The sequence below is a fragment of the Rutilus rutilus genome (genome assembly GCF_951802725.1).
Source record: "Rutilus rutilus genome assembly, chromosome: 16".
NCBI lineage: Eukaryota > Metazoa > Chordata > Actinopteri > Cypriniformes > Leuciscidae > Rutilus > Rutilus rutilus.
Genome location: NC_140224.1, coordinates 19,930,021 through 20,074,199, shown reverse-complemented (window position 1 = coordinate 20,074,199; position 144,179 = coordinate 19,930,021). Strand labels below are relative to the sequence as shown.

Below are 144,179 nucleotides of genomic sequence, written 5' to 3'. Positions count from 1 at the left end.
ACAAGGGGGGAAGGGACAGAGCTGTCCGGTTTGCGAGAGCCAATGATTTTTCTTTCTTTCTTCATGATCTGGCATCCCAATTACCTGGCAGTGATCTTGTGTAGAGGGAGGAAATGGATCTATAACTCATTTACACTACTGTCAATGAGGCCACAGCAGGCCTTGGTTTCTTAGTACCCAAGAAGAGGGAATAGATTACTGTCAAAGATGATGCAGTCGTAATAGGAAATGTCCCTCGTTCGTTTTGATATCATCTTTTTTGACCCTGAATGATTAATGAGATCATTTCTAAGCTTAGTTTAGTTCTAAATGGCCCATGATTGAGATGAGATATATAATATAAACTAACTATAATATATATATATGTGTGTGTGTGTATGTATTAGTAATGCACAAGTTCTTGATCGAAACAACCAATTTTTGCAACCAAAATATCCATCACTTATCCTGGGAGGTTATTAAAAATCACTGTCAGTAAATGTCAGTATTCATTATCATCTTAATAATCTCATCTTTTAAATAACTGGTTGCTTTTGTGAGGTTCGAAAGCCTGGGGTGTGATTTTGACTGACCTTTGAGTGGATCAGAAGAGACTTGAACATTAACTGCTGGCCACTGATTCCTGCTCACTCATTCACTGATGTGTCTTATAAAGCACAGTTTTGATTAAGACTGCAAGGTTAAGACATGAAAATGAAATTCAAATTGAGATGAGCTTCAAAAGGAGCTACATCAGCAACTGAATTTCAATCTAACAGACTGAGCAGAGGACTGAAAGTTGAGTGGGAAGCTCATTGTGATAAAAAGTCTCATTTGAAGGATGTCCAACACCACTGATATGTGCTAAATATTCTTATCTGACATATTTCACGATGACTCATTTCAAAATCTAAGATCCCCTCAATCCGTGGCATGGCTTCACACTTGAAGTCAAGTCATTTTGACGTGCAAAATTGTGTAGAATTCCTGTTGAAATATTACCAAGGAGGTCTATAATATCTGGAGAAGATGTAATCTTATCTGTAAGCATTGTCATTCATCTCAATGGCAGTCAGTTGGCACAGGGTTCTCCGGATGGAGGATGCCATCTTGCTTATGGGCACTGAATTACAGGAATATATGTCGTGACTGATCACATGACAAATGGCAGTGGACAGGGAAATAAGTAACTTACTGCAAGCCTCCAAAAAAATAATATCAATAAAATACAATAAAATATTTAGCAATTTATGTGTTCATTTATAATGATGCTTGGATTTTTATCTAGGCCTGTATATTTATTTGTGAAAATACATAGTGTTTTTGCCATTTTAAAATTATAGTTAGAGTACCTACCAGCAGGGGCCATTGGGGCCCATCAATGTTCAAACACACCTGAACAAGCTAATCAATAGGTGTGTTCAACTTGAAGCGGCGAAGGGTTGTCGGTGCATGACAGAGAGCAGACGGCTCCGTATGCTTTCGAATATCGCTCTCGCTGTATTTTAATGTCATACACGGATTGGTCTGCGCAGCGCCGCTGCAAGTCGAACACACCTAACGTCTTCAGGATTTCTAGAAAGCTACAGGCAGGTGAGTTTTTATCAGGGCTCTGCAGGTCAGTGGCCCTTCAGGACCGAAGATGCTTGTTCCTGCTGAAGCTCAAACAACAGAACATGGGTGCGCAAATATGGCACTTGAAATCCACTCTCATGCAGATTTGAGCTCCACTTCTAATCAAACACACCTGAACAAGCTAATTAAAGTCTTCAGGACTACTAGAAATTACAGGCAGATGAAATTGATAAGGGTTGGTAATAAACTCTGCAGGAAAGTGGATCTCGAGGGCCAGAGTTGCCCAGCCCTGCAAAAGAGCATAGTTTTACAAAGTGAAATGGTATATGTGTTGCTTTGGATACATGTGTCTAAAAATGCATACATTAAATACATTCCTGATTCCTAAGAAAGATAAATCAACCTTTTCTGATGTAAATCACAATAAAATATTTCATTTCAAACGAAAATATTTTAAAGTATACAAAAATAAGATGTGTGCTTAATGTCCTTTGTAAGATGGTAAGCAAACAATCAGTTTTCATAATCACTGTGTTGGGTACAGGAGAAATGGGCAGGAATCAGGAAGATCTGAGTGACTTTGATAAGGGCTGAATTGTTATGGAAAGGCGACTGGGTCAGAGTATCTCTGAAACGGCAAGTCAGCAGTGGTGAGAATTTACCAACAATGATCCGAGGAGGCACAAACCACAAACCGGCAACAGGGTATTGGGTGCCCAAGGCTCGTCGATTCCCGAAGGCAACAAAGACTATCCTGTCTAGTCCGAGCCAACAGAAGGTCTACTGTGGCACAAGTCAAGCAAAAATTGTAATGATGGTTATAGGAGTTGTCATACAACGCATCACACTCTGGTGCTTTTATTGGCCAGACCTACAGTACCAGAGTGCCTATGACCCCTGTCCAGCAGTGGAAGAAGGTCAGCTGGTCCAATGAGCCCTGTTTTCTTTTACATCCTGTGGACGACCTTGTAAGTGCACTCAATGTGTGCCGTATACCTGGGGAAGTGATGGTACCAGGATGCCCTGTGAGACGACGACAAGCCGGAGGAGGGAGTGCGATACTCTGGGCAATGCTTAGAAACCCTGGGTTTCTAAAACCCTGGGTTTAACACATGCCACCTACCTAAATGTTGTTGCAAACTCCCTTCATGACAATGGTGTTTCCTGGTGGAAGGTGCCTCTTTCAGCAGGATAATGCATTTTTCAGGAATGGTTTGAGGAAGAGTTCAAGGTGTTGCCCTGACCTGGAATTCAACAGATCTCAATCCAATTGAGCATCTGTGGTATTACTGGACCAACGAGTTCGGTCCACAATGGCTCTACCTCGCAACCTACAGGACTTGAAGGATCTGCTGCTAACATCTTGGTGCCAGATACCACAGGACACCTTTAGGGGTCTTGTAGAGTCCATTGCATTGGCAAGTCAGCTCTGTTTTAGCAGCATATTAGGCAGGTGGTCATAATGTTTCGGCTCATTGGTGTATATAAACAGAACAATTTCCTACACATTAATCCCATATGTCTTTTAAAAACAATACTTTTTAATTTTTCAAGGAACTTAAAGGAGAACTCCGATCATAGGTACTAAACCTAGGCGCGTGAACTCGACAATCGATTACTGTGGACTTCAACCGAAAACAGGATGTAAATACAGGTATGTGCGCTGGCTGAATAAACATCATTTTTTATATATTTCTTTCACATCTACTGCAGTCAGATTCACCCGCGTTCACTCCGAAGGAATCACTCACATGACCTGTGCACTTGTAATGACACATCAAGGATGTTAAGAGGCTAAAAGCAGGTTTAAAACTTGCCCCAGTGAAGTCAACAGGGTGCAAATTTTAAAACGAGGATAACTCGGTGTAGGCAACACCGATTTTTGTCGTTGTTCTCTGTACTGACAGCACTCCAAATGTACAAAAAAATGAGCTCAATGTTAAAATTGACCGGAGTTCTCCTTTAAAGCCAGCCTGCAAGCATGGCTTGCCAAACGCATGGCCCACTATGACACATTGGGCAATGATCATATAATAATAAAATCACAAAATGTTCTTATTGTACTTTCTGTAGAGAATCGTCTTTATTCTATCGTCATAGCTGGTTATCACATTACATTACATCACACCCAAATGAGGCACAGCCTATCGGGAATTGTCTCCACTCCTCTCTGATTAGCCACTCCGGCCGTGCTCTGTGAATACTCTGTGGTAATGGAATAGAGCTGCAAAGCCAAATAGAATTAGTTCAGAAGCAGTAGAGATATTTGTGTTTCAAAAGCAATATCTCATTTGATATAGTACAGCCATATGGTTGAAGCAGATGGTGGAGAGCTTTCTCAAGACCTTTGAGAGAATTGTGTTATTGTTCCCCCGCATTACTCTTCACATCCCAGAGTAATCATATCTGCTCTCAAAGATCCGCACACTGGATTCGGGGGAACACTATTTGCTAGGAACATACTACGAGGATAAAGGCATGTCTTACAAATGGAAATACACATAACTTTTTAAAAACTATTTTTACAATGCTATACTTTTTATTAAAAATAATTGTCATTGTGATTATTAAGTTATTATACAGTACCGTTCAAAAAAATTGGAGTCGGTAAGAATTTTTCCATGTTTTTAAAAGTCTCTTACGCAAGGCTGCATTTATTTGATCTAAAACTGTAAAAACTGTAAGATTGTGAAATATTATAACAGTTTTATGTTAATATATTTTAATATATTTTAAAATGTAATTTTAATGATGGCAAAGATCAATAAAGCAGCCATTGCAGTCTTCAATGTCACACGGTCCTTCAGAAATCGGTCTAATATGCTGATCAAGGAACATTTATTATTAAATATAAATATTGAAAACAGTTGTGCTGCTTAAAATTTTTGTGGAAACCATGATACATTTTTTTCAGGATACTTTTATGAATTGAGAGTTCAGTGGGACAGTATATATTTGTAATAGAACTCTTTTATAAATGTTTTAATTAAATGCATACTTTCTGAATAAACCGATTCATTTCTTCTAACTTTTGAACGGTAGTGCATAAATTGCAACTCAACTGTTTTTATTCTTTGAAAACAGATGGTGATGATGTTTAAGAAGATTCCAAACAGAATGTTGTGCCATATGGGAAAAAAAAGAAAGAAAATCACATCAGCAGCATCTTCCTGCAGCGCGGTTCCCGGTCCGACTCCTCAGCTTCCACACAGCGTGTGCATTTCATTAACAGAGGGGAGTCTTTGTGTCTAACTTATGGTCAATGGCTCGGTAATTGTATTAATTAGCCTGAAATCTGCCATGTGAAGAAACCCTGAGGGATACATGAAAGACAGAATACTGTGTTCTCTGTGGCCAACATGTCGTCAACCCCAAACGCAGTCAGTCGGGCCTTATCTCGCGCTCATAGAGAGGAGCTAATGGTCAAGGCTGGAGGATGAGGTCTTTGTAAAATGGACGGTGCAATTAACGCCTGCCAGTACTCATTATCCTCCATGTCAGTGGGTAGAGGCTGGAGGCCAGGAGGTGGATTAGAGAGAAAATGAAAGGAGAATTAAAGACACTTAATGGATGCTGCTTTAGATTTCTCTGCAAGTTCTATTAACCCTAATTTAAATCAATTTTCTCCTTTCTGCAATTCTGTGCTAATAAAGCTATCTGTCTGACAGTGACTTTGTGTGTCCCAGGTGGGTACGTTTGAGATACATTAGCCTGGGCTCATTTTGCTAAGTGCCCACAAAGCACACAATGCTGTTAGCAAGCGTAGAACTGGTTGCTACCCAGCAAACAGGGAACGTTCTCAGAACTTTGGCTAAAATTCTCTGTAAGGCTATGTGTCCACCAAAGCATTGTTTTATAGGCTAGCGTATTTTTCCATAATTGTTTCCAATGGGAGCGCCACGTTTTTTTAAAAGCCAGCCAGCTGAGAGTTTATTTCGCTCGCAGTTTTTTACTAGTACAAGAGTTGAAGAATGTTCAATAATGTTTGAAAAATTCTCAAATTAAATGCTTCCTTAGAGTTTGTTAGAACTAGAACTTAGCAAAAAACATTCTTAAAACATATTTTTGTTATAGTTGGTAGCACCGGTGTCCTCTTTGCCCTTCAATACAGACACAACCATCTTCCTCAAATTTGGTGCTTTGGCACGTCAGTCACATGTCAAATATATGCTTAGTAAATTGTTGCCAATAACAGTACAGGAAATCCCTGTCAACACCAAGCTGCTTAAAAAGTACATTAGCATCAGTTAACAGCTTTATCTCTCCTGCAGACAGATGATTACGCACTGAGTTATGTCATCCGGGTTGATTATGTAGAGTCTGAAGTACAATATTATATATTATTGGGTCTGATAGGGACCTAATTAGGAGCATAATGGTATGGTAACCTATCAGTCAAGGCTAATTACTCTGGCTTTCATGCAAGAGTAATTGGGTTTTTAGTTCAGGGGCTGAGGTTTGGGACACTGGTATGAAGCAACAATTACTGGCGACAGAGATCAGAAGATTTATGGGTTGAAATTCAAGACGGAAAATGATGACATGTGATTCATCAAATCGCTTTAGCAACCCCCACCTCCACTACACACACACATCACAATGTTCAGAGCAATATCTGAGAACCCACTGAGCACTGATGCCGCTGAACCGTGCTATATGTTCATATATTAGTTAAATGACTTGGAATCTTATCTGTTGTATGTATTAATGGTTAATGAAGGTTAAAAACAATATGAAACGGGCAGAGAATCTAAAAGTAACGATGCTACATTTTTCAGTAGTATGAAAGTAGCTATTTTCATAATAGTCTAACTTTTTCAGTAACAAGCTACTTTATACAATGGCTAGCATTAGCGCAACCAAATGCTAAAACATGTTTTAATTGTATATTCACCTAAATGGCCCTTCTCTCCCTTATCTGCTTGTTAAGTCGTGACATAAGGACTAGCCAACTGTTTCCAGGTTCAAGCCTCTACTCGTTTCAATTGAGAATACTCTCTCAACAGCCGTTTATGAACACTATTATTCATATCACACATTTAAGCTAAGCTTTTAAAAACTCACTGTGTACACTGCAGTCTCTGGGCTCACACCATCCCGGACAGCAATATTTTAATGATTCATTAAAGATGAATCACTGACTGGCCATCTGAGATTACGGAATGGAGATAAAAATTAGGATCATGATTTTTAAAAAGCATATTTGTTTGCCTTTAGCATCTCATAGAGCATTTGCACCCTAAACCATTGACATGTAACGTGAGACTTAACAAGCGTTGGAAGGTCAGATTCATTCTAGTGAATCGGATTGTCCTAATGGTCCCTTATGAAAAGAAAATATATCTACAGAATAATATATTTTGTTAATATATTACAGTATACTGAATAATACATAAGGAATTGCCGCTTTTCATATATTGAAATATATATATTTACTAATATATTATAATGTATGTAATTTCATATTCAGTAATACACTTCATAAGATGTATATGTGATCATATATGGTACTGCATGTGTAATATATTGCAGACATATTTATTCATGCAGCATAAACACACAATTTTAATAGCAGTTAACAAAAGCACAAGCACACCTGCATGTACTAAAGTATTCAGCCACTGGACTATCTGTGCTGAGGGGTGCACAACCATTACTTTTAAAATAAAGTAATTACAGTCTTAATGGCTTTCGGCCAATCGTCAACCGAACCACAGGCTCTACACTTCAGCACAACAGTAACCCCAAAAACTCAGATATCCCAGAAAACCATTTCAATTCCAAAATAATAGAACATTAAACACTAACAGATCTCCCCCTATATTAATATTGAGCAAAACATATTAAATAACACTTAATTTTAACATTTGCTCTCCTTTAGTCAGAGGCAAAGCATGCTGGGAACTAGAAATCTGTTGTAACTCATTCCGTGAATGTGTGTGTATTTATATGTGTGAACATACATTCACATTTATATGAGAACATGTATGTGCAATATATGTATACAATAAAGGATAACACTTTGTAAATATTACATGTAATGCTATTTTTGTCTTCATTTATAAATATTTATGTATATAGCCATACATGGTTAATGCATTGCATAATATATTGAAAAATATAAGCACTATAGTTTCCCATTTGGAAATATATTATGTAATATATCGCATTATATTTTGCAGTATATTCCCATATATTTTTGTTATGTCAGGATCACTATAGTCAAATACGATTGACAATTAGCATACAGTTAGGATTGGCGGTATGGTTCTGTTCTGGGCAAGAACTCTAGAACTGGATAGCATGGCTCTCCATGCTCTCCAGCCTATAGCATGGATAAGAGCAGGGAGAGCAGCAATAACCCCCCTTAGGGTAAACAGAACAAAACCAACATGAATGTATTACAGATATCATTAATTCAAGATTTTAAAGTACAACATAATTTGAGAATTTATTCTGATTCATAGGGTACTCAGAAGGCCAGGTACTGACTGACGAGAGGAGGAGCTGGGAATGGGGGAGGGTAATTAGCTGCTGATAATACTGAAGGAGCTTATATACAGTGATAGGCGTCGTATTCCTACAGGTAGACGTGGATCAGCTGAGTGTAAGCTGATGCGAACTTGACCAACGTGACCTGCCAGAACTGACGCAGAAAGTTCGATTCATTCTATGAATTGGTTCGTTCCAACAGTGGCCATGGCAATTTGTAGGATTTTATGTTTTTTACAATGGAACACTGATTGTTAAATTTAGGGATGGATCTATGCTATGAACAAATTCACAAAAATTCTTCACTGATTTGACTTCTTGTACTATAGAATAAATTAGAGTGATTTTGTTATATTTAGTATAAATGCCCTTCTTTAAATGTGATACTTTGATACTGTCACCCTGATTGAGATTAGGATGATGGACAGTATACAGTATAGCAAAAATATATTCACTCAGCAACTATATTCCATACACTGTATGCCACCTCAATGACACCCTATAACGGTAGATCAAAACATTGTCTCGTTTTTTACCTTCACAATTGAAATTAGTTATAAATAGCAAGACAATAAAATCTGTAATTATATTTTCAGCTTCAGTTGTCTGTGATGTGCTATCTGTTCACATCTCTCCCGGGTTCTTCTTTAACATGATGGATGGAATGAGAATTCAGAGCTCCGGGTCATAAGGATGCCTGAACCTGATGTGCAATTTCAACATGCTAAACAATAGAGAGCATGTGTCCTGGGGATGTATTTTATAATAATGTTATTTAAAATATTTCTATTTGAATGAAACGTATATTTCCAATTTTTATTGTAGATGTAATAAAAGTGCAGTCTACGGCAGAATAATTTCTGATAATTAGCCCTGCTAAGGAAACCTCTTCTACTGGATTTCATAAGTGTGGACAGACCTACCTCTGTGGAGTCGCAGTATTTCTTTTCTTTGTTTTATACTGCAGGGATTCGGTACATCAAACAATGTCTATATTTAACTCAAACCTCTATTTCTTTCTATCTCTTCATGTTTCTGATTGATAAACCCATTTCTCACAAAGATTTCACGCCCCAAAGAGTCTAAATGGGTCTGCTCCCATGGCAAACAAATCAATTTTTATAGACTTTAAAGTTGCTGGTCTTGAAAATTGTTAGAATACCTTTGAAGAACCAGAGAAAGATTCTCTAATTCAGACATTTTTGGCACATTGGATTGGTATCGACGAGCAGACCCCACAATACTTGAAAAGATGTGACACATCTATCTTACAGCTCCATAAACTGAAAATAACTATACACTGGACTGAACTGTATATTTCTAATGATATATGATACATGGTCCTTGAGTTATAAAGTGTACTTTCCTTAAAATGTTGCTTTCCTTCAAAGAAATTGATACACTTGGATTGTGTAGTATCATGTTTTTTTCTGTTTTCATGTATTTTGCTTTTCATGATTTAAATGAGAAATACTGTCTCTCGGTGGAGATTAGCATTCAGTTGTAATGAAGCTTTATGATTAATTAGTCACCTGCTATGGTTTTGTTTTAATGGTGCATCATCTAGCATTTTAAACAAAGGAAATGAATCTGAGCTTTTGAAGCACTTTGCGTTTGCACATTATATATCTTTTATTATTAAATCATTAGATTGTGGAGTGTATCGAGCTTCTTCATCAGACTAAATTCGGTTGTTTTATTTCCCCAGATATACAACCATGAGAGATTCATCATCAAGCTGGAATTTCATCACCAGACCCTTCTTTGATATATTGCTGGATCCATCCAATTGCGTGTTTGTGTGTTCAAGCAGAGAGATAATCATTTGAAGGTAAATATGTTTATTATAACTTGTCTGTCATGAGGGTTCGGTGCGAAGGCAAGATCAATATAAGTATGTTGGCGTTGCATGACATTAGTAAGCCGGATATTTGTAATTTGCTGTCCATTGCTCTCATAGCTATAGAGAGAAGAAAAAACAACAACTTTTCTCTAACAGCCACTCGAGTGTATCACGACTTATGAGTGACAAGTCACTCTTCTTTCATGCTAATCATGAATCATGTGTCTTCATCTGCATGTGTCACACAAATATGTGTGAACTGAGCAATCCATAATATTGGAAAGGTGATAATGCAGGAAAACATGTTTCTCTCCTCAACAATTATTAAATGCAATTAAATGGAAAATATGATAAATCATTGTTTTCATATAGTTCATCAATACCCCTGAAGGTTGAGTTGAACTAGTATATGCACCTTTAATAAGATTTCAAATTATTACATTAGATTTTAGACCATTACTAAATTAAGATACTAAATAATGATTTAGATTTTGTTTGATTAAGATGTGAGGTTAACTTTAGGACTATAATAAGTAAGGGATCCAGTTAGACAGTCCACAAAATAAACCCTGACGGGTCATTGTCAATACAGTCTAAAATCCAAAATTATGTTTGTATGTGAGAGGCAGGAAGGCAGCTGTGGGTTTCAGTTAGTTGCCAGTTTTGTTTGTTTTTCTTTTTCAGTTTTTTTTTTTTTTTATGGAATGTTGTAGTGTTTATTATCAATGATTTATCTGAGCACATAATTTTTTTTTTATTATTCATGTGCCCTCTTTGTTCAAAACCATTAACTTCAATGATCCAACAAATGACAACAATCCAACTATCAATTCCCAGTAGACAAAATCAAGTCCCACCCAACATTTTCTCACATTTGAGAAGCCATTTCACTTGGATATGCAACTTCCGTTTCATGCAGACTTTAAGCCACGACTTGCAAAATCACTTTAGACACAACACCGAACAGGAAATTATGTCATGTCCTAGGGCTTGTTTTTTTATGATAAAAAATTAAACAATACATTCAAAATTTGAAATACACAACTTTACAGAGGATTTTGTTATTTGTATTTAGCCAAGAGGTGTGATGTTTAGATCTTTTATTGGTCAGTTCACAAAACTTTTCAGAGTGAAGTCTGCCATGTTCAAATTCATATGAATGGAGGTCAATGGAGTAAAAAGTCTCTAGTGTGACACTGGTTTTACAGAGCATTACTATGGAAGACGTATCAGAAATATCAGAAGAAATATCATTAGGAAATATCAGACTGCTGACTGCAGTGAATGACAAATCAGAATCGAGTATTCCAAAGAGCTGGTGATAAAATTATAAAAAACATCATAAATTATTTTATAGTCAGGTTTAGTGAATGAGGAGGATAATGGCAGTGAGGAGAGAGATCGCTGCAGCAGACTTCTAATTTTATTTAACAAAAATAAAATAAAAACAAGTAATCTACAAAAGAGAAAACCCAAATCTCAAGCGCAACGGCTTCACATAACACATAAAGACAACATCGAACAATGAACAGAAAAAACTGAGGGCTTAAAGGGTTAGTTCACCCAAAAATGAAAATTCTGTCAGTAATTACTCACCCTCATGTTGTTCCAACCCTGTCTGTGTTGCACGTCACCACGCATCACACACATGACCAGCATCGCCCAATAGTGAGCCTACGTGGTGACGTGCAACACAGATGCGCTGCGCAAAAACACCACGTAAACTAACTCGAGGCACAGAGAGAGAATGAAATGAATAGTGGAATAAAGTCGATATTTTTGTTTGTTTTTGCGCACAAAAAGTATTCTCGTCGCTTTATAAACTTAGGATTGACCCACTGGAGTCACTTGGACTATATTAACGATGTCTTTAATACATTTTCTGGGCCAGCAAGTTATAGTGTCCATAAGCCTGTGGAGGAGTGATCCAGCTCTCAGATTTAATTAAAAATATCTTAATTTGTGTTCCGAAGATGAACGAAAGTCTTATGGGGTTGGAACAACATGAGGGTGAGTAATTACTAACAGAATTTTCATTTTTGGGTGAACTAACCCTTTAAATACTTAAATATTGAATAAGAAGCAAGTGCACAACTTGCTTAGTAACCATGACAACTAACAAGTTATTAAAACAGAGGAAAACCATGAAACAAACACCATGAAAACGAAACATCTGATATAACTCCCCTCTCCCGGTAGGAGCCTCCTGGTGCCGTAAACAGAAACTACACCTTAATGGTGGGAGGAGGGAGAAACAGAAAAAAAGGTCCATCGGAGGGGGGCAGGAAGAATAGTCCAAGGGAGGACCAGAGGAAGAGTCTATGGGAGAAAATTGGAGGAAGAGCCAGGGAGGAGACTATGCAGGGAGGAGCCAGGGAGGAGACGACAGAGGTAAGAGCCAAGGAGTGACCCAGAGCAGAGCCATAAGGATGACAGGGTTGAAAGAGCCTGGCGTAGCCTGAGGGATGACGTACCATGGTGGAGCCGAGGGAGCGTGGAACCAAGGTGGAGCCGATGGGTCAACTTGAAGAGGTTGAGTCCAGCGCTCGGAGGCCTGAGGTGAAGCTAGGGGATCGACAAACCAGGGCGGAGCTTGAGACCTGGAGATCTCAAGGCGGATCTGAGCAGCAGGGCGGATCCAGTGAAGGAGGAAGTGAAGGGAAGCAGCAGAGGTGGGGCTGAGGAACTGGATGCCATTGGCAGAGGAGGAGGGAGTGGGAGGCTGGATGGGACAACCAATGTTTAAATTGTAAATGAAAAATTGCCAGATCAAAAACAGCAATTAAAAGGAGCTGTGACCGACGAACATCATTCACAAGTTTCTGCAGGGCCCTAACTACAGCCTGGTATATTATTCTGTCACATAAATAGCTATGTTGAGACCAAAAACCATTCAGTTGATCAGTGATATTCTCTCACCGATGACATAGTTGCCTTTTCCACTACATCGATTTCTGATTCCGACTGATCTAACTCCCGTTGCTTGTGTCTCCCACCATCCTAATTAGTACTACCAGTTCCATCTTCGGGATCTCTTTTGATCAGAAAAACCATCAGCTTTACTCATGGAGTAAAAACGTATGGATATTGGAAATTGAAATATGCTTGACTGTCTTATTGACATTTTGGTGATATTAACTTATTTCTGTCAGGACAACTATCGTCAAATACGATTGACGATAAGCATATAGTTAGGATTGGCGGTATGGTTCACTGTAAAAAATTTCTAACCCTCCCAAATCAAAAATTTCAAGTGACCGATAACATCTAAATTTTTCAATTGGCCCAAGTGAAATTCTTGTTGCAATAGTCTGTTAACATTGGCTCAATGAGAAATAATACGTCAGACTAATTGAAAAATTTTGATGTTATCGGTCACTTTAAATTTTTGACTTGGGGATGTAATTTTTTTTTTACAGTGTTCTGTTCTGGGCAAGAACTCCCTCCGCATCCATGCAGCCTAGCATGGATAAGAGCAGGGAGAGCAGCAATAACCCCCCTTAGGGTAAACAGAACAGAACCAACATGAATGTATTTCAGATATCATTAATTCAAGATTTTAAAGTACAACATAATTCGAGAATTTATTCTGATTCAGTGGGTACTCAGAAGGCCAAATACTGACTGACGAGAGGAGGAGCTGGGAATGGGGGAGGGTAATTAGCTCCTGAGAACGCAATAGCTGCTGATAATACTGAAGGAGCTTATATATGTATACAGTGATAGGCGTCGTATTCCTATAGGTATACGTGGATCAGCTGAGAGTCAGCTGATGCGAGCTTGACTAACTACCTGCCAGAACTGACGCTACGCTTAATTTTTATTAGAATAATTCATCAGGTATTTACAATCTCTCCAAACTTTGTTACTCTACAAACTTTACGCTTTACTGCATGCAAAACAATAAGCAGCAAGAACCAACCAACGAGAATGATTTTGAACTTAAGAAAGCTGATAAAAATATGTATGCTAAGGCCAGCAAAACATAACCTCCAAATACATCTGCATTAACCCACGCTCGCTCTGTCTTGCTCTGTCTCGCTCTGTCTCTCACATGCACGCACTGTCACCATGTAATGCACTTGTTTATGCCGAATCGTTCAAAAACAAATGCTGTAACACAAAAATCCCAAATCTGACATTTTCCAGAATAGGATCCGGCAGGATCTGGCTCAAATTAAGCACAGCCAACAGTGAGAAAGGAGACGTGGAGTTGGGCGGAACCAGTGGCGATCAGGAGACTTGGAGCTGGGCTAAACCAGCAGATACAAAATGACTTGGGACTGGGCTAAACCAGCAGAGATAAAGATGACTTGGGACTGGGCTGAACCAGTGACAACGAAGACGACTTGGGACTGGACGGGACCAGCGGAGACTGTAGACCATAAAATACTACATCACCCAATTCATCTAATAGTACCTCAGTGGGGACCCAGCTCAGCACAATCACTTAAGTGGCGGGAGGATGGGCGGAACTTCACCCCATGCCCTCAAACTCCACTAACTATCCTTCATAAAGAACGTTGTTGCCGGCTCTCACACGTGGTCAGACTCTGAGCTGGGCTCAGGCTCCGGGACGAAGATGGCCTCTGGCGTTTGCTCTGGCTTTGTGGTGGGTACGGGCTTTAAGTCAGCAGTGGGCTCTGGTTGATGATCCATGGTGGCCGTGGCTGAATGCTTGTTGGGATCCGTGGTGGGCGTCCTCTGGGTGGATGGGCCCTGGAACATGAGGAGTGGGCAAGCAGGTGGTGATATTAAATTCATCTTTAAATACTCCCACCATCATGGAGAAACCTAATAGACACAGTGCATAATCAATGTACTGCTGCAGCGTGCAGCTGGGGTTCCTTGCCAGCATTACTATCAGGAGGTGGTTGTCCAGCCCACTCCTGAAGCAGATCTTCATTGTGTTATTGTTCCAGAGCACACAGTAACTTAGGCCCTGTTTATACCTGCAATAAGATGCGTTTTGGTGGATCGAATCACAAGTAGACGAGGGAGACAAATACCCATTTACACCTGGTGTTTTAATCTGTTTCACTTTCAACCACTTCTGTCCCAATTTCTTTGAGGGGAGGGTTTATGGATGGGTAAATGTATGTTTTCAGATCTTTCGATGTAATGGACAAAATAAGCTGGCGCAATTTACGTATGAACACGCACGGAGATGACGGGAAAACATACGGAGAGCATCAGCTTTCGTTTCTGCTCTGACAGTCACAAGATTACTCCGAACGAAGAAGGCAATGAGGAGAAGGATCTCGCCAGTAAAATACAGCATTACATAATACCTACAGACAACACCGAACAATGAACAGAAAGAACTGAGTGTGTAGATAAACTGCACAAGAAACAGGTGCACAACTCTAGTGCTAACCATGACAACTAACAAGTGATCAAAACACACCTGACAATTATATTGAGATATGGTCTAGCAACATTTTCTCGAGACTGAATCGTAACTGGTAATGTATCTTTAATAAGTTACTTATTATATTTTGTTTGATTAAAGTGTGAAGATCACTTCAGGACTTTAATAATAATAGTTTAATAATTTGATAAGCATTTGTATGTCTGTCCAGCCAATGTGAAAATCACTTCACTATTACATTTGGACACAGAAGGCACTGCTTAAGTGGTTTTATTTTATCTCATGAAACATAGATATAACCCAGGGGTAATTACAAATATTGATATTATGTAAATGATATGAAAAACATTAAAATTAGTTCTGGGAATTATTTCCCCATTGACAAGACAATTGTTCACCAGACAAACTCGTGCCTCCATTATTGCAGGTCCAAAGAAGAGGGCCAGCAGCCTTTAATAACAAGAGCTTATTATTGTTCCTTATGCGTAACATTTCCATAAAATGAGTGAATATCTCTAAAGTCAATATTTCCTACAGAGCAAGGACAAAGCTCACAAAAGCTGAGATCACACATGAAAGAACACCTTATTCCTTTGTTGAAGACTGAAAGAATAATGCAGTCAGTGGATTTGTTTCATATGTAAAGGAGCTGATCAGTCAGCCAATTTTTTCCCCAGGTGTTTGATGTTTCCAGTGAGGCTGATGGGAGTTCAAGGGCGAAATGTGGAGGCAAAGCATAGGCCTTTGTGTCCGGTCTTCAGACGTTTACCTGTATCTTCTGGGGCTCTGCAGAGAAATGACTGTTTGATTCTATTACACTTTCATTACAGCTGTAGTTAATGGTTGTGTCACAGTCTATTAGCCGCATTCATCTTTCCTGTGATACACAGCGAGACACAAGCGCACAGAACAAAGACAAATGACTCTGACACACGAGAACAGCATTACAATTCAAACATTATTTTCTATACGGCTATAGCAACAGCCGACCGAGCCACGTTGTGTGCTAGCCGTCCAGGCAGTGCATGTCATAATGGCGTGGAGAAATGCTTTTTCTAATCTAAACAACTCAATTATCTGTAGCCCCACCATCCTTGATCAAAAACATTACCATAACCATATTCAATTTAAAAACACAATATTGCAACCAAAGGGGACAGGAAATAAATCCTGACTGCTCCAGTGCTGCTCTGCCTGTAATCTCTCAATGTGACTCTGGGGTTTGCAGTAAGCCCTCACTCATTTTAAAGTTCTCCTCTGCTTTAGCACTTTCCCACTTGCCAACAGTAATCGATTTAAAAATGCTTTTAACAACTTCATCATTGCGATATTCTTTCACAATTTATGAACACCTAATCAATAAACAATGGAAAATCCACACAGCGAATGGTAATCAGAAAACCGCTGGGAACATCAAAAGAAGAATGCTGATCCATTCCTATGAAATGGATACCGCTCGCGAAACGGATGAAATAGATATCACTCATGTGACTGCTGGAGCTAATTTCGAAATTTAAAATTCATAAAAGCTATGAAAGCTGATATTTGGCGCTTGACTGCTGGGCCATTAGCCTGTAGTAACACCATTTTACGTACACAAACAGATTAGAAGACACTCGGAGAACAACATGCGGCCCCTTTCCGAATTGCAGTATACCCCAAATTACGCATTCGCTAAAAGTTTAATCAAGGCATGTGCTGGAGCACTTTTTGATCTCATTTAATTAATATTTATTTCCTGTCAGCCCTCATTACAGCCCATATTAAATTGTATCCTCTGATGAAGTGCAGCCAGCTGACATGGGACAGGAACCTCCATTAAACTGCTCTCACTGTAAACGTGGCAAACTACGTGTTCAGCAGCAGTGTATGTTCGTATGTTCGTTCGTGGTAAAATCAAAGAAGTTCAGGCCTCCATTTTCAGGTCAGTTCATAACCACAGATTTCTTTATATAATGGGTTTTATTTTTCCGTAAGAAGTTGAACAGCATTTTATCAATAATTTTACAAGTATTATCATTAACTGCTAAGGAGAGTGCTGCATATGTAAGTCTTGAGATGCCCTCTGCCTTTGTGATCAATACTCTCCCCCTTAAGGGTAGGTCTCTCAGTAACAACCGATTTAATTTTTTCTTTGTTTTGTCAATGACTGATGAAAAATTAAGCTTACATCGTTCCTCTTCATTTTTTACAATCTTAATACCTAAATATGTGAATTCATCTTTAATGGGAATATTACAAATTGTCAGAAGATTACTGTTTTTAACAGAAATTAATTCACACATTTGTATTCAGATAAAGCCCTGAAGCTTTAGAGAATGTATGGATAATATTAAGGGCTAAAGGTATTTCTCCTGCATCTTTAAAAAAAAGAGTGGTATCATCTGTCAATTGACTAATGATAATTTCACTGCCAGCCGCAGTGATACCTCTTAAAGGGCTCTGTTTAATATGATCTGCAAGAAGTTGTGAACAAAGTAAAAATAAATATGTGGAAATAGGGCATCCCTGCCTGATACCACGACTGAGACTGAATCTGGGTGAGGTGCCATTATGCAGCTTGATTGAACAATTTGCATTAGAATATAAAGTTTTAATGGAATTAATGAAGAAATCACCAAAACCTATTTCGGGTAAACACGAAAACTAGTCAGTATCTGGTGTGACCACCATTTGCCTCACGCAGTGCAACACATCTCCTTCGCATAGAGTTGATCAGGTTGTTGATGGTGGCCTGTGGAATGTTGGTCCACTCCTCTTCAATGGCTGTGGGAAGTTGCTGGATATTGGCAGGACCGGAACACGCTGTCGTATATGCCGATCCAGAGCATCCCAAACATGCTCAATGGGTGACATGTCTGGTGAGTATGCTGGCCATGCAAGAACTGAGATGTTTTCAGCTTCCAGGAATTGTGTACAGATCCTTGCAACATGGGGCCGTGCATTATCATGCTGCAACATGAGGTGATGGTCGTGGATGAATGGCACAACAATGGGCCTCAGGATCTTGTCACGGTATCTCTGTGCATTTTATTGATGGCATTTTGAATGCACAGTGTTCGTTGTCCATAACATACACCTGCCCATACCATAACCCCACCGCCACCATGGGCCACTCGATCCACAACGTTGACATCAGCAAACCGGTCACCCACACGACGCCATACACGCTGTCTGCCATCTGCCCAGTACAGTGAAAACCGGGATTCATCCGTGAAGAGAAAACCTCTCCAAAGTGCCAAACGCTATCGAATGTGAGCATTTGCCCACTCAAGTCGGTTACGACGACGAACTGCAGTCAGGTCGAGACCCCGATGAGGATGACGAGCATGCAGATGAGACAGAGCTTCCCTGAGACGGTTTCTGACAGTTTGTGCAGAAATTCTTTGGTTATGCAAACCGATTGTTGCAGCAGCTGTCCGGGTGGCTAGTCTCAGAAGATCTTGGAGGTGAAGATGATGGATGTGGAGGTCCTGGGCTGGTGTGGTTACACGTGGTCTGCGGTTGTGAGACCAGTTGGATGTATTGCCAAATTCTCTGAAACGCCTTTGGAGACAGCTTATGGTAGAGAAATAAACATTCAATTCATGGCCAACAGCTCTGGTGGACATTCCTGCAGTCAGCATGCCAATTGCAAGCTCCCTCAAAACTTGCAACATCTGTGGCATTGTGCTGTGTGATAAAACTGCACACTTTAGAGTGGCCTTTTATTGTGGCCAGCCTAAGGCACACCTGTGCAATAATCATGCTGTCTAATCAGCATCTTGATATGCTACACCTGTGAGGTGGATGGATTATCTCGGCAAAGGAGAAGTGCTCACTAACACAGATTTAGACAGATTTGTGAACAATATTTGAGAGAAATGGGCCTTTTGTGTACATAGAAAAACCTTAGATCTTTGAGTTCAGCTCATGAAAAATGGGGGGCAAAAACAAAAGTATAGCGTTTATAATTTTGTTCAATGATGCTCAACAGTGTCGAAGGCCTTATGGAAGTCTAAGAAAAGAATTCAACTCTCGTCTGGGTATAGATGTGGGTAATCAACGAGGTCTAATACCAAGTGAATATTATTTGAAATGTGTCTATTACACATAAAACCTGACTGTGTGTCATCGATAATAAAATCCAAAGTTTTCTTAATTCTAGAAGCTAATATAGAGGCTAACATTTTATAATCATTATTAACTAGGGAAATTGGTCGCAAATTGTCGAAAATTAAAGTGTATTTTTTTGGTTTGGGAATTAAGATAATTAGGCCTTGTGTCAGGGTAGGCGGGAGTTTACCACACTCAATACATTGTAAGTAAGGAGCAAGTTCTTCTGAGAAAGTGTTATAGAATTCAGAGTTTAAACCATCTACACCAGGGCATTTATTAAACTTGAGCTCTGTAATAGCTTGAAGGACTTCCTTTATACATATAGAACTATCACAATGTTCTTTTTGATCTTCATTTATAGGTTTCGAATTAGGCAAGGCAAGTTTATTTATATAGAACATTTCATACACAATGGCAATCCAAAGTAGCCTGGTAATACCAAACTCTGCTACTTCGCATTGCTCCGTAGACAGAGTCTGGAAGGGCATAATTGAAAAGCGTTTTCTTTCTCGCGGGGGGGGGGGCGCTTGTCTGAAGTTTAAAATCATTGGTTACCCGTAAGCCAATCACATAACGTTTGGTTATGACGTATGTTATGCGCGTGTGTTAACTTCCACTGTAAACACATGTATGATGCGAAAACAAAACCATAGAGCGAAATACCGGAGTGAACATGGCTGTGAACGACTTTTGCAGATTATGTGAAGTAAATCTACGCATCCACGGTACTATCAGCGTCTACGTCACGGCTCTCAGCCCACCCTCTGTTCGTTGATTGGCCGTCTGTTTTGAGGCCGGAGAAAACCTGGCAGATAGGTCGCTATCTCAGACTGAGTACAGAAGCGAACTGAAATTGAGCGGAAGTACGAAGTCTGACGTAGTCAGGCTAAATCCAAAGTGCTTTACATAGAATAAATTTAAATAATAAAAAGAAATAAGAATAATTAAAACAGTTTAGAAAAATAAAATAAAATACAGTACAGTACAAACAGTCGGACGAACAGTGCTCATTCATTAAATGCACAGCTAATTAGTAGGACTATGAAAAACAGAGGAATTATTTTCATTAAACCCTGAATTGTAAAGAGTGCTAAAAAAGGTTGAACAGTAATCTGCAATGTCATTTGAGTCATGTGTTATCGTACCATTAATATTCAAATGCAAAATTGTATTTGTTTTTGCATGGAATTTTTCTAATTGAAAGAAATATGCCGAATTCTGTTCACCTTTTTCCAACCATCTAGATCTAATGAATCCCCCTCTGCCCTTCTTTTATAAATATCATCTAATTGGCTTTGAAGTGTGAATAATTCAAGATATTCATTATACAACAAATTTGGAGGAGATTTATGAGTAAAAGCCGTGATTTTAGAAATTTTCATCTCCTCTTCAAGTTTTTTAGCTTTAGATAATAAACTGCCAAATTTTAAAAGAAATTTACAAGCTTCAAATTGAAATGACTCCCAATTAGTGCAATAGTTATTACTAAAGTAATCTGAGCTATGTTCCAATATTGTGCAATCAAACTGCGAATGGTCATCTTTACAAATTCATGTTCCAATAATGACTTATTGAGCTTCCAATAAGAGTTACGGTAGTTGGAGGAAAGAGAGGAATGTAAAGAAATGTTGATAGACACTGCCTTATGATCTGTTAATGGCGTGGGAAGAATTTTAACAGAAATATCTTCTTTATGTAAATTGCATGGAGTTAACCAGTAGTCAATATTAGACATAACGGCACATGCCTTATTATTCCATGTGAAAGAACTTCATCACTCTTTAACTGCGTTTTATTTTCCTCTTTGAGATGATGTTTTATTAGATTCACATATTGTAAACCCTCTTCACCAGAAGTATTGCAAAATACAACGGTTTTAAAGTAGGAAATGAGTTGAGAACAAAGCTGCATAAAACAAATTATAAACACAAAATTAATAACACTGCCAACAAAAGACATTAGTATTTGTTATTTCGGACAATTAGACTGTCTCGGTTCCTCACTTGATATTGAAAGTCACTTTTCATGTCATTGTTCCTCTACACCCTTGAGCAAAACTGCTACAGAATAATTCTGTAAATATAAACCATATATCACACCCAGTAGCCTGTTTAGTATTTTTGACAGCTCACTTCAACATAATTGAACATTTCTTAAGCTAACGTGTTTTATTAAACCTCTATGAGCTTTCATCTCTTTGTAACTTGCCTTTTGAATTATTGCTAATAGCTCAATGTTTTAATTAGCGCCCCAGGCCTTGGGATTGGTGCAGTGAAGTGTTGTTATAAAATCAAACTCATTACAGTATTAGGCACTTTTACAGGGCACCGAGGCAAAGCTAATTCATTTGAAAATATCTAAGAAAATCTATCAACATACTGAAGAATTAATAACCACGGTCAGTTTGTCAATGAACTACTTTTTATCCAGCTAAAACTTTTCAATACTCTCACCACACCTACATTTATATCAATGTTTTTTTTACAACAACAGATAGAAAGGAAATAATAAATCATTGATTACTAATTGCATTATGTTATGAAATAATTTATTTGAACTAAAGGGTTATTGTTACTACTATTAGAAACCGCAATTGAAGTTGGTCTATAACACTGTTAGCATTAGCACAATAGCATAAAGTCAAGTCATGCATTACTTTCAAGTAACCAAATTCTTTTTATGTTTGATCTTTTTTAATGATCTTCCCTTTAATTAATTATACTTTAGCTTTCAAGAATACCATTGACATTGCCTAGCTCTGTTAGTGTAGAACATTGTTATATAATATACATTTTTATTGTCAAACTTTAAAGGTGCTCTAAACGATGTTGGGTGACGTTACTTCTTGTTGACGTTCGAAGTATTGTAAAAAAAAAAAAGGAGGATAGCTCGATCCTCCCTCCTCCTCATCCCGTCCCCTCCCCCCTCCTAATCCCATCCCCTCCCCATCCCTTCCGTGTATCCTTCTAACAGTATACTTCTTTGCTATTTGTTCATCGGATCGTCGTCTCTTTGGTCGTGTGTCGGCCATATCAAAATTCAAGAGAATATAATTCTAACGTTAGTCGTTGTCGTTGTCTAGGACATCTCTCCTCTAGCTAACTTCCCTCTTCATGCTTCTCTCTCCTCCACTCCCCACACACTCCCCTTCATGTGCATGCACACTAACCCCCCAACTCCCACCCCCAAATCATTCTTGTCGGTTATTGGCTGGAACACTGTTTGTTATGTTTCGTGGTGCAGGTTGGCCCAGTTTGTTTTTGTTGCCGTTTGTGGAGCCTGGGCTGCCTACAGAGACCGTGTTTTTTTACGGTGTGTTCAGGGGACAGGCAGCTAGCGGATAGTGAGGAGATGTTTGCTGATTGTGACAAAAAAAAATTCGGCCTAAAAAAGGCATGACATCGCGCAGGGAGTAGAACGTCACGAACTGCCATCTCTTAATTACAGTAATTACCACATGGCGTAACCACAGCATAAGCTCGTTGCTTTGGTTCAGGAGGAACTGTAAATTGTGGCTGCTGTTTTTTGCAGCGCCCTGTGACTGTGGGCCTCATTTATAAAGTGTTATATAGAAACCGTCCTACTCCTACATTTGATCTTACAATCATTTCTCAAATTATCAAACAAACGCGTACGCCTCTCGTCCAGATGTGAAATTTATAAATCGTACATGATCGTGAAACTGTGCTCAGCTGAATGGTTTCAGATCTCCATCTTGTTTAAGTCTTAGATATTAATATGAATGTTGCAGTGGATTTTAGCATACACGCACTCTAAGATCAAATCTGTTTTTATAAATGACGCCCTGTCTACAACTCTGAATAGCCTAATGGAATGCACGGATGTCTGCACAAGCAGGGTGCGCAGAGGTAGGTATACATACATAGTTTGAAGAGCAGGTAGGGCATCCTATTATTGCATTTGGGACGAATGCAGTGATTGGAAGAATATTTTTGGTCCACAGAAGATATTTGGACGTTTTTTAATATTTAGATCACTTCTATTATTGATTGCTATCAGGATGTGAAGAGAGTTTCAACCAGTATGACAAAAGGTATTTATGAAAAACATTGCCTACCCTACCTTTAACATAATGCCTTCCTGTAAAAATGTTAAAGGCAGTCATAATCCTAGTTTTCTGTAATTATATAATCCAAGTTGTAAGGGTATATATTACGGTATTTATAAAAAAAAATAAAAAATAAAAACTCATTATCTCCTGATCATCCCAAAATTGTTGCATTGTTTCCTATAAATTGGACCAAATTTATGCAAAAAAAAAAAAAAAAAAACCTCTTCTTGAGTTTCTTCCCCTCCATAATGTATCCACACTAACTACCATTACAACATTATTAGTACTTCTTAAATGGAAAACAATTTCCTTCACATCAATTAATGTAGAGCAGGCCCATTAATGTGAACTAGAAGTATTCGAGGCTCATCCATCAGACATTCTGTTTCCCTGATGGTGTGTTACTTTTCTCGCTGACACTGATGTAGACTCGGAGCCCACACTTTCTTGGCATGATAGAGATGCTGTCTCTCAGCAAAACCTCATCACTCTTCCTGTTTAACACTAACCTGATACAACTGTATGTCTGGGGCCAAGACAGCATGAGCAAACAGCACCGCTGCTCAGCATCTTTCCAGCTGAGGTTTCTGACTGTAATGATTAAGTTGTGTGATAAAATAGGATAAAGATAATGAGCAAGCCATATAATAAAGAGATAATGAGCAGACAATATAAAACACTGTAAAGAAGTAATTTTCACACACAGCAGACAATCGTGAATATTGTTTCTTGCCAAAGCTGTTATGAAAGCTGCTCTCATATTTAATCCATGAAACATGCCGCATGTGAACAACTGAAGTGTGAGTCGAGTGTCCCAATCCCAATGATTGATTCTGCCGTTTAATGGCGCAACACACCTCCGAAGCTCTAATTCCAATTATCTGGCATCCTTCCAGATCCGATGAGACAAGGCGTAGTCACAAATAGCTGATTGAAAACAATCTGGGATTTAATCTACAGGGCTATCACTGCCATAATCAGTAATTACTACAGGCTGTCAATTTACCACCCACTCACAGAGGACTTTGGGAAAACAGTACAGAAACTCTCTCCATCTGTACTTGTGCATTTCACAAACACGTCTGCATACTTTCTGTGCTGTTCATTTGTCTCAATTGCCAGGGTGTGTCAAGTGTGTTCATTTAAATGAGACACTGCAACGGCAGAGGCAGATGGAACATTTATGGCTTACCTTGACAGTTTCAGGCTCCCAAAAATTATGCAAAAATATTTTTTTGCCAAATTTGCAGGGAGGACAGTTTGGGATATTATCTCTGTTTTCACTCTAAATGAGATTAGATAGCCAGCCTTTATAAATGCTAAACTTTTGCGTTATTGTAAATAGAGTATAAAAAGTTACAGTATGAGTGAGTTTTTAGCCGCAATCGTCAGGTCTAAACCAAGGTCAGCCAAAAACATGGGCTAACATGACAGAAAATAACAGGATATTTAGCAATTAGTAAGGTTGTTTCAGCTATTTTAGCTCAGGTTAAGGGCAGATCTCTCGTGAGAACTGAATGAAAATATATGTTTACTACTAAAAGTCAGGGACAAGGCCATTCCTCTTGTTTCCTGCAGAGAGGGAGAATTGATTTATTGACATTGACAACTGTATTACTGCTTTTAATTATAGCTACAGTAGAGAGTCCAGGTACAATCTACCAATCACATACAAGCTGAATGAGGTTATTTGTTCTACCATAACCTGACACCTTGATTAATTTGACAATTGTTCACAGTGTCTAGTGTTACTACAGTTCTAGGTAGATAAGAATGTTATTGCGAATGATTATATGGCTCTGACCCTTTGAGGCAAGAGCACACTGTACATATTAAGAGTTTCAGTCTCTCTTATACTTTAATCTTCATTCCTCGTCACAATAAGGCATATGGAGGGACTGACCTTTGTGAAGTACATGAAGAGGATATCCAGTAGGATATATACGGTAGGCAGAATCACAGTGATGAATCTTTGTCGATGAATGCGTTGTAGTCCGTGCAATTAAGTCATGCCAAATATATTGTAAAGTAGCTTGTCTCTTGCCTAATGGATTTACACAGCCCTTAAGGCCATTTCACACCATGAACAATAGGCCTAACTAAAAAATAACTATAACGCTGACTATATTATTGTCCACACCAACACACGATAACGCTCTGTTTATTATAAGTGCACGCTGCAGATATTTCACACTGCCACTTTAAATGCTTAAGCTCTTTAAAGTTGATGAATTCTGATTAGCTCTCTATTTTTTTGTCGTTCATCAACTGAAAAATAATAACATTCTGAAAGTGATTCCAATGATAAAGTTCCTCTGTGGCATTATCATTATAGTTGTGGTGTGGACTTCCCTATTCTCATGGAATTATCATTTTTATTTTTAAAACTTTATACGTATATAGTAGTTGAAAAACGGTTTGTGAAAAGGATAATAAATTAGTAGGCGAAAGTATGACCTACTACTTCCGAAGAGATTCTTAAGTGTACATCCAATGTATGAATGGCAGTGAAGCAACACAACTGATGCCGTAAGTCAACCTCTGAAGTAAGGTCAAGCTGAAAATTAGCATCACCCTGGTTTCTTTGACAAAAATAAGCTCTGTGACCAACAAGTTTATGATTCTTACACGTTTTGCTCATCAAGGTAATTCTAGATAAGTACTGTAGAAGATTAAAAAAAAGTCACAAGAAGGTATTACTGATACGCCTTTCTCGTGGATTCAGAGTGACAAATAACTCTGGCGGTCATCCAGAATTCACAAAACCACAGTTACCTCCGCAACTAGCGTTCTGTTTCATTCCTCCTGGCCACTAGAGGTGTTGCTTAAGCACTAGTGGATGACTCCTACCAACATGAGGAATGCCACTCACCTGAAAAAATTCAATGTTGGTCCTGGAGAACTGCTGAACTGACAGCACAGTTTGAAAAACATTGAGCTTTTAGAAGCGGGCAAAGGTACATGGAGAAGCCCAAGTAGCAGCTGCACAAATATCCACCATACAGAATCCTCTGAAAGCAGCCCAAGATGTAGACACAGTGGAATGACAAGAGATACCTTCTGGCAGAGGCCTTTGGACTTTCTTGAATGCCATCGTGATGACCTCTGCTTTGATATAGCGGCCCCTTTCCGGGCTAGCCTGAAAATCCAGACCTAAATCTGAAAGATTAATGGTTTGGCATCGAGATTAACGGCCAGCTCGAGGGGCGGCACCAAGCAGGCATTTAAAAAATCTCACTGCACGCAATTGGATAACACTACGACCAATCACAACAAGCCCCATACGCTTAGCTACCAGCGGAGCTAACTGGTAGATTAGACTCTTGCCGTACCCGGTCGGCAAAACAGCAAAAATGCCCTTCTTGCAAAGGAACGATTAGAGCGCCGTCTTCTGTTCCTCTTTTAGATAAAAAGCCAAGTCTAACTGGTTCATTGCAGCGGCCAAAGCCGTTTCAAACAACTGGTGTTCATCCATAGCCATCTTGCAATGTTTACTAATGACTTCGACGTCACAGCGCTGTCGTCATCTGTTTAGCTTGCCTCTGGCCCGCCTATATCAGATAACCCGATGTGATTGGTGCAGCTCGGATACAAGGGCATTTTTAACGAGCATCATTACTTGACGCCAGAGTAAACTCGCTGAGCAAATTCAATTTGTGCTCTCGTGAGAACTCTGGATTTCCAGGGTATTTCTGGGCACCAACATAATAAAAAAGTTGATCTGTGTGCCTAAGGCGAATGGTTGCAGCCACATACCTTCAACGTGGAAGCTGCTTTGTGAGAATCCAAAACATGTTGCAAAAAAAATTTGAACTCTTGGAACTTCACAGAATGTAGGATCCAACCCACGATTCTTGTACCATGAAGAGTAGAAATTCCAACGTGTTGCATAGAGCAGACTTGTGGATACAGCTCTAGCACTAGTTCTGTCATGACAACTCTCGGAGTGATTGGCATGGTAATAGGTATGACAATGTTGTATGTTTGGTCTTGGTGGAATAGATCTGCTACGCTGTTGTTGCTGCTGCTGTAGGTTATTGCTGCTGCTGCGGCAGAGCAAGTACGGGACTTGCTACTGCCAATACATACACGACACGCTGCTGTGAGCAAGTAAGACATGCTGCTGCTGTACAATATAGTGTACATGAATTACCCGTAGCAGATCTATACAGGTGGACTGGGGAAGGTGGAGGGTTTCTGAAGCACGCTGCACTGCTAGGGTAAATGCTACCCAAGTATTTGAAGGTTGAGCAGCGAGCCCATTGACTACTAATACGGCAGGAACCAATCAGCTGCGCCCTATAGATGACGATGTGATTATGACCAGGTGAGTAAAAGGACCTATTAGCCTGCACCATCTAGAGTTTCATGCCAGAACTTTGTATTTATGGTATATACATACAAAAGTGGGTTCACAATAGGTTAAAAGACAGTCAGACCTAGAGGCCAAACCCAAAGCTGTAGACTGGCTGGATCTGGGTGCCAAACAGCTCTGTCCATCTTTGATCCTTTCGAAGCTGAAGCTGCCACAGCCTGCCCACCAATAGTGACAGAAGCATGGGAAACCAAGGCCTGGCTGGCCATCGGGGTGCTACAAGGAACACTCAATAAGCACACTGCAATTTTTCCCACAGCAGCGGAAGAGGTGGGAATGCATACAGTAGATGGTTTGGCCACTCTGAAGATAGAGCATCCTATCCCAATGGGCTAGATGTCTCTGTTCTTGCAAACCACAAGTGATAGAGGGTGGTCATCTCCGTTGCAAAAAGATCCACTTCTGCTTCGCTGAACTGTTGCCATATACTCTGCACCATGTCCGGGTGAAGCCTCCATTCCCCTGGGTGCAGAAGATCCTGGAAAGAGCATGCACCACCTGTTTGCTTGACCCCGCAAGGTAAACAGAACAGAGAAAAGGGACGATGTGTCTGTGAGCGCACCATCGCTCAAACACATTCCATTTCCGAGCATATGTAGAGCGCGTTGAAGCTGCTTGTACGTTCTGAATTTTTTCAATCACCCTCGGATGTAAACTCATAAAAACTCAAGTTTAACCTTTCACGGGCCAGGACCAGAGAGCCACTGGGTAAAAAATTATCCCCATGGGCTTGCTTGTGAGAGGAGGTCCCTGCACAATGTGAGAGGCCAAGGCTGGTCGGATAGGAGTTGATTTATCTCCATCAGCCACAACTTCCCTGGTCAGTTCAGGGCAATCAGCATTACTGAGTGACCACACTCTCTTACCCTTCTTAAAGTTGGCACAATCAGACTCTGTTTGACTGCGGTTGAGCCAGAGCATCCACACCCATAGGCGCACCGCCTCTCGCTTGAGAGAAGAATAGAGGGCAATGAAAATGCTTCACGTCCCACACAATCAGTTTCCATGCCAAACTGTGAAGCTGAGGCGAGCATGTGGCTTCCTGGCGATGCCACATCCGATGTGTTGTCTCTATCTGATCAAAAGGACTGACAAAAATGGCAAGCGGAGAGACTATAATATATTCAGGCCCAGAAGAAGCACACGCACATTTGGGCTACTCATGATACTAAACACAGCCAGGGCACTCTGGAATGGGAACCTGTCTCTGCAAGAATCCTCACAGCAAGATTAAACTTTAAGGGAACAAACATTAGCATCATCCAGTGTTATGCACCCACCAATGTCACTACCATTGACAGGCTACACAGAAAAGACTGAAAGGTTCTAATGGGAGGCCTGAATGCCTAAGTAGGAAATGACAACAGCAACAAAGAGCTTACTATGGAAAAGCATGGTTTCGGGGGCAAGAACAAAAATTTAGAACTTCTGTGCGTTCAACGACCTTGTCATAGGGGGCACTTTTTTCCACACAAAGACATCCACAAGAAGATCTGGACCTCCCGAGATGGAAAAACAGAAAACCAGATTGACCACATTACCATCAGTCGAAAATGGCGCAGAAATCTTCTAGATGTAAGAGTGAAGAGAGTAGCGGATGCTGCATCAGACCCCCACCTAGTGCAGGCAACACTGAAACTGAAGCGGAAAGCGCACAGAGACCGTGCACAAAGGCCATCATTCAAATATAACATCAAAAGCCTGAAAGAAAACCAGGAAAAACATGGGATATCAGTGCAGCCTGAAAAACTGCTTCAGTGCATTGGGAAGTTAGGCAGAGGAGACTGTAGAAGACAATTAGCAAGAGTTAAAGAAGATGGACAGACGCTTGCAAATAAGTTTTGGGAAAGAAGACCAGAGAGCACAAGGAGTGGCTAACAGCAGACACCTGGGGCCTCATCACAGAAAGGAAAGAACTGAAACAGAGGATCAACCACTGCCAAGACCAGCAAGAGAAAACCTGCAATCATTGCAGTATTGGAAAACCAACCAAAGAGTGACGAAGAGCACCAGGGCAGATAAGAGGAAATGTATTCACTACCTGACAGAGCCAGAAACAGCAGCAGGGAAAAGGGACATGAAAAGGCTGTATGAGATCACCAGAACTCTTGCAGGCAGGAGCACAAACTAATGCCAAGAAAGAGCAAGATGGGCTGAAAATTTTAAAGAAACTCTCAACAGACCTCCTCCAGAGCAACCCCCACCTATATTTCCAGCAGACAGCCTATTGGATGGAAAACTTCAAAGGAAAACTTACAGAACCCTTTGAAGTGCGGACCGGAGTGAGACAGGGCTGCTTATTGTCACTGACCATCTTTCTGCTGGTAGTGGACTGGATATTGAAAATATCCACAGAAAATGCCAACACAGGGATCCGTTGGTCTTTCACCAAACAGCTGGAGGACCTCAATTTCGCAGATGAGAACGTCAGGAGCCGCATCAACAAAGCCATACATGCTTTCAACACTTTACGCCTCATCTGGAACTCAACAGCACTCTCCAAGCAGACCAAGGTCTGCTTCTTCAGTACCAACGTGAAAGCAGTCTTGTTGTATGGATCTGAAACCTGGAGACTGACAAAGACAGCCACCAACAAACTCTAGACCTTCATCAACAAATGCCTCAGCTACATCCTACACATCACATGGCCAGAAAAGATCTAGAAATATGCAAGAGGAAATGGGGCTGGATATGCCACATCCTCCGCAAGAGCCCTGATATTGTCACCGAACAGGCACTGGAGTGGAACCCACAAGGAAAGAGAAGAGTAGGCAGGCCAAGACAGACTTGAAGGTGCAGACTGTGCATTGAAGCTGAGATGAAGGCAGCCAGATGGTCGTGGGCCCAGCTGAAGAGAGTCCTCCAACAGAAACGCTTGATACAGGTCTGAGTTCATTCTGAGACCCAGGTAAATTATCTAGTGGGCACCAAGCAGCTTTTTGCCTTGTTTATCTTGAAGCCTAAGCTCTACAAATGAGACTTGTGCATTTTTGTCTCTCTCTCTGTCTCTGCCTGCTGCCATGATGGAGCGCACAGCAGTAGATCGTAGTAGTGATGTGCCACTGACAGGTCAACAGGATGGGCATTTGACATCCCTATCTCCTCCATGCTATTAACACCCGGCCTAGAAAATCCTTTTACAAGAACCCTGTGTGAAACAGGCTTATCCCAGAAATGTTTCATTTCTAAAAAACAAATGGGGACCGCTGGACTGAGCTGTTTCACGGGTGGGGCACGTGACAAAAGTCTCTTGCCATCATAGAGATTTCTCTCCATCCCCTGGTCTGTCTGCTGTGATGGCCAGTCTATAGAGAGTTTCGCCGCTCCCCTCTGGAACATTTAGAGTAGGTCGAGCTCCACCTGAACTGGAGAGGGGGACCCTTCGCTTAACGCGCTGCGATAATCCACTAGTGCTTAAGCACTGCCTCTGGCGGTCATGAGGAATGAAACAGAACTACTGTTACTTGTCTTTAATAATGTTTTAAATATTATATTTAGCTAGTAGTTTTAGCTGTGATTTCGAAATTGGAATAGAGAATTGTGAATTTTCATTTTTGGGTGAACTATTCCTTTAAATTCTGTTTTACACTGAACAAAATTATAAATGCACCACTCTTGTTTTTGCCCCCATTTTTCATGACCTGAACTCAAAGATCTAAGACTTTTTCTATGTACACAAAAGGCCTATCTCTCTCAAAAATAGTCAGAAAACTAGTCAGTATCTCGTGTGACCACCATTTGCCTCACACAGTGCAACACATCTCCTTCGCATAGAGTTGATCAGGTTGTTGATTGTGGCCTGTGGAATGTTGGTCCACTCCTCTTTAATGGCTGTGCGAAGTTGCTGGATATTAGCAGGACCTGGAACACGCTGTCGTATACGCCGATCCAGAGCATCCCAAACATGCTCAATGGGTGACATGTCAGGTGAGTATGCTGGCCATGCAAGAACTGAGATGTTTTCAGCTTCCAGGAATTGTGTACAGATCCTTGCAACATGGGGCCGTGCATTATCATGCTGCAACATGAGGTGATGGTCGTGGATGAATGGCACAACAATGGGCCTCACAATCTCGTCACGGTATCTCTGTGCATTCAAAATGCCATCAATAAAATGCACATGTGTTCGTTGTCCATAATATACGCCTGCCAAAACCATATCCCCACTGCCACCATGGGCCATTCGATCCACAACATTGACATCAGCAAACCCGTTCACCCACACGACGCCATACACGCTGTCTGCCATCTGCCCAGTACAGTGAAAACGGGATTCATCCGTGAAGAGAACACCTCTCCAAAGTGCCAGACGCCATCGAATGTAAGCATTTGTCCACTCAAGTTGGTCACGACGACGAACTGCAGTCAGGTCGAGAACCCGATGAGGACGACGAGCATGCAGATGAGCTTCCCTGAGACGGTTTCTGACAGTTTGTGCAGAAATTCTTTGGCTATGCAAACCGATTGTTGCAGCAGCTGTCCGGGTGGCTGGTCTCAGACGATCTTGGAGGTGAAGATGCTGGATGTGGAGGTCCTGGGCTGGTGTGGTTACACGTGGTCTGCGGTTGTAAGGACGGTTGGATTTACTGCCAAATTCTCTGAAACGCCTTTGGAGACAGCTTATGGTAGAGAAATGAACATTCAATTCACGGGCAACAGCTCTGGTGGACATTCCTGCAGTCAGCATGCCAATTTGCACGCTCCCTCAAAACATCTGTGGCATTGTGCTGTGTAATAAAACTGCACATTTTAGAGTGGCCTTTTATTGTGGCCAGCCTAAGGCACACCTGTGCAATAATCATGCTGTCTAATCAGTATCTTGATATGCCACACCTGTGAGGTGGATGGATTATCTCGGCAAAGGAGAAGTGCTCACTAACACAGATTTAGACAGATTTGTGAACAATATTTGAGAGAAATAGGCCTTTTGTGTACATAGAAAAAGTCTTAGACCTTTGAGTTCAGCTCATGAAAAAATGGGGGCAAAAACAAAAGTGTTGCGTTTATAATTTTGTTCAGTGTACATTGTACTCCTGTTAAAGTTGCTTTGAAAAGTTGTCTTGATAGAATGCGGTCATGTAATGTCACATTATTATTTTCTTCTCAAACATATGCATAAAACATTTATGTATAATTTAGTTTTACACCTCTTTTTTTAATAATCACAGCTTTTTATTTTAATATATCACAAAAATTATTATGTAGCATAAATGTAGGAAGATAATGTACCTTTTCCATGTAGCTTACAGTGTACTGTACTAGCTACTTTTGTCTTAATTTTTGAGTAGCTTGCCCACAGTTGTGCTTTGTATTGCACATGTATAAATGATAGGGTCTCTTTTGAAAATGTATTTGGGTAGTCTTTCTTTAAAAATAAAAATACTAACAACGATTGCACTATATACACTACCTTATGTGCACAAATTGTGGTGTTTGATGAGAAAAAGCATCTCTGGAACAAAATGAATATTAATGGCTTATGTTGAAATAAGCATCAAATCCTTCACAAGCACTTTTGTGTAAATGTACAATTAGGATCTAGCATTAGTCATTAGTCCGCTTTAGCCCAGCTGCATGGTCCGTTCCTGTGGGCTTTCCAATCAGTGTGTAAATTATAGGAATTTGTCACCGCAGGGAACAGGACTGGTGAGGGTACAGTAGCTTCAGTGAAGGATACAGTAAGGGCATTTAGTCCATTAATCATAATGCTGCAGACATTTACATGGTGTTGGCCGTCTATGAAAAAAATCCACACTGAAGGCATTGGCAAGTGTCCTTTGACAAGAATTACTTTTTGTGCCTGGTAACAATTGACAAGTTTTTCCTCTCATTCCTATGACAAAATAATAATGAACACCATTGAAGGACTTGAATTGCTTGCTTGTTGATGAAAACTGAAGGGCAAATTTCAAGCGTAACCTTTTGTCTGCTCAGACTAGCCCTGCGTCTCAGTGTCCATCCTAAACAGTATGTGAGATTAAAATAAGTGTGTCCCAAAGCATAGTATGTTGAAAAGAGTATATCAGAAGTCCCCAGAGGGTCTACAAATTTCTGGTGGATTTTCGAAGTGTGGATCCGTGCTCACACTAAAAGCTAATATTGCTCATAACCCATTGTGCTTTGGAGGAGAATCCAGTTCAGAAATGAAAGCTTTAGCATAAGTTCTGCCGGTAAGACTCAATTGTTACGTCACTTTACCTTCTCATATCCAATCACATTCTAATACTCGTGGTATAAAAGATTGGTACTTACACACGTTTGAGTTCGCAGATGCTGACGCTTCCATTCACCTCCATCCGCCCAACCACCACCAGGATGGTCCCTTCCCATACCTCACAGGGGGTCGGCTGCGCCCCTGCCTTTGTCTTCAGGCAGGATATGCAGAGTCCGGACCCTCGGATTGCGAGCTATGGACGGGGCCTACGCCAAAGAATTTTATTGCTTGCTGGGCTGTTAATAAATGTATAATTGTCACAGTATTTATTCTCCCGAGTCTTTCTGGTAGAACTACAAACACGAGTAAAAGGTGTTCAGAAAAATACAAAACATGGCAGATGTGCGCGACCGACAGTTCAGTAGAGAGGTTTAGTTAAAGGGGTTTGAGTGACTAATAATCAAGATTTAAGCTGATAAAAAATATTTATGTAATGTTATCCGTGTTATATTTCATCTGCAACAACAACGGGAACTTTTATAAAGATCCGTTTGGCCATTAACTTTTAAATGCATCTTTATGCATAATAAGTCTCCGCATGAAAGACCCATGACTGGCAGTCAGTTTACATGACAGGATGTGTAACTAAGCGACAGAGAGCAACTGTTAAAGACGCTATTTTATGATGTGATAGTATGGCCCAAAGCTTGTCTACTCTTCTGCTACACACTCAAAAGTACGCACTTTTTCTTCACAAAAAGAGTACATACTTTTAGTGTGTAGTATAAGTAGGCGAATTGAGATGCAGCATAGGACAAAACAGTAAGAACACAGCTCAGGTGATAATCACAGCTGAAGAGCTGAAAAGCAATTATACCAGCTAATTAGCATTAGAACAGCATACTTAATGGAATGAAGTTTTAGAACAACCCATGTGACAGAACACAGCAGACTTGATGGGTCTTCTTTATCTCCCTTAAGCTCTTAGCCCTACCATTCTTCAAAGTGCCTGCCTCAGCATAGAAAAGCTGTGTGGGACTGAATTTGGCTTTATAGTAGATGTTAATTGGATAGTTAAAAAAAATGGGGTGAACAAGGATAAAAGTATTATCTGTTTGACCAAATATTTGTTTTTATGTAATCATCAGTTATTGGTTCTTTAAAGTCAGGTTTATCAATAAATTCCACAATTTGGTGGGTCTCTAAAGAAGAGAACACAACAACAGCATCACTGTCACAAAGACACAGCCAAAACTATTGGATTATCCAACTTATGGCATGGGCAATTGCCATCACTGACAAGTTAAAGGTGCAGTAAGCAAAACACTGTCAAGGTGTGTTCAACTTGAAGCGGCACTGTGCAGACCAATCTGTGTATGACATAAAAGTATTGCGTAAGTGATTAAAGTGATTAAAGTGATTAAAGAGCAGATGGTTCCATATGCTCCGTATACTACCGCATGCTCCGTATGCTACCGCTCTCGCGGTACTTTGATGTCATACACCGATCGGCCTGTAGCGCCACTTCAAGTCAAACACGCCTTTGATATTTGAAATCAACCAAAACAAACACACACATCTCTTCATTGCCCCGCCCCCAAAATGCAGGAACACGCAATGCAAGAGTCTCTTTACCATAGCTGAAGCAAAGCAAAATAATGCTTCATGAAAAATAAAGCAAAGATGAACAAACAACAAGGTATAACAAAAAATGACCATACAGTTCACAAGAGTATATACAAGCAAGAGTTCATTGTTAGTCGGTAGCAGCACACCAGCAGAAAACAATAACACTCAAAACTGTCCTGTTACTATAGCTAACATTACAACAACAGCATATCTTGGTTCTGTGAAACATAGCAAAACAATGTTACTCACGTACGGAGCAGAAACAACGCAACCTTGCCGTCCGTTTTCAGGCCTTCTCTCTTAGGTCTCTCCAGCGCTGGAAAGCTTTATAATATTAACGTGGGTTCTAAAGCTCTTGCCTCTTGCTCTTTCTTCTTTTTCCAGTGATATTCCTCAGACCTTTTCTCTTTTGTAATGTCTCTCAGTCATCTCTCTTTCTACAGTCTTTCTTCAAATCACTCTCTCTCCTCCCCCGTCAGGTGTGTATATGCCCCCAATGCTGATTGGCTACAAGTAGGTTGTGGTGCTTGGTCCGATCCACTTTCAAAAGCGTTTCTCAGAAATCGCTTGGTGCACCTTTAACGCTGTTATTGATGTTTTCAAAATTTGCACTAGTAAAAATTTGTTGTAGCATTCTGCAACCTTTAAACACAGAGATTCTGTAGCACTGTCACTTCACAGCAAGAAGGTCCCCTGTTCGAGCCCCGGCTGAGCCAGGAGTCCCTTCTGGAGTTTGCATGTTCTCTCCGTCTCAGCGTGGGTTTCCTCCGGGTGCTTTCCTCCCACAGTCCAAAAACATGCAGGTTAGGTGGATTGGATATGCCAAATTGTCCTTAGGAGTGTGTGTGAGTGTGAATGTGTTCCCAGCACTCTCAGCTAATAAGCGGGAATAACGCTAGGAAGATGGATGGATGCTCTCAGTGTCTCAGTGGTCCCAAGACCAGAGTCTCTTCAAGACATGGCCACCACCCCAAAACCTCTTCAAGAGTCTCCAGCCATCATGGACGCCACGCCAGAATCTCCAGCCGTCATGAACGTTGCACCTGAAGCTACCAAAGCAGTTCCTAGGCATTTGAGACTGGTTTCCAGTTTGAACTTCCTGTCTGTCTTGTCTCAGCCAGAGAGGCCTCTCTAAGTTCGAGAGTTGCAGCCGACGAGGCCACGATTAAAGACTCTACCTACCTTGTCATGGACATTACCCCTGGATGTCCTGCCTGCCCTGTTATGGCCAAAGAGGCCATTACTGAACTCTCTGCATGATTTAACATTGCCCCAAAGGCCAACCCTAACCTCTTTATTTTATTTTCTCCAGTTCCACCTGATCTGCAGTGGTGGTCCTCAGCTAAGCCTTGGTGGTCTTCAGACCCATCTGCTCTGCTGTGGTTGTCCTCTGCTCCGCCGTGGGGAACTTCAGTCCCATCTACTCGGCTGTGGTGGTCATCTGCTCCGCTGAGATGGTCTTCAGTCCCGTCAGCGATACCCTGGCCATCTGCCCTGCCAGATCCGCCCTGGCTCATTAATCCTCCTCAGTTCCCAGTCCTGCTTCCTGTCCATGGACCTCCACCCCTCCCCTGGTTCCTCCTCTGCACGACCTCCATCCTAGATTTATGTGACTGTCTTAGGAGCGTCTAGAGGCCGGAGTGCCTATTTCACCTTTGTCAGTCGCAGTGCCTATGATAGCCTCCAGAGGGCACTCCTCCCTAGTCCTTTGCCATACCATCATGGACAACGTTTCCCATAAACCTTTGCCTAGACTCATTATCGTGTGACTACATCCACCTGTATGTCATTAGCTTGTTAATGTCTGTGTATATAAGCCCTGAGTTTTCACTCAGTCTTTGCGAAGTCTTGCTAAATTCACACTCCATTTCTACTCTCTTTTGTTTCCTTTGTCATGGTTTATGGCCTTTTCCCTGGTTTTCCCTGGTTTTCCCTGGTTTTCCCTGGTTTTCCCTGGTTTTCCCTGGTTTTCCCTGGTTTTCCCTGGTTTTCCCTGGTTTTCCCTGGTTTTCCCTGGTTTTCCCTGGTTGCCGGACTCTGTTATCGTTTGCCTTGCTTTAGACCCTCTGCCTGTTACATGGATTATGATTTTGGATTGCCTCAATAAAACTGCATTTGGATCTTCATCCTGTCTGTCAGAGCAGTTCGTGACAAATCCACTTTGCAATCAGCTTTGTTAAATTACAGGTACATCTCTGTTTCTGTGACCAATGTTTACTGACCTTGATGACTGATGATCTGAAAATAAGTTGACTTAAAAAGAACAGCTGAACATCAGTTCACAAATATAATATATGGTAACACTAGTATAGGGTCCAATTCTTACTATTAACTAATTGCGTATTAGCATGCATATTACCAGGATATTGGCTGTTTATTAGTACTTAGTAAGTAAAAAACCCCGTAAAAAAACGGTAATTTTCTGGCAGCTGGGGCGCCAGAAAATTCCTGTTAAAAAACGGAAAAATACTGTAAAAAAATGGTCTTTCTTCCCGTTGTTTTTACGGAAAAAAACTGTATATTTAACATTGGATTTCGGTTATATGATATAATGTTAATTTACCGTCCTATTGAAGTATTAATATCTGTTTTTTACACTGATAACCACCAATCACAGCAGTGATGAGAGTCACATGATCAATCAAAGCTCAACATAAGCAGATCTTCCACAAGAGAGTTAATACTAATATATATAGAAGCTGCACAGTGTCATTCACACAAACATTAAACACCATCATGGTAACACATGAAATTTTAAAAATGCAATAAACATTAATTTAACAACATTAAATGTAACATAAACCCCTAATGTACATAACTGATTAGAAAAAACTAAGAAAACTATGAAGAAACAAACATAGTTATTTCAACAAAAATACATCAAATGTGAAGTGTCACAGGGAATTGTGGGAATGTCAATTTACGTTTTTTCACTGTAAATGATACAATGAGTTGTTTTTTCACTTTCAAAAACTGTAAATTTAACGGTATGTTACAGTAAAATTACATTAAATGTACCGTTAGATCTATCACAGTTATTTACCGTATATAGTACGGAAACTTTCTGTTAACCAATTAACAGTTTTTCACTGTAGCATTTTTACAGTCTTTTACCGTTAAAATTACGATAATTTTTTACAGTGTAGGCAAAAGTCATAGTTAATAGTTAGTTAATAGTGAGAATTGGACCCTTAACCTAAAGTGTGACCAAATATATTGTTTTAATTGTTATTGCCTTGAGTTATTATTTTGGAATAAATATAAAAATGCTTAAAAACACTAACTTGATGACAAGTATACTTGGTTTTAATAAATAGAACATTACATTGTTAATGTGAAAATACAGAATAGAATTGTATTTGCTTTCTTTTCTGTTTTGAAACTAATGGATGAATTTAAATTTGATTAAAAAAACAACAACAACCTTTGCTTCTTAATTTCAGAACACCACTGCATGCCACACACACACACACACACACACACACACACACACACACACACACACACACATAAAAACACTTTTATAGAAAATTACTATGTACAGTCTTTATCTTTATTTATGTGAAAGTAGATTTAGATGACTCTTCACACTTTTTAATTCCTAATTTATTTCCTAATAGATCTTTTTAAATTAGCTCCGAACTACTGAATGTAATAATACAAATCATAATTATGCAAAAAAATCAGACTCCATGATCTCATAGCTGTATGAGCTCAATGGCTCAAGGTGTTGGAACATGCAATAATCACTATTCGCCTCAGAGATAATTTAGGATCATGATCAGTCAGAATCCTATTACATTTGGAATTTGTCATTGGGATGCATCTGCCTTCTTGTTAATAGATCATGCCGTTGTAATGGACAACAAAGTTAAATGGTTTTGTTTGACTTTTCTCCAGGCGATTGGGTGGACAGACAGAAGAGAGAAATAGTGTGAATGAAAGGCCTCCTTTTCTCATAGCAGCGCGACGGCTGAGCCCTGTTTGAAATGAGGGCCGCAGTTTGATGGCTATCAGTGAGATGGAAAAGCACCGCTGAGTATAGCTTCCCTCTGAGAGTATTAAGAAATAAATTATGCCTGTCATGTCAATGGGGATAATATTAGTCATGACATTACATTAGCCTGCTGATGAAAATAGAAGCAGACGTACTTTCCAATTCAACCGGAGCACTGGAAAGAGATTCGCCAATTGTTTAGGCATTCATGTATGCTCTATTGTTCCCTCTGCTTTATTGAACATAATAATCGTATGCGCTAATCAATTACAAGGCAAATGGTTTTGAAAAATAATACAGAATTTGATATGACATTGTGTTCTGTAACAGCTGATGACTTTTTATTAGAAATTTCAGAGTTTAACATTATTTTCAAACCGCCTGAATTATTAACCCTGTATAGCCTGACACACTGTTTTTTTTAATGAAACAGTTTATTGAACCTTTAGACAAAATATATATATATATAAAAAGTAATGCATATGAGTTTTGTTTTTGTATCACATTCATACCATATATGCATCAGGCTTTAATGGCTTACAGTGAGAAAAAAACACCTCAGTTTTATTTAGAAGTAAAAATGTGCAATTTGGTGCAGATGCTGTTATTTATATAAAAACTTTGGATGAAAGGTAAGATGAAATTCTGATAGTTTGTAATGTAAATGTTCATTTTCAAATATTACTAACAATATAAAAGTTACTATAGGGCATGTAGTAGATTGCGGACAACAGGTTTTTCAGCAAAGTTCTGATCGTATTGATCATTTAGAGACCTTAAAATTTCATGCATCATGATATAGGCTTTATAGGGTTAAACACCATTAAACATCATTTTTAGGTGTTACAGCCTCTAAAATCTCATTTGAGACAGTTGAACTCATGATCCCATTACATACAAATGTTGGCAGTATTCAGCCGCGTCTGTCGGATTGTAAAGAGCAGCCGGTCTATGTGAGGAGGAGGATTTGCTTTGTAAACTAGATTTAGTTGATTTTCCTTTTGTTTGTTTTTCTCTCTAGGGAGCGATGCTTTGCTCATTAGCTTGAACACATTGCTTGTAATGGAAGCTAATGGTTTATGCATATGGAGAAATCAGCAAGTGCTGCTATGATGTAGTGTGATGTTTGTTTTATGGAAATCAAATAGCAGGATAAATCGAGGTCTTCTTTATGCGTAGACACTAACAGAGCATACAATACGGGCCGGCTGTGTGCTGTTCTATAATTTGAATCATTTCTCTGCATGACAAAATGGTTGATTCAGAAAAAAAACTAGGCCGGCCTTTAAAATATTTTTACATGATTAATAAAATACATAAAAACCCATACCCAACCTGAGCAATCAAGGTATAAGCAACCACACTGACCCAATGCATCTCTGAAATACTATAAAGAACCTCGCCAGAGCATTTGTACAAACACCCAAATCCACATGAATGTCCTCAGTGAATTGAAGTATGAAATATGTAATTAAATATTTAATCAGGGATTCCCAATGCAGAAATATCAGGTGTTTTGATGAAGCTTGGCTAAAGCATTGGCTACATCATTAGCTTTTATTGTGCTTTCCTGATAGCGCCACGGCCCTGTTTAATAATCATTATAGGCCATAAAGAGAAATGGTGCAGGGAATGTTTCATTAAGACTGTAATCCCAGGATACCGAAGCGTCAGTCGGTCGGGTGACGACACGCTGCTGTGCTGCTGATACAGCAGGATGTCAGAAAAGAGCCATTTGGCCCCCTCCAGAGCTGCTCCAGTGATTATCATAAAACATTAAGAGAGAATAGAGCAGGATTTCATCATAGCAAACCAAATTAAATATCTGGTTTGGAAACAATGTACTAAAGATCAGCCATTGATGATATTATTGATGATATTAGAATTTCCACCAAACTCATAGGCAGGCCCAGATATATGTTAGATAGATAGAACCCAGATGTTAGATACCAGATAGAACCCAGGTAGGGTTTTGATTTTGATGAATTTCAACATTGGTTTGGGAGGAAAATCTATGGAATTGGTTTAAAAAACTTTTTTTTTTTTTTTTGGTAGCTAAAATAAAGTAATTTGACAGAATTATAATAAACAAGAGAATGGGGACATGTAGAAAATTTTAAATGATTGGGAATTCTGATTATGGAAATTAGCAGAACTTTGTGTGGATTCTGCGCATACAGATTTAATGTGGGCCTGGTCACAAAATGGTTATGTTATGATTTTATTATGAATACAGCAATTATATTGAATAGTATGAATACATGGCAGACTGAATAGAGAAAAATGTTAAACAACCATAAGTTATATTCTCTGACCTAGGCATTAATAAAATAAAGCAAGTCTCCAAACTGAGTCCCCAAAAGGATCATGTCTGTCTGCAGGGCGCTGGGATTGGCTGAGATCGGCTATCTTCCCTGAGGGCTACACCTCATACACACACCTTAAGGAGCCGTCTCCCTTCACTGGAGGTGGAAATGAGCCGGACTTAAGATGCTCCTGGTGTCGGTCTCTCAGGACAACTAGGCAGAGAGTCTGGGAATAATGTCTGCAGTGCAAAAGAACATGGCAGTGCACGGTTTAATGTACTTTATCTAATTAACCCACCAGCTGGATATTATCATTTTATTCAGTCATTTCAGTTTAATTTGCCAATAATATAACACTGAAAACATTTGTAAGCTGATTCTTGTTACTTAACTTATCAGCTCTTCATATAGGCTACTATATAAACAGTTGTGCTTTTTGATCCATTTGATCCATTTATAACATACAGTCTTTCTCTTCCAGGAAAACAGACCATGAATATTGATGACTCACCCTGCACTACATATATTTTTATCCAATCAAACACTTAGCAAGTAGCAAATCATGATTCATAGCTGTGACAATAACTTAAAGGCATAGTTCACCCAAATTCTGTAATCCTTTACTCACCATCATGTTGTTTTAAACCTGTATGAGTTTCTTTATTTTTCTGAATGCAAAGGAATATATGGGTAACCAGAAATTTGCCGTTTGTATGAAACTTCCATAGTATGAAAAAAAAAAAAAAACCATTTTGTTACCAACATTCTTCAAAATATATTATTTTGCGTTCAACAGAACAAAGAAACGCATACAGGTTTAAAACAACATGATGGTGAGTAAATTATGACAGTTTTCATTTTTGGGCGAACTGTCCCTTCAAGCCTATTAGCTATTTAAAAAACGGACAACCCCCTTGATATGCCCTGCCCAAACTTCCTGTTTGAATAGAAAACAAAGTTGCACTCATTAAGCCAATTTATAGGGTCTTTTAAAAGTGAAGTGTGTAATTTATGTGCCTCTAATGACATCTGCAAAGTAGCAAAAATAATAACAGGTTTCAAACAGGTTTGCAGAATACTTAACCTACAGCGGGGGAAATAAGTATTGAACACGTCATCATTTTTCTCAGTAAATATATTTCCAAAGGTGCTATTGACATGAAATTTTCACCAGATGTTGGCAACAACCCAAGTAAGCCATACATACAAAGAAACAAACAAAAATAAGTTCAGAAATTAAGTTATGTGTAATAATGTGAAATGACACAGGGACAAAGTATTGAACACATGAAGAAAGGGAGGCGCAAAAAGGCATGGAAAGCCAAGACAACTGCTGAAAACTTACAGTAATTAAAAAGCAATCCAGCCCCCTGTCAGTGGAAATTAATAACAGCTGATTCAGTCCCAAATGATGGCCTACAAAAAGGTCTCATTGCCAAGGTGTCACACAAGACACATCTCATGATGGGTAAAAGCAAAGAGCTGTCTCAAGACCTTCGCAACCTAATTGTTGCAAAACATAATGATGGCATTGGTTATAGGCGCCATTCTAAGCTTCTGAATGGTCCAGTGAGCACTTTTGGGGCCATAATACGGAAGTGGAAAGACAATAATTTCACCATAAATTTGCCTCGACCAGTGCTCCTCGCAAGATTTCTGATAGAAGAGTGAAAAGAATAATCAGAAGAGTTGTCCAAGTCCATTGGTTGAATCAGTGTTGCTGGGATGGTCAGAATGGTTAAACAAACAGCTATGTTCTGGAAGTGGCACAGTGTTTACACCTTCTGGGGAAATACAATTTCCAATGTACACACGTTAACTTTAAATACTCGGCATTCTGCAAAATCCCAGAGGAATCCATTAATGTCAGTCAAAGTTGTATGATCTATGATGAAGAGCAGAGGATCCAACGGGCTGGAATCAACCCATGTAATGTTCACTGACATTTGGATAAAGTTGATTATCTTCTGTAGCTGCAGTGTCAGTGTAGTTCTGGAGTAGAAAGTGAGATAAGTAAAACACAGTGAATAACAGTTTCCATTTCGTTTGTCTATAGGCTGATGGACAAGAGGAAGTGTATATTAACCGTGTTTCGGACAATTCGGGAAAAGTTCACTGTTCAGCGACCAAAATGATCAAGAGATTTACAAAGTGTCTCTATTCCTCCCTTTAAAAAACACAACATAGCTTTTCTCCTTCATCATGATGTACCCTGAACCCATACGATGGAGACTGAATTGGTGTGTGTGTGTGTGTGTGGTCCTTTCAGGTATCTCTGCAGGCAATCCCCAGTCCACTCAGCCAGCTGTCAAGGTGAGACAGTTTTACATGTTGAAGCTCCAATGCCCTTGTCCAATTTCACTTTGCAGTGAATCTGGGCTGAACACGCCAATCCTCATATTACCAAACAAATTAAATCAGCGAACTGGGAGGAGAAGCCGGGAGAGATCCTGTTAGACGCACAACAGCCTCTCCTCCCAGCCTGTCATGAGATCAGGGCACTCTGAGAAGAGCTTGGTTAATTGGTTTAGGACGTGAAGTGTTTCTGACAAGCACCCAAAGACAGAGGAACTGCAGAGAATGATCTCAGGAGAAGTGCTGGGAAAGTTCAGGTAATGAAGCTAATACTTCAGCAGAGGTTCATTTTAGAGAAGCGTTGCAATGAGTAATTTAGCCTCACCAAACAAAATGACACTATGTACCTCTCCAACCATCTAATCAATGAAATCAGTGGTTATTGGTTCAGGAAGAATGAATTTTACCGCAAGGCACTTAAACGCTGATACCTTGACTAAATAAGCTATGGACAGATTATGGACAGGAGTAATGGGGCAAAATGCCCAGGGCCTCTGATTGCCAGGGGCCTTAAGCTGAGAGGACCAATACCCAGAAACAAGCCAATGGAGATGCATCATTTCAAGGTGATGCACTGTGGCGCATTACCAAGTAAAAGTCATTTGAAGGAGCGCCACGTGCTACAGCTGAGCGAATCGAGGACAGACCGTAGTCCTGCGATGGCCTCGGGCATGTGGTAGATTTTCCCCTACGCACTTAAGTTAAACCAGGTATCCCTGACACCTGCAATATTATCCTCAGGTGACTCCCACTCTGACCGCATTAGATGCCTATGTTGTAACTTTTGTTTTTGAAAAAAACTTTACTTTTATGGTTTGTGTTTATTTTGAAAGATTGCAATGATGTGCACCCCACCCTGATAAACTTCAAGTACATACTAAGTAAGCTGATATCGTTGTTATTGATTTGAATGAATGAATGGACGACACATTACACCTCCGTGTAAGCGTCTCAGTTTTCTAGAACTTTCACTAACAGCCTAAGAATTATAGCTACCTGACCACATCAGAACCCCGTCTAAGAGCCTCACTCTGAGCCGGACAACGTCTCGTCCCCTATGAACACTGACACTTGGGAATAAGATCTCTAGTGTTCCACTAACCTGCTGCGCAGCAATTAGACAGACTCCAGACAATGCCTTGGAACATGCTTTAATCACGGCCAGGAGGACCTCAGACCATTTTCAGAGAGAATCCAACCAGCAAAAAGAGAACAACAGTTTTTATAGAACAGGAGCATAGCAAAGGTAACATGACATTACACCATTTTTATCTAATATGATTGGTTCTACAAATATGTAATTCAGCAAACCCTTCTGTTACTAGGTAAAAGCAAATCTGGATTTCTTGATTACTTGGTTACTCAAAGTCATAAGTTTATATATTTAGATTTAGAGTTTATATGTCTAGTTTCATTTCCCCTTTTGTTATATTCAGATGTGTCAGACACACACTGACTTTGGCCAAAGTGTTGGGGACATTTAGGTCTCAAAGGCATATAAATATTAATCCTGCGAAGAAAAGAAGTTAATTATGATTATAAAAAAAAAAAAACCTTCCTGAAGAGTTTAGTCTGAACCCAAATGAAACACATCTGAACCAGCTAGTCAAGGTCTTCAGGGTTACTAGAAACTCACAGGCAGATGTGTTGAAGCTGAACTCTGTAGGATTGGACACCCATGATTTATAAAGACCAAAGTTACCCAGGCCTCCCCTTGTGTTTACAACTTTATATCTTGCTTTTTTGGACATCTTTCAAGAGGGGTCCAAAGAGGCAGGTGCAAAACCTATCCTTAATCAGCTCAAATGTTCCCAGTACTAGCATGAGGCACTCCTTCAAATGACTTTTACTTGGTAATGCACCACAGAGCATCACCTTGAAAACTTTTGCCATTAATTTGTAACAGCAGAAAATAACGGTTGCTCAACTGTATGAGAATTCTGCTATTCAGCAAAAACAATCCCAATTCAAATCCTGTGTAGAGGCGTTAAATGACATTTTCTTCGGTTCAAGGCACGCTCTGTAAGATTGCGGATAAGAGTCACACTGGATGCTGTAATTTGTCTAGGGTGTGAAAAAAGAGGTAATGTTTGTGGTTTATAGGTGACATCCTACGGACACATTTGCTCATGTCAGCTTAGCGTTTACACATTTTATCGTAAACCTGCAGCTGTCAGCTCATAATGGGGAAGCAAGGTCACAATCTGTAAGACACTTCAACATCCATTTATTTGGATATTTTGATTTCACACTAATGACTGGAAGGGATCTGTAACAATCTGGTTTAATTGAAAAACAACTGGACTTGCCAAATAACCTTGGGTAAAACCAACTCAAACTGGCTTTTGCTGGAATTATACCATATGAAGACATGAATGATTAAATAGTTTAATCGCAGACATACTGCTTCCATTCTAGTATTTGGCCACATTATTAATCCCAAATTAATCTGAAACATCACTGTAAAATATGAGTCTATATAGTCTGTTAGTCCAGGTTTTTTTTTTTATTGAAATTTCTTAACTTGTTCTTCTGACGTATGCTGAACTTCACAATTATTTAGTCCGCTTAAACCATGTATCTTTCTTACAATTGACTGCACGATTTTATTCCAATTTCCTCCAATCAACAACCGATGAATAGAACAAAGTTCCTTCCCTGCTTTTTTTTTTCCATAGGGAAACCTGTTTCACTCAGATGTACGTCACAATACAGAAGAAAAGATTTGTCGCTACCTCAGCTCCATCTTGAAAAAATACTGCTTTAAATTTATTATTTTTTTACTTTCAAAGTGAGAAAATTCAAATCATCCTCTTAAGGAGTAACTTGTCTGCAAATTAAACTGATGATAAAATATACATCAATGATATACTCCACCTTTAAGATTAAAAACAGTGAAGGAATAATGCTCATTCAACTTTCACTCATGAACGTTACTGAATTTTAGCAGGTAGATGAAGATCAAGATTTTCTTTTTTTCTTTTCTCTCATTGTGAAGAAATGGTGGTTTGTTTGTCCTCCATGTGTCTGCCAATCACAGCTCTCCCAGAGGGGGCTCCATCAATCAGTTAGCCCACATCCTCCTCCTATCAGTCTAGACATCACCGGGCAATGCAGCGGGGGGCGAGGGGTGGGGGGCACGACACATATCTCACATTCAGAGTTAAATATTGCAGCGCTTTCAAGTTCAGACAGTGTAGTTCTACATCAGCCTCTAGGACTGTTTGGTGGCAAAGGACCTAAAAAGGAGGACAAAAATGGGAGTGTATGGTCCCTGACTGATGGTAGAAACGGGCTGGAGAGAGATCAGAGGAAGAAGGATAAGCACCTGAGCTGTGCAACCGTACAGGGTTGAAGCAATGGTTTATGGGATTGAAGCCAGCGCTGACAGCATGTGTAACTCTGAGAAGTCGGCGCTCGGTGAGATATATTGACGGGGTGTAATAAAGAAGGAAAAGCAGACTGAGATCTGACCTGATGCGAATGACTCCACGGCGTGCTCTCACTCAGGTCCTCTCTTCTCCTTCAAGCAATCAGCGAGAGACAAGGTTATTCTTTCTGAAAGTGTCCTTCAATCAACCACCCACAGAGATACATATCACAGCCGGGCTACACATCCACAGACGTTCTTATGAAAACACCAATGGATTTTATTTTCTTGAAAAAGAGCATTTTATTAAAACAAAATGCATATTTACATTGCAGAGGTAACTTTCCATATGTTGGCACAATATCCTGTACCTTTACAAAAGAGGGGAATGTATACAAAAATGCTTTTAGGTGCATCATTGAGATACAAACGCTTTGGGACACTCCTAAAAAGGCAAAGTTGAAAACCTTTGAGCTGTAATAACGGATAAAATAATTGTATGTGCTATGAGTAACTAAAAATGAGCTAAATATAAACCTACCCCAGTCTTAACGCTCGTAAGTCTTTGCCTTTCCAGAGTATTTTGGGAAAAAAATTTATCTATGGTCGAATGTTTGACAGTAACATGGTGGCTTTAAATTGCACAAACCTGTAGAAACATACAAGCAATTAAGGGATGCAATGTCATTTTTACATGTACAAAGGTAAAAAAAAAAAAAAAAAAGCCCACATACAATTTTAAATAATGATATACACAACAACATGCTGAACATTTCTGAGTGTTGATTCATGTAAATTAAAAGGCTGCCGTCAGTCAGAGAGAAATGGCAGAGGCGTAAAAGGAGAGCTTGATGGGAGTTGCATAAAATCTGCTGGGATAGCTGCGGCTCCCTCTTCCAGTGTGGAGCCAAGAAAAGGCGGTGGAAACAGTAGGCTGTATTGTACCGTCACACTTCTTCGCTGACATGACAGTCTCAACAAAAGCACTTTACAAAGCTCATCAGGTTCACAATAGTCTCTGTCCAACCAAACAAAGCTGCATGTATCTCTTACCTGTGGATATAACAGTGAATACTAAAGATCTTAGGTAATATCATGTTCTTTTTTAAATTACAGTTTGCACATTTTATAACCCCTTCCAAATACGTGAATTCAAACCAAGACATTTTTTTTTAAAACATGTGCAGGACAAATTCATCCACTCTGACATTCTCTTTCACAGTATTGCATTTTTCTGAGATCTGCCAGGATTTCTTTCTTTACACAACCTACAACCAGGGGTGCCAGGCAGGATCCATGCGGCACAGGTTGTCCAGGCTGTTGGCGGCTGCCACTAGCGTGTTTACTTTACTCTCACCACCCTCAAACTGGGCCAAGTTGTGAAGGCGGGTCATGATGGCTGTCACAGCTTTCTGAACCAGAGACACCAGCTGCTGGCTGTCCATGTTCTCAGGTTGTCCAGCTGGGGACAGAGGCATGGATGTATCCTCCTGCGTTTTCTTATGCCAAGCGATGATTTCGTCCCGAAGAACTGCTTTCAAGATGCCATCGACCTGATTGAGAGGAGACACAGATTGAGAGTGGGTCAAGAATCCTAGAGACTGAAAGTGTAATCTCATTCTTCATTATTCTTGTTCTTCGTAAAGCGTACCTTGAAGTTAGGCTGAGCAAAGCAACGTGCTACCGCTATCATGGAAGCCGTGAGGGGTCCAGATACACCGATGGTGGTCAGGAACTCAGAGATGTTGGGCGTCAGCCTGAAGGGGACGGGCCGGTTGGCATCCAGATCACCAGTGGCATCATTAATATCGAAGCGAAAGTATGATACATTGAGTTTTCCTGTGTCCTGTTGGGGGAACAACACATTAGGGTGGTGTCATTTAATTAATCTTGGAGAATCTGACCTTGTCAAACCGAAAGTACAATTTGCAGACTTCAGCTAACTTTGAGAGATAAATATCATGTGGCGCCAAGTCATTAGTTTCCATCCAGAGGAATAAAGCAAATTTGGGAAAGGAGCCCATTTGCTCATGTGGGACTCAGGTGGGACCAACGTCAGAAAACAGCTAATCTATAGCACTCTGGGAAAAAATGGATAGCGTTGTAGACATCCGACCACAAAAATGTGAGGAAGTATCGATCCTACACCCACTGTGGTCTGCATCAGCATTTCAGCACATGAACAAAAGTCTCCATTTGCCTTCTGATGCCCTTGACGTAGAGCATCGTCATCACCAATAAAGTATTTCACAGATAACATGCTTAAGATTACATTTCATATAATAATCTGAATAATTGTCTACATTTTTTGTTTAAAAATGATGAAGTGTCACTCAAATATTGTGAAACTCCAAGCACAATAAGAAAGTTCAAACGTGATTCAAGTTCAGTATTTAGACACTGCACAGGACCAATCTCAATATCTGAAGTAAAACGGAGAGCTACTCTGGAAGTGATACACCAGCGAAATGCATGATGGTTTGTGTGTTATTGAGAGAGAGAGAGACAAAGACAGCACATATCTGCTTGTCCACTCTGCCTGCCGTGGTAATCTCCCAAATGCCTAATGAGATCTGTAGAGTGGAACCGGCAGCAAGGGGGCTCACTATACCCACTTAGCCGCCCATTCGTCCGCCTGTCAGAAAACTGCAGATAAGAATCATAGGATGAGGTGCTTGTTTGACGCACATATCTAATAAAAGACTTTCAAATGCACTCTGCGGACCTGCACCGACCCGATACCATATCGCAAATGTTGCAGGACAGCTAGAGAGTGGCCAACAAAAACTGAAGCATGTGTGCTTTGGACTTATTGGATGCATGTATATTTGATGAAAGAAAGCTAGTATCAAGTATGAGATCAGTTCCATTACATCAAGTCATTCAGGTACCTGTGCGATCTGCAGCATCTCTGGGTTGAGACGGTTCAGGTGCAGCATGAACTCAGCCAGGCCAATTAGAGCAAGCTGGATGGTGAACATTTTGCGGAAAGTCCAGTAGTCTGTGGCGTTGGGGAAGGTGTGCAGAGCCCACTCCTTCAACATGCTACGAGGAACCATGTTGCCCTGGACCTCCTTTAGAATGTCACGCAGGACCTTAAAACATGGACAAAAAATGGACTTGAAAAGATAGAAAAGCTGTTTTATTGGTTCATTTACTGAACTGCATATTAGGGTAAATGTCCAGGGGTCTCATTTATAAAGCGTGCGTACGCACAAAACAGGGCTGGAAACGTACGTACGCCAGTTCCCACGCAAAGGTTGTGATCTATAAAAAACAAACTTGACGGGAGAATGTGCGCACCTTTAAGCAAACTTTGAGCCGTGCGTACGCACATTCTGGAGACAAAGGGAATTGGCGACACCGATGGTGAGCTGGAGTTAAGTGTCTTTTTGGTCACTTTTAGACAGAAAGTCTAAAGAAAATTTAACATATACAGAAAGATAATACAAATATAATTTCACTTGAAGCAAATATCCATCCCTTCTTAAATGTCCGCGCCAGCGAGCGCGTTGGGCCGTTTAGTGAAACTGACGCAAATAACAGTTTAAATAAATAAAATAATGATTTAAACTATGTTTTACTTCTGATATAAACATTTAGATTAAATATGCCATTCAAATTAATGGAGTTAAGCACTTAAACATGAAATCATTACTGAGAAGTTACAACATTTTTATATTCAAATTCAGTCAATAGAAATATTTGTTGTGGATGCGGTGTTTTTGAAAACTTTTCCTCTGGCATGCTGTGTTTTAATGTTTTAACCACAGAGATAACTGCTTATCATGATAATACCAGACTGTCTGAGAAAATAGTTTCGTGCAAATAATGCCCAAGGCCTATCTGTTTCCATTAAAAATATCAATTAAAAATACAATTCGGCCAGTGGAAAAGATTGAGAAAAACTTTCTCTGAAATGTATTTTACACTATTTGATTTATGTATTCAAAAACAAGGCAAGGATAGGCAACTACTTGATTTTTATTAATGTAATGTGTCTTGTACCGTTAAACGTTATCACGTGGATGAATAATCATATGCAAATGAGGAAAAACATAGTAAAACTAGGCGTTGTAAGCTCCATATATGTTATTTCGGGGAGGAGACGCATGTGCGCACAATCTTCCGCTGACTGGGATTTATAAAGTGAATTCTGCGCAGGTTCTGGCGTACGAACGGTTTTATAAATCCGAATATTTTTTTGCGTACGCCATTTTTGGCTTCCGGGCGCACGTACACTTTTAGTAAGGTTCCTACGCACAGTTTTATAAATGAGACCCCAGTTCATTTCCACCCAAAGTCAAAAAGTAAGGGTATTTATTGTTTTTTATTATTCCCCAAGTCAAATCTATTATATATTATTATTACTATTCTCACTTCCATTAGGCATCCAGATCTGTATATAAAATATAAATATAGGAAAAAATATATTTGACATGTCCTTGGCAATTTCATGAAATTTTCATACCTTTTTAATTGATATACTTTTTACATTATTCATGGCATACCTGATGGCTGGCTTGAGTTCCTCTAGCCTGAACAGTCGCAAGCCGGTCATAATAGCGGGAAATGGGGTTGTCGTGCTCAATGCCCTTCTTAGCACATCGTTGCTTGTATATTTCCACCAGAGACAGAGACGATGGATTGTCCTCCACTAACCGCATTTGAGGAGACACCGCCACCACCCTTGGGACTGGGAAGAGAACAGATTTAAGGAGGATGTACTCTGCGGGTAAGCATGTCACATGACCACTGGGACCTCTCATACCTCATAAACCAATTCTAATAAATAACTTTAGTGAAATGCATTAATTCATGATAAAATCGAATGTGCATTTAACCATCCCTAAGATTATTAATTACGTTACAGCATCAAAATCAACCTCTTTTCTTTTCATTTAAAAAAAGTAAAGACAAAATGTTCCAGCGAAAAGCTAAAACGTGGCACCCTGGACCTTTGACCTGAGAGAGTTTCATCTTTAATGTGTCTCACAAAAAAGACAATTTAGATCTTCCTCCCTTAGTCTCCACAGGGAGAAGGGCAACCTAATTTTCATTCCTTCTGCTCCAGTCCCCTCTCTTTCTTCTTCTGTTACAACTACGCAGCTTTTCTGGTAATTTTCACCTCAATCTTGCCTCTTTTTCTTCTCTTCTACCTCCCCCAATCTGTCTGAGAGCAACTAGGCCATTGAGTCCAGCACTGAGTGCAAATGGACAGAATTCAAATGGGGCAGATCTGAACACATGTATGCCACAATTTAAAATATATGTCACTAGAAAAGTAAAAATGTATTTTAAAATGTTCATGTTTTATTTTATTTTATTCTTTATAATGGTTTAAGTATACTTCTACATGCTTTTATTTTGATTATTTATTTATTACAAATAAACTTCAGGCTTGAACCTGGTCATTAAAACGAAAGGTCATGTCCAAAGTGCTGACATAAATAGATGTAGTCATGGGGAAGGGACCGTTTCTGTGTGATCTGTGATTACCGCAGTACCTGTGAAAAAGAGGTGTCTCTTGGTGGTCTCTTTCCTCTTCTCCAGGCAGGGGTTGAGTAGCCGCAAGAGCTGCAACACACGCTCCTCTCTGCGGGACTCCGTCAGACATGCGTCATTCATCACCAAGTATGGATAGATCTTGCCGTTGTGCCCGCGGATGTAGAGGCGTCGAGCAGCTGTGTTGTGCTTTTGAACAATCTCAACCCTGGGCATGAACCTTCGGAGGTAGAGTAAGAGGGTGAGAGAGGGAATGATGGCTAAGTGATAAAGTAATCATAAAGAATTAAGGTCTCAGCTGGAGTAGCTCAGCTTAGAACTCCGATGGGTGAATAAAAATGTTTGAATCAAAAACCACCTACGAGTCCAAGTGTGTATTAAGAACATGAAGCTACATTTAAAAATCACTAGTCAACTTATTTGTCTAAAGCAAGTCCTGAATAATTAGGATAGATTTGGTTTTTGCTGGCCCCTACAGAGATGCAATTTGCAAAAATAAATCTAACTACTTGGGTGAATAGATGATTAGTGAGGCTGACTAGCTTCTTTTTGTGATTTTGAGGGTTGATATATTTTATGCGGCAAAATTCATCAGGTAATGTTGAAACTAGGCTAATTATTTATGACTTCCTTAAAACAGATCAACTAATCAGTTATTGGATGACTAAATGATCAGTCGACCAGCACAACCCCATCCCTGGTGTGTATTAATTATTACCTGGCAATCTTGATGTAATAGTGTGTGGGCTTAGGCATGAGGAACTCTCCCGGGATCTCCACTTCGGCAGTCTGGGCCGAGAAGTTGCTAAGGAAACGGCATTTTTCCTCTATCAGGAAGAACTTAGGCAGCTGCTTCGTCTTGGCTTCCAGGATCTTGATCCACTTCTTCAGCTTTGAAATGAGATTGTGCAGCTTCATGGAGCCGGGAACACTGAAGTCAAAATCTGTGTACGGAAAGAGTGACGGGGCATCGTAAAACAGATAGGTTGCTAAGAAGAAAAAAAAACTGCAAAAGAAGATGGAATAAAAACAGGTGGAGGAAAAGACTCTGGATGTGTGAAATAGGTACACGTGGCAGCGCAAAAGTGGCAGAGAGTGTGAGAAAGAGACTGAGACAGGAGGAGACGTTATCTTTGGATCAGGGAAACAGAAGTAGTGCACTTCCTCCCAGGTTCCCCTTGCGACGTGATGGTGGTGATAACATCAAGGTTCATAAGAAGGAAAAAAAAAAAGGATTAACTGCTCAATGCAACTTCTAAATGACATTGTGCATTAAGTTGGAGAACACGCACAAAAGGTATGGTTGGAATGCAAGCCAAGTTCCCAATTTTAGAGACAACCTCCAGGCCAGAACGTCTTTATCAAATAGGCTAAAAACTGCTCCACTTTCACACTTCTGTTGCGCCACATTAATAAAACCACACACCGCAGTACTGAAATGGCTTGGCATTTCATTTTAGACATTTAAGAGGAAAAACACCCAGCAGAAAAATATCTTTGTATAATTAACGCTTTGGCAAAAGAGGCTTTAATTCAAAAGCATCTTGCATTGAGCTGCCACTCATGTCAAAGCCAGAGAGATGTGGCTGCCACACATAATGAAAGGCCATTTAAGTAACTCGTACTGCTCGCATGACACTTGCAATATCGTCAACGTCCTGTGTGACATTTTGTTCAGCAGTAAACTGCCATAAGCACTGCGGCTCCTGCCCATTTCCATGCCCCAAATTAGATGATGTCTTATGAAATCAGACACGCTCTGTAATCTCCGCCAATCTGACTCTTTCTGAGAGACTTTAAGACTGTTTAGGTGCTTAATGACCAGTGAGCATTAAGAAAGAGATTTGACTTGAAAAGCACAGCTACGCGCAGCGGTCGACTTGGTGCAATCAATTTAGAAAAAAAATGAACAGACAATCCCCTGCAGCGACAGTGGCCCGAAGCGAGGGGTTTTTCAGATAACGGCACCTCCTGGGCAGCACGGGTTCTTTTCTGATAAATGTTGCATCTTTGATCATGGATGGGGTGTACGGTGCGCTCAGTTTCAGACTTCTCACTGACCCGGGATCAGTTCAACTCTAGGGGGATTTGAGCTCCCTGCTGCTGTAGAAAAAAAGTCTCTGCTCTCTGACCTGTGAATGAGATACACAGTAGGCGGAAGTTTTCTGCACCTAATAATGCTCGGGCGGTGGAGGTGGCCAAGCGCTAAAAATACCCCCCCCCCCCCCCCCCCCACATCGGCCGTCTGCCTGCGCTGCTCGCTGTGCAGCAGTCTCTGGTGAATTCTCTACTTTAAATTCCATCACAGAAATGCCTGAGTGAACACAGTGTACAGCACAACAGGAGCCCTGAAACAGCCTCGGCCCCGCAGACACGCTCCCGCTTTAGATCAATGTAGACCGCAACGCTCGAGAATAGCATAACCCCGCGAAGGTAAAACAAGCATTTCAGAAATATAAACACCACTAGTATTCTATCACAGTACTTTTACTAGTATTTTTTACCCAACACTACATTATTACTTTAAATACAAAATTAAAGGTACACAATTTAAGCATTTATTTAAAAATGTATCTGTATATTGGTGTTTGTAAAGAAAAACTACAAAAATCTCCAAAAGGATATTTGAGAAAATTATCCTTTAAAATGTTATGAAATGGCATTATGACTCCCATATATTTGAAACAAAAATAGCGCAGAGTCTCGTATGAAGCAAATGTAACTCAGTTTTCATTGTAGACAGTGACACTGATTCTAATGCCAGCAGCCATTTCACCCTTAAGCCCAAGACTGGCCACCCACTGAAGCTAAGCAGGGCTGAGCCTGGTCAGTACCTGGATGGGAGACCTCCTGGGAAAACCCTGTAGGGGTGTAACCCTGGCATCCTGGCTAAATTTGCCCATTGGCCTCTTTCCATCATGGCCTCCTAATCATCCCCATTTATATAGGCTACTGATTGGATTTATCACTCAGTCTCCTCTTCACCAATAAGCTGGTGTGTGGTGGGTGTTCTGGCGCAGTATGGCTGCCGTCGCATAATCCAGGTGGATGCTGCACATTGGTGATGGTTGAGGGGATTCCCCCCTTCCACATGTAAAGTGCTTTGAGTACCCAGAAAAGCGCTATATACATGTAACATTATTATTATTATTATCATCATCATTAATGGACTCTTTCCTTTTTCCGCGTTGCATTGTGCCGCTCTCGTTCGGTGTAGACACAGTGTTATGCCATCACCCAATCAGTATTAAACCACAGGAAGATGTCAATAAAATAGCTTGTAAACAACTTGTCATCTAACATTACATTTACCTCAGGAAAATTTCCCAATGTGCAAGGTACACACCCTTTTTATATATATATATATATATATATATATATATAAAATATAAATGTTAATTTTATATTTTCACATTTTCATTAAAAATAATTAAATTTTGAATAGTTTAATTTGAACATGTTTATGTCTTTAATACAAGTATGACATTTTCTTAATTTGTGTGCAATTGAGTGCAAAAAAACATTTAAATGAGATCTCATCGAAAGTTGAAAATGTAATTATATTGTTAGCAAAAAAAAAAAAAAAGAGCCCACATTATGATAAACAATAACATACACCTGGCTTGCATGTGATTGGTTTAAAAGATTCTTAAAAAAATGGTGCTGAGTGTTTGTTTGGACACGTGTTGGAATGGAGAGATTGGGAGGAGAAACTTCTAGGGAAAAGGAGAGAAGGATACAGAGATTGAAGAGGCTGTGTGCTTTGCTGGTTCCCCTCCAAAAACTCATTCCCAGCAGAACGCGGTGTCGGGTGAGTAAAGAAGGCTCAGGGCGCGCTGGCCACGCCTCACTGCCCAGAGACAGCTGGCACCACAACATCTGTTTTACACCCTTACACTCTTAACAGTCCTCTAAGGCCATGAACACACACACACACACACACACACACACACACAGGCCTCCGGATAAAACTCAATATGAAGCAAACAAGAACAGTAGCTCCAGGATTCAAGGTTTACTGAGGTGGAGAGACTGTAGGTGGACAGGGAAGGAAAGTATAAACATATTCTGCTCTCCTGAGCAGAGGACAGCTGAGGGGGAGTTTGTTTTAACATACGCCTCGGATCACACATGCTCTGGGGGCACTGGAAGGTTATTGTCGGGCAATGTGTACATAACTGGCCTCAGGAAAGAGCCGTGGCAACTTCTTCCGTACTCAGAGAGATTTTAAAAACAAACATCTCTAGGGGGGTGAAGGACATTTGGGATTTAAAGGTACAGAAAAAAAAAAATACAGCATTCGGTTCCTCACTAAAAGTAAAAAGGAGACTTCACTATGATTTAAAGTGGGTCAGATCATTGGGTAACAAGCTCAAACTGTGGGATGAGTTTGGGGAAAAACCATGTTGTCGAAAAATGGAAGACAGGTGGAGCATTTGAAAATCTCTCAAATTGTGAAAAGTTACAAATTATACACTTCCCCTTAACCTAATGAAACTAAACAACAAACACATTTTAAATAAATAAAAGTAATATTACAAAATACAAAACATTTTGCAAATTACCAAAAAAATGCTTTGTACTTTTTTCCTCCAAAACAATCCACACATATTTGGCATGTATAGTGTTTTTTTTTTTGGTGAGCATGTTGACTTAAAGCTGTGCAATTTCTTTACAGTCAACAGCACCTTTATACACACACAGTTCTGCCCATAGTCATCTTCCCATTAAATCTAATCACATGGTTCACAGAGCCAATTATTCTCTGAGTCGGTCTGGTGGAGAGGCCTGTGGTTAACTCTGAGCAGAAGTGGTTATGCAGAACAGAGACAAGAACGAAAGCATGTGTAATTGTGCACAGGGGACGTGATCCTTTAAGTGCGCTTGCCTACAGTTTAGACTTCTGCCGACACTTCTGTGAGAAGTCCACGTGTGACAGCTCATTCTCAAAGAGTCAGCTGACTTGAATTATTTTATCTGTGTCAATGACATTGAACTACATTTGAAAAAAACAGCATTCAGAACGCACTAAACTTCTGTAATATGCCATTTCAAAGTGAAACAGAATAAAGGTTGGGGTTGATTTCGAGATTGAGATTTGATTGGATCAAGAAAATCCAGCTATAATGAGGGTTCCCGGACCATGACCAATTCATTTCCATGATTTTTCATTGGATACGAATCTTAAATTAATTTTATAGAGATTAGAATCACAAGACAAGTTTATACAATGAACTAATCCATTTTTCGGTAATTTATATAAAGCTGAAATAAAATATAAATATTAGATAAGCAAAAATGTAAAATTAAAATTAAAATTAAAAACTAAAATTAAGAACTAACTGAAAAAAGTTCAAGTTTAACTTTACAAAAAAATTAATAAATATTTTATATTATATATATATATATAAAAAAATCCAAAAACGAATAAAAGTGACAAATAGCACAAAATTATAAACAATTATATAAGCGAATTCAAAATATTAATAAATACCATAGCAATATATGAAAATAACACTGATTTTGACTAAATAAATTTCCATGACTTTTTAGAATTTTAAATCTCACTTTTGAAATTACCTGATGTTTCAGGTAACATTTTTCATGACTGTAGGAAGTTTTTCATGACTCTGTATTTCAAGAGCGGCCCCTTAAGCCAAGCATACAGAATACAATGGGGCTAAAGGTGCATTTGACTTTATTCTCATTTAAAACACTGTTGTGCACAGATGGCACAAAAATTCAGCTCAGCACTTTTCTTAACAACCGCTTTTGATGATGCACGTGCACTTGCTGATCCTTGACGCGATCACAACGTACAGTTGATTCTGCACTAATCTGATCTAACTATTTATACAGGGATGCTACTTAACCGGTTAACTGATCGTAAGGATTTCATTTGCTGCATGCTTAAAAAAATACACTTAGAATATCCCAGAACAAATCCTTTAAATTTAATGATAGTTATAACAGAACAAGAATGAAAAAAAAACAAAAAAACAACTATAAACAAGCCAAAACTAAATAATTTAAAGCGAAAGTGAAAGTAAGCGGCGTTGGGCTCACGTAACTCTCTCATTCGAATCAAAATGTTTCCATGTTCGCAATGTATCTGGATGCTAAACTATTATTTATTATAGGCTTGGTACTTCACACACGTTCCAGTATCGATGGAAAAAAATCATCCTCTTCACATACGCAAAAATGTGCTTGGAAACATCACAGTGGAGCAATGCTTACGCTGAATGGCACAAATTGTACTACGGACTATTTAAACAGAGCAGTGTAAATTATATATGTTAGGTTGACTTATTTTGATAATGAACAGGCTGCGATGTCAAGATTGCAATACTGGAATATGTTGTGTGTGTGTGGCGCTGGCACGATCGAACAGTGGAAACATCTGTCATTTTGTTCATACAGGACATCATTCGAAACTGCAAATTGTTTACTTATATTTGTGTACACTCGGAATAAAACATTGTGCTTTTGTAAAATAAAGAAAACAAACAAACTGCCGTCTCGGTTTCCTTTCCGTCAACTTGTTCGTGGAGTGCACAAACAGAAAGGAACCAAACTCAGCAGCATACTGTCGCACAGTTTTTTCTTTCGTTTTATTAATCTGTTAATTATTTAAATAGCCATATTTTGCGTGTTTCTTTTATATAGGCTATGATTTTATGAAAACAAATGTAGTTTTTTAATTAGTTTTCCTTAAATCATCCTGGCAACCCATTTTTTAAGTCTTGCGACCCTCGTTTGAAAACCGCTACTGTATAGGAAGACCCTGTATAATCTTTCAAACTGCCTACAAACTCTTTGTCATGTCAGATTCAGATTGGAATGGGAGGGGGAAAAAAATGCCACTTTGCTGAAAGATATTTTTCTATGTAAAATAACATGCACAAGAATCGAATTGTGTTTCCTGACCTGTGGTGAACTGGCCCTTCATCTTCTGAAACACAGGGTCTTGAGCGGTGGCTTGAGCTCGGCGGGCCAGGGACTCTGAGGCGGCGCTGGAGAACATGGTGGACACATTAGAGACATTCTCCAGGCCCACGCCAAACGTGCTGACCAGCTTTTTCACAAAGTTGAGTGTATGTGGAGTGATTTTAGCATCGGACACAGCTCCGCTCTTTTCGAATGCCACAGAGTAGCATTTCGCCAAGCCCTGCTGTAGCTGCCGCAAAACCTGGGGAAGAAAATGAGGGAAAGATGAGAAACCAAGAGACAAAGATGAATGGTTAACCAGTTATCATCAATTTACCATGAAGGATAACACCATTCCTACATATTCAATCCAATTTGCCATTTTGATAATACTAAAAATCCTTCAGAGGCGAATATGTTCACCAGAGAGATCAGTAAAAGCCTGCCTCTACCGGTCTCTGCTGCAGAGATTAAGCTTAGACTTCAAGTGAAGAAGATCACCATTAACAGACTAATTTAGTCTGGGACTACACTTCATCAATGTCTGGAAAATTAAACCCATGTTTTACTTCACTGAGCTCTCTCAATGCCAATTTATTTCATCCTCCAGTTCTCCTTGCTAAACTTTCATTCCTCGCCCTTTTTCTCTCCTCTTCTTCGGCCGCTTGTCGCCGAGCGTCCCCACAAGAGTGGGGCTCTTGAATCCCTGTCCAGTCTCGACGCATCACCGCATCAGCCCTGTCACAGCAATCCAATCTCAGCAATCCCTCACCCATCAATCACGACGAGCCCTTCGCCAAAGCCCGATTAGCACTGAAGCGCCAATGTCCACCTGCACTGCAAAACCACTTTTCAGCCTCAGTGAGCCCCAATCGTTCCCCTCTGTCAGGTTTCATCTAGTCAGCCGGCCCTCTGAAAACAGCTACGTGTACGAGAGCATGCGGCATGAGACTAAAGAACGTAAGCAAACCGGACAGAAAACGCATTCATGTCATGTTTAACTTGCGCTTGTGGCTGATGTGCTTTAAGAGGTAGCCACTCACCTTTGGAATACAAAAACACTCTCTTTAACACAAAACCACTCACCTCCTCATGCCAGTTCTCCCTGAACCAGACCATCTGGTCCACGATGCCCTCCAGAGAGGAAAGAAGGGTGGGGTGGAGCTCACGCTGCATGTGCATGATCCGGCTGCAGCGCCACATGGGAGCGGTGGCACGGATGGGACCTGGGTCAGACGCAGAGTGGGTCTGGGCAGCCGCTGAACTGGGCTGCTGCTGGCCAGAGTCTGAGGAAAAGTGAGAAACAACAGCACAAAAAAAGTTGACTTTTGTAGGACTTTATACTGTTGGATATGAATGTTCTGAAAAAACTCCAGTCATACCGCTCTTGTAGCGCTCCCTCTGCTCGATTTTCAGCGTCAGGTACAGGGTTCGGATCGGAAAGTACACTGCTTGAGGGTAGACACGTCCCACCTGAGAGAAACAGTTGCAGATTACATTTCAGATCGTCCCTGTGGGCTTGGGTCAGAGCGAGAGTGAGAAACGTTGTGCTGACATGTTTTGAAACTTCTCTGTGATAGTGCAGGCTTTTGAAAATGAAACCGTAGGGGGAAAGCAATGAGATGGACAAACATCAAGGGCAGATTAAAACCATGGCTCAACATGACACTCGCTAAAAGCTTGTCAAACCCGAGTGTACACTTTCCGCCTTTCGGAGATCTGCTGTGTCCTTGAACAGCATCACAAAAAGAAGGCTCAGGATGTTTCATGTTTTAGCCCAAAAGCTCATGTATTTATCAAAATGGCAATGATACACTGGCACGAAGAACAAAAGTATTTTTTAATTAACGTTAGCACAAGGTTGATCATGTGTAATATCACAGTAAAGGCCCATTCACAGGAAGGACGACAGCTATAACGATAAAGGTATAGTTGTAAAAATAATTCTAAATATAAAAGAATAGCAGAGTCCACACCACAACTATAACGGCACAGAGAAACAATATCGTTGGAATCACTTTCAGAATTTTTTTTTTTTCCAGCTCATGAAAGATAAAAGCTTTGACAGCCAATCAGAATTCACCCTGCTTTAAAGAGGAAAACGCTATGATTACAGCGCATGCTTAGAATAAACAGAACAATAACGTGCAATGGTGTGGACACTAATATAGTTGTTATAGCTATTGATATATAAATCATTATAGTTATCTTTATAGTCGTCACTATACACACACACAAACACCCATATACATATATATGTACATATACATTAGTGATGCGCGGATCACGGTTATATCCACAGACACTGTGGATAATCTGTGGGTTGGGGGGGCCAAGTAATAAAAAAAAAATAACATTAACATTTCTGATAATTGTGGATGACAAATTATTAATGATGGAAATATGCAATGCAGTTGTAGGGTCCATTTGTTTAAGCAGCAATGGAGGCAAAACAGATCCGAGAGAAATTTAAAAAAGGAGATTTCAAAACAAAACAAAAGGAAGGAAAGAAGGAAAGAAAAGTACCGTGTGGGAGCATTATAGTGGAGTAGTAAATAAGGACGAATCAAGTGCTGGGTATGTGACAGTGATATATAATGGCTCTGAAGCGCTGTATGTATATGACAAACTAATAAAGCCTAAAACCATAGGTTCAGGTGGGTGGCAGGTGGATGATTTATTTTTAACAGCAGATTTGAATGTTGTTAGAGCTGATCCGTGCATCTCTAATATACATAAACATTTACACATACATACATACATGCCTAAAATTAACCCTCACCAAGCGCCAAATGTGAGTAAAAATCTGCGTTGTCGAGTAAACGAAACTGTCAATTACCAGTTGTCCGGTAACATTTTTATGAATTCTAACAATGCAATGTGAGAACATGACCCTCTTGACAGTTGATGGGCAAGTGCAGCATCTGCAAGTTTAAGCCTTGCCATAAACATTCAAGCAAAAGACAATGCGAAAGGGAACTCAAGTTTATTACTTGTGGGCCTCAAATTAGCTCTGTTTCACGTCGTTTATTTATAAAGTGCAGATTATGCAGTGTTATTTAACATTTGATTACTTTATTACATTTCTGTACCTGAAAACTACTGTTAGTAGTTAGTAGTCAGTTTCATGGCCGGTAAAAAATATTTATGGCAGTTAGGGCTGTGCAATATTGAAAAAAATTATAATATATGATCTCGATATTTTCTGGGATTTATCGATAATGATAATTAGACGATATTTTGCTGAGTGTGTTTATTGTGTTGGCAGGTTTAGGACTGCCGTTGACAGCTGACTCATAACGTTTTTGATATTTTTCATATTCTGTGTGATAGTCAGTTCATAGCAGTGACAGAAATGATCTTTTCCAACAAGTTTAGATGGATTTTTCCTTTTAATGGGCTTTATAACGCATTTTTTAAATGTTTGCATCATCTTTTGTGTCAAATTCTTACATTTAATCAATTAAATCTATTAGAATATTAAGACACAATAGGGCTGTTACCAATCAAATGAAATCAGTATGAATGGTACCAATGGTATGTTTTTGAACAATCACTTGTAGATAGGCAGAGTGTTTGGGAAACCTGTTTGAAAACTGTAAGCTGTAATCAAAGCACTAAGTTGTGAGGTCTATTTCACATATTTTGAAGAAAGAAGAAAGAAAAAAAAAGCCTGCCCCCAGGCTCTATACTTTAAATCCAACCAACAGAGGAGTCTGACTCATAACCCAATCTTTGGATCCTTTTATTGTTATGTAATAGTCCCAAAAACATGCTTATCAACTTGTTCCTCTCTTCTTTCTCTCCTGGCACTGCAATATCCGTGAGGAGTGTGAATGTTGTCCGCATCAGTGTGAGGGGGGATGAAGAAAAATATGAAGGCGGCAGACAGCGTTCCTTCTCAAACCACCCGCAGCCCCTCTCAGGTCTCACAGCAGCCAGCTCAAGCAGGCCATTAGAGTGGAAACACGATCTTTGTCAAGCAGACGGCGGAAAACAGGCTGGCCTTTAGGTGTAAAGAGACACCTCTGAGTCCAGATGGGCTTTTACATGAAAAGCAGCCACGGCCAAGACCTTCTGTTAAGAGCTTGTTAAGTATCGCATTAAAAATGAACGAGGCAAAAGGGGAAGAGATCACCCCTAAAATCGGAGAGAATTCTCATCATATTTTAGGGTGTGCAAGTGTTGGCATGTGATGGGTGTCTGTGTGCATAAAGGTGTTGAGTTTTCCTCGCCTCAGTTTCATCTCAAGGCACCCAACAGCTCACCTTCATCAATATTTCATTAAACGTTTTTAAAACATCCCGCCAATTGGAGCACAGCTAAATAATTCAGAGCCCGAGATAAAGGTGCTCCATCCGCTGGAGATTTCACTTGAAAATCGAGAGTTTTACAAAACATCTACCTTTCACTCGTCATCCCTGCCTTAGATCAGACCCCAAAGATCCTTCAACAAGGAGACTTGTCATCCCTAAAACAGCCTTGACAACTCCATTAATTGAGATTATGGTGTGCAAACATATCCATTTCATTGGGTGCTTATCAGGGACTCAAGTGTACTTAATCTCAAAGTGAAGCATTTCCACTGCACGCTGCGCTGAAATGGAGAGATTAGAAGTCGCTGGTCTGGCATGTGTACGTGAGAAAAGAGGTGGTCGAGCTGCATGCAAAACCCGCTTGGAACGTGTCAGTGAACGAGAGGGGGATTTAGCCGTCATTTTACGTGGGTTAAGAACACAGAACTCTCTCCTCCATCTCTTTTTTTTCTCCCTCTCTCTTTGAGCCCCTTGGAGCAGCTGTTTCCTGTTTGAAGTTCAGGAGCTTTTTAAATGGCTTGGAAATAATACTCCATCAAGGAGGGCAAATTAGTCTCTTGTTTAATTGGTGGTTCTGTTCCCACAGTTGGAGAGTGTTTGATATTAACCCAATAACAATGCTTTGCAGAATAAATTAAAAAGGGAACCGCTAGAATTTGACAAAGAGGGGACTGACTGAAGACTGTCTCTTATTAAAGACAGCAGAAGAAATTAATCTTGATTAGACGGATATATCAAGCATGAATGTACTGCTAAGAAAAGGTAATGTAGTGTGGAATCCAACCTGGCTTATGAGGTTGAGGAGTGGTTTCCCCTCTGAGCCCACCAGACACGTGAGGAGCTGAGGGATCCAAGCCAGCCACTGGATGGGCGGCACGCCAATGCAGTATTTGTCCACAGCGTCGGCCAAGGTGTTCTTATCGTCAAAACTCAACAGCCACAGCACCTGAAGAAGAAGAGAGACAGTCTCTTTTGGTAATAGTTTTGACTATACTGCTAGACAATTCATATCATATATTTAAAAATACATATGTCTAGACATTTTCATAGAAACAGCTAGGATTTATGTAAAATTAAGAAAAATTACATTGACATTTTACTTGAACCAAAATTCATTTCATATTTAATACCATGGATATTTAAAATGAATAACACATTTTAAATAATTTAATATCAGTCAAATTGGCAAAGGAGGAATAAACACTGTAAAAACTCACTCAAATGAGAAATTCTCTTTTTTTTTGCATTAATGTGCAAAATACCTCTTCATGTAGAGATACGGTTGGTCACGAGTCATTTAAAAAGTCAAGTCTCCAAGTCACATTTTTTTTTTCGATCTCTGGCACAAACATTCATAAATAGTAGGTTTGGATGAAAATGTTCATCAACCTGTAGGACTGAACAGGTAATGTTTTCATTTTAAACTAAAACTATGTCAGCGATTGAAGATGAGGCCATCAGCTCCTTGAAATAGCTACTCAAGGGCTTAATGGCTTGTAAAATCATCTCGGCCGCTTCACTCCCACCAGCTGCTGCCTTTTCTTGCTATTGTTGGTGGGGCTCTGGTACAGTGGCCGGTAACAGATAAACAGTCATCTCCACTGAGGCCTGATGGAGACATTAAGCACTGGACAGCACGGACCACACGGCTTACGGATAATTACTGATAATCAGCGAGCAGCTACTCTCATTAATCACGTGTAAACCACACCACCGTCTCTAAAGCTTCAATGGCCAGCAGCACTCCAGACACAATCTAAAGTGCTCCTTGCATTCAATCCCATGCTGAAAAAAAAAAAAAGGGAAAAAGCCAAATGGAGCTGTTTGATCTAGCGTACAGTACTCGACAGAGAGCAGACTGCCATGTGCATAGTATCCATACAAAACCCATCATCAAGTCTAATAATATAATTACATCCATCATTGGAGGTTCATCAGTCTGAATGCAGTGCATCCCCTCGCCACAGCTGCATTAATTCAGAAATGGCACACGGTGACGGATATGCCCCCATTTAACAAAGCCATCAGAGCAGAATGGGTTTACTGGACCACAAATGAGCACCGAGTTTTCCCGTGTTTTATGGTAAATAGGTTTAATGGTAAAACTAATTGCAGACCTGTCAAAACACAAGCTATCCTATTATGACATGCTTTGAGTATCTCCACCAACCATTTTTGCCAGTTTTGACAAGTAAATCACTAAGTGCATGTTGTCATCTAGATCACGCAGTATGATAGGCCATTGATCAGTAGTTCTTGACGTTTTATTGATTGGTTTATGCAGCTGCCTCATTGTTGTAAAGAGTTAGACTACCAGTGTTATTATAATTAATGAAAACTGAAACAAAAATGTATTTATTCACTGAAATACTGAGAATTTTTACGCAGTTAAGAATTTTTCAATTATGCTATTTGGTGCATTAACTGTTGGTAGCCTTGGTTGGTAGGCAAAGAAGCAAAAAAGGTAAGACGACGACAAAAAATTAAAGCAAGACTTGGTGCAACTGGATGCTTCTGCAGAGACGAGAGATGCTTCTCTGCTTCTCTCCATAGGTTCTCAACCACAAGATAATGATAGAGAACAATGATAGACTGCTGTTTACCTATTTAACCCTTTCACACATAAGTTTAAAATATTCTAACTGACCCCCCAGCTTGAGTTTTTCAAGGCGACCGTTATTTAGAACCTGTCACTTTATTGTTTCCATGGTGACGCGTCATTGCGCTGTCTCTGGCTCAGCGCCAGCTAACGCGCCAAAGCACATTTGAATTTAGCAGTTGATCACGTGATGCACTGCCCGTTCTAATCACATCGGTGTGATCGTTAAATCCTCACTCCGACCGCTGTGCACACTCCAGAAAAGAGCCATTCGGATAATACATAAGGCAGGTTTTCAGGATCATACAAATGAGTTATTTAGAAATTCCTGCCTACTAAAATGTTCAGATCTGGTAGAATTTCAAACAGCTCAGTTAATGTTTAAAGCCAGGAACAAACAACTACCAGATAATATACAGAAACTTTTTACAGATAGGAAAGGGGGTTATGATTACAGGGGAAGGTGTAACTTTAGGATAAAGAGTGTTCGAACAAACATGAAGAGGATGTGCATTTCAGTCTGTGGTGTTAGGGTTTGGAATAAACTCAGTCAAGAACTTAAGCAATGTCCAAGCATGAGTTTGTTTAAAAAGAGGATTAGACTGATGATTTTTGTGAAGTATCGAGATGAAAGCCAGAGGTGAATTGATGTCTCGTACGGTGTAGATAGAACTGTACATGTGAGTGGGACGAGATATTTTTGTGTAGGTGTGTATGCATATGAATGTGTATGTGGGTATGGTAGGGGGATGTGAATAAGGATTTGAAGTCAAGGCTCTTGAATTTACTATAAGAATAATATTAGATTACTTTCTATTGATATATGTTCATATTAATTTTCTTTTATTTATTTATTTATTTATTTTTTTTTTCTCGTAGATTATAAGACTTTGGAAACAGGATGTTTATTGCAAATGCAAGTTTTGAATACTGGAGAGGGGGTAGGATTAAATAAGTTTTTTACTTCTTCCAACCCCTTTTCAGACATGTTAAAGAGTGTTAGTGTGTATTTGTTTGTGTGTATATGTATGCGTTTGTGTATATATGTAAGAGTTTGTATATGCATGTAGGTATGTATATGTACCTGTATATGTGTATATGTATATGGGTATGTATGTATGTATGCACGTAGGTGTGGGTATGTGTGGATATATATATGTAAGTACATATGGATATGGATGAGGGTTTCTATGCACATATGTGTCTATGTGCTCAATGTCATGTGGGAGTTAAAGACTGGCTGTATGTGATAGAAACAAAGTGTAGGAACTTATTGACATGTCTGAAATAAATTAAAAAGAAAGAAAGAAAGAAAGAAAGAAAGAAAGAAAGAAAGAAAGAAAGAAAAAAAGAAAGAAAAAAAGAAAGAAAGAAAGAAAGAAAGAAAGAAAGAAAGAAAGAAAGAAAGAAAGAAAGAAAGAAAGAAAGAAAGAAAGAAAGAAAGAAAGAAAGAAAGAAAGAAAGAAAAATCGTACGCTCCAGGGACCAGCCAAGACTGACCACACTGGTGTGGTGTTGTAACGTGCGAAAGGGTTAACAAACATTTGGGTGCATGATTTCATACTGATATGGTCCTCATTGGTGGAAGAAACTTGGACAACTCAATGAGGTCAGCAGGAGAGAGAAGATTTTACCTTGGCCAGGTATTTGCGTGACTTGCTCTCGTTCTGATGGCGGCAGGCGTGTAGGTAACATGTAATGGCGGAGACGCCAAGGTGGGGCTGGCGGTCTTTGACAAAAATGTTCTCCAAGTAGTCTCCCCACATAGCCCAGGCTTTCACCAGAACATCATGCATCTGCACTGCAGCAGAGAATGCCTTATTTGCTTCCTCTGACCTGGTGGAAGAGAAAAGACGACACATTGAATGAGCGGGGAACATGTCAGTTCTGATCATCATAATCTTGATATCTCAAGAATGTAAAGAATCCGAGTCATTTGGAGGATTAAGCTTGAGTCAGTAAAATATATGCAAATGGTACACTGGTAAACAGGAGCCATGCAAAATTTATCATGATTACATGCCCAGTTTGAGGACTATCTGATGGAAAAAAAAAAACTTGATGAGAAACACTATTACTTCAAAGAACTATCCAGCTGGCCAGCACCTAACTGAAATTAGCTGACTGGGTCCAACATTTTTGTTTCATCAGCCGTTTTAGAGCTTTGAGAATTTGTCCCCCAAGAGCATCTTTTCTAGGGCCCTTTTATAGAAGCAGTTTAAGAATAGAAGTTGAGAAAGGTTCGTAAAGGGCTTTATAAGGGACTGAAAGAACTGGATGGGACACATAATCTGTGCTTAAAGCTTCTGTCCTTACCATCACCATCTCTAAATGTTACCCTACGACACACCTACTAAACCAATCACACATAATGGGAACTTTTAATGAGTATGTGGCAAGCAACAGAATTACACTTGATTGCAATGGGAGTCTGGGGAGGCCAAATCCACTGAAGCGTCTCTTCAGTCGTGGACATGTATAATATGTTTCTGCTCATGGCCTATGCTGAGAGTCGCACATAAGTCCCCACACCCAGTCAAGTGTCAAACATCTTCATCCGACAGCTCTGCTGCTTTATCAAATCCCTACGTTAATATTCATAGAGAGTGAAAATGTAATGATTACATTAGGCCCTGCTGAGGCTGGGGGAAACTTCTGCTGATCACAGAGATTTCACAAATTGCTATTGAGTTAATTATTCAGCATGTGTATTTAATAAGCTATTTCAATCCAGTGCCAGGCTCTGGGCTCACCATCAATTCACCCATGATGAGGAAAAGAGCAAGGCCTATATAAAGCTATGATGTTGCAAAAAAGCAGGTTATCATCAACATCTGTTTATTAGATAATGACATAAAGGTCTGTTTTGGTCTGGATATTGAATTATCAATAAAATGCAATTCATACTGACAATCATTGGAATTTACCTCAATCAAAAACCACAATTAATTCAATTTGCTATATAATACTTACCTTAAATTGCTTAACAAGCAAGCGGTTTTGTAATAATATAATTATATTACAAAATAATTACAAAGAACAATTATAATTATATGAAGTTATAACTATAATTTAATTATATAATTAAAGAAAACTTTTTGTATTCATCCTGTTCATTATTCTTTTTATTTTGTCCTTTTATAACACAAGATGCTTTTCAGTTTTGTAGCTGATTGTTATAAAATACCTTGTTTTTTTTATCAGCCCTGCCAAAAAAAAAAGTAAGAGTGCATCTGTTTACTGCTTAGTGCTTAATACACAAAAGGAGGCTGTACTGTACCAGCTACCTCAGGGGGGGACTAAATGCCACTAGGTGGAACAAACTGTAATTTGCACCAGTGTCTGTTTAAAATAAAATAAACCTAGCATTGTGGATTTGTTGCTTTTTCCAGTAACACTTTAGTTTAGGGTCCGATTCTCACTATTAACTAGTTGCTTAATACATGCATATTACTCAGATATTGGTTGTTTATTAGTATTTATAAAGCACATATTAAATACCTTATTCTTCATGACCTTATTCTGCATTCCTTAATCCTACCCAATACCTAAACTTAACCTTGGTAACTAATAAGCAGTAATTAGGGGTTTATTGAGGCAAAAGTCATGACCCTAAACTAAAGTGTGACCATTTTTCCTATTGTACCAAACGTGTATCGAACTGTGACCTCAAAACCGAGGTACGTACCAAACCATGACTTATGTGTACCATTACACCCCTAATATAGTCATGTATATTTTTCTTCAATCATGTACAAAATTGACATGAAAAGATTGCATTTCTTAGAACTTTGCACATACATTTTAAATGAGATGTTTTAAAAGATTTCTCCTGTTTATTATCTTGAGATCCTTATAGGTCACTGACCCATTTGTTTGTTTAAATAGCTTGTAGACGGTTAAAACACCTGGCTTGATTGCACTACAAAATTAATTACAGTATTCAGAGATGTAAAACAATTACATGACAGATTTTCATCAGAGTGACTCGTGAAAATGCCAGTCAATAGAAATATGACAGGAGATAATCACTCATCATGAGTTCAGTGTCATTATCCTCTGCCGCAGACATGCTGTATAAGGTTAATTACTCATCATACTCTCATATTGACTGTTAACGACTGTTCTGACCTCATTATTGGAATAAAGTTTTAGAAGTGATGATTAGTGGCACAAACACATGCACACGGACAGATGTTTATCTTTCCTCTCCATAATGATTCTTTGTCAGAATGGTTCGTTTTAAAAAGTGAGCTCATGATCTCGCCAATTCAGATTCTTTATTGTCAGAGCAAATCAGACTTGTGCACAAAACAAAAGATAACGAGAGCGGTGTCAATTAAAGACAAAGAAAGAGTGAATGAGGGTGATAAGGAGAAGACTCAAAGTGACAGGCAGAAAAGAAGAGAAGATGAACAAAGCCAGGGATCAACTCTTACTTATTGATCTGGGCTAAGAACATGCCCTTGAGAGCGTAGAACTCTGCGGTCATCTCCTTGGTGAAGTACTTCAGGTTAGTGGACTCAATCACCTCCAGACCCTGACAATACAATAACAATGATTGCATTTACAATTAATTAATCAAAGTATTTTACAGGTATGACTTTTTTATTTTCTCATCTAAAATTATTCTACATCCCTCAAAAACGATGGGTTTAATTTGTCGGACTCAGCCAACGTGTAGTTTTCTGACCTAGAATTCCTATACATCAAAAATCAACACCACTGACAATAGAGTAACGTTATTTATCTGCTGTAGACATCTCTGTAGCTCAATCTAAGACTCCCAGGTGAGAGCCAGTGGCTTAAAGTGTGCCAGAGAAATGATGAAGAGAACAGAACAGGTCCAAGTGATAGCAGAGAGAGAGAGAGAGAGAGAGAGAGAGAGAGAGAGAGAGAGAGAGAGAGAGAGAGAGAGAGAGAGAGAGAGAGAGAGAGAGAGAGAGAGAGAGAGAGAGAGAGAGAGAGAGAGAGAGAGAGAGAGAGAGAGAGAGACTTATTAAATCCAATGGTACTTTAATGACTTGAGCTCAGTTGAGGCAGCTCCATTAATCAGGCTTAAGCGAATGCTGCAGCAAGCAGCCCATTCCTTACACTGTTTGGAATGCATTTCTTACTGTGACAGCACCACAGTCATTCTCACCGTAATGAGAGCAGCGTTATTTGGATTAAGAGAGTCCGGCTAACAGCAAAATCAGCAGGTGAGTTGACAAAGTAAAGTAGATTAGGTATAGAGGAAGTCAGCTTGACAGCAACATAAAGGTAAATATATATATATATATATATATATATGCATATTCTGTTAGAGAGTAATTTTTTTTTTTTAAATGCTGAGAAAATAAACATTTATTTTAAGTACTATAGAAAATATGGTACTAAATTTTGAAAAAAAGATTGACTTATTAACCTTACGGGTAGGTCATAAAGAATGACTAGTTATCCAGTTTTTCATATTTGCCAAAATCTGCTTGGAGAAGTGAAATTCACTATTTAAATTCATCTCCTTCAAACAGCTACAGCCAAAATGACATTCAGATGGACATCTTTGCCTTTTGTTGTACTGACTTGTGTTCATGTCTATTCTGTTCAAGTCACCATGGAATCAAAATGGACAATTCTTATTTTTTTATGGAATGTCACAAAGTTTATTTTGAATGATTTACCCATGCACTTTTTTTATTTATTTATTCATGTGTCCTCGTAATCTTTAATCAAAAACAATAACTTCCCCTCCTCCTTACATCACATATCTTCTCAGATAACCTCTGCACAGGTCCTCAAAATCAAGTCCTGTCCTTATCTTTTTTTTTCTTTTTCGAGAAGCTGTTTCACTTAGATATACGTCACAATAGTGTAAGAAAAGATTATTGCAACTTCTGATGAAAATGCTGAATTTAAGGTGGTCACATTAGCAAAATATAGCAGGTAAAAATGTCCAGCAATTCACTAGTGAAGTCACTTTCAAACCAAGCCAGTTTATGTTGGTTAACATGGCAAATCTATGGCTACGTTCAGACTGTCAGGTCCGATTTTTGTGCAAATCCAATTGAAATCCAATCAGCTTTAGCTAGTGTGTAAACAAAAAAAAAAACAGTTTGACCGCTCTGATCGGATTTCGAGTGGTTTGTGTGATTTTTTTCACGCCACGTAAAACGTAAACGGCAGACGCTGTTATAGGAAAGATGCTGAAAGTCCCTGCCGAAACAAGGCTGTGTTGTTGCAAAGTGCTGGATGAGCAGAAAGTGACAATATAACAGTCAGAGACATGTTTGTAAACTGACGGAGACGACAGCACGGAATAAAGTCGCTCATACCAGCCTCCTACAGTTCTGCCGCTGCCTCAGAAGACGCAGTAGACCAGCGAGGTGGCTACACATTGTCATGTTGTAAAATTTAAATAAGACTATATCTCTATTGCAAACCACTCCATGTTGCGGTTGTTGTTGTATTTGGTGTATTCCTACCAACGCAATGTCATTGCCATAGAAACCAATGCAGATATTCCAGAAAACGAAAGAGCTGCATGGACAAATCGGATCTGAACAGTTGCGATACAGTGTGGACGGATCAGATTCTAATCGGATACACAAATAATCAGATTTGGACAGAGTGTGAACGTAGCCTATGTGACCAACTTGAATGAGCAGCAAAATCTGCATGGGGAAATCTTTCGCCCTTATGTGAAATTCCCAATCACGTGGAATTCCCATTAAAATGACAATTTCGCCCACAAAAATTCACCAAACAATGGTAAATGCAATCGCACCTTATGCTTTTGAATACAGAATGCTATGTATGAAATTCATCTGATCAGGGTCAGGGGAACACAAAACCACAGTAATTATACAGGTCTTCCTTAAGAGTATTAGTTGACTAGCTATTCAGGAAACACAACGACCTTTGAAAATGTGTAGTCATACTTAAATGTCACTCACCTGCATGCATTCATTCTTGCCCATGACTCCAGCCAACTGTAGGTAGCATTTAACCTGCTGACGGATCTTCTGGAAGCAGTCTACGATAGGCACGGTGGGGATGGTGTGGATGCGGCTCAGAATGTCCAAAGCCACATTGACCAGACCTTGCTTCCGGCCGATCTTCCCATACTGAATAATGGCTGATGCGGAGGCATGCACTCCAAGCATGGCATTGTTAGTGTTTGGGTCATGTTGCGTGTTAGTTTCATAAGCAGTCACAATGGCTGAAGAAGAGAAAAAAAGAAAGAAAAAAAGATTACAATTGTATATATAATGATGAATCAGAATGTCACTAGAATTCATTGCCATATTCTTGCATACCCTGATAGTGGTGCTGCCGCCACATAAAGATGCTGCTCCAATGGGAAAGGTCATCTGAGACAATTGGCAGCCTGTTTCTCCAGGTCTTCACCACGGTCTTCATGTCATGGAGGCTGGTGTTGCGGCCCAAGTTGGCAGGCTGGAGTCCTGCATTAATCTGAGCAGCTTCCTGTAGCTCAATAATCTGCTGAGCCGCCTGAATGAGAACAAACCAGGAATAAACAGATGAGAATGTCTTTGTAGTTATTAATAAACATCAGGAAGATGTAACAACTCATGTTCTCTTCAAAGCTCCTGCTCAGTTTAAATCTGAGGGCTACAGTCACACAAGAATCTATATATCACACAAACACTGGTTTCCATGTTTTATGGGGACATAAACTGTAGTCTATCCCCTAAATCTGCCAATCACAGGAATCTTTATGCATTTTTACATTTTCAAAAAACTTCATTTTGTATGATTTATAAGCTGTTTTCCTCATGGGGACCAAGAAATGTCCCCATAACATTGGGAATACCAGGTACACACACACACACACACACACACACACACACACACACACACACACACACACACACACACACACACACACACACAGCACTCCGAAATCCATTACTGCGAATGTATTACAGGCTTATGATTCCTATTGAGAAAGAAAAAGAAATATAGAAACGAAGTCTTGAGGTGGCTGAACGAATGGATGGATCAAAGTATCTTAAAAGCCATTTACTCAGAGAACGGGCAGAGAGAGGGAAGCGCACAAGTGAAGCGTCTATTCCCCTAATGCCTAATCGCGCTCTCAGACGACACTTAGATCACACCAGTAGAGGACACGGTGACCCAAAAAATGCTACTCATTCCTCACGATCTATCGATGGATGACCTTAACATATCAGACGGTAAACACACACCCTGCTCTCTTAACCAAAATGCCACATGGATCTTTAATCTCCTCTCTGAATTGGAAAAGACATGAGGAAGGGAGTCTGGCACTTACAAGGTGATTTACAACATGATGGTTTACTACACACACGATGAGTAGCCTGAGCCGCGATAATGAATTATGCCCGCGAACACACATACATGCATCCAAAAACAATCCGTTCAATAGTAATGCCTGCTTTACAAGATAAATGCCTCAAATCAGTCCATGGACTTGCCAAATCAAATCCCCACACAACAAAATAAATTAAGCAATACAATATTTTTCACAATTATCTGTTAATATCAGCTGATGGCACATTATAACCTTCATTCTGAGTGCCCATTCATCATGTAAATTTAATTTTCTTGCAGATATTTAATCAAACACTATCTGATGGGGAAAAGTAATTACGAGTCATTTTAAACTTGGTGGCGTTCTCACTCTCTCTGTCTCATGGCTCCTGTCTGCCTCTCTCGTCCGTTCCAATCGCTCTTATTGGACTTCTGTATGGTTGCATTAAGGAGTGAAGGCGTAAACAGATTCAATTATCAGTAAATTCAATTATCCCTGAAGTCAATGGCTCTGGGGCAAAGACAGAATTTTTGAAGGCCTAACTAAAACAGCCACAAAAATGTGCCCATTACCATAGGTTAATAACAGCTAGTTCTTTACACTAATTAGTAGTATCACTTAAATGTATAGACTTCATTCGCTTTGAGCATAAATGAAAGAATAAAATCTCAAATTTTGAATGACCAAAAATGTAACCGTCAGTGCTGACGTTACATTTGCATAATTAATTGTGATTCATGATTTGGTATTTAATTGTACATTCTGCAAACTAAATTCATATATGCCATCAAGAGGAAAAAATATGAAAAAAACATGCTATTAAATATTTAATATTTATTATGCTTATAACACTTATTTTCATAAGCATTTTTTCACTTCTATTTTTTGCATTAAATATATATATATATATATATATATATATATATAAGTATAATTTTTTGAGTACGTCTCGTATACAGATTACATTAACACTTTTTTTCTGCATTACAAGCACTTTTCAGAAAATGCAAATACAATTATTTAGTGAAGAATTGTTTCATAGCATGTTCTCTTGGTTTCTTCATTTTAACAGAGAAAAGAAGAAATTAAAGAACCAATAATAATAATAATAATAATAATAATAATAATAATTATTATTATTATTATTATTATAGATTACAATTTTATTTAAAACAATAATTTGGAATAATATTAATAATCATAATCATAATAAAATACTGATACATTACAGTATACGGTTTTGATTTACTAACAGTATCAAGTAACAAAAATCCCTTCAAGATATTATTTCAAGAATTCAAAAAAATATTCAAGATGTTCTGATTACATCTACTATATCCAACTCTTCAATCATGCGGACCACAGAACCATCACCCATTGCCCATAACACCCTGTGTGGTGTATTCACATTCTCCAACAACAACACCTCATTTCCTCAATTTGGCTGTCATATTTGCCATCACACCACAGCCGTGCTCAAGAAGAGTGCTTCTAGTCTCTAACAGTCCCCAGAGGACGCGGTGCGTGGACAGCTCTCACACATTACCCTAATCTACAGGCACACATCACCTCGGCTCCGTCCCATTGTGTGCTCTGCCTGATTATGCGTGTGGCAGTCAGGAGGCTGTTCTTTCTGCTGAATATTAATACAAGCTGCCTATTGAGCACCACAATGGTGCAGTCAACACTATCTCGGGCATTTTAGAAAGGGCCAAAGGGCCAAAAAGAGGGAGGGAGGGACCAGGTCTGACAAAGGAAAAAGTGATATTGTGCAAAAATGCAGAGTGAAGGCAATTATAAGAAAAGTGCCTTCTTTAACCACTCTCTCTGCTACAAGGGTTTGTATAAAGTCACGCGCTCGCACATGAAATGAGATTGCCCGAGTCTCTAGCTTGTCAGCGGTGATATCGGACCAGATGTTCTGCTTTTGAGATATCATTATTTAAAATTGACAATCAATTTAGATCAGATCGCTTCTGGTGCTCTGATTGAGCTACACTGCTCGAAAAAGTGAAGAACACCATCAAGAACATTAAATTAGAGCTGGAGAACGTCTGGTTAAAGGGTGTTTGTCAGCTCACACACTGACGCTCCTAACCTGCAGCAGGGGCGTGTGAACGTGAGAAACGATGTGTGGCAGTCTCCTCCATTCTCTGATGGCCAGACTGCTGGCCATCTCCACCAGCCGCTCGATGAAGTTGAGCTGCTGTTCCTCCGGGTGACAGATGGCGAGGTAGCCACGATGCATGTTCACCTTCCAGGCCATTTCCTTTGGACAGCTCAGCTCCACCTGATGCAAACAGGAAACACAGCTGCATCAGCATACACTTCATAAGATTTTTTTTAAATGGTTTATGCTTACCGAGACTGCATTTATTTGATCGAAAATACAGTAAAAACAGTAATGTTGTGACTGATTCTTCAGTTCTAATATGCAGATTTGCAAGAAACCTTTCTTATTATTATCAATGTTGACAACAGTTGTGCTGGTTAATATAGCTACTTAATATCATTTATTTGAAATCGAAATCTTTTGTAACTTTATAAATGTCTGTTACTTTTGATCAATTTAATGTGTCCTTCCTAAAAAATGTATTTACTGACCCCAAACTTTTTAACAGTAGTGTACTTGCACAGTTAGAGTGACTAGTTTTAGTTTTGATGGGGTTACAGACGGGACGCAAACCGAAGCTTTAGTTTGATTGCTATAAATAATGATTTTGAACTTGAATCCCTGAGCAGCATGTGTGTCCTAGTTTTTGTTCATGGTCATCTGGTCACCGTATTCCACAGTGCACACTGCAATTCGAGCTAAATAGGTGGTCGTAGGGAGAATAAAACGTCAGTACAGGTTGCTGGCATTGTGCAGTATGACGATTTGGAGGGATTTACACTTTTTGGTCAGTGTGCGCTTATGGCCGGCATTTGATAAATAACCCTGCGTCAGGGCTGGCCTTATCCACCTGCCTTTAATTGAAAGAGGGGACATTTAAACTTCCCGAGAGCAACTGCTGCTGCCAAGCAGCCTGCCCTGGAACGGAGAAAACAAATCACTTCCCAGCAGATGTTTGAGCAATTATTCAAGCACGTATCCGTAAATATTAGATGCAAAGCGAACGGAGAGGGAAGAGGAGGAGGAGGAGGAGGAGTGGGAGGGTTGCTGGGCTGGACAATTTAATTAGGTGTCACCTTAGGACAGAAACCTGAATGGATTCGTTCCAAGTCTCCTTGAACAAGAGCCAAGAGTATTTATAATGTTCCCAGACTCTATCGCACACTTTTTCTACTTTGTTTTAGAAGTGAAGCCCATAAATAACCCACCGACGGCAAGGCTACAATTCTGAAGTCATAAACAATTCGGCAGGAGTAGTTGAGAGTGTGACTTTCTGCATAAAAAGTGGTGCGCTTTTTACATTTGGCAATATGGTGAAACTCCAATAATAATTTGAGGTGTCAGTGAAGTCATAACTATGGTTTTAAGTTATCTGACTGGACTGGAAGTGTGTGTGCAAATTTTACTCCAAAATGCAGAGTATCTAGCCAAAAAACATACTTTAATGAAAACTCGTACAGCCCCTTATATATACACAGTAAATACTTTTTTTTTATTTTATAAATTAATAAAGTTATTCAGAAAGGGCACATTAAATGGATCAAAATAAACAGTAAATACAGTTAAAAAAAATAAAATAAAATAAAATAAAATCACAAATCTATTTCATTAAAAAAAGTGGGAAAATTTCACTGTTTCCGCAAAAAACATTTCTCAAACCGTTTCACTGTTTTCTCCACTGAAAAAAATAAGAAATGTTTCTTGAGCAGCAAATCAGCATATTAGAAATATTTCTGAAGAACCTTGTCACACTGAAGACTGGAGTAACAGATGCAAAGAATTCAGGCATAAATAGTATTTTAAAATATATTAAAATAGAAAACAGTAAATTGTAATAATATTAATGTTGTTACTGTATTTTCCATCAAAAAATTACCTTGGTGAGCATAAGAGCCTTCTTTCAAAGACATTAAAATAATCTTACCGACTTTACAGGTAGTGTATGTATCTATAGACTGATTGTGAACTTACTAAAACATGTTGCTTTAGGTTTGTGTTAAGTAACAGGGCAAGTATTCAGACAAGATAGATCAAGTTAAGACCTTAAATAAAACAGACAATTACTCACAAATCTTAAATCCCTGTGTGTGTTGATTGCAATGTGGTACTGAGTTTACCTGCACCAGAGCATCTTTCATGGCGGCCCAGTTGGACACTCTCCAGGCACACTCCAGCACCAGGTATGGGTTGTTATGGCCTTTAGATTGCCCGTACTCAGTCAGAGGCTCCCACTGGTTCAGCTCTTTAGAACAGCTGGAAATCAACATACAATTTAAATTTATTATATTCCATTTTGCATTATATATTGGAATATAACCAATGGTCCAGAATGTTCATAAAACAGGGTTTTTGATCATATTACTGTTTTGACAGCCGTCAATTTCCATGTGTGACAATTAATTATTTGACACGGAGTTTTTGAGAGCATAATTTTGGCCAATCTATGTTAGTCATTTGGATATATTTGCATTGTGCTAGGTTTCCACACTCTTTTTGGATATATTAAAAATAATGTGTCTTATTGGCTGTGGTTTTCTTGGTGGTTTGTCTTATCTGCAGTTTTTCCTTTCAATAAGGATGGAAAACTTTCTTGACGGTGGACATATCACGTGTTGAGTCTGAGCTATGCTTTTTCAACTCACCGGATCCAGTGATCCTCCCACAGCTGGTATTCAGGGAAGATGGCAGGCGAAACATTGTGCTCTTTGCGAGCTTTCTCCATTGCCTTTTCATAGGTTTCTTGAGCCTAATGATGATGGAAACAGAATTGTTAACATCTTAAAATATAAGAGCGACAATACATAGAAATCTAAGAAATCCATTTTCTGTTTCCCCAAATTTTGTATTTTCTGTTTTCCTGTTTTAATGGTTTAACCAAATGTAATAATCAAAAAGTATGCCTAATCCATTGAATTCCTAAAACTAACAATTTAATAATTTATTAATTTTAACAATAATAGAGACCCATGAAATGAAATTCTTTGTTGTCTGTTTTTTTTACTTTTCTGGATGCTGTGTTTTATGATTATATAAATTCTTATTAAAACATTGTTAATCAAATGAATGCAAAAAAACTTTAACAATGTAATTAATCTTGTGAAATGTAACATGAAATCTGAACAGTCTTTTAGCATTTTAATATTCTGACATTAGTGATTTGATTAAGTGTACAACCCTTTTTTTTTTTTTTCATCCGAATTTGGCCAAATTCCATGACATTCCACCATTTTGACTGTGTTCCACAATCTAATCTGCATGTTTTGCAATGCGGAAATCATGTCCCTAAATAAATACAGGCAGATACGATAATTTCAGTCTCTCTCACCTGTTCAAAGAAGCCATGCTGCTCGTACGCAATGGCGGTGCTTGATTCGGGAAACTTGCATCTCTTCTGCCACAGCCCTGCCCACATGTCCTCCTCCTGCAGAAGGGAGTATAGCTCTGCCAGCGAGTCAAGGATCTCCTGAGGGAATACGAAAACACATCTTCAAAGAATATAGGGGACAAACACATCCATATTCAGAGGTGTTCCAATGAGATGACTGCTTAGCATAAGCAGCTTGAATGCTGGGATACTTCAAACTGAACTCACTGACAGGTCAAAACAAAGCCAACTGGAAAATCAGCACACAAGTTCATTTTGAGTGACACTGGGGAACCTTCAGAACACAAAACTTCCTCTGCCAAGAATATCAATAGCAACAAAGATTGAAGAAGAGCTCATGAATCACTGTACCTGCTGTGGAGGAGTGATGCTTTCCTGCTCGTAGAACTCTGTGCTCTGTTTGGGTTTGATGTGCAAGCTAAGGCCTTTCTCAAAGGCTTGCTGCTCCAGCATCAGGGTGGAGCGTAACCATAGATTGTGGGTCTTGCCTAAGTACTTCAGTACGCAGGGCCTGATGGGTATGGGCGGCACGCACTGAGACATGGCCTCCACAAAGCAGTTTAAAGCACTGGGCTGACAATCTCTCTGAGCTTGATGACTACCACTACACAGGAACGGACCCATCTCGCCTGACAGTGCCTAAAAAAAGGGATACAAAAGTTAAAAATTAGAAATGCATGATATATTTGTGCAGCATTGGTCATTGGCTGAATTGTTATTGATGTTTTGTATGCTTTAAGAAAACAATTTATTTAAGACTTAATTTTAGTTCGCTTTTTTATTGCTTTGGCTTAATGGCATCGGCCTGAATTATAATAATGCTTTACCCTAATCAATAGAATAGTATAAGTTTGAGAACTTTATAATAAAAATTCAAATAAAATGCAAAAAACTCCTTTAAGTAGTTCCTCACTCACCTAAAATCACACCAAACAATCAGAATTTGCCATAAATATTCAATAGGCATGACAACTCTAAAGAAAAATAGCCCATGTTACATTAAGAGTTTTGCATTATTATTATTATAGAAAAGACTGGCGCAGTAAATATGTCCTAGGTTTTTTTTTTTTATATATATATATATACTTCTCACAAACAAAAGCCATAAAGCTGAAGATTTCTATTCTGAATATTTGTTCTAACAGTCTACAGCCTCAGTTACTCTAAATTAAAGCTCTTTAATGAGATTTCTAATACTTAAGACATCTGGTCCATTAAACTCTGAAATTTGCATAAAAGGTTTAATTTCTGCTCATTAGCGAATGCTGCTTGTTTAAGTTCAGCGGCAGGGGCAGAAAGACAGCCCGTCGGACCCCCACCCATGCAAAGGTCTCCAAGATGAGCGGATAGGCACAACCTCTGACACCATTAACACATATTTTGCATGCCGATTCTGCAGTCATATGCATTATTATTAGTAAAACAGTCAGTCTACACTTTAACCACAACAAAGGTCAGTTTAAAGCCATCAGCAGTCATATGCTGCATTTAGATGGAAAATGTTTAGATTAAAAAACGGCCAACTGTCAGCTCAGCTCTTTGGAGAACTGGGACAGTGAAGTACTCACATGCTGCTGGCGGTCCGACAGAATCTTCCAGAGGCGGGGGAAGAGCTGGACCCAGGTCTTCTCGGCCAGTGGGGTGGAGATGTGGCACAACTGAACCAGAGCATTCAGCAGTGCTCCCGTCTGATTACACACACAAAAGACTCATTTACTGATAGGCAATATATCGGCCATTAATCAACCCACATTTAGCCACTTGAGATTATCGCATTGGCTGATAACAGTGCCAGCTCAGCCGATTAACAGAAGTGCACCTTGTTCCAGTTCCAAAATCCACTAGGAAACCTTTGTCAATGTTACAATAACCATTTTACTTTTTTAAATATTTAAAAAATAAAAATAAACTGGATACATATCGTGATTTTGTAATTTTGTTGTGCATTTATATCATTTTTATTCGTTTTCTTTCTTTCTTTTAAACTAACATTCTGCAAAGCCGAAAATGATACAACAGTTTAATCTTCACTTATGGCACCAAACATTCAAGGGCAAAAGAGACTATTCCTTCTCAAAAAATTACTTTTCATAAGGGATCAGTGTACTTTAAAATGCATGACCGGTCAATCACATTTTGCCACTGAATAATTCTTAGGGCATAATTGCACGAAAAAGGTTTGGACCTCTGACCACAAAAAGAATAGATATGTTAGCATAAGTCAGAACTCAAATGTGTGCTGTGGTTCCTGACAGCGGCTCCGGTGGGCAAAGCAGGCAGGTCAGGTCTTTGAACTCCTTACTTCATCATTTATCTAAAGCCTGCTTGAGAGGTGCATATAAAGCAGAACCGTGTCCAGGATTAAATAGAAATCAATGACGTTGTGACCTCAAAGCGCTCAGAGACAGAATCCCATGTTGCCCTGATCAAACTCTCTTTAACAGAGACACTTATGAGGGAGAAGCCAAATGAGGAAGAGCAGGCTAGAGATGAAAGTAGCAAGAACCAAAGGTGCATATTAAAATCTCACTGTTGTGAAGCTTGTATGGCTTCTGCATGTGACTCATTCCTACATATGTTCTTTATGTAACCAGTGTCCTTTTTTTAAGTTTTGCTTGGCTTTTCCCACTGCTTAAGGGGTGGCACTCGTGAGGGCGACATATGTTGAGGTGATTGCTCACCTTGACCTCTCTCAGGGAGTCCAGGAACTTGTCGTGGCGGTTGGTGAGCATGTGCAGCTGGTTGCCCGTGTCTCTCTCCGCCTGCTCCTTGGTCTTGGGGAGGCTGGTCTGGTCTCCAGGTGCCAGTTCAATGTCTATCTCCACATCCTACAGATGAAAAGGTCACAAAAACATAAAATATTGGAAGAACATTTGTTTACTTGCTACACTTACAGCAGGCCACTATGAACTCGAGGTCAGCACCATTTGGAACTGCACTGAGAATGTCTCTGAATTCCTGAAATAAATTCCTGAAATTGAATTGAGGTCAGATGCAGGATACAGATTTGAAAATCAGAAATTTTAATTTAAGGAAGTACAATTTAAAGCTGCAGTCCGTAGTTTTTCCTCTTTGTCGCCATCTCTGTTCGAAATCTGCAATTGCAGTTATTCGCGGAATTATCAACTTTACGTGGGTTGTGCCTCGGCACGGCACAGCGCAGATTAATTAATGTTTTGAGGAGAATGCGCGGCTGTCAGTCACCGCGCTGGTGTGGATACTGTCATTCGCAATCACAGATTCTACTTTATATATATATATATATATATATATATATATATATATATATATATATATATATATATACATACACATATAAATATAACAAGCTTACCATTTTGAATCGAGCTAAGGCAAGCAGTTGGTTTTGAACACTGGCTGGTTATGTACCTGCTCAAATTTATTTTGGATAATTTTTAACCCAAAAAAGTTACGGACTGCAGCTTTAAATAGAATAAAATAATGAAATTTCATACAGCTGGTGTAAGTGATATTTTCAATAATGCATTTCAAGTAAGAATTATCACCATTAGATGATGTAAATAATCAACTTCTGATCAATGCCAGATACACAGAAATGTGTAATGTGTAATAATAAATGCGTAATACAACAATATATTTATTTATATTTTTTATATTTATGAAAAATGTATGTAATACATTTGTAATTTGTATATTATTTTAATAGGGCTAAAGATTGTCCTTGTCTACTGTTAGTTGTTCATTTAAGCCATTAGTTGATTAGTCGAGGGAGAAATACTACTAAAGTAAAATAATGAGCATTTAAAATAGAAACAAAGATCTCCTGCAGTGACACCAGCAAACATCACATGAACCTTTCTGAGATCAGAACACAAAATAAATAATTAACCTATAATAGAAATAACAATTGTATTATAAACAAACAAATAAATAAATTATACAGCAAACAGAAACACTTTAAGAGAAATATCAGAGCAAACATAATCAGGCCAACAGAAAATAGCTTTAACATTGAATTAAACTCAAGGCCCCAATATACTTCAAGAGAAATCGAAGAACGAACTGAAGTGACGTTGTCAGGCAAACAAAATCAGGCAAAAACAAACTTGGTTTGGAGTTCGTTTTGGGAGTATGAAACAACTGGCCAAAGAGAACTTTCTGGAAAACTTTGCTTCGGCTGGTAAACACCTTTGTACTACCATTGGTTCATAGGTAGGTGTGCGCGGACTCGTGGAGGCTCCACCTTCTTTCACGTGGAAATATTTTGTATTCCTGTTCAGTCCGTCGAGTTCAGACGTCCACGAGTGAAAACATGAACACACTGGAGAGCTGCTTTATATCACTGAAGTTGTACTTCTGATGAAATGAGACACTGATTTTTATGTTTAATACAGTAAAGCTGCTTGATTTTAATCCATCTATTGTTTAAAGTGCTCTATAAATAATGTGATGTGACTTTACTAGAGTGCCGAATTGCAGAGCTTGTGCAAACATTCCATTGCTATGATCAGATCCTTTTCCTATGCTTTATTAAAAATGCTGGCCGTTATCTCAATTTTGTTGTGTGCTTCTTTTGTTATTGAGAGGAAAGCGTGCAGCACATATTTACATATTCATCTAAACTTCGCTCTCAGCAGTGTGGGCGGTGTTGGATGTTCGCAAACAGTATATCGCTGGTCGCGGATTTCGAACTTTGTTTTACCCCTAAGCAAAGAACGAAAAAGAACTTCGCCGTGAGTATATCGGGGCCTTCAGAGGTCCACACACAAACAAACAAAAATATACATTATATAAACCCAAATAAATAAAATATATAGCAGCAAACTGAAACACTACAACAGTATGGACAATAGGGTATACCTGCCTCACAGTCACTATTTTTATTCCTCTGATCTCAGTCTTCTCATATTATTTAAAAGGGAGAAGTGAGCTCTGTCTTGCTCGCAATGGAGCCGGCGTTTGAGAAAATGCCCTCCGATAGCATGGATGTGGAAGTTAAATTAAACATGTCATGCAGTCATGGGGTACAAATTTAGCTTCTGCACGATATTCCGCATGATTAGATATGTGTCTAATATTAATGCACATTTATATAGGTTAACATTAACGATAGAGAGAGCGGTCATGTTAAGTGCCTAATATTAGGCTACTACCAACTACTACCAAACAGTCTTTACACTCTCAAAATGCTCCAACACTTTGGATTGTTTTGCCCAACGGGCACCAGGTGGGTGCGAAACGACCACCATTCAACCCGAAATAAGTATTATAACCATTCCAATGACTCCGAAGCTGTTCAGTTAAGGTAAAAAAGTTACTTAGTTCACCTTTAACGCATGGACTAGCCGTGTTAGCGATCTGTCACTGCGTGACTTTTACGACTAACCGAATTATTAAAATGCAGTCGACCAATCCTCTACCCTTCGACTAACGTTTAGTCGACTATTAGAGGGCAGCCCTAATATATTTCTTACATTTTTATAATTTTTTTGTAATTATGTTTCATACATAATTGCAAGAACCTCTAAGCAGTTCCCTCACAAATCCCCCTTTTTTTTTTATCTCCTGCTCTAATATCTCCCCAACTCAAAATGTAGTCAAACATCAATATAGAATCATACAATATACAACTCATTAAAAAGTAGCAAATTTCTAAATTCTGATGAATGCATCATTTTGGTTTTAATTAAAACTTTCTCTATATATCAGAATTTGATAGTAGAGCTAAATTAGGCCATAAAGGCACAAAACAAGCTTTTCTGTAAAGATGTTTGTATACACAGAATGGCTCAGCTGACCTCCTCCTTGGTCTCGCTGTTTTCTCTCTCTCGAGGTTCCTGTTTGATATGCGTCGCCATGGCGAAAGCTGCACGGTCATGGCTGTCAGCCAGGTTTATGACGTTGGTGATGGAGGGGAGCATGGAGCCCTGGCAGCTGGTACCAATGGTGGTGTTCCTCTCACAGACCGCCAGCAGCAGCTGTGAAGCAGAAACGACAGAATCAAACTCTGAACTGCCACGATTGCTCAAACACACACGCAAACAGCTGCTCTTGCTGTGAGGAACACATCACATGAAAGAAAGTAGCTAACGTTCACGCATAAATGGCACCTGCATGAGCCAGCATTGTTTAACAGCTGCCAATTTTAACCACTAGCGTACATGCATCTAAATGCTTGACACCATCTGTAGAGCTCCAACAGTGAATGTTCTTCTACTCCATCACGGCAGGATGAATCGCGCACACAGCCGCCATGTGTAGGACAGCATTAATAATTCAAGAGCCAGAGTAACATTGATTGTGGCTGAGATGGATGGATTGTGACCTGACGTGTGCAGGAGCAGCCAAAAACCAGATCTGTTACATTATGGTGAATGCATTAACAATCAAAAGAAAAATGATTAAAAATTAAGGTGAAAATGGTGACGTTGTCAGTATGCATTTAAGTGCTATGTAAAGTGCAATTAGCTTCTGTGTAATTTAAGCATGTGCATTATTATGAAGTATTATCAGTTCTGCATAGAGCTTGCATAATGATTGGAGATGTACAATATATATATATACAGTGCAATGCATAAGTGAATACACCCATGCTAAAGTTGACTAAAAAGAGGAATAAAAAATCATATTTTGGAAATTGAACTTAATGCCTTAATTTAAAAAATTAGGAAAAATCCAACCTTTAAGGACACCAATTTTCTTTGTGAATGAATAATGTATCGTAAATAAATAAATAAATGTTCTTCCTGAAAATACATGGTGCATAAGTGAGTACACCCCTATGTTAAATTCCCATAGAGGCAGGCAGATTTTTATTTTTAAGTATTTTTAAGTATTTTTTTTTAGGATACTAATACATCCTGATAAAGTTCCCTTGGCCTTTGGAATTAAAATAGCCCCACATCATCACATAGCCTTCACCATACCTAGAGATTGGCATGATTTTATTTCAGTTAGCCTAAAAGCTAGTTTGATTTGCATTGAGAGATGATCTTATGGAAAGTACCCCATGCCAATCTCTAGGTATGGTGAAGGCTATGTGATGATGTGGGGGATTTTAATTCCAAAGGCCAAGGGAACTTTATCAGGATGCATAGTATCCTAATTTTTTTTTTTTTTAAATACTTAAAAATAAAAATCTGCCTGCCTCTATGGGAATTTAACATAGGGGTGTACTCACTTATGCACCATGTATTTTAAGGAAGAACATTTATTTATTTACGATACATTATTCATTCACAAAGAAAATTGGTGCCCTTAAAGGTTGGATTTTTCCTAATTTTTTAAATTAAGGTATTAAGTTCAATTTCCAAAATATGATTTTTTATTACTCTTTTTAGTCAACTTTAGCATGGGTGTATTCACTTATGCATTGCACTGTATATATATATATATATATATATATATTTTTTTTTTGTATCAATCAACGTTTAAGGTTTCATTTAATACTTTATGTGTAATATTTACTTTTTTTTTTTTAAAGTCTAATAACATATATAGGCAGTATACACATACAAGAAGGTTTATACAAAAGGTCATGGGTTCGATTCTCAATACCAGCAGGAAAACGACTGAGGTGCCCTCGAGTAAGGCACCTAAACCCCAATCGCTCCCCAGGGGCCACAGCAAAAATGGCTACCCACTGCTCCAGGTGTGTGTGCCCATGGTTTGCAGTGTGTGTGTGTGTGTGTGTGTGTGTGTGTGTGTGTGTGTGTGTGTGTGTGTGTGTGTGTTCGTTCGTTCAATACTCACTACCCCTAATGTGTGTGCACTAACTTGGATGAGTATGGGTCACCATACTTGGCCTTCACCTGTCACTTACTTATATTGGATCTACTAGTCAAACACAATTAGCAGGTTTATCCAAAAAATTCAATATTGGTGCATCTCTAACCAGCAAGAAAAAAAATGAAACTAATTTTCACATCTTTTATGCGTTTCCCTCTTTTTTCCCCCCAATAAATTATGCCTGTACCTCTGTGCACTGTTTGATCCAGAAGTGGCTGCCCATGGCCTCCCAGTTCTGCGAGCAGCAAATATACAGAAGCCTCTCATAGACTCGTCGCTTCATTGATGAATCAAACACCTCAAAAAACTTTGCTCTGATCAGTGGCTGGGTGCAGCGCAGCCCTGACAAGAACGCTGGCTCCAGCTTGGACGTGATGTCACTTCCTGAAAGGTTCTCATCTCTGAAAAACAAAACAAATACCGAAGTGCTTCAGACCGCATGAAATGCAGCGTGACAATAAACAACTTGGTAGGTCTTTAGTAATCCCCAGCTATTAGGGACTACATGTGTTCCAGCATAGATGCAACTAGAACTGTTGACTTAGACATGTGGGTTCTCACTAGGATGATTTGCTCTTGACGCTGGCGAAATGCTCTTTTGCCCAGGGTGACGGTGGCCCTTAATGCCTACCACCCAGCAGCCGCAGTCTTGTTGCTAATAGTAATAGACGGAGGGCCAGCGCAGACAGCAGACCCTGTGATTAATCGGCGTAATTACCTGTAGACGTAATTAACGAGGTCCAGGAACTGGGCATTCAATTCAAGGTCATCAGGAAAGCGTTTCTCAATGTAGGTCATCATTTTCACCAGCAGAATGGACTTCTCTCTTGGATTAGGCACCTAGGAAAGAAACGAAGACAAAGAGAGAGAGTAAGACAGCAGAATAGAAAGGGATCGCAAGAAGAGAGGAGAGGAGAAAGGAGGAGGGGGCAATAGATTGATACAGTCCATTTATCTTTCATCTATCAGGAGAGCTGTGCAGCACCTTTGCTCGGCTCCTTTTTCTCCTTGTCTGCTCTCTCGCCTTGGGCTAACAGAACAGACACCCGAGTTCAGCTGTCCAGGCCACAGCGCGCTGAATACACAATGCCTCATTTACAGCAGGGTAGGCTTTGAGCTCAAGTGTTTAACACAGGTCTATTCAGAGTCGACAAGGTTGGTTTACTATTGCGAGGTTAGAAAGTCTACAGAACTGGAAATCCTAGTTACACCATGTTAAACTAATAATGCATGAAGCATGAAGCATGAACCAGGTTAAGCCATTTGTAGTTGATTTCCCTAAAAATAGCAAGAATTAACGAGCACAGCCCTGCTCATTTCTGTATCTCAACCAACAACACTGGCTTAAGCAGTGACGTGAGTTTGGGGTGGTCACTGGTCAGACCAATAACAGACAAAAGGCAAATCTTGTTTTGTCGTTGTTTTTGCAATTCTGTTTGGTGGCACAGTAATAACACTCATCATCTCTTTTCTTCCTCTTAGACCACATTCCTGTCCAAATTGACAACCACATTTTTTTAATGTCCAAAATGTGTAAATAAATTAAAAAAAGAATAAAAGAAAAATAAATGCATAAATAAATGAAAAATAAATGCATAAATAAATGAAAAATAAATACATTTAAAGTCCCCTTTAAGGTGTCTTGTCATACATTTTTTATTATTTAACGCTTTTCCCTGAGGTCCAGTTATAATGACCATTTTCCAACCTCTTTCTGACCTTGCTGTCGACTACCATTTTTACTGCCCCATCATTCAATAGTCTCTTTGCAAATTCTGCATTACATTGTGACAGGCCCACAAAACAATCCATGCCAAAAATGTACCACATAAACTATCAAGGTCAGATTAAAATGATTAGAGATCTTATAAAAGACAATTTCTGCTGCACGTTTCTAAATTTGTGATAATTTGGAACAGCATATAGTTTAAACCATCTACACCACTGGTTCTAAACCGGGAGGCTGGGGTCCTCAGCAAACAAATGGGGTATTTGGAGTCAAAAATGTTGAGAACCAATGATCCACACAGTAGGAATAATAGCATCAATCCTTTATCCTCCATGTTACTCTACCGTCCCTGAGCAGCCACGATTCTAATCACCCAAGAGTGACTGACATGTAAATTTCATCTTTGCTGCTTAATTTTAATAAATAGTCTTTCTGGACTGGCAAAGTTTTAAGTTCTGAAAGTTGTTGCGGTATGTTTTCATAGTTCACTGAAGTCTAAACTCAAAATACCAAGGACAGATCATCAGCCTGACAGAGTTTACCTGGTTGGTGGCCATGGAGTTGCCGGAGTTTTTGACCCATTCCTCCACAATCTTCACCACAGCGCGAAGAATCTTTGGGTCTGGAGATTTCTCAATGAGGGAGGTGATAATGACCTGGATGAAGTTTTTTCTCATTTCCATATTCATGACCGACAGTCTCGTCTTCACCAGATCCAGACTGAGCATGACCAACTCACTTGTCACTACAAACGAAACAAAAATAGAAGAACGTGAGCACACGGTTATATGAGTGATAGTCAACAGAAATGTGTGGTACAGTTGAACACTATTTTCCCTTTTGTTTAAGTTCACAGGCCTTCTATCATTTTCAAAACCTAACAAAGAGGAAAAACTACACCAAGCTCACCTATACAGCCAAATATTACATAAATCTCAAAGGCAAGCATTGAACATATATCAAAAATGGTCAAAGACGGCTGAGGATATGAACCACAAAATTCGACATTCTGCCAGCTGAAAATGGGGGAAACGTGATTGAGTTTTAGCATGGAGAGTCGTAGCAGAACGGAGACGGGTTATGAGTTTAGTTTGGCCTCTGAATGTATTTTCTGCTTGATTTGCTCAAGGTAAAATGTGATTGTTCTGATGAGTCGAAGCCTTGGGGGAGAATATGTTAGAGGCTGATTTCCAGTTCGCCGCTGACTCATGCTGTGAGGAGGTCTTTGGGCGACGCTGTCATGGTGACATTGCAGTGTGAGGCCATTCAGACAGCACAGGACAGGCAGGGCCGAGAGTGTGCGAATGTGCGCGTGTCTGTTCAATCCCATCTCAATGTACCATTTAAAAACCATAATAGCATTTAGAAGGCACAGAGCAGATGGGATTGTCTGGATTTTATATTCCAGTGGACACAGTTGGAGATTTTTGACTTCAATCACAGAAGACGTTTCTCAGTATGGATGGATTTGTGGGCTGGTCTCAGAGCATTTGATTGGCCCTCCTGCAGCACCCAGTGGTCAAATATGGACAGCACACGCTGGAGTCTAACGGTTCCCTCTCTCACACTCTGCTCCAAGGTGACAACGTGTCTTTTTGTCTTTCTGCCCAATTTTTAAACTCCTCCAGATGAATGCAGACAACAGGATTAAAGCTGTCCCAGTAAGAGTGTATATTTTTCCATCATACTGTCAAAAGCCAAAATTTAAGACAGACTGTCATTTCTGGGCCAAGAGGAAGAAAACCCATTCTGTCAAGACAAAGCAATAGATCTTAACCTACCTCAGCTGGCTTCCATATACTATCCAAAATAAAGTCAAGCTTGAAATCTTTAAAGGCTTGAAAACGGCCTCCTGGAAGGGAGGAAGTGATCTTAACCAAGTGCAGATGGGCTAATGACAGAAAGAGGCCAGTGCTAAAGCACAAAATTGTTTAAATTGAGCAGAGCATACTATATTGCATTAACTTTACATGGTTGCCTCTAGACAGTTAGCCAATTAGGATTGATTCAGCAGTCCTATGAGTGCCATCAAAATAAGAACTGATCTGATCTGACCTCGGTGTTGCCTGTTCGGTTTAAATTTACTTAGAGGGTCAATGTCATAAGAGTCTACACAATACATTAAAAATCCAAAGTTTAAAAATCATGTTTTATATGGTTTAGAAAACTTTACATTGTAATAATGAGTAGCCATAAAGTAATAACTTATTTTTTAAAAAGTAATAACTTTTTTATATTTGTTAATTTATAAATATCATTCAGTTTTTGAGTCGCCGCATTACATGGCATTTTACAATCTGAACTATGGTTGCACCAATGTCGGCCTATACCGATAATGATAATTCTTTATATTTGAAAGCCGATAACCATGTATTGGCCGATAAATCGAAATCCAAATTTTTATATAATTTTTGAGAGCCTGATAACAAAAACAAAAGTCTCACCATTAAAAGCCATGTCTCAAGTACACAATTATAATGTTATCATTATAATTTTATGTAGCATATATGACAGATTAGCACTGCACATTGCACTGAACTGTATTTTCATTTTTTTAAGTGATACCAATCATATTTCAAGCAATTCAAAACCATCATGGTGAACTGCATCTGAAGTGTCACAGCTCAACGAAATAATCCATTATTTATTATATCGGCCAGATTTTCTTATCAGGTTGATAACGATAACATTAAAAACAAACATCTATCGGCCGATACCGATATGGTGGCCGATATATCGTGCATCCCTAGAACTAACTTTGACTAATAAATACAAAAAGTGTCAAAATATATGATATTTTAAGATACTTATTGATCGCGACACACAGTGATGCACTGTGATATAATCTCTATATAAACTCTCTATGATATAATTTTCTGTTTCCAGCATGCTGGTTGCAACATATTTTTTTAAATATCAAAGTAATAAGTAGTTGTAGTAAAAAAACAAACAAATAAAATAAAGTAAAGTAATGTAAAATAAAATAAAATAAATGATGGCAAAAAAAAAAAAAAAAAAAAAAAACTCCTTGACCCAAGTGTCTAAAGAATGGTCACCTGTGCTGGTTTCAGCGGTTCCGGGGTTGGGTTGCGGGCTCAGGTGCTCCCTCACCATCTTCTGCAGGGAGCGCATGAAAACGGAAATGAGGCGGTCGATGTAGCTGGAATTGTTGCTGCAGGCGGACTTCAGGATCATCAGCGTTCCTGGAAGCAGAGGAGAGAGAAGCTGGTAACATGAAGCCCCACTGCCCTCACGACACTGTCAGGGACAGCAAGCGACACGCGCCTGCTAATGACTTTGGGTGCAGCTTCTTTGTCCCTGTAGTTGTATTACAAGGACGTTTCTGAAGAAATCTAACCGAGTTACCGGGTAAGGACAGGGACACAAAAAAAAAAAATTCTATGAGTAATGCATTTCTTAGATCACAGCTCTGGGGAGAAAAGATAAATGTAAAAAGTCACCCTCGATGGAGACACATACAGTGCATCAGTGGTAAATGTAACTCTAGAGCACTGCCAGAGAGGAATCAGGAGGCATTTATTGACCAATGATGCCATTTTGGGCTGAAATGAAACACTGGTAACTTTAGAATGTTATTCAATAGAGTTATCACTTTTTTGGTTTTCAATTATAAAATAATTAAAGAGGAGTATTCTTTTGTAAAATATCTCATCTGAAAGGGATCCATATACAAGTACACCACCATCTAAACGTTTGGGGTTTGAATGTTTTAGAAAGATTAATTTATTTGATAAAAGAGTTATATTATGAAATATTATCACAATTTAAAAAGAGGATTTTCAGCAGCTATTAATCCAGTCTTCAGTGTCACATGATCCTTCAGAAATCATTCTAATATACTGATTTCATGCTCAAGAATTTTTTTTATTATTGTCAATGTTAAAAACTGTTGTGCTGCTTAATTTTTTTTTAATGGAAATGGTGATATATTTTTTCAGGATTATTTAATGAATGGAAAGTTCAAAAGCATAGCATTTATTGTCCCTTTTAATCAATTTATTGCATCCTTGCCAAATAAGAGCATTAATGTTTTTTTTGTTTTTTTTAATCATACTGAACCCAAACTTATGAATGGTAATGTAAAAAACTCAATAATAAGTATACAATTATAGGTCCCACTTTATATTAAGTGTCTTTACTATGTAATAACACTTAAATAAAATGCACATTGTTTCCATACAAGCTTTTATATTTGACTTGCATTTAAAAAATATTACCTGCATGTTATTATTATTAATTTATGTAATTACATATAGAATTACACTTTTAACCTTTACCTTACCCTTTAACCCATTTTTAAACCTAACCATACACAAAACCTGTCCTTAACCTTACCCATATCCCACCTCAATAGCAGCAAAAGTGTTTTGCAATAGATCATGAACACAATAAGTACATTGTACCAAACCATTTTTTTATGTTAAGTACATAGTAGTTAAAGACACCTAATAAGTGTGACCAATTTATAATTAAGTATTTACATATCTGGTTTGCATTTCATTCCAACTATATAACAGACAAAAAAAGTTAAAACCTTTATCTATTTAGTGTTTGGTCAGCCTTTGGTCAGGTAGTAGAGCTATTAAATTCTCACCGAACAATTGAGTTGGGTTAGCGCTGCTGGCTTTCTCGTAGTTGGTGAGGCCTTCATAAATGACTTTTCCTACAGCAGCGTACAGACACTCCAGCTCCTCATACTTGGAAGCAACGGAAGATGTGCCTAAAGAAAAACCAAAATATTGGAAGAAAAATGTAAATGGTTACCCTAGTTTTCAAATGACAACAATCCAATCAATTCCCATAGGACGAGAGAGAGAGAGAGAGAGAGAGAGAGAGAGAGAGAGAGAGAGAGAGAGAGAGAGAGAGAGAGAGAGAGAGAGAGAGAGAGAGAGAGAGAGAGAGAGAGGATAGTAGTACTAGGATAGTAGTATCGAAAAAACTTAAAGTGAGCTTTAAGTAATAAATGAAAAGACATCATCGATCAGATCTTGATCTACTCACTGGGTTCTGTGGGGAAGGTGCTCATGAGTCTGGACAGGAGGGAGTGGACCGCCCTCAACACTTTGGTGTTGCCACAGGTCATGCAAGCTGCAATACCACGCTGCAGGGGCTTGAAATGTGAGAGGATGGCTGGAGGCTGCAGCACTGACAGAAGGAAGCTGAGAATCTCCAGTCCTGTGCAGATATTGGAGAAGTTCGCCTGATTTGGCTGCTCCTGAAAAACAGAAGAGGATGCACTGATTAATAAGAGTAAACAGGAACTGACACTACTAAGTTTGAGGTCTGTAATATTTATGAATATTTTGAGAAAAGTCTCTTATGCTTTCATGCAGTGTGTAATATAGCTGTTTGTGAATGTAAAAGACGTCCAAAGTTTCAAAGATCAAAGTGAATAAATAGAGTTACTGTCTCCAAAAAAAACCCGGTTCTGAACGAGTGGTCAGTAATTTCAGTCTTACTTACTGCATGACCCAACATCAGTTTGTAAAAATTTGCATAATGCCAGCCTATGATCTTCAATGGCTGCCCGCAAACAACTTTTACTTTGACTCGCCCTCAAACACTGCAGTTGTAGCTGAGGCCTGGAAGGGTTTGTTTTGTGTTGTTGACATGCTGAGAAGACGCTGTTGTCTGTGCTACAAAAGCAAATCCAATATGCATCCATTTCCAAAGGAAATTCAATTATGGCAATAGCGATTCGTTTCCGAGGTGGTTTAGGGCAACTCTGGCCCTGACATGCTTACCTGCAGAGCTTACTTACAACCCTAATAATAAAACACACCTGAACAAGCTCATCAAGATCTTCAGGATTACTAGAAAGCTGCAAGAAGGGGAGTTTGATTTGAGTTGGAGCTAAACTCTGCAGGAAAGTGGATCTCAAGGACCAGAGATGCCCAGCCCTGGTTTAGAGGGACTGGATCCTTGATAAAGCCGTTTCAGATATTATGAGAACATTTTTTTTTTTTTTTTTTACTTTGGATGGATGTAAACTTATTGTGGGAGACCTCCAAAACAAAATTAGGAACCATTAAAATAACATTTATAACTGTGTTGGCAAGGCTTAATTTTCAGCATCATTACTCCAGTCTTCAGTGTCACATGATTCTTCAGAAATCATTCTAATATAGTGATTTGGTGCTCAAGAAAAATTTCTTCTTATAATTAATGCTGAAAACTTAATATTTTTGTGGAAACCGTGATACATTTTTTTTCAGGATTCTTTAATGAATAGCAAGTTAAAAAAACAGCATTTATTTTTAAATAGAATGTTTTCATAACATTATAAATGTCTTTACTGTTACTTTTGATCAATTCAATGAGTAACCCAAAAGTTAATAAATAATGACATCTAACTGGACTACTGAAACTTCTGGGGTCACATAAAGTTTTAAAATGAATAAACACGTAAATCTCTTTATTCTCTCATTTATGTCAAGTAATGCACAGGCTTGTCACAATGAGTAAAAACCAGTGCTGATTAAGTTTCAGGGGCCACTGAATATTGACAACTATGGTCTGAGGGGATTCTTTAATCACTGACAAGCCGGCACAATGAGATGATAAAAGCCCCTAGGATTTGCAGCACTGTTCATTAGTTTGGATAAGAGCACCTGAAAAGATCACCTCACTCACTCAACAGGGCTCTGGGGCACAGCCGATGAGTGACCTGTTTGTCAAACTCATGCCACAGGAAGTGTCATTGACCCACTCTGAAAATAAAGATGGAAAGGATGCAGGGCTCTAGACTGACTAAATGGGCACATTTTGTGACCTTTATTCCTGCCTGAGCGACTCATTTTTTTTTAGAGGTCACACTGGTGCCTCTACCAATTTGACTAACTGATAAGCGCTACCATTTCTGTTGTGTATGATATACATTAAATGCAGCAAGTGGAAAGAAACAGCGCTACTCGTTTGAACCGTTCCACATGGACGATTTATCAACTCTGCTCAAAAGACAGCGCAGCTTGAGTTACTCGCTGACCATCTCCATCATTTGGCAACTAAACAGCAATGTGAGATACAGTGAAACGTGAGTTCAGCACAGAGTTCTTCTTTGCAAACCACTAATATCTCAGTGATTTAAACTAGTTTGAAGCCAGATGAAACAGTGCTGACATTCAAAAACACTGACGCAGAAAACAAGAGAAACATTGTGTCACAACAATCAAGTTAGAAGGCTTTCCCAATCCACAAATCACCAACATTTACTATAGTAACATTAACTGTAAACATGGTATTGTGACATAAATATGGGATAATCTTACATTTATTCTATTATTGTTATAACATAGACATGTATTAAAGAAGCATTAAAATTTAATTACAGTATTTGTTAAGATATATATATTTTTTGCATTTGTATTTGTACTTCATGTGTTTCGGCTAATATAACAAATATAAAACCATAAAGTTACTTTTTGCATGGTAGTGAGGTGCTATGCGTGGTTATAATCTACAAATATATGACATTACGGAAGACCAATTTGGGTTCTAACACAGTCAGAATACTTAAGAGTTCACCCTACAAAAATTAGGTTGTTACAACTTTTATAGATGTTAATGTTTTTGTTAATGAAAATAAAAATAAATGTACGTCCGCATCTTAAGCTACTGTCAACTCAAATTACGGTCAAATGTGCATTTCCAAGAAACAAAACATGTAATACTAATAATTAATATTATTAATTCTTATATTTGGGGCTACCAAATCAGGTGCTGATGCCACCATCTGTGTCATCTCTCTGCTATATCAGAGCATTTCAATCACTGGCCTATATGAGCATAGGGAGTCGCATAACTGTCTGCCCTAAAAAATAATCGATAGAGTGGTGTGTGTCCAAACAACAGGAAGCCCATTGCTTCTTAACAGGTGGAGTGAGAGAGGGATGGGAGGTTACAGTAATAATAGTGCAGGTGGCAGACGCTCACTAACTGAGAGATGTTCTCTCAGATGACAGCTGAGTTAGTCACACCAGTGAACTCCAAAGAAAGAAAAATCATTCATAAGAGGGAGGATATCGATTTTGCTGGCATCAAAACTGCTCTTGGAAAGGCGCTGGAAATAATGAAGAGGGATGTGAGAGGAACAGGATATGGCGGTCTTCATCTCCAAGACGAACACTTCAAGTCTTGTTCACACCAAAATGAAAATTTCCAATAAACATTTTAATTTGAACGACCGGCTGTTAATGAGTCTGTTCAGATTCGAAAAACATTCGAATGCCATCAATGCGCCATAAATTTTTCATTGATCTGGTCTAATCTCTTTTCCATGACACTGCAAAGAAAACCAACCAACCAATAGGATTCACGATTTTGATCACATGCCCAGAGCTGCAGCTGTTATATAAAACCACACAACATGGTGGCACTCACAAGCAAAGTATTTTGCAAAGAGATATTTTACTAATGGCATATAAAGAACCAGGAACTCTCGTCTCTGTACTCTTGTATTTGGCGTTCTCGGATTAAGACCATTGCGAAATAACATGAAAACATGCAAATACTGTTTGACTTCTTTTCTTCTCCATGACAAGCAGGTGCTGGAAACAAAGTTCCGTAGTGCTTCGGGTCTGGAGTAACCAGGGTTTTTCTGCTTTTCTAAATACGCCGCCTACAGTCAGATAGTGAATTTGCATTTTCCTTCAGCCTGTTTACGCACTAGTCTGAACAGACAAATCACATGCGAAAAAAAAAGACGAAATTTCCGTTGCAAACATTCCTGTTGGTTTGCACAGACTTACATTTGTCAAACTCTTACTCTAACTTTTTTTACAATGAGACAAGAACTAATAAATCTCACATTCAGACTCAAATTTAGTCATGGCCTCGCAATTATACACATAATACATTGAACAGCGATGCTCTTCCTGGCAACAAGACTTAAAATCCATATCCCTGATCCCACTTCATTCCTTCTCCCTATTGTTGCCAGTCTCATTCATAAATAATAAAAGTATAAAATATATATAAGAATAAAGGAAAAGAGACCAAAAACCCATAAAGCTTAAAATGCACTATTTCTGGTATAAAAAAAAAATCTTCAAACTTACCACAGTCATGAGGAGCTTGTCGAACCACTGCAGTTTAAGTTCGGCACGGGGCCACATATCCGGCCTGAGGGCAGTCTTCATGAGGTTCACACAGCGACGGGACAGCAGCTCACCGGGCGATCCTGCTACATTAGTGCTATCATTCACCTGCAAACACAGAGCAGGATTTAGCCTGTGTAAGTATTAGTGAACGCCTCAGTAAGATTCACTAAGCAAGTATGAAATAACTACCTGGCAGGCGATGCGGATGAGGAAGTTGACGACGGTATCTGTGTGCTGCTTCTCCACAGGTTTGGTAAGTAAAGCCTCAGTGCCTGGCATCGACTGACTGCGGCTAAAGACCTGCACATACCAACACAAACATAATACAGCCAATGTGCTTAAACATGGCAGAGTCCATCAGGGTACAGAGCGCAAAAGACTGATTACAGTGGTCACACTCAGGCGTCAGCGAGCGGTTTAAGGTTTCCTCACCGTGCCGACAGTACCAGCAGCAGTGCGGAATCTCTTCACGTCTTGTGCCGAATCAACAGATATTCCCCTCTTCATAGCAGCAGAGGCTCCGCTCGTGCCCTCGCCCACACTTACTGAATCAGCATCCGATTCCGGCTGCAAAAAGAAATTCATACCCAATAAACTGCCAGAATCTAAAGCCAAATACATTTTAATCACAGAAAACCAAAACTTTGCCATCTTATTTCCTGGCGACAGACCTGTTGGTCTTTGATTCTCTGGAGCTCCCATTTGATGACCACCTCAGCTAAATCCACTGCCAACTTCCTCTGTTCGATAGTCACACTAGGGGTGAAGCCCAATCGCTGCATTGCACTGATCATGTGCTGAACCAGGTGATGTCTCACTGGGTAATATACCTGTAAACAGAGACACATACACTCTATTAAACTCTACAAAAAAAACAAAATGTTATATGAACCACCAAACGAACTAATAGCTAAAGCTATGCAATATAAATTGAACATTGTGAATATTGGATAATAAAATTAAATAAGCAATAACAAAGTATCACCAAAGCAAAAGTCAAAATATATAGATATTTTAAGCTATATCTCCCAGCCCTACTAAATCTATTACATCAAAAAAAATATGATTACAAATCAAATACACAGTGGATATGCACTAGCTGTACTATGGGAGACATTAGTATGACAATTATCTTTATGGTGAGTTAAGTGATGTTACATACTCTGAAGTGCTGTACAATGAGATGAAGTATATGAACAAGTTGGGGAACTGTGTGGCCCTCCTCCACAATGATCTTGCGGGTCCAGTGCGTGAGCATTTGATGACCGTCCTCCATCCGTGCAGGTACAGCAGGTGTGAGAATTGCCATGGCCTGCCGAACAATGGCACGTGCCTCCATAGTATGAGCCTTTAGCAGACTGTGGAAAACCTGCATAGAAGTAGTTCACAGTTGAAGTTGACTGAAGTGACTTCCCAAAAAACTTGGTGTAGCAAAAGCTCTATCCTTTGAAATACTGAGGTAAGTGAGGAATTTGGGTTTGAGGAATGCATTTTATCAGCAAAGGTCTGAAAACATATTTGTTTGTAAATGTGTTATATGTTATGTGTCATATGTAATGGGTTATTTAAAAAAATAAAAAAAATAAAACTGATTCAACAGGCCAAATCTGTAGGTTATTTTAATTTCATCATGGCTCAAGCCAAGAAATTCTAGACAAACAGGCAGAAAATTTAAACCTCTAATTTTAGTATTTTTTATTTAAAAAATCTATCAATTCTATAAAAACTTTTTTTTTAAAGTTATAATCCTGATTTCCTTCAATTGGTATGACTTCACAATAACACATATAATCTAAATATTTATAAATTGTTTCAATAAAATGAGAAAATAGAAAAACAATTGCTTTATCAACATATTGACTAACATTCAAAAGTTTGGGGTCAGCATGTTTTTTTTAAATTAAGTTTTAATCAGCACAGATGCTTTAAATTGATCAAAAGTGACTGTAAATGTTACATGTATAATGTTGCAAAACAGCTCTATTTGAAATATAAATATTTCATAAAAATATAAACATGCACCACTATATTCAACATTGATAAGAGACCTTCGTATTACCAAAATCAGACATTTGGAATGATCTCTGAAAGATCATGTGATCTTACAGACCCCAAACCTTTGAATGGTAGTGTAAATTTTCAATGACATTTTTTGATTTTAGGTAATACAATTCAAATCTGTACTCTACAACCTATCTGTACTTATATTTGTATATTATATATTATACACACTTATATATTTCCCAATATCATATCTGATATCATCAGCTGTTGATTATACTAAATATGATTAAACCCGGATAATTTTCACAGGCTTGCTGTTTTTTCTCCACGTCAAAGACAGAGTTAACAACTGTTAAAGAAATTCTCTCTCTTACGTTTTTTGGACCAATATTTTCTGCCACTGTTCAATCGGACAAAATCAGATAAAGGCATTTCATAGTGTTTTTGGCAGCTGAAATTTTGGTGCATGCTCACCTGTAAAACAATCTTCTTGTGAATGGCAAACTTAGCAATAATGTGAGCCAGCAAGAGGTGGCCGCTGTACTTGCAGGCCGGATCCACGCAGGTTTTGGGGAGCAGGCACGGCCAAGCAAAGGTCATGAGACGCCTCAGCTTGCTGTTCCTGCTCTTGTTGTTGTCATGGATGTGGTGGGGGGCGTGCTCTACCAGCAGGGTCGAGAACTGAAGCAGGTAGATCCTCAATGAGTCTGCCAGATCTGCCTGCTTTTCAGGGTCAAGTACCTACAAGAACGATAGGCATGTGTCAAAAGACACTAAAAAATGCATTGTCTTCAGTGCCGTGATGCCACAGCTGTGATGTACAGCAGATTTAAAAGTATATTTCAACTTCAACAGGTTCCTCTCCTGCTTGAGGTGTTGAAAACAGACCCTGGAAACAAACAGACTGATTGGTTTGCTCTTTGCAATGATTATCAGCAGGGGAGAGACAATCAATTTAAAGCATGAAATTAATGAAGGCTATTAACCTTCACCTCTGTGTCTCATTGGGTTAGTTTGAAAAACAAACACTATGACCTTTAGTGATGCCTTGAAATTTCGGCCAGCAAAATAACAGCCAGAGGTCATCGTAGATGAAGTAGTGACTCGATAAAGAGAGAGTGACAGCGCTGCCACTCTGGATAGGGTTTACCTTGGTGATGAAGACACTAGTGATGCTCTCAGGGTTGTCACCCTCTGGATTGGGCGGCCCAAGGAGTTGCTCGCCTTCCCCTTTCTCAAAGCTGTGCAGGAAGGCTGGGTTCAGGATGTGCTGCAACACCTGGACAATGGACAAAAATAAAATACAAGCAGCATTTATTTATTTACATCAATAAACAGACACATTCCTAGTGCTTTGATATTCTCAAATGAGCCGTATTACTATTGTAAAAAAAAAAGAAAAAAAAAGACAAATTAAGTTGTTTTTTTTAGCTGTCCATATTGACCCAGACTTGGCTTTTAATTCAAATGCATATTTAAGTTTGTTTTAATATAGTTTGGTTTGCATTTTGTTTAGATATACTTATTGTTAAAATATGATAATAAATAACCGAATTACATTTATATAATAATAATAATAATAATAATAATAATAATTATTATTATTATTATTATTATTATTATTATTATTATTATTATTGATAATCTACAATTAAACCACATTGTTTTAAGCATCGTATTTACTAAATTGATTGAATTTGCTTAAATGATCAACACAAGGGCTGCTTTAGAAGCTTTAGAAATAAAGCCATTTAAATGTATGAAGAGAACAGAAGAGACAGAGACAGGCACAATGTGGCAGCCCAGATTCAGTTCCTTTGAAAGTTCACTGTTATTAACCACTCTAATGATCATCATATTACCGTCATCAGCTAATTGTTACCATGTTTTTAGATGTTCAAAAACCCTAATTCCTCCTACCTAGACTTCCCAGATGTCACCTCTTATGTGTTATATAATTAGTGTCTTTGAACACTAATTTAAGCCATGGGATAATACAAGCTTTGTACTTAGACGAGACGATAGTTTGTCTAGTCACACAATGATTGTGTTGTTTGGTTGGTAGCTGGAGTGTGTGCATCAGCGTGTGCATTTATTCAAACATTGGTGCCGTAGGGCTGCAGGTGTTCCTTCATTATCCCTCGTCCTAATGAGCCCCTCTCCCGTTCACATGAATGATGGATCACTACAAATCCTTTTCTACACAATCCATCACAGCCCAAACCACCGAGACTCCAGCTGCCTGAAAACATCACCTTAAACATGTATTCTGTTAAGAGCGTGCAGCTGCTGAGCTCTCCTGGGGAATGTTTGGGATGCAACGTCTGTTTGGCTGTGAGAGGTGATATAGCAGAGCAGGAACGGTCTCAGCCATCAAAACTGTGAAGACGATCTGCCAATGAACTGCTACCGTTTCTCAATGTCATTGTAGAGGGTGGCATTTGGAGGAGAACATCCAGATCATTTTAATCAACTGGCATTTGATCTTTTTCTCAAACTTGATGGAATTCTTTCACATGAATAAACATGAAGTGGGAATAAGTAGAGCAGCCTTGAATACCACAATGACCCGTTTACCGGTGGGTCCATGTACTCCAGGTAGTGCTCGCCCACTATAAAAACCCCTTCATAGGGCTAGACAATAAGGATGCTCACAGAATCAAAACAGAAGGGACCATTGTCTAAAATGCAGCATTAAAGTATGTGATATTTTGTCATTTAAAACAAAAGTTTTAAATGAAACCCATATTGCGCAAATTGAAATTGCGAACTGAAAATAGGCCTAATGGAAACACGTCAATTTCGCAAAAACTCCCATATATAGCAAAAATGTTTACACGCTCGCATGAGGTGGTTTTTCAGGCAATTCGAAAAAGGAATATTTCGCAAAACCGCAATAGAAACAGTTTTTCCGCATTTACAGGTCATCTGGCGTACGCAAAAGTCGATCATTCTTTAAAGATGACGCGGTATGTTTGGACAGAAGACGAGACAGAGTTCTTTATTAAAATCATAAAAGACAAAAGGATTATGGGAATGCTGGATTCTAAACAACCAAGAAATGCCACAATTTATCAAGACCTTGAAGCAGATAGAAGGGGAGAAACACCCGGAAACACCTCATACGTGACATTCCAAAGTATAAGGGGCTTTCCTTGCCATTAATGCTTGGATAACACGCCTATGTCTTATTAGATAAAAAAATAATGGCTAGTGCGGTGGCTGGAATATATGTAAACCTACCAACATCCGTTGCCATGATTTTTGGAATGACTTATCGCGAGAGGAAAAAATGAAGTTTTAGTCACATAACATCGGTTAATGGAAACGCCGTCATTTCGCAATAGTTTTTTTTAATCGACATTTAGAAAATATTGCAAAAGGTTTGCGCAAATTCGCAGCTAGTGATGGGGAAAATGTCACCAAAACAAGTTACTGGTGCATGTGAGCTAGAAGAAAAAGTTCTCATCTTCAACAGGGATGATTAAAGGCAAAGTTCTAATAGCAATGGCTATTAGAGTAATCTGCAGATAAATATTCATTAGCGTTCTTCAAAGACTTCGGTTAAAGGTGAAGACGTGCCTTTGAGAGCCAAGTGTGTCATGCACGGCCAGTCTCTGTCACCTTCCCCTTTTCAAACATACATATTCAGAAGGGGCTGGTTGTTATCCGCATTAGATGGTCAGCGCTAAGAGAGCGTGACGCTGAGCCACTCTGAACAGAAAGGTGGAATTTAAAATGTTGGCCATAGAGGTCCGTGTCATAACATCAGACACAGTCATGCTAGCCCAAAATGAGAGGTCTTCACAAAGGCAAAATTCATCATTTCTCCTCGCATGTTAAAACTCACAGCAGTATAAATGGTATAACCTCACCTTTGCCTTAAGCTCATCGTTGAAGTGTGGGTCATTGAACTCCACAAAGCGAAAGAAGAGTGCTCGTTTGTGCGTGATGCTGTAGTTCTTGGGGATCTCCTCCTCCATGTACTCCTTCAGGAAGGTCATATTGCACAGGAAGCGGCCAGTGAAGGCTCTCAACAGTTGAAAGAGCAGCTCAATCTCAGAGTAGTTGCGTCTGAAGGAAAATGCACAACTTTAGTGTCAAAATCAAAGTGAAAACGTGTTGTTTTTCCATTTTCCAAGCTAATAACACTTAAAATATTTGCAACAACATTAATGAAGTGTGTCATTTCTGCACCACCAAACAGACAACACTTACTTGCAGTAGCTAAGCAGACAGAACGCTAGAAGTTTGGGCTCTTTCCAGTTGGTTGCAGCCATGTTGTCTTTGCGGTGGCGTTCCTGGAAGGCCTCGCTGACCCATACTCGTCTGAGTTGGCTCACTAGAGAGTGCTGACCGGCCAACCAGCCTTCATCATTTTTCACAATGATGCTTATGATCTGAGAAGGTGAATGATCATTAATATTCAAGCTCTACAAACAAGCACATTAAATCAAATCTAACAGTAAATTATTCTGTTAAGAGAGTGTGGCCCACCTTGATGGCCTGGAACTGCAGATCAAGGCGGGCAGTGCTGGTGGAGGGAGACCCAGGTCTCACAGTTGCAGCAGGCCCAGCTGGAACCAGCAGAGGGACAAACCGATTTGGGTTAGAAGCCAAGACATCTCGAAGTGGCTTGGCATCTTTGTGCTTCAAGAAGCTCTGCAAATGAATAATGGTAAAAAGGAAATTTATGAAGGATTTTTTTTTTTTTTTTTTAACAAAGGCACAAAATACAGTATGAGGTAAAGAGAACAACGACAATAAAAAAGCACACCATAAACATGCGGCTCCACTGTGGGTCGTTGAGAGTGGCCTCCATCATGAATAGCTCCACTGTTTGAGATGGATGACGCGTCAGGAACTTGATCAGCGGCTCTCTAAAAGGACTACCTGCCTATGGAGTAACAAGACGAAAACAAAATAATTGCATAAAACCACAATATTCACATTGTATAAAATAGCCTACAAATTAGTAAGCTCACCAAGGCTGCATTCATTTGATCAAAAAGCGCAATGTTATGAAATATTACTATAATTAAAGATAACTTTTCGATTTCAATATATTTTTAAAATGCAATTTCTGTGATGGCAAAGCCAGTATTCCACTCTTCAGTGTCACATAATCTTTTAGAAATCATTCTAACACGGATCTGGTGCTCAAGAAACACTTTCTTTTTTGGGGCAGTCGTGGCCTAATGGTTAGTGAGTCAGACTGGTAACCCAAAGGTTGCGTTCGATTCTCAATACCGACAGAAAACGACTGAGGTGCCCTTGAGCAAGGCACCTAACCCCCAATCACTCCTCAGGCACCACAGCAAAATGGCTGCCCACTGCTCCTGGCGTGTGTGTCCATGGTTTGCAGTGTGTGTGTGTTCACTACTCACTACTTCTAATGAGTGTGCACTAACTTTGATAGGTTGAATGCAAAGACCATGTATGGGTCACTTCCACTTAACTTATTATTTTGAAAACAGTCGTGCTGCTTAATATTTTTATAGAAACTGATACTTTTTTCAGGATTCTTTAAAGAATAGGAAATTCAAAAGAAATAAACTGACATGAAATTAAATATTTTGTCACATTAGATCAATTTAATGCATCCTTGGTGAATAATCTTCATTTGTGGGCTGATATAAATATTGATATGTGATTATCTTTGACATTTAATTATTTAGTGAGTTTATTATTCAAGTCACTTGAATATTTGATCAATAAACAGGCCCAGTTCAAACAAACTGAACCAGCATTCCCTTTAGCTGCAGATTAGAGCAAAAGTTTTGTACCTCTATGAGCATTGCCCTCTCCGTCTTCATGACCACTTCCAGCAAAGGTTTGACCAGGGTCTGTGGAGCAGCTGGTATCAGATGGAAGAGGTTTATAATGGCCGAACAGATCCTCATTTCCTGCAGAGGTGAACAGAGGAATGCATCACAATGATTGTTAGTGATAACCAGCAGTGGAAAACCAAGCCTACCTCCTGTAATATATAATCAATAGTGGCAAGTTGGGGAACATTTGCGGGAAAGTCAGAGTGGCAGGTTAGTTCCTGAAAAAACATCACAGAACCATTGGGGCATCATAAGATATCAGGTTTGAGAGGGACCACCTCAGAAATGTAAAACGTAAGGATCAAACACAACACCACAGACACAGAGATACAGTTACAAAGACTCCACTAGCACAGATAAATCACAAGCACAATGAGAGCGGAGCCAGTGAAGACCCCACAGCAGGCCGCCATCTCACCTCTACACCCTCCATGGCAGGCTGCGCCAGAACAGGAGACAACAAACAATCAGCAAAGCAGTGTGGGTAATGAGCACTGTATGGATTGAGGGGATGGGTTCAGGTGAATGGTGGGGTGTGTATTTCTGTGCAGAGGAATCTTCCTTCTGGGCTGCGCACTTGTTGCCAACTCAAGTCGCAAAAAAGTATTTTTATCATTATTATTGGAACAGGCAGCATTTCAGCTGGACTCAATCCACAGGTCTATTGATTTTCAGTGTGGAAACTCAAAGTGGGAGAAATCTTGTGCGGTAATAGGGCATCCTACAAAGGTATAGGGATTAAGATCATTGTGCTAAATAACGCATAACCGCAAAACCAATGATCGTTTCTAAACATTTAACTGCATTTTAATTATCTTGACAGAGAACAAGTACTGCATAACCTCTCCATAATTTAATAACAGACAGGTACCATAAATATTTTCAATAATATTTTGTATTGGGGATCATATTTTATATATACATACACACATTATATTGTATTGCACATATCTATGTGAATCTCATTAAACCTAACAGGAATTGTCAAAATACATGAAGAGAACAATCTACTATTATGATCAAATACTATAATTTTTTGTATTGAGATTATTTTCAGGAAAATTAAGCACATTTTATTTATTACATTTTGTTTATTACTTTAATCCATCTAGTATTTAAACATTACTGTAACAGTTTTTTAGTGTATTAACACTAAGGACTTTCCGATAAAAAAAATATATTTGAAGAATATGACACTGGTATTTTCATATTTGGTCCTTTCTGATGCCGATACCTGTACATTCATTGCATTTGTAATTACGCCTATTAAAACGCACAGGCTTCTGTTCATTTTACTGTTCATTTTACCATTCTCTCATAATTCATTTTTTATTTAATGGCACACATTTAGAGCTGCTCCATTGCAGCAGCACAGAAATCACATGACGTTTTCCTGAAATGCTCACGTCTATGCCACTGTGCACTCAATCCACTAAATGTGGTTCACTTTTTCAGCTCATGAAGAGAGGTTATACAGATATGATTACTGAATTCATGTTTAATATTCAATTAATTAGATTAGGAGTGGGCAATATACCGGTAGACACGAACAACCGGTAGAGATTTATCATGGTTACGCTCACGTGACGTTGCCGTGCTGTGCCGTCATGTGCCGAAAACGTATCATTTGAATGCGTTTTTAAGCCTTGCGGTTTAAAAACAAGTGATTTTAAAATGTTCAAATCAGAAAAAGCAGTGAAAGAGGACTCAGTTCGGCATAATAAAGCAGCTGCTCATACAGCTTGTGAGTACTGAACAGAGTTCTTTTTGGCACCTTATTGGGCTTGAATAGTCAAATACACAAACTTAATGTGTCAAAATGCCCATCTTTGCGAGTATCCTCGAAAACACAGTCGTTTATGTCTAAGTGAACATAAAAAGTTGAGAAAGAAAGTGCATGTGTATCAGTATATTAGATCTTAAAGTGACAGCAGCCTAATATCCCTGCTGCTGTCTGTGCCATTAATGTTAAATCAAGCATTGCTCCTGACTAACAGAACTTTAAAAAGATAAATATATAAATAAATATATATTTAATTTACTCACTGAAGGCAGCAGAGTTTTTGGGATATTTGATTACTATACACAATTTCTGTAGTAGCCTATTTATAGGCCTATCTAGTGCTTGAAGTTTTTCAGGTAGGTCTATATCAGTTGTATCTGTTTTATTGTATTTTTTTTATTTCTAGTTCTTGAAGTTTTTCAGTTAGGTCTATTTCATATGTGTCTTTGTTCTGTTGTAGTTTTTGTCCTATTGCTTGTAATTAAATTGGTTTGATCCTATTTTATCACGGTTTACCTGTCTTCAGTGAGCTTTTTTTTTTTTTTTTACTTCTATTAATTAGGCTAGTATTAGTTTTTGAAATTGGTGATGGGTTTTATGAAATTACAATGGTATAAAAAATTGATATAACCAAATTTTAAACCTCGCTTTTACATCGCTTATGAATGGCCGTGCACATTTTAGTTTCGCTACTTTCAGGGGCGCAATTGCTTGAATGGTGGCTTTGTTATTATTCTTTATGAAAAACACAACAACAAAACAGTACAATTACAATCTCGCTTATAATAAACAGAACTTATATTAACAAAACGAATAAGCATGGCTTACACCATGCTGATAAATGAAATAAATTTGTAATTACTGTAAAAAAATCTAAACGGCAGTGGGGGGCGGTACAGCGGTGGGCAAGTGATAAAATTAGTGTGTGGCTGAACACCACATAACACCGGTAACATCGACTATCGCAGCAAAAAAAACGACAACTTTTAAAGACATTACAACAAATGCTGCAATGATGTATAAATGCAAATAAAAACCTAGTTTTTTTTTTTCTTCTTCACATTACAGCAAGAATAATTCAGGTTGCAAAATGAGTATAACTGTCATAATGCCAAAACATTTTTTTTAGATAAATATGAATAAAAATGTCCTTTCGTAAAGAATGGAACAGACAAACAATGCACAGTCTTCATAATCCCTGAGTGCATCTTCTCGTTATTTTTGGGACACTGTCAAGATATTTTTACACCGAGCACGAAAAACAAGCAATGAGGAACAGTCCCTTTACAGAACTAGCACCCCGGCATGGGCTAATCTGAGTATGCGCTCTTATATAGCCTAAATCTGTACGCTCTCCCTGAATCGACCTTCTTTTTCTCTGTATGACTAAACTAATTTTCTGGAACTAGTTTTCTGAATGCCCCCCCCACACCCGAACCTGGCTGACCCCACCTCATTGTCATGTATGGCTGGTCATTCTGTCATTGTTGTAAGAATATTAAGAACTGCAGGAACAGAGGGCCAATTTGCATGTAATTATAATACATTTTAGAGAAAGGCAGGGCGTGAACGAGACCGAAAGAATGGCAGCTCGTTTTGAAACGTGGAAACAGCTAGGCTTTTTCCCCCTCACCTTTTCTTACTCTACAAGGTTATCTGTCCAACAAGATAACGAGGATCCAGAACTCTGAGGCTCGTTACTTAGGCGGGGGAGGATGGCGCCTAATTAATCATTGATTGTAATATGGCCACTCACAGAGTCTGAGAGGGGGGATCTGGGCTGGAGGGGGGGAGTCCAGTCCAGAGCGCTCATCTCAGCTCTCCATATCCACAAATCCCTTCCGCTAACAGATACATTACGAGGCTGCCACCCTTGTGAAGTTTGACAAATAATTAAAGTAAAAGCAAAATACTGGCCTTTGTTGGCAGCAAAGACCAACAAACCCCAGCATATGCAACAGAGGTATCAAAACAAGTTTATACTCACACTGCCGTCACTACGCTGGCCTCCTTTATGCGTGATCACCACCACCTCCATCCATTTACGCAGATGTTGCTGCAAGAGCAGGAAAAACATTGAGTCTGTTCTCAGTCTTGACTGTTTAAATTCTTTGAATAATGTAGTGTATTCTACCATTATCTGCTGCACTCTTGATCCCTTTGAAAAATGGAGTTTAAAAATATCTAAGAAAAAATCTGTCTATATATATATATATATATATATATATATATATAATATGTAATCATACCCATAATGGATTAAGGTCTTTCCACTCATCCAACAAAGTGTTAAAAGTGATTAAGCATTCATCTAATCTGCATCAATAGTAGGGCTGGGCATTGACAAAAATTTCCCGATTCGGTTCAATTTAGATTTCATTCATTTCACAAGGATTTAAACACACATTAAATATTGAAGAACAGGTTACATAAAAATACTATGAATATGCAATATATTGCATAAGTTTAGCAAAATGCTCCTCTATATTTTAGTTTATTTGTCTAGCTGACTAACAAGTGTTTTGACACTGAATGCCTTTCTGGGATAAATGTAACATTACATGACATTGTTTACAAGCTGTTTTATTGATGTCTTTCCACAGTTTTGATTACATGAGACATGATACGGATTTGGATAAGCTGAACTGTTTCTTTCAACATACCTTCCGATGTTCAGAATTGAATGATCGATTCAAATGTGCTCCACATGCCACATTGAAGAGTGACAAGACGGTATTTATTGTTTTAATTTTGTTATAAAATTGACAGAATTTGAAAGCTGCTACTTTGTTTCATATCAGAAGTAACAAAGAACAAAGCTTATTGCGATTTATGGGATGGGAGGCACGCTACAAAGTTTTTTCATTCATCAACTGAAAACAGCATAGACTGAAAGATTGATTCTTGGGATTTAAAAATCGATATCGGTTCTTAAAAATGATAATCAATTAAAATCAAGAAATCAATCTTTTTTTACCCAGCCCTAACCAATAGTCATCAATACCTTTATTAAGGGAACATTCTGGTTAAAATACATTTATTAAAATGTATTTAACCCAAACTGGTAAATTTACAGTATTGACTTACCATCATCTGGTCACAGAATTTGTCATTGAAGGAGTTGGGGAAGAGTCGTGTGACAGACGTCAGTCTGTTGACCACATTGAGGGTCAGACTGCGATAGTCTCCAAGCATCATCAGCAGGGGACGCATATGCGTATGGATCTGATCCACCTCGATAGTAGCCCCCTCTAAGAACTGAGAAATGCATAAGAACATGAATACACACTCAGATTTCAACACATATATATGGCCATTAAACAGCCATTGGGTGCTTAATAGAGACAGCTGCTTTTACATGCCCTACAGGGGAGACTACATGATAATAGCATCTTAAAACTCAGTTTTTCACTACTATCCTATCAACTCACAGAAGCAGAAAAACTCTAGACCAGCGCAAAAGAAAGGCCACGCCAGCCTTTCGCAATGAGACGATGCATCACGGCCAAATTCATTTTCCTCTTAGCCTGTTTCACTCCATCCTGTATTGATCTTTTCAGGCAGGACTCATTAGAGGCAGCAGGACAGAGGAAGAGAGTGCGGAAGAGACAGAGAGATTGGAGAAAGGAAATGAGGCTGGTGGAGGGAGAGGACTGACCTTTCTCATGCAGGCCTCTCCGGCCTCCTGGAGCTCACTGTTAGTGGAGTTGAGGGCCTTGAAGAGAGCAGCTATGATCTTCTCTCGGGACTGGGGAAGGTAGTTACAGGCCGCCAGAGCGTCTGGACAAACACACGAGGAAGGGTTAAACAGCAAAATCCTAAAGACTGACAAGATTACAGGCCATAAAATCCAGTACACATTTATTATTTTCTTTCAGTTACGTGGCACACACCAAACATTTGAATACTACAAATGAAACAAATTAATACTATAATTCAACAAGGATGCATTAAATTCATCAAAAGTGACAGTAAAGACATTTATAATGTTCCAACAAAAATCTATTTCAAACAAATGCTGTTCTATTGAACTTTCTATTCATCAAAGAATCCTAAACAAAACGTCCCACAGTTTCTACAAAAAGAAGTTAAGCAGCATAACTGTTTTGAGCATTACAAATAAGAAATGTTTCTTTTTTGAGCATCAATTTGGCATATTAGAATGATTTCTGAAGGATAATGTGGCACTAAAGACTGGAGTAATGGCTGCTGAAAATTCAGTTTAGCCATAAGAGGAATAAATTACATTTAAAAATATCTTAAAATATTTATTTTAATATTGTAATAATATTTCTGTTTTTACTGAATATTTGATCAAATAAATGCAGCTTTGCTGGGTATAAGAGACTCCTTTCAAAAACATTAAAAAAAATCTTACTGACCCCAAACTTTGAATGGTACTGCAAGTACACAAAGTATCAATAAAACAAGGTAGATCTAATTAAACATGGACTAGTTTACTTTAGCAACATGCTAACAACAAACTTCTCAAATCAGCTGAGAGCCAAGCCTCCTATGCGCTTTGTGTAAGGAGTTTTATTTGTATGACATACAGAGTTGCCGCCTCTGTAAATTGTGCAAATCAATGTAAGGTACCAGGTTCTAAGGTTCCACTTCAGTTACGATTCTGTCAATAAAAGGCAGCAGTCTGTGTAGGCATAAAACAGCAAGGCAGCCTACCATGTTTTGGAGCAGAGCTTATAAAGTTCCTTGTATATACGAATTAAAAAGTAGCACGTACTAAGAGCGGCAATGCGTAGCGGTACCAGTGAAGAAAGGCTTTTATAACAGGGCAGCTTCATCAGGGCAGCATCTTCGGCTTCACACAGGTTCAGCAACTGTGTCAAATCAGAAAGGAAGTTCACAAAGCATAAACGCATTGATGTATTTATATTTCCCACTTTAGTGCAGAGTTTCAGACCGACCTCTGTGTAGAAGACTTTGTGCTCCACCACATTGAGGTCCATGGTGAAGAGGCGGGGCTGTAGGGTGGTGCAGAAGGTGTTGCCCTCCATCAGGCCGATCTGAGCGTTAGCGGGCTGATGCCGCAGCAGGTGTTTCTTTGGAGGAACCATATCCTGCAGCACCTGGAGGAAATAAGGAGAGTTTTAAACTTTCCCTAAATAGAGAAAGGAAGTTGACCTAATGTTCCTTCCTTGCAGGAGTTAACAATAAGAATTGTGTGATAGCCCTGGCCCTGTGTTAAAGAGTTGATGGAACGGTCACTTGGACAGTCTAGAGTTATCTAAACTTATAGAATAAACATGTGCTGTCTTGTAAAATAAAAACATTTGCTTTTCTATGAAATATAGAAAATTGTGGCCATGAATTATACCTCATTAATATAACTATTTAGCAGTCCAACAGATCTAAAAATTGCTTTGCGAATTAGAGTTAAATTCTAGTAGTATTTCTCACATCTATTGTTACAAAACCTAATAATTTATATTGTTATATGTCAACCCTTTTTGACTTTGGTTCTTTTCTCCAATGCACATATCTATCACCTGTTGGTGTGCGAGGGTAATTGTTGTTGATTGATATTTTTAAATATAAAAATGTAAAGTTAAAAATGATATTTAATTTGAATTAAAACATGGTTTCTATTTTTGCGGAGAAAATGTTAATAGTTATTATTTAATTTGAATAATTGTAATTCATTTTATTTGCAAATAATTTCTATTTAGAGAAAACTTCATGAATAAATTATTTTTTTAATAATAGAATGTACCCATTTTAATGTTGGGGCCAGTGAAAATGTTGGCAAGGCAAGTAAAAATCTGACTGAGCAGGCAAAGCAATTTCTGTTATAATCGTATTGAGTGTATCATACTCACTTCTTTATGAGGCTCCATGATGATGGTGACGCTCTTTCCTGTGACTTGAGCCAGCACCTGCAGGGAGTGCATGGCCTGCTTGCGGACAGTGGAATTAGGGGAGGTCACTTCTCGTACCAAGTCATGGGTCACCAGGTGGAAGGATTTGTCCTGGGCAGACAGAAGCTCCTCAGTCTTCTCCTCATCCTTAAGAGGAGTGGCACAGCGTATCAACAGCTGCTCCAGCGTGGTCTTTGCCATGGCAACTGCACCGTTAGACACCTGAGAGAGACATTATGGGATACAGAAGTTCATGCAGGTAACCCAAAGATAAATGATTTCCAATGACATTTAGAAAGTGTTTGTACCTCTCCTGTGAGGTCCATCATGACAAAAAGCAGAGCTTTGAGGAAAGTGAGCTGGTTCTGCAACACCCAGATCAGAGGAAGCCTCTCCATCAGGAACTTAATGGACACCACTCCACCTAGCTTAGCATACCAGGCCTGCTCATAGCAGCATGCGCACAGTCGCTCCACTATGTAGGAGAACAAAGGAAGCTGGCACGCCTGAAAAAAGAACCAGATCGAGTTTCAACAGAAAATCCTCCAAGTGGAAAATATTTTCTATAAAGGGTTTGTGGGAAACCTCACCCTTTCTTTGGAGCCCAGAATAATGCTGGCAACATCAAAGATGACAGCAAGTGCCACTTCCCCAATCTTGCACAGCTCTTTCTCCTCATAGGCCATGCAGATGGCGATGGCGTCGATCAGCACGAGAGGGTCCATGCCTTTGGAGCCGTTCTCTTCACTGTGGAACATGGCTGTGCTGGGCTGGCTTCCTGACTGGTAGCATGGCAGCAAGAAAGGACCTAGGGCAGAAAATGTAATGTTATGTAATGACCTGAGTGCACTTCTGATGTTTCGGCCACACAGACCTTTCAAACCTTAGAAACCTCAGAAAATCAAACCTTAATATTTTTGCCGCTTAGCAAAAAGTCATAAAACTATATGTGGCATGAAGCAGAGCGGGGCCCAAAAGCTGTGAGAGCGGAGCGAGGCCGGTGGAGTGAATGTTAATGAGCGCCACCTGTGCCACACACTGGTGTCAAATCCCATGGAGGAGCTCCGGAAGGATACAAGGAGGAGTGATGACAGTGGAAGGTGAGAGAAAAAGGCCTGGGACTTAATGTTGCTTTATTTATTATGCTTATATGCGGCAGTCATGTGAGGGGCTGCTTCTGACTTTCCTTTTGTTGTTTATGTTTATTTTGTTATTAAAGTTACGTTGAATGCTCACCGGTTCCTGCCTCCTCGTACCCTGAACATAAACATTGTTACACTGTATTAAAATAGGACTTACTACAAGCCAAGAAATTCTCTCCAATGTCTCTGCGGCCAATAGAAACAGTTACTGTTTAAGGGTGTTGGGACACTTGGGTATATTCTGATACACTTCAGTGGCCAAGATAATAAAATAATAATACATTTGATTTATTTTATAGAATAAAAAGTAATCCCCATTTTAACATTCATTAAATTTAATAAATATAAGCCATAATCACTACTTTAATTGTGCAACGGTAATCAAATTCAAATCTATAACGTAGGTCAACGAATAGACAACTATGATGAATCTTTATGTCCACTATTTTCAGTACGATAGACCTGTAGGGCTGAGCGAATCTGGGTAGAACTCTTTACTGCCCTAGTATTTCAGAAATCCTTTTAAAGGTATATATGTGAATTAAACGTGGCACAATGGCCTTCATCATCACAGTATGCTAATGCCTTTCTAGTGCAAGGGGATTTCATCAATATGCTGATTGAGGACTGTTGGGACATTCCAGGCACAGGATGGTTCTGTCTGGAGAGACAGAGTCGTTTGCACCTCAATAACACATCTGTACCATTTGATTCACAGGACATATGCTTTTCAAACACATACCGTTTATTTACTAGTGTGTTGTAACATGTAACTATGTCATGTTTGGTTTTATCTGACAGCTTATAAACTGAACTGAATGGTGATGAACTTAGAGATATTACTATTGCTTAAACATACATTGAGGAGAATGTTAATGTTCTTCTCCCCCTCTTGATCACCATCCATTTGCCTTATCTTTTGGTTTCCTGTCAGTTGGTTTTGGTGTTGGTATTCCACTCATGTTTAACAATGATTTGCTCAGAGTATAAGAAGGAAAGGTAACAGTTGATCTTGGAGAAAGGCTTTAACCCCGCCACTCCCGCACTCCGGTGCGTAACCTCATATTATTAGAAAGGCTTTTACGGCCTCTTCTGCACAGCAGTGCATTATTTGTTACAACTAAGTTTTCTATACAGTATGTCATTCCATTCTACTGTCTGTATATTTAAACATGTAACCTAATAAATAACTTTGCCTGCTCTAAAGGCTTTGAGAAGCTTTCCTTTTATCACTGATGATGTTGAAAGCTGAAGTGTTTGTAACTTTCATTATCTAAACGTTCAGGTTAAATCCTACATTTTATATTGGAGTCAGATAAATAACTAAATTATGCACGTCATTCTTCAACTGCCTTTTGTTCCGATTATTGGTTCAAAATAGCAGCGTAAGCTTCCAGTCTTCCAGTCCTGATTAAATTTAGTGGGATAAGGACCACATACTGTAACAGGTAGATATTTTAGACAAGTTTATGGTCTAAAAGGAATACTAATTACAGTTTTAAATAATCCAGATGCCCCAGAGTCCATGTATTTCCATCTCAAGTCATGTTGAATTTCAATACGGATGAAATTAGCACATAGGCAAAAAGATTCCTCACCACACTGCTGAGCCACTGCCACCATGGTGTAATGGCGGATCAAGCTGGCAACGAAAGGCAGAGCGCTGGGCCTGAGATCCTTGATGACGGCGGACATGAACGCCCCCGTTAGGGCCTGCTCGAACGTCCTGCGCGCTGGGGTGTCCTGGGCTTTGTACCGGTGGGAGATGATCACGTTAGGGATCCACTTCTCTGTGAAGCTGTTGAAAACCAGCAAAGGGATTTAGCTCATAATTCGCATTGCATCCATGAACTCGCTCCATTACAAGAGCCTGAGGTTGAATAACCCAATCAGGCAATTTGATTTGATTACAGAGTATAAAAGGCTTTTTGTGTTTAGACAGCTGAGCCCCATGGGAGTCTGGCTTTGTGTCTGGCTGACATTTTGTCTCATGTTTGGTTATTTACCCCAGCTGATAGCAGCACAGTGATGGAGTGAGTGTTTTATCCTTCCTCAAGCTTGCATTCTATAATGCCAAAGCCGGTAGCAGTGGTGATGGATCGCTCCATTTCATTATCGCTATTTAAAAGGCTTGGCTTAGGGAAAGGACTGAGCCGAAGAGAGCGGTCAGATCAATTCAAATTCATAACGCTGCCACTTGAATGGGACTCAATTATCCGGCCTGGCATTTGAGATATTAAGAGGGCATTCCGCCTTCTGAAAAAGGCCCTTTTCATGATGACCAGCACAGTGTGCCACACTGAAAGAGGGAGAGAAGATGTCATGAATCAAGACATCTGACAGCAGCTCTCTTCCCATTTAACTGACATTCGGTTACTTCAGAAAGGGGCCCGTATGACTGGCTTTTGGGGTAAACAGATAAAGTACAGTCAATTAGCCTCAGCGTAGAGATCAATGACAATGTTATGTGACCCTCTTGCCCAGCCAGTAGAAACGGCTCTGAGTAATTAGCCCTTTGAACACTGTAGACAGTGGCGGCCAGGCTGGATGAGGCCCAGAGGAGCTGCAAACATAGCAAAAACAGCGAAAAATGCAGAGGCACGTTTCAGCCTCAGAGTGCACAAGAATAGGGCTGCAATTAATAGTTATTTTGATAATGATATTCTGACTAATTTGGATTTTACTTTCTAATTTTTTTTTTTTTTTTAAGAATAAAAAAAGTCCCCCCTGTGGTGAAAATCAAGCTTTTAATGTAAGGCATAGTGGTGTTTTGCATAAGTCAAAACAATTGCTGAGTATATTTATATTCCTTAAAACTGCAATGAACCAAAGACGTTTCTGACGTCACAAACTACCTTGTAACCAATCACGTCAATGTGTGATCGTCAACGAGTGGATCTCTGAGCTGGTGCGAGTGAGTGGAGGCGGGGTTAATTTGCATATTCATAGAACTGCGCATACTAAATGAGACAAGGGTGTAGAGTTACAATCAAGCTATTTTAAGGCATGAAGAATTTTTTCAAGGAAAAAACATTTAAATATGTAATTTTGGTGTTCAAAGATGAGTTTTAAGGGACATAATTATTGACTACAGGGACTCTTTAATATATATATATATATATATATATATATATATATATATATATATAAAAATTAACTTTAGGGCTATTGAAAATACATTAACTATTTAGGCTATACTATATTTGCCACAAAAAAAGTCATTACATTAGCATGATACCATTTAGTCTGTTTTTTTTTTGTTTGTTTTTTTGTTTAACAGAGACTCTCTTGCTCTCATTATTCAAAATGGTAATAAACACAAGGCGTTCTAACATTTACAGATAAACATATAACAGTAACCAATCCAAGATTTTTTATAGAAAATAATGATTTCATATTAAGCTATTCACAAGGGTGCCAGTGCATGATACATTGAGTGGTTGTCTTACTTGGGATGGGCAAGGAGCTGGTAAAGGGCATGTTTGTTGTCCTCCAGGCTGGTCATGGCCACCAGGAAGCATTTGATCACCTCCCAGGCCTGTCGTCTGTAATACGGCTCAGTATTGGCACTCTTTAGGCAATCCAGTGCAGTCTCTATAGCCTAAATACATCAGGAGAACAGCATTAAGCCTTAGTGGACCAAACATACGCATCAAAAAATTGCATTAAACAGCTTAATACATCCCATTATAAACACAAAAATCTAGTTAAAGTGATAAAAATCTCATCACAAAATGACATATGATTGCGCACTTGACATTTTTATTCAAGTTTCATTGCACATATAAGACACTAATCTTCCTCGCCTGAGTGAAATTTTCTGTGATGACACTTAAAGACCCATCAAACATTAAAACATTCTGCAGTGATTAGACGCCTCTTAAACCCTTAAATTATAAAGAGACAAGCTAAAGTGGTAAGACATGTCGAGGGAGAAGATGAGCTAATTAATAAGATTCAAAAATAGAGAAGGCAGCTTGCCACAGAAAGGGTTGTCTGAACGAATTATCGCTCAAGACAGTGTGACCACTGACAGCCATGCAAGTCATTTCAAGACAGAATCCCCAAAACCAGCTCTTAATACTGATGTGCTCTGGGAAAAGGTAAAATAAATGGCACAAGAGTTGAGGAAAAGAGGGCCACACTTCTCAGTATAGCACTGTTTTACAATTCCTGAGGGTCCTGAGCTGTTCTGGCTTGTTGAGACATTATTATAAATGTCACATAACCTTGTACACATGTTTTATTCCCAGAAGGTCCCTCTACACAAACCATGTCATTTTTCAAAAGCTCGTGGCCTCTACAGTGGAGGCCTGGCCCCTAAAAATGTGTGCGTGTTATATATAAAAGCATTAGTTTTTCTTTAAAACTCTGGGAGTCCCCCCCTCCGCCCCACCCCATCCCACATTAAATCGTTGCTCCTCTTCAGTGGCATCAAGAAAATGAGCCTAGGAACCCCTTGTAATGAACTCTGACACCATGTCGAATGTTTAAATTTAGTTTAATACCATGATGCTTGGAAATCAGATAAATATGGGCAGGATTACTCAAGCAGTCATGCAGAGAGACCATCAGCGCTGATGGGAGACAATCTGTCTCTGACTAAGAGAAGATACGTAGAGAACTTCCTTGAACTACACAGCATTAGCTCTCATTTACAAACGTCTGGGTTCCTGGATAGGAGGAACGAAGTACAGCTTCATATTAAATGGGAAGATGGCTCAGCTTGGCTGGTGTCCAAATCAAACTGCGCTTGTGAACTGATTCCCACACATATTGAAACAAGCGAGGATGCTTCGAGAGTGAAGGCCGGTCCTATGGGGGACAGAATGAGTTGTTGTCTGTCTCGAACCAAACACGTCGCTGGGCTGAAGGCGGCTGCAAACAGCAGCTGCCGCCTGCGGAAACCACAGGACGCATGCAAATGAAATTATCAGCAACGGCACAACAGCGGTAGCATCCATCTTTGTGGAGTGAACACAATTACAGAAATGACAGTTTGCGTTTTCCCAAGCAGCGACGAGCAGCAGGAAAGGCCATTTAGCTGGAGTAAATAATCCCGTCTGCACAGCAGGGAGAGATTGATTAGAAGGGGGTGGGCAGGAGGGAAGAGATGAGCACAGCTTACAGCCTGATGATCTATTTAATTACCTGGGGAAGACGATGTCTTTCTGCACACACTACACTTTGACAAGGATTCATTACATGACGAGAATCCCTCTTCCAACCCCTGAACCACCCCCATCCCTCTCACACACATATTGAGGGCAAACTGACACATAAAAGGAAGTGAATTTGTTACGGTTTATAGAGAACCAAGCCAGAAACCAAAATTGGTGTTTAGGTATGCCGCGGTGGTTTGTTGTTTACAAAAACATGACATAGCCGCTTATGGTTCTGTGAGAGTTTTTAATAACAACCAACACAAGTGGATTAATCTCAAATCAACCTCAAATTCAAATCTCTTCAGCATTGAAAATGCCATTTAATATGAATATATTTATACATTTCTGATTAAAGGAATAATTAAACCTTAAATGAAAATATCACTTCAAGGTCATAGGACATAATGTTGAAGAATGTGCTGGCCATTCTTTACCATTAAAATGAAAACAATTTGGATCCCCTGCTGACAAAGCTCCAAAATAAATAAATAAAATAGATGAAATGTGTGAAAAGATGAGTATATGACAAGGTACTAGGGCTGCACTATACTGGGGGAAAACTGACATGATAAAATTTGAGAAGAAAAACATATACACTCACATATATACACATATACATATACATATATATATATATATAGAGAGAGAGAGAGAGAGAGAGAGAGAAAGTTTTTGTGATTATTAATAAATAAATAAAAGTAAAGCAACTGCTAAAATAATGTGATAAAGTTATTAAAAACTGTTCTGTAGAATAAAAAACAAATTGTATTTCATAAAAATAATTTTGATTTTGATGTATTGTGCAGTCCCTACAAGGTACTACATACATGACGCAGTGACATTGCAATGAGATGCCTGTATGAAAATGATAAAAGCATCACCTTCTCCATAGGCAGTTGAATGGAGGCTTTGCAGTCGGTGAACTCTGCCTTGATGCTGGGGCCTTGAACCTCAGTCACCACATACTGCAGCTTCTGTGACTCCTTCAGCATTTTACGGTTACTTCCTCCAAACTTTCCCAGCACCCGGTAAGCAACATGGGAGATGGTCTCTGCGGGGTTACGGAGCGTTCGCCACAATGCCTGTTCATAAAGGCATTAAGAAAACATTTGAATCATCCCTCAGGACTCTGTCAGGTCAAAGGTGACAGCTCAAAGGCTTTACCTGCATAAGTTCGGCTCGGACTGGCTGGATGTGGTCATAGAGGAAGTCAGGTTGCAGGTTGTCCACGCAGAGCTCCAGTGTGCGCAGGCCCTGGCTGACCAGAGTCTGGGAACCATTGAGGGCAGACACCAGTGGGTCCATGAGCATGGGCAGGTAGGGTAGAAGAGAGCTCAGCCGCACTGGGACAGTGAGGCACAGTTCAACAAACAGATCCTTCATGTGCTGCTTATGGAGGCCACTCTGCAACATGTTCAAACCTAAAGAGAAGCCACAAAGAATCAATACACAAGGCAGTAACATTTGTTTTTAGTGATTTATTGAGTGTTTTGTCATGGTAATCAACATCAAACATCAACAACAGAAGATATGTGAAGAGATGATACTCATATTTACTTATAAGGTTAGCTGTATTTTGTTTTTGCATTAAACAGTTTTTTTTACCTACTGTCTGTGACCTTTTCAGAAAGGTTGTAAACCAACAGTTGAGGACTATTGTTCTGAAAAACCCTACGGTTTGTGATCTCACTCACCTTGCAGCAAATTAGGCAGCAAAGGCAGAAACTCCTGGTACAAGAGATCATGGCTGCCCCCTCCTATTGAGCGGAACAGGGCTCTCAGCAACAGGAAGTAGTTATAGGGCTCCTTGGCAGATTGAGCCAACTCCATGGAACTGTTCACTATTTTATGAAGGTGAGGCTGTGAAAGAAATAGATTCAATACATCCTAAGTAAACAAAACTTCTATATGTCATCTTCATTGTATGTAAGAGATGAATAAATATGCTTTTCTGATAAATTTGTCAGGCTGATTGATTGGCATATATTTGATGATTTGGTTATAATTATATCTATTACTATATATGCATTTGACACCCACTTACATTACCATTCAAAAGTTTAAGGTTGGTAAAACATTTAAATGTTTTTGAAATTCTCATGCTCATAAGGCTTCATTTATTTGATAAAAAATATAATAAAATTATATTGTGAATTATCAATAGAACTTAAAGTAACTTTTTTTCATATTTAATTTTTTTATTTATTCCTGTGATGGAAAAGCTATAATTTTAGCAGCCATTACTCCAGTTTTATATGATCCTTCAGAAATCATTTCATTATTCTCATTTAGTTCTCAAAAACATTTCTTACTTTAGCATTTATTTGAAATGAAAATATTTAACATAAATATCTTAACTGTCATTTTTGATTAATTTAATGCATCCTTGCATTAAAGTATTATATTTAAAAAAATAAAAATCGTACTAACCCCAAACTTTTGAACAGCTATACTTGTAAGGGCCAAATGTCCTAATACAGTAAAACAAGCGTGTGTGTGAAAGAATTGTGAAAAGTAAACTGCAACCAACTTAAAAAATAGACCATTTCAAAACAGTGACACTGAAAATAAGATGATAATTTCAGCGGACAACAGGATTGATGGGAAGTGAGATACAGAAGCTTCTTCCTTTCCACTATTTCACAGTGACCTTCACTTTGGTCTTTCCTGTCAATCTGAGGCACAAGTGTCATTTCTCATCAGAGGAGCTGACAGAACGCATTAAAATTAATGCAGCGCGGTTACTGGCGCTGAGGCGTTAGACAGCACAGTGTCATCAGAGCTTTGAGGGTGTGAGCGATCCCTCTATCCAATCGCTATGAAAAAATTGTGAATTACCTATTCTATAATCTAAATAAGCACCTTAGCCAACTAAAAGACAAAAGAGGCAACAATTTACTTTAAAAACCTTCATGTGCATAAGACACAACGCTCACCTTGAGCATTTGCTCATTTTCAGCAGCGAAGAGAGACACTGAGCCGAAGACCAGTTTGAAGAGTTTGAGATAGAGGTTTGATAACTCCACGTTAGAGCCCATCTCAGGAAGACGTTCCAACAGATACTCCACGAGGATGGTGGCAAACAGTGCAGAGGTGGTTAGGTTGGCCAGGAAGGAATTTGCCACAATCTGTTGAAGGATTGGACAGCCATGTCATATCAATGGTCAATACATTTTGCAGAAAGAAAAAGTCAATTAAATTCTGCAGTGAACGAAAAAGCACCAGTACCTGTAGGGCATAGTTCTTGGATATGCGTTCCACCATGTATGGAACGGTGGTCTGGAAGATCTCTTTGAAAGTGAGAGGATTCATCATGGTGAAAACTCCGGCAAAGTGCTCTAAAACCTCCTTCTCTTCCTTCATCCGCACCGTCTGACAGTTAGCCACACGGATGTACGTCTGTCCATTGCCGGCAATCTGTACCTAGCCAAAAGGGGGTTGGCTCTGTGATAAGCTGTAAACTTCAGCTCTCAAGATCATGTGAATTTGAGTAAACCGACTGTATTACACTCTGAGATGCGGCAACATAACTGGACACACCTCTATTGTTATATCATAAAGTTTAGGAGCCTGTTTGAGGATTTTGCTGTGGTAATCTGCACTAATCAGTGGACGGTCGTACCTGGTAGATGTCCAAGGCCTGCATGGCATATTTGACCAGCTTGATGTAGATCTGTGTCTCTTTGGGCTGGAGTTGCTTATTGGGAATGAACTGAGCCTCTGAAATACAACAATACCAAAATGAATTATTTAAATGGAAATACTGAGCAGAACTAACCCTTCAATGACTTTGAGATGCCCCACAAAGACATTAAAAAGATCAATATAGTCCAGACAAAAAGAAAATGTTAAACAGAGCTAATATTTAATGACTTGGGACAATCTAAAGCCAAGAATGTCCATCCATCTCACCTCCAGGAGCTTTACAAGAAGTGATGCCCCATGTGATTGTTTTCACTCCACATACAAGGGTCTTCACCAGACTGCGACAGTCGGACACCTGGAAGGTCTGTTTGTCCTCCTTCTCGCCGGGTCTATCAAAAGATGTAGATGGAGGTGGTGCAGGGGTGACGGGTGTTGGGGGCGCAGATGGAGGTAAGGCGGGCGTAGCTACAGTAGGAGTTGCTGGGACTCCTTGTAATGCGGCAGAGTCTACCACACCCATCTCTGATTGGGGCTTACACTTCTTAAAGATGGATACCAGTTGGTACCGTGCAATGGTGTGGAACTTCAACACAAAAACCTGAAGATATAGAAATTTTGCAATGTCAGATCAATGATTTTGTGCTTTACAAATGCATTTGCATATGGCCAGACAGTGGCATTTTGTAGCCCATTGTAATCACGATCACAGCATGGTTTACATTGGCTAATGTGGTCTCTCTCACCTCCAGCATTCTCATGAGAATGTCTCTGCCATTGCCATTCTCCTGTTCGCTCTTGGATCGGATGCAGTCTACGAGGTTTAGCAGCAGCTTACAGGACATGGTCTGGATACTGCTGGGAAGGGACTCGTCGTCAATGTTCTTAGCAAACAGTTGCACCGCCAGGGAGAGGTCCGTCAACGGGAGGTTCTGTCTTACATGGTGTACTAGGTCTGCTAGTGTGCTGTATGCCAAGGGCCTGAAACATCAACAGACTCGCTGTTAGACAACAACATTCGTGCTTTCTAGAGGATTTCTGTTCTGTTTATACCAATTTCACGATTCTCAATTTTGATAGCAATTTCAATACCATGTTGATGTTCATTGATGGCCTCAACTTTGTCTGTTTACAAAAGACATGACAGTGCTTACAGAATACCTTGCTAAGACAGCCATGTTTAACTGCTTTTGATTATTCTAAAACATACACTACCATTCAAAAAGCTCAAAGCTGCATTTATTTGATCAAAAATACAATTATATTGTGAAATATTATTACAATTCAAAAGAACTGTTTTCTATTTTAGTATATTTTAAAATGTAATTTATTCTTGTGATGGCAAAGCTGAAGCCATTACTCCAGTTTTCAGTGTCACCTTCACAAATCATTCCAATATGCTGATTTGGCTCGAGAAACATTTCTCATTATCATGATAGTTAAAACAGTTTAATATGAAGCTGCTTAATATTTTTGTGGAAACCATGAAGGTCAAAAGAACAGCATTTATTTTAAATATGAATCTTTTGTAACATTATAAAAGTCTTTACTGTCAGTTTTGATCATTTTAATGAGGCCTTGCTCAATTTTACTTGAATAAAAGTATTAGTTCTTAAAAAAAACATACTAACCCCAAACCTTTGAATGGTAGCGTAATTTTAAAGTACTACTGACTCATTACAGACATCCCTACTCTTGTGGTATAGAACCTCCAGCCTAAAATTGATCAAAACCAACCCTCAAAGAGCAAATAGCTCACGACCCCAGCTGATAATAATATCTATGATCGATACTTGGGAGATTTCAGGCAAAGTTTAGAATAAACGACACTAATGGCTTTGACAGATTGTGAGTCCTGCCAAATTTGCCTGCTGAAGGCTGATGGAAGCCGTGGATGAGAGAGAGGAGGTGTTGGCAGGCATACGACATCTGGGGCAGGGAGACAGCGAGTGGGCAATGCCAGGACAGCCTGGCACATGAAGATGGGCACCTGTATCTCCTCTGCCCAGTGGGGCATCTCAGCTCAGTCAAGCACCATTAAATATCAATTCTGATCTGTTGCACTTGATGAAATCTAACTTAATTTTTCCCCCCAAGAAACTTGGAAGGAAAGGGATTGTGGCCTCAAGCCACACTGAAGAAATTACAATAAAAAGAACCCTTACAGCTCATTCCAAAACGTTCCAAAATCAGCTAACTTGCGGCCACCTTCTAAGAGAGCAAAATAATTGAAATAAAACCTCGTAAGTGATGCAATTCTCCAAGTAGGCAATCATAAAGTATGAACGTGTCATCTAAATAGTGTTTTTCAGAACTTACAGAACTGCAATGTGATACTCTAGTAAGTAAAATGCACAGCATTTACAAATATTGGCCATTTTTTTAATTAAACAATCTTTTTTATGAGATATCTTTGCCACATCTAAAACTTAAAGTTAATCTTTAAAAACACACATTTTTTATAATAGTTAAAAAATTATTTCACTTTTCACACTGTACATTATAATGTTGTGATGCCTAAAATCACTTTAAAATGTAAGTTTTTAATGTTTCATTTTTTATTTATTCATTAAAGAGTTTAAAATCCATTTATCAATTATCATCCATCACATGAAAATAATGATCAGTTTATCTTTATCAGCCAATAATTTTCTCTAATATTTTTATTAATACAGTTTCAGTAATAAATGAATTGAAAGCTTCTTTTAAAATATGTCTTCAAATATATGGCAAAGCGATATGTTAATTTATTAATAAACTTTTCAAAATGTATGGACCCCATAATAAGATTATAATTTTGAGGTATGGTGTGTACATACACATAGAGAGAGCGTTTTCTTTTATTTATCATTTTATTAAAGGATTAGTTCACCCCAAAATGAAAATTTCCTAATAATTTACTCACCCCAATGCCATCCAAGATATCCATGTCTTTCTTTCCTCAGTGGGAGAGAAATTATGTTTTTTGAGGAAAACATTTCTGGATTTTTCTTCTAACAATGGACTTCATTGGTTACCATCGTTTTTAAGTCCAAATCAATGCAGTTTCAAAAGTCTTTGAAGTGTTTAAACGGGCTGAACGCGATCACAGCTGAAGAAGAGGTTGTTATCTAGCGAAACGATAGGTCATTAAAAAAAAAAAAAAATTTTCATACGTATAGACTTTTTACCTTCAATAGTTCAGATTGAGCTGATCAACAAACGGACAAGGAACTACATCATCACGTTGAAAGGTCACGCCGGCGCCGGCAGAAGTACCGCCCCACTGTTTACAATGTATGTTTACATAGTATGACAGTGAATATGAATATGAATAGTATATGAATAACATTCTGATGAATATGAATAGTAGTTCAAATAGTATTGCCGGTGCCGGCGTGACCTTTCAACATGATGATGTAGTTCCCTGTCCGTTTGTTGATCAGCTCAATCCGAACTATTGAAGGTAAAAAGTCTATAAATTATTTTAAAAAATTGAAAATGACCTATCGTTTCGCTAGATAACAACCTCTTCTTCAGCTGTGATCGCGTACAGCCCGTTTAAACACTTTTGAAACTGCATTGATTTGGACTTAAAAACTATGGTAACCAATGAAGTCCATTGTTAGAAGAAAAATCCAGAAATGTTTTCCTCAAAAAACATCATTTCTCTCCCACTGAGGAAAGAAAGACATGGATATCTTGGATGGCATTGGGGTGAGGAAATTTATTAGGAAATTTTCATTTTGGGGTGAACTAATCCTTTAATATTTTTTCCTTCATGTATTTGTTCTCTTATTCTTGTAAGTGCCAGGCTGTTTGTAAGTGGTTTAAATGTTAATAAAATTAAAAAAGATATTCCGGTAACACTTTACAATAAGGTTTTATTAGTTCAAATTAGTTAACTACTTTAGTTAACATGAACTAAGAATGAACAATACTTCTACAGAATTTATTAATTAATGATTTAGTTAATGATTATTTCAACATTTACCAATACATTATTCAAATCAATAGCTGTATTTGTTAACATTAATGCACCGTGAACTAACATGAACAAACAATAAACGACTATATATTTATTCATTAACATTAACAAAGATGAATAAATCCTGTAACAAATGTATTGCGTATAGTTATTTCATGTTAGTTAATACATTAACCAATGTTAACAAATGAGGCCTTATTGTAAAGTGTTACCAATATTCCTTTGACGACACTCTCGATTAATTTTTTCACCTTGCTTGTCGCAAAGCATTCTGAGATTGTCTTCTCTGCAGAGCACAGCATTTGGCTTTAGAAAAGAGCTTTTGCATCATGAGGGCATCTACAATTCCTTGAAACTGCCTACGCAGGCACCTAACTATGCTTTGGAAGTTAAATGTGTGCACTGCATATTGCACAGATTGCTTATATTTGACATTTATGGACAATACCATATCAATTTGGAGGTGGTTAATCTGCGTTCTTACCTTAGCGTCTCTCTCGCAGTGTATCCTGAGCCGATGAGTATCGACTCATCGAAAAGCTTGTCCATGCATGGAATGAATTCTGCAACACAAACAGCTTTTATCAGATGTCATTGCATACTCTAAACCCAACCAAAACGGCTCAAGGGCCCATGAACCCTGAGATACATCAATGTCGGGTCTCAACAGTGAGAGTTTCTTATCGATTCATTTAACCTTCTCTACAGGATTAATGATTTAGAAGAGTGTATCAGATTCCTCTCACAAACGCTATTGATTGAGGGGTGAAGCTCAAAAGGAAAGCAGCCGTAACATATCAAAGCGGTACCCCATGAAGCTCAGTGGCGTAATTAACACCAGATGCGAGCTCTCCTACAATAGCGAACGCTTTGCATATCTTATTTGGGAATATCTGCCAACAACCTGCGAAGTGTTTAGCGGTGGATGACTCACGGCTGCGTAGATCTGTGGTGAGGATGTGCTTGGCAGCGATCAGCAGCTCTTTCCGCAGGTGAGCCGTCTCAGGGGGGCAGTTAGTCAGCAGCTGTAACATCCCCTTCACCATCTGCTGGGAATACTTCCCAACCAAGTCCTGATACACACACATGTCCACATTAGTCACTGTTAGAGTATTACAACAAGTTTAGAAAAGTTGAATTAACAGGTGGTCAAGCTATGTTTTCCTTTACCTGGTAGATCCGGATAATGTAAGCAAGGAACGACAAGGTCTTGATCTGAGCGGCGATAAAATCTGCATAAAGCTCCTTGTTGAACAGCTTGTGTTGCCTGTCATGGAGAGAAACCAGAAAATGCTTTAAAATGTCACTGTGTTAAATTGCATCTATTTCAGTGCATTAACGGTGATGTAACGCCACACACTCAACGAAACGAGAGAGGTCACTAACCGAGCCTGCGGAGACACCTGCAGCATGATGGTGTTCATGATAAGAGGCACGAACTCTGACACCACGTTGTGAATGTTCAGTTTGTACAGCTAGGAGAAACATCATACAGAAAAGCAATTAATGTATCAAAGTACAGTGAGACCTCTGCTTGACACGTACACACTGTTGCAGTGCAATTTACAGCATTTATAAGATTCATGCATTTAAAACAGAAGAGTCTGACTCAAATGCAAAATCCTTTACAGATTTAGAGCTGCCTGAGGATTTTAAGACACAACGACAAACAATAAGTTCTGAACCAGGATCTGCGATGTTTCTGGGTTCTAGTATTTAGGCAGAAAATAGGACTACACCTGCTGGTCAAATGTAAAATGATAACGTGCAGAGAAGGTAAACCAAAAGTCGTGTTTTGATTGATTGTAGCTTCCTGACAGCTGCAGACTGCCATTTTATGACTCAAAAGATCAAAATTGATTTTCTTTGCTATTGTCAAATAGCATATTGACAAAGACAAAAAAAAAAAATCTAATCACAACCACCCTTTTGATAAGCGTGCCAGGATTGAGTAAACAATGGATTTAGCTAGCAAGTACGTGTTTCAGATGATTGACGACACCTTTTATAAAGGAGCCAAATATCTAATTGAGGAGGGCTGGCATAAAGTCAACATTGAATGAGTGTTTTTATGGGCTCTCACCTGATACATGAGGACTACGATGATGGGAAGCTCTGCCAACACTTTGAGTGACAGCGATCCCCGGGGGATTATGGTATGCTGGAGGACACAGAGAAGACAGATGAGGCCAGTGAGAGACTACACAAGGTGTTACGATAAAACTTTTGAACACCTATATGGAGTTGTCTTTGTTGATAGTAAAAGTCAATTCAATTCAAGCTTATTTGTATAGCACTTTTCACAATACATATTGTTTCAAAGCGGCTTTGCAGAAAATGTTTGTTTCAGAAGAGCTGAACTGCAACTGCATTTTAGCTCCTCTTTTGAACAAAGTTCATAAGCAGGAATTTGGTGCCCTCTAGTGTCTACATAAACTATCATTCGCATTAGAATCAGTCTATGATTAGGAACTCCAGGAATGTAAACACTTTACAAATGTTAGCAGACTTGGCTAAAAATACATGTGCAATCAGGGTTCAAAACATTTTGTGACTGAATGCACATATTGTTGTGGTCACAAACGCATGTGACAACATTGTATTTGTAGTATCTAACTCTAAAGCCGCCTTTCCACTGCACACCACAAACGACAGCCAATGGAACGGAAGTTTTGGCCCGTACCGATTACCCATAATTCTTTATATTTGAAAGCCGATAACCAATATATTGACCGATAAATCTAAATCCAAATTTTTGAGAGCCTGATTACAAAGAACAAAAGTCTCACCATTAAAAGCCATGTCTCAAGCACACAATTATAATGTTCTCATTATAATTTTATGTAGCCTTTATGGCAGCCTATATGACAGAACATGTTGCACTAAACTGTATTTTCCTTTTTTGAAGTGATTCCAATCATATTTCAAGCAATTCAAAACCATCATGGCGAAAAGTGAGCATCTGAAGTGTCTCAGCTCAAGGAAATAATCAGTTATTTATCGGCTTAAATATATTGGCTAAATTTTCTTATCGGGCCGATAGCGCTAACATTAAAAATTAACATATATCGGCCGATATATTGTGCATCCCTAACCAGAAGTCATTAATTTGCTATGGAGAGTCACACAGGGACTGTGTGGGGTGCCGACCAGAATTTTCGGATCCGATTTGAGCTTTGGATGCATTCAATTTGTTTAACTTGAGCTACTACATATGCGGCACGCTGACCAGATGTGATGTATTCCAATGTATTTCAATCAGATCGGTGTGAGAATTATTACTATTTTAACAATCAGAAACACTTGATACATTTAACCCAGCATTTGCGATCAAGTCAAAATCCACACAGATCAGCATTTGGACACTCAGATCTTATCAGTTTTACTTTCAGCGCCCAGGCTTATTGGTACTTTACATTTCACACACACACACACACACACACACAAACACTCTTACACACAGTACCATTCTCTGGACTAAAGCATATCGCTCACATCATTGTGTCTCTGCTGATCACATTTGTCAAAACTATTGAGATGATGAGGATTGTGTACAGTTAGAGAGCATGTGTACTGACCGTCCGGGTCTCGCTGTCCTCACGCTCTGGTGCGGTCTTCACCAATACTGAGGTAATCATGCCCACCATTTCTGGAGAAGGCACAGTGTTTTCTGCTATAACCTGAGGATTCTCAAAATACCTTGTCTGACAGACAGAGACACAGGTTTAGAAAACAGATACTTTCACACACAAACAAATACTACAAATCCAATTCTTGTTCCAGCTTACCACGACTTTTGGCAGTTCTTTGTAAATTTGCTTCACAAAGTCCAAAAAATGATGAATCTGTAAGAGTGGGCAGAGAGATGTTTATTTAATAACATTTATTGAAACACAGGAAATGCAAATGCTAGTAAACATCAAGAGTGCCAGAAGGCTGCATCTCACCTCTTGAGAGATCGGCGGGCGAAACTGTTTATGCAGTTCAATGATGATGCGTAAACAAATGAGCACATTCTCTTCACTTTCAATCTAAATCATGAAACACAGAGGCAAGAACCAGTCAGAACCAATATAAAAAAAATACCCACAATATGATGCATTGTAAACAAATGTAAAATGAATTGTTTACTACAACCACTGATTCATTTCTAAGTAACTTTAGACAAAAGTGCCTGCTAAATGAATTAAGTGAAATAATCCACTCTTCAAATTCTCTTTAAAGTAATTACCCTTTAATGACTTCAAATCAAATATAGAGTTTTGTGGCTTTTAGTGCATGTATAAAAGCTTTGATACCATCTAAAATCCCGTTCAAAAGTTTGGGTCAGTAATTTATGTTTTTGAAAGGAGTCCCTTAGGCTCACTATTTATTTAATCAACTATACAGTAAAACATGAATATTGTAAAATATCATGACATTATAAAGAACTATATTCTATTTTCATGCATTTCAAAATGTAATTTATTCCTGTGATGACAGCTGAATTTTCAGCATCATTACTGCAGTCTTCAGTGTCGCATGATCCTTCAGAAATAATTTTAATATGCTGATTAGCTGCTCAAGAAGCATTTTTCATTAGAATCAATATTGAAAACAGTTGTGCTGCTTAATCATTTTGTGGAAATCAAGATACACTCTTTCAATATTCAAAAGAACAGCATTTATTTGGAACAATAAATCTAAACAATGTAAGCCTGTATTGACACTTTATCAATTTAGTGCATCCATAAAATTTCCCTTAACACCAGAAGTGCCAGAATTCCATAACTACTAGAACTGCCGCAAGCGGTCATTTTGACCGCTAGATTCCAAACTCTATATCTTTAATGATAAATATCCAATTGAGAGATTAATGCATTTATTGTATTAGGATATCTTTTAAAAACAAAACAACACCAAACTGTACATTTAAACAAGTTTAATGATACATTTATAAATAAATCATATCCGTAGATGTCCTGAACAAAATAACGGAGTAGCCCATGCTTTCATGTTTCCACTGTTCGATCGCGCCCGCGCCTTACACACACACCATATTCCAGCATTGCAATCTTGACATTGCAGCCTGTTCATTATAGCCATAATAAAATATAATAATAAAATAGTCAACCTAACATATAAAAATTTCACTGCTCTGTTTATATAGTCAGTAGCCTAGCACAATTCGTACCATTTTGCGCATGTGAAGAGGATGATTTTTTCCGTCGATATTGGAACGTGAGTGAAGTACAAAGCCTATAATAAAGAATAGTTTACCATCCAAATACATCGCAAATGTTGAAACATTTTGATTCTAATTAGAGAGTTACGTGAGCCCAACGCCGCTTACTTTCACTTTCGCTTATAAAGTATTTCATTTTGGCTTGTTTATAGTTATTTTTTCATTCTTGTTATGTTCTGAATATCATTACATGTAAATGATTTGTTGTGGAATATGTTTTGTGTATTTTTCACCACATTTTATTGTTGTGTATATTGGTATATGTATAATAATACCGCGAAATTCAGTGCGGTCAATATGACCGTCTACGGCCGAAATAGGTAAATATGTTCAGTTGTTTTTTTGCCTTGTGTAATTTATATGAAAAACATTTTAAATGAAAATACAGACACTTTTAGTTAAAGTCAGGTACCAGCATGATTTTATTTATTTTTTTAACAAAGTTATTGCAGATATAAAATTCAAAACGGTCAAAATGACTGCCATGGCACTTCTAGTGTTAAAAAACATTACGGACCCCAAACTGAACTGTATTCTATATGCTAGTGTATTCTAATTCAAAATCCACACAGATCAGCATTTGGACACTCAGATCTTATCAGTTTTACTTTCAGCGCCCAGGCTAATTGGTACTTTAGAGTTCACACACAGACACACACACACACACTCACTCACACAGTACCATTCCCCGGACTAAAGCACATCGCTCTCATCATTGTGTCTCTGCTGATCATGTTTATGTAAAAACAGAAAAAAAATGATGTCCCTCTTGCAGGTAGTGGCATTTACAAACTTTTGTCCAATAAAATGCTCTGTAAAATGAGAATTCTACAGCTATTTTATAGAATCTCTTTATATCAGTTGAAGTGTGACATTCAGGTAAAGACTGACCTCAAGGAAGCGGAACATGACAGAGAGGATGTTTTTGGCATGGGGCCGCAGATGTTCATTAGTTGGGATTCGGTGGATGATCTCCAGGACGAGTTTCCTTAATTGCTATAATAAAATTCAAAGACACCCCAAGTTTACTTCAATGCCAGGAACGAGGCATTTATGATGACTTGAGCAATATGATTTTTATCAAAAAGCACACCTGTGTTGGTTTCTCCTGAAGGAATTGCACTTCTCCATCCTGCAGAAATGTTAGGAAACGAGGGATGATATGCTCCAAGAAAGTAGAATACTGTGGTGAAGATGTGACATTCTGAGAAAGAAGAGACTAACATCAATTACTACGTGAAAGCAACTTTCATTTTAAGCTTTTCAGAAGCAAAATAGAAGAGTTTACCTCGAAATTCTCACTGACTTCCTGCATCATCTTCAGTTTGGTTTCATCCGCTGATGTTTAAATGAAGGAAAAACATCAGTAAGCAGAGACAACGCTTTCATCTAACATAGTAACAACTGAAACAGAAGGAAACAGACTCACGCGTGTTGTTGTCAGTGAGTGCCGCCACAAACTGCAGGTATTTCTTCATGAGGGTGGTCTGATCCACCACGGTGGGGCTAGGGGTGGGGACGAAAGACATGGTGGCGGCCGGGATAGACAGGATTGCGCTGTAAAGGGGCAGACTAGTGTCTGCGCTCGTCTCAGTAGAAGTTCATGTAATCTTTAGTCGAGTAAACAAGAGGAACGGTCAGTTTTCAAGAACAGTAATGACACTTTAGCACAAAATCAGTACTCTACAAATGCAGTGGTATTGAATTATTACCAAATTCACGTACCATGGTATTTACAAGACACTACATGTCAAAAAAGCATATAGTATCTACACACAGAAAACAGTATTACCATGGTACTTTGTAAGTAAACACCTTTTCTACAGCAAAATGGGGTTCGGGGACTAGGGGGTCTGTAAAAAAGTTATTAAAATAATAATAAAATAGAATAAATAAAATTATAAAATAAAAAAGTAAATAAACTTGATTAAAATAAATAAGAAACATATTGTAAGTTTCACCGCTAGAGGTCGCGTATAACAATAACTAAGCTGTATCTTGATGACGCCGTGAATAAGCGTGGAATCATGGGAGATGTCGTCTTCACATCCACAGCTGATGGAAAGCAATCTGACGGGAATCATGCAGAAATCATGTTCATGGCTGAGCTAATGTATTCAGGTTTTATCAACGTTACTGTGGTATGAAGCAGTGCAGGACATTTTACGTTGCTGTTTTTATTATGCCGCAGTCAGCCACCGACACTCCTTTATGTTTAAGTTACGTTTAACGTCTGCCTCCCTCTTCCCTGAACTTTGTCACTTTAATCACTTAAATTCACATTATTTTATTTTATTCTAATAAAACAGCTGAATCACTACTCATACAGCTCACTTTATCTGACGTATAAAAACTGTGGGGTAATGCAGCGCTGTTTGACTTGGTCAAAACAATCATAGTAAAAATGCATTTCAGTGTGTTGAAAGTTATGTTATAAGGTTACTCTACGTGTTGCACATTGCAGTGAGCTAGATCAATATTAGAATATCAAATAAATAAAAGCTGGATGACTCGACGTGTTGCTAAATGGCATGCAGTACATTTTAAAACATATTGTATGGGTGGAGAAAATGCTACTTCCTATTTTCTACAAATATAGGTTAGATCTTAAAATAGTGTTGCCTCTGAAGCATGGTGCAAACATGTTACTCACACAGTAAATCAAGAAAATAACACTATAACAATGATCAGTTTTCTGTCGATAAACGTATCCAGACAGTTGCTCACCTCTCTAATAAAACACATAATATGTGAAAGATTTGGTGTTTCCATGGTTTCTACTGAAGGAAAGGGTAGCGCAGATATGATTTCATCGAAAGGCGACGTAATGGCACAGCCTGTTACACTGATTAAAATAGCTGATTTCTCTGGATTTAAACTTTGTTTGAAACACTTGGGATAATGTTACACAAGCCAACAAAATATAACATTGTTCTAGTGGTTTTTGGATATTTTAAACCCAAAAATCTTACATAGTGATTTTAAAATGAAGTAATATACATTTTATTTAAATAAATAAACACATCCAACAGTACAGTACAATAGTGAGTAGAAAAAAATAATAAATTAACTTAATAGAAAATATTTTTACATTTCTTTTGCACATTTTAATGGTCATTTTTCAGAACAAATTTGGGTATGTACATGAAAATAATGTAGCTGCCTTTTAAAATTTTAAAATTGGGGTTTGAGTTTGAGCTGAATAATGATACTACATCGTCTTCTGCAGAACAATTTGATAGTTTTATTATAATTTTGCAACATTGACGCGGTTTTCCTGTTTATTACTGCAAGGCTGCTTTGAAGCAATCTGTTGTTTAAAACGCTATGTAAACATACAAACAAACGTGACGTGACGATGTATTTATATCAACTATCAAATGCAAACAATAATAATCTAAAACAAAAACAACATCTCATCCAGCACAATTACTTAGAAGTGTTTTAGTGAAGTTCACCTCTAGTTTAGGGGAAGCGATGGGCGCGCCAAACTGCAACAACACGCCTACTGCAGTCACGCTCACTGACATGACATGATGCGCTTATATTAAAAACTAAACGAACCTATCTATCACAGAGCTGCCTCGAACACAGAGACTTTTACGCTTTCTGGAAATTAATTTGTTTATAATAGTATAGAATAAGCTAGCAACACAACCAGGCCATTTACAGAAGAAAGAGCCTACTGTCGCTAACTGGCTAGCCGGCTGCTAACCCAATACCAAGTCCAAGACATTTTTCACACGCAGAACTCAAGATTTTCACTTTTTACCTTAATTGGTGCAAATATCTGGTGCGGATTTCTTTCAGACAAATGCTCATGAGAGACTTCTGCACTCGTTATGTATCTAAATGACAAAATTACTCCCAAAAAAAACAGCACCAACTTACCAGCAAGGGGACCGGAAGGAGTTGTAAATGAACTTCCGCTACACCGAATGAAATTTAGTGTAAGGGCTGAAAACAATCCGCCGTTGTTCTGTTTACTCATTTTGTAAATTATTATATTTTGTAAACCGTATAAAGCGAATTGTATGCTTTTCTACTAGTGTTTCTCAAGTGGATTTGCGTGTCCGAGGTGTGTTTCAAGCAGTGATTTTCATATTTAGACAGTAATATAGTTCCACGCGGACGGATACCACAGAGAAGCCAGGCGTGTGAAGACCATCGAAAGCGATGGTCTTCCAGTTTTCAATAAACTGGTATATAAAATGTTTAATTTAACGTTACTGCACCCCAGTAAACAAAATAATAATCATTTTAATAATCGATTCAGGGGGATTTCGAAATAACACATTTATTTCTAAATTATTTATCGATACGTTTAGGTTGAATCACATTTATAGAGAATATTACTGGATAAATGGATAAATGCTTCATAGATCAGCTGCACTGATGTGCTGCTTTTTATTGGATCCATAATAATTATGACAATGATAAGGATGCTGAATAAGTATATCTAATGGCAAATAACATGCAGGTATATATGTGACCACTTGTGGGCGACAGACAAGCTGGATCCTCATCGAAACTCATCCAGGTGTATTAATATCCAAAACGACCATTAAAGTCACTCATAAAACATCAGAATTTCGTGGCACTGGCAGATATAACGACATGTCAAACAAACACATTTTAGATGTGACTTTTTCTAATTTAAGAACTCAAGAATGAACATTTTTCTATTTTCATTTCCCATGTTTGGGATTCTGTTTGATTTTGACAACTGACCTTAAGGACATTTCAGTGGATGTATAAAAATCAGTTCACACAGATGTCCTATGTAGCTGTTTATCACAATGGACATGTTTCTGTCACATTTAACAACCAGAATAATTTTGTTTTAATTTGAATGAACAACATTTTGTGCTAATAACATTTATTGTGATAAATGCCACTTGGTTTAATATTTTCTGTAATGTAATGACATTCATATATGTGTTCAAATACTTTTGGGGTCACTATAAATTACATGACAATGAAAGCAGTAGACAGCATGTTGAGACTTATGATTTGATATGAGTGTAAACATTTTTTTTTTGTTTTTTTTTTTGCATCGTCACTTCTGTCTATTACCAATCATACTAATTGAGTACAATCACAGCGGTGGTAGCAGATGTAATCCTGGTGGAGCTTCAACAGCCCAGATGGAGAAAGGTCACATTATCATTTCAATAGCCCCTCTGTTGGGCTGGGCGTATAAAAGCAGGAACAGGACCCTGCTCTCACTGAACCTGTGATTCATGTAATAGTTTTACATGAACTGAAAAAAAAAACCCCACACCTAAAATAAAATATAAAAGTAATGCAAATAGACTCTTTTCACATTTCCGGGGTTAGAAGCAGCTGTCTGGTGAACAGACACAACAAATATAATTTTTGCACTCCCCGTTTGCCCCAATAGCAAAAGAGAAAATCCACAATAGCATTTCCATAACTTTCCAATTGAGGAAAAAAATATTGTGAGAATAATTACTGTTACGGTAACACAGGGAAGAGGAGAGGTGATGATATTTTTAGCAGTTTATTGATGACTCCACACAAACAAAGATATACAAACATGAAAAATCCAAATCCAAAAAGGTATGGCGAGAGCCAGACAAGAAACATAAAACATAACGGTAAACGAAACCGCAAAAGATTTAAAATACATCGACTGACTCTTAAAAATAAAGGTTCTTTATTGACATTGTTGGTTCCATGAAGAACCATCCATGGAATCTTTCCATTGGTCAAAGGGTTCTTTAGTAAAAAAAGGTTCTGTAGATCATTTAAATGTTCTTTACACTAAGAACAGTTCACTGAAAGGTTCTTTGGGGAACCCAAAATGGATCTTCTATGGCATCGTTGCAAAACAAACCCTTTTGGAAGTTTTATTTTTAAGTGTAGACTATGGAAAACAAGTAGCTAACAAGGAACAGGTGTGTAATGAATTGTCATGGTAACAAATAAGGCAGCCATAGAAACAAAGGTAAACAGGAACAAACCACAGGAAGAGGACACAGGAAACAATGGAGAAATAAGAGTCCTAGAACGAAGAACACAAAAAACAGGGGAAATTGTGACAATGACGTTGGTCAAACAAGAGAAAGATGTTAAATTTGCAGTCACTTCCTCGGCTGTTGTATTAGAAACACTCACACAGCAGTGCTTACCAGTTTTCTGTAATTTAATGCCAAGGTAATAAAACACAACATAGTGTTATAAACCTACATTCAATAAAGAAAAATGAAAATATAAAGATGTTGCTAGATTTACAATGTTAAATCAAATCATCACAGTTTGTGATTATAGGGTCCTGATTGTTTTGTTCACCTGTTTATTAAAGTTGTAACTTTAACATATTTTCCCATATTTTGACATACATATGAAGGAATGAAAGAAGGTTTTGATTAAAAATTATAAGGTCAAAACAAATAAAGAAAATAATCTCATTATGCATGGATTAATCATTCTCTCTCAATAACATGCATTTAGAAATAGATATGGTAAATTATACTTTAAAAATGACTATGCGTCATTATGGTAAGTAGCCTAGATAAGGAAAGAAATTCAAACTAGAAAATGAATTGAAATCTAAAATTTAGAGTATTTAATGTGTGAGGCGGTAAGAGCACAGTGATGTTCCCTGAACACCTGATGACTCACATTCTGCTGTAAAGAGGGTCACAGGTTCACAGCACAAATGTGTTGCCACTGTAAACAGAGCTCTCATCTATTCTGTTTAATGAGTGTAGGGTATCAGGCTCAAAACATAATATCTGGATAACATTTTTCTCTCCGGAGTGCATCAACTCATTTAGTTTTGTGAAGGGCCTTGTTTATTCACTGGCTTTCCATCTCTCAGAAACATGATTGAATGAGGTGTTATTAGTCATGTAAGTGCTCTATTCAAGGGCAAGGACTAATGTGTTTCTCACTGAAATGTTATTGATTAACTTTTCAGTTATTTTTGTGTACCATGGGCCGGGGTGATGTCCTGCTACTTTTGGGTAAATCACCTAAGTACTGGTTCCCAACCCTGGTCATCCAGAGGGCCCTCAACACCGCATAGGATATGTACCTTGTTTAATACATGTGCACTCTGCTAATGATCTGATGAGTTGAAACAGGTTCAGGTTCACTTCTTGGCAGAGGTGGGACAAAGTCATTGTTATGCAAGTCACAAGTAAGTCTCAAGTCTTTGCCCTCGAGTCCCGAGTCAAGTCGAGTCAAAGATGAGGCAAGTCCCGAGTCGAGTCAAAAGTCAAAGCCAACAAGTCTCAAGTCGAGTCCAAAGTCCTACCATTTTAGTTTCGAGTCATTTCAAGTCCTCTTACCACAGAAATAAAATTTATACAAATCATGTACGTCTGTAAGATTTGTATTTATTTAAACCTCTTTTTATACTTTGATTTATAATCAAATACAGTAAAAAACAGATAATTTAATTTTCACAAACAATGCTTGTATTTCAACAGCATATTGCACTAGAACAATGCACAGCATGCAGCTTCAGTCCTGTATTGTATTAACCTCATATTGCAAAACAGTTTAACTTTCAAATAGACATGGGTCGTTTTAGCCTAAACCTTTTTAAACATGTCATCAATAAAATCCTCACTCCTCAAAATTATCACTTCTGAAAAACTGGACCAACCTGATAATATAATTGGAATGCGTGTTGCAGTGCGTATGCGGTGCAAGACCAGCACGCGCAATAGTGCTTTCACATATGCTGCGTTTGCAGTGCGTGATCCGCGGCTGTACCACAAATACATACTCACTATCTGTATTTCAAATCCAGAAGTTATTAGCATCTTTTATTTAAAAAAAAAATGTTGTCAGCATTGCGATTCTCTTTGTACACACGTATACACTCTTTAATAGACGTATTCACGTTTAAATACAATTTAAACAACGTATTATTTAATGCATCACTCTTATATAATTATATATTAAGTTGCTCAAACAAGTGGTAAAATATTTAACCATGTACTTATATTAAAATCGTATAGCCTACATTTTAAATTAAAACTTAAAATTGACAAAAACAGCAGACTCATACTCTTTCTTTTGCATAATTTAAATCTTTATACAATAAATCTTGCATGTCACAAAGAACTTGTTTTTCCACCTCCACGAATGAGACGAGTGTTATGTTGCCTTGTTGAAATATGTATTTTCCCTTGATTTAGGCTACCCCGGTCTTATGTCTCAGCATTGCGATTCTCTTTGTACACATATACACTCTTTAATAGACGTATGCACGTTTAAACACAATTTAAACAACGTAGGCCTATTATTCAATGCATTACTTCTACTTATATTAAGTTCCTAAAGCAAGTGGTCAAATATTTAACCATGTAGGCTACTTATATAAAAAAACAGCCGACTCTCATGCCTTTTATTTTATATTTAAATTAATACAATAAATCTTGCATGTCACAAGGAACATGTTTTTCCATCTCCACGAATGAGACGAGATTTGTTCATTATGTCGCCTTGTTGAGGTAAATTGTAGTTTTCCTTGCTTTACCCTGGTCTTAAAGTGAAAATAGTATTTAATTAAATACATTTATGGTGAGATTACTACATTTTATTTAATTAATCGCATTTATGGTGAAATTACTACATTTTTAGGTCAATCTGTGTTCATGTTGACCACGAAACATGCGCTGTCACTTTAATTCAGCGTGTGCAGCACAGCAGAAATAGACTCGGTGCGGAAACGATCGCGGCACTGCTGTATACGCACCGCACCTGGAACGGATCGACGGACTGCAACCGCGTGCAGTGTGAAAGCTCTAACCTGTTAACATGGGTACGGAAAAAAATACGCACCCGCTGGCGCATACGCACTGCAAACGGAGTATGTGTGAATGTGAAACGGGCGTTAGATGCTGTCGAATCAAAACAACGTGGGACTACAGTGATTGGATGTCGTGCAGGCAGCGCGCGCGCTCTCTGCATGCATACAGGTGGTGCACATTTTTTTCACAGATGCAGATAAACTGAGAGCGGCGCGGCCATGTGGACATTTTTTCCCCCAGTTTTCATGGGAAGTAGCAAGTCTTCTCGAGTCAAAAGGCGCAAGTCCAAGTGAAGTCACGAGTCATTGATGTTAAAGTCCAAGTCGAGTTGCAAGTCTTTGTACATTTTGTCGAGTCGAGTCTGAAGTCATCAAATTCATGACTCGAGTCTGACTCGAGTCCAAGTCACATGACTCGAGTCCACACCTCTGCTTCTTGGTGGCACAGCATGAGCTTAATGGATATATTGAAGAAATTATGATATGGAACTTTCCAGTCATGTTTTTATTGTCCACGCTGACTGATTCGGTGAGTTCATTCAGAGTTCACTCAATTATCCATCAAACAGATTCAATCTGGTAACTTTTGTGATTTTTTTTTTTTTTTTTTTTGTGAACAATTAATTAAAGAATCAATTCATTAATGTCATTTGATTGTGAACTAGACTATAGGTCGTGCTATATTGTTTGCTGCTCACAAACAGTCATGCAAAGCCCTACAGTCCCATTTAGGCATTCAAAACCTGGAGGATCCAGAACCAGGAGTTAAATAGGTCTTGTCTATCATTTGATGTTGAAAATATGTAACAAAATTAACAGATAAAAGAGATCAAATGGTCTTATATATAAATCTGTGCATTTTATTCTTATACATTATGCATTTGGCAGATTATTTTTATCCAAAGTGAGCAATGACCTTGCTAGCGCCATGCTCTTGATGAAAAGCCTTGAAAGTACACTGACAAAAATTGTAACCTAAAAATGTTTTTTATTATTAACTGGTGTTATTCAGGTTCAAAATATAATTTAACATTATACTGAACTACAGGAATATACATTCATTTATGCCAAAAAAAACCCCTAATTTTTATGGGTTAAACCAGGTAGAAATATAGTTCTTTGATGAAACAATAGCAGGTTAAAAAAAATTCAATAATGGCCCATTGTACCCAAACATCACTTTGCATTAACCAAAGGATATTATGGGACTTGCCATTCAGTAAGTGAGCCATGTATACATTAATTATCAATTAATTCAGAAATCTCTCAGATTTCATAAAAAATATCGTCATTTGTGTTCCGATGAAGTTCTTTATTCTTTGGAAGGAAATTAGGGTGAGTAGCCTAATTAATGACCGAAATTTCATTTCATGGGT

At 38.8% G+C, this 144,179-nt stretch overlaps 1 protein-coding gene across 2 annotated transcripts; it reads right to left on the bottom strand.

The window, feature by feature from the left end:
* Positions 1 to 47,877: 47,877 nt before the first annotated feature.
* trrap (transformation/transcription domain-associated protein) lies at positions 47,878 to 137,917 on the bottom strand. 2 transcript variants are annotated; one of them, XM_084434892.1, is made up of 71 exons: positions 137,904 to 137,917; positions 135,442 to 135,622; positions 135,301 to 135,350; positions 135,106 to 135,216; positions 134,904 to 135,008; positions 132,736 to 132,819; positions 132,577 to 132,633; positions 132,367 to 132,492; positions 130,872 to 130,949; positions 130,175 to 130,263; positions 129,959 to 130,055; positions 129,723 to 129,861; positions 129,273 to 129,351; positions 125,568 to 125,802; positions 125,092 to 125,422; positions 124,802 to 124,899; positions 124,408 to 124,602; positions 124,116 to 124,307; positions 122,874 to 123,039; positions 122,344 to 122,600; positions 122,061 to 122,261; positions 119,464 to 119,615; positions 117,613 to 117,812; positions 115,463 to 115,680; positions 115,181 to 115,378; positions 114,834 to 115,094; positions 113,922 to 114,083; positions 113,738 to 113,834; positions 112,655 to 112,776; positions 112,084 to 112,254; positions 110,984 to 111,052; positions 107,169 to 107,288; positions 106,160 to 106,279; positions 105,880 to 106,044; positions 105,601 to 105,782; positions 105,258 to 105,456; positions 102,533 to 102,661; positions 101,857 to 102,123; positions 100,541 to 100,747; positions 100,050 to 100,208; positions 99,811 to 99,945; positions 99,568 to 99,678; positions 99,337 to 99,483; positions 95,282 to 95,495; positions 94,875 to 95,000; positions 93,316 to 93,462; positions 90,802 to 91,004; positions 89,249 to 89,370; positions 88,718 to 88,931; positions 86,541 to 86,720; positions 83,442 to 83,588; positions 82,329 to 82,448; positions 81,112 to 81,399; positions 80,701 to 80,838; positions 80,018 to 80,121; positions 79,493 to 79,628; positions 77,361 to 77,552; positions 74,265 to 74,460; positions 73,902 to 74,167; positions 71,406 to 71,506; positions 68,601 to 68,802; positions 65,152 to 65,313; positions 61,434 to 61,524; positions 61,138 to 61,337; positions 60,052 to 60,313; positions 53,840 to 54,065; positions 53,124 to 53,341; positions 52,128 to 52,312; positions 50,508 to 50,711; positions 49,268 to 49,462; positions 47,878 to 49,169 (listed from the first exon to the last, which is right to left on the bottom strand). In XM_084434892.1, exons 2-71 carry the CDS (start codon positions 135,539 to 135,541, stop codon positions 48,885 to 48,887), a joined length of 11,505 nt encoding a protein of 3,834 aa, XP_084291018.1. In that variant the 5' UTR covers positions 135,542 to 135,622; positions 137,904 to 137,917; the 3' UTR covers positions 47,878 to 48,884. The 2 variants fall into 2 exon arrangements, with proteins under 2 accessions (XP_084291018.1, XP_084291019.1); XM_084434893.1 differs by having other exon boundaries at positions 124,408 to 124,596.
* Positions 137,918 to 144,179: the final 6,262 nt, after the last annotated feature.

Excerpts from the sequence above, each read along its gene's own strand:
- trrap (XM_084434892.1), bottom strand. The coding sequence starts at position 135,541 with ATGTCTTTCGTCCCCACCCCTAGCCCCACCGTGGTGGATCAGACCACC. Across the intron at positions 105,783-105,879 it reads TGCAGTTCCAGGCCATCAAG|ATCATAAGCATCATTGTGAA; the intron begins GTGGGCCACACT and ends TCACCTTCTCAG. Across the intron at positions 99,484-99,567 it reads TCATCCGCATCGCCTGCCAG|GTGAATGATAGCACTAATGT; the intron begins GTAGTTATTTCA and ends CTGTGTTTGCAG.